Source organism: Lactuca sativa, chromosome 7 (assembly GCF_002870075.4).
Source record: "Lactuca sativa cultivar Salinas chromosome 7, Lsat_Salinas_v11, whole genome shotgun sequence".
NCBI lineage: Eukaryota > Viridiplantae > Streptophyta > Magnoliopsida > Asterales > Asteraceae > Lactuca > Lactuca sativa.
The window spans coordinates 25,484,854-25,629,032 of record NC_056629.2 but is presented as its reverse complement, the minus strand read 5'-3'; the positions used below and the strand labels follow the sequence as shown (position 1 = coordinate 25,629,032).

Sequence of the window (144,179 nt, the reverse complement as noted above, 5' to 3'; positions counted from 1 at the left end):
ATAAATTTCAAAGACTTTTTTCAAAAATATCTTCATTTTTAAAATTTCCAACTTGTTTTGTTTTTATATGTTAATTATTTCATTGTTGACTAGAAATTTTCCATGCTGATAGATCAATAATAATAACGGGCGGATGTTAAATCAATGGATTTATTCTTCTTTTTCACATGATCATTTGTACAGTAATAATGGATTTTGTTGGGCCGACAAACAGACGAAAACGGGTTTGGTTTGGTCAATTATGCAATTTGGATCAAATTTTGCATTCTCTTCTAGTCTTTTTTGGTTAGGTTTTATGTAAAAAGAGAGCATAAATAGACAATTTAATGAATTATAAAGAAAAAAATAAATTGCTCATAATCACTATACACCAATGTTTTAAAAACCGTTTTGAATCGTCGGTCGAGTCGATTGGACCGGGAACAGGGGAGGGAACGGTTCAACTATCATCGGTTTTACGTCAATTTTTGAACCGGATTGAACCGGCCGGTTTTTAGAAAAACCCGGTTAAACCGGTCAAAATAAATGGGTTGAACCGAATAAAAATACATGGAAAAGAATCATTTGCGTAATAAACTTTGGTGATTTTTTTTTCAAATCTATTTAGTTTTCTCTAAATAAAAACATATGATAAACAATGTTTTAAAAATCGGTTTTTTAGTTGAACCGGAATGGTGACCGGTTTCCGATTCAACCGGTTCGACCGCTGAGTAAACCGGTTTCTATAATTTTCATATTTTTTCATATTTTCGTACATATACCTACATACACAAATCAGGAATATGATGTCCACATCTTCAAACATTAAAATACACATGAAAACAAGTTGTAGATCATTCTAAATACATTAAAATAACTCATAACCATAAGTTTTACATTAATCCATGTGCATTAAAATGAAAATAAAGTCCAAGATAAATATAAATGCATCAAAAAACTTCATAACATTTATCATGTGTTTTTATTTATAAATTTTTTAATAAATGTGAAAAAACTACCAAAGTTTATTATGCAAAAGGTTTCGATTCCATGTGTTTTTATTCAATTTAACCAGTTCAACTGAGTTGGTTCAACCGAATTTTTGTAAAAACCAGCCGGTTCAATCCGGTTCAGAAATAGACATAAAACCGGTGATAGTTAGACCGTTCATTTCCCCGATTTCCAGTCTAACCGGTTGGACCGGTCGGTTCAAACCCGTTTTTAAAACATTGATGATAAATGTTATAAAGTTTTTTGATGTGTTTGTATTCATCTAAAACTATATTTTGTTTCGATGTTATACTTTATTTTCATTTTGACGTATATGAATTGATGTAAAACACTAAAACTTATGATTATGTATTATTTTAATGTATTTAGATTGATCTATAACTTAATGTTTAAACTTGTAAACGTCAAATTCATGATTTATATATGTATGTATAGGAAAATAAGAAAAAATATGAAAATTATAGAAACCGGTTAACCCGGCGGTTGAACCAAGAACCGATTACCATACCGGTTCAACTAAAAAAAATTGTTTTTTAAAACATTGTTATACACGCTAATGCAAAAATCACGGAACAAAAATGATAGGAGTTTACGATAACAAATAATAAAAAGAAACATATGTTTTTAATAATTAACTAGATATGTTGCCCATGTTCCACATAGGCCGTGTGCGTCAGATTTAAATGTCGTTTTTTTTATAGATTAATAGACGTTGTTGTTGACTGTTTTAGTTGACTTTGGTGAGTGTAGGAAAAACCAAAAAAATTAAATATGATGACCAATATAGAAAAATTATAGCAAACGAAGCAAATGATAGACGTAGAAAGTGCATGGGTGAAAAACCCGGGTTTTGCCCCGTACTGTTTTTTTTTTTTTTTTTTATGAGAAAATGTAAAAGTTTTGACTTCAATGACGAAAAGTGTCAAAGTGGCTAAAGAATTAAAGGGGTAGGAATTAGCAAGTTTTAGAAAAGTGACCAAAGTTGTCAAATTGTTAAAGTTTTGTGGTCAAACTCTAGATGGGCCGTGTGCGCCTGATTTGAAAGTCATTTTTGTTTATAGATTAATAGACGTTGTTGTTGACTGTTTTAGTTGTCTTTGGTGAGGGTAGGAAAAACCAAAAAAAAAAATAAATATGATGACCAATATAGAAAAATTATAGCAAAAGAAGAAAATGACAGACGTAGAAAGTGCAAGGGTGAAAAACTCGGACTTTGTCCTAGACTTTTTTTTATTGTGTTTTTTATATAAAAATGTAAAATTTTTTACTGCAAGGATCAAAAAGTGTCAAAACGGCTAAAGAATTAAAGGGGTAGGAATTAGCAAGTTTTTAGAAAACAGACCAAAGTTATCAAACCGTTAAAGTTTTGTGGCCAAACTTTAAATATTAAAAGGTTTCTAAAAAATGTAAAATTTTTTATTGAAAGGACCAAATGTGTCAAAATAGCTAAAGAATAAGAGTCAAAATTAACAAAAATCATCCAAATTTACTATTCCTAACTTTGAACGACTTATATATATATATATATATATATATATATATATATATATATATATATATATATATATGTATATATATATATATATATATATATATATATATATATATATATATATTATGTGTAATTTATAATAATCTTGGAAGTAAATCAAGTTTGAAGTTAAATTATAAGAACATTGAACAATTAGAATGTATTATATGATACAAAACGACGTACTATGATGAGTTTGGGTACCTAAGCTTATATACCCTTAAGGGTATATTCACTTTTCCCATATATATATATATATATATATATATATATATATATATATATATATATATATATATATAAGTCCACATACCCCCATCTCCCTCTCCCTTCCTCCCTCTCTCTCTCTCTCTCTCTATATATATATATATATATATATATATATATATATATATATATATATATATATATATATATATATATCATCTTCGTTCATCACATATTCTTCCTCTGTAATAAAACCAAATACAGATTTCATATATATGCACATTGAAAAATAAAAATAAATAAATCCACACATAATGGATCTGCAACTAAAAAGCATACATACATCGCATACATACTTTTGTGAATCTGATTCCAATACCTAATTGACCCCATTTCGATTTCCCCAAATCCATATAGATCTGTCGATTATGATAGCTACAGAAACACACAGATACACACGCACAAACTTTATTGTTTGCCATCGTCCTTGAAATAGGTATAAGCAAAAAGGAACCAATGCTATATTGAATAATCACCCATCTCTAAGGTTGGCACCTGTTGAGTCAATTCACATCCAAATCTATGGTCTTGACAGATGGCTATTTTCCATAAACAAAAGAAAGAGGATTGACACATATTGATTACCTTCAAGATCGTGCCAATAACGAGTCTTTTTCTACATAATGTAATCAAATCTATATCTCAAAGAAACCCATATCTAGATCAATGCTAATAAAGAAGATTAGTTATCACCATCATCCACCACCCATATACCAAAGGGTTTATAGCCTAGCGGTATCCGGTGTTGTCATCCCTCCTTGAGGTTGAGGGTTCGAGTTCCGTCATGAACATAGGTGGACTTAAGGTGTAGTTTAGGAGTAGGTTAGATTTGTTGTTTCAAAAAAAAATCCACCACCCAGATCGATCGATCGCCGATGAAGACCACCACCATGAAACTGAAATCGAATTTGGACTCCAAGATGTTGACAATGGGAAGGTATCCACCATCGTGAAACTAAAAATCAAATATGGATGTCTAGATCTAAATGACGAGAGGAATCCACCACCACTGTAAAGCAAAAATTCCACCAGATTTTAAAGAAAATGAAGAACACACATCGCTTAGCTTCAAGAACTTCACGATCGGTAAGATATAATGTGACATCCTCATATTCATGGTCAGAAAATACCTTTTTATTTATGATTATTTCAAAAAATGGAGTTTACTTATAACTGCAAAATTTGTCCCATAAAAATATTTCCAAAGAAATTTTTTTCATTGATTATTAAAAACTTGGGACGTCATAACTGATACAAGAAACATAAGCATAAACATGGTCACTACAGGCCTTATAGCATCTTTTATACTATGGCCTATATTTCCTCAAATCTCTTATTGGATCCAAACATCATTGAGTTTGTACTTCTTCTTGTGATACAAACAAATGAGTGGGTCAGGTTGGAAAATCTGGTGAGTACAGAGGATTTTCAACCCATAATATTATAATCTTTAATTATATATTTTCAATAATCAAATAACACAATTACCCATTCCCACTATCCTTACTTCCTAATCCTTAAAAAATGATCTCGAGGGGTCTCTCCTAAAGGATCTTTATCACTAGCGGTCGTCATCTGTTTTTCCTTAAACATCTAGGCACAACAGTATGTATTACTTCGAGCACAACACAATAGTACGATAGTACTTTGGGTAAACACAACAGTACGATAGTACCGTGGTCACAAAACAACATATCATAACTCATTATTTCACACAACCTTTTTCTAACTAATGCTTTCCTAAATGACTAGGAACAACAATACAATACTTTGGGTAAGCATAACAGTATGGTAGTACTTTGGATGATCACATCAGTATGTTAGTACTTTAGTTACAGCAAAACCGGTCACAACTTATTATTTCGAACATCCCTCAGCTTCTCATTTATTCTTCCACACTACAGTTCACTAACTATCACAACCTCACATTTATTACCTCACACAGCCCTTCACTACCCAATCATATTTTAAGTATGATAAATATATATTTTAATCAAGTAATGGTTATTGCATGTGGCACAAATATATTAGGCACATATAAACAACACACATAACATTTAAGCATTTAGAATGCTTGTATCTATGTGTAAGTTGGAAGTAACTATGCACTCTCTTGTTAAAAGTAGATGACTCAGAATTTGGGCAGCGCTTCACCTAGCACTTTAGCTTTTCCTTTGGTATGACCTATGTAGAAAGATCACTAAGCATTAGTCTTATATTCCTTGTGACTAATGATATTCTGGATTCCTCAACAATCCCAATGTCTACTAATCTATACCTGATAAGGAGCATCCAGGTAATTTGAAGTAGGGTATGTTTGGTATACAAAGTATATTGTTGGCAGATCCTACTTTAAACACCTCATTAAATCAAGTAGAGATTTTTCTAGCGAAAAGTCAAAAATTGCACTGGCAGAACTCCGACCCTGTAACTTCTAATTACTGGGATCTCAGAGACCTCCGAGCTAACCAAAATACCCTAAATACTATAAAATGTTCAAGCCAAATGTATAGAAATTTGAGAGAGATAGAGAGAGATATGGAGAGATATTGGAATGTGTGAAGAGTGAATGGGGGTGCTAATCTAATTATAAGTTGAATTTTGCATAGGCGTGTCACACCTTCAGAGGTGCATGGCGTGCACTCTAGCCACGTGGATCATCCCACCTTGTGACACGTGTCATGCTTTTGCTGGTCCTACGTACGCCTTTTAGAAGCGTGTGTCGTGCCTCTTACACGTAGCATCAACGAGGAATTTTCAAAAATTCATATCTTCTTCATATAAATTCTGTTTTTTGACGTTATTTATATCCACGTGTAGCTATCTACAAGATCCACAACTTTCATTTAGACTCCATGGGCTAATTTTCAATTTATTTTTAAAATTATATTTTTAACATGCTTAGACTATTAAAATCTGTACAAAAATCATAAATTTCTCATACGACATCCGTTTTCAAATGTCTTTATATTGATGAAATCCTATTGGCGAAATCTTTAACTCTTGTTTAGATTGTTTCGGCTAACAATGATTTGAATTTCGATTTATGTGCTAATACAGATGCCTTGAAACTTCGAAAAGTCATAACTTCCTCATACGAAGTCAGATTTAGGCGTTCTCTATATTTATGCTCTTGGTTTTATAATTACTACGACATTGGTTTAGTTTACTTAGACTAATAAGAAACATATATCTGATTCACTATTTATGACATGCATAGCAGTGCCAATTTTGATCGTGAAACTTCAAGATAGTATAACTTCTTCATACGAAGTCAGATTTACACGCTTCTTATATCCACGAGATAGTCTTTATGACTACTACATATTTAGATAAGATTATCTATTACATTTTAAATGTCTAGCCCAAATTTACAGGCGTTACTATTATCCTCCCCTTAAGACGATTATGTCCCAGAATCATCAGCAAAACAACGCTTGTATAATGATTATGCACGTCACCTTTCCATCCTAGATAATAATTGTAACTCTTATGTTTTTGTCAAATGAGTATCTAACTCTTGGACTTCTTAGCTGTTGGCGGTGTTCAACCTTGCATTCACTCTTCATTCTTGGTTGGACCTTCAGTCCTAAACTTTGAGTTACAAACTTGGTCTTCATCGGAGACTCCTGCTCTTTCTATGTAATGCATGGTTCCTGGTATGCATTTAAACTTATAATTTATTCATGTTTATAGAGTAACTCGACGAGTTGGAAGCCCCAAAATCGTCGAGTAGAGATTATTAGGACCGCGGGTTGAGAAACCTACTTGACGATGTAACATCCCGAAATATCAAGAGTAGAGTTGAAGGGCTAAAAGAGTAAATTGGGAAAGAGCGACTCGGCGAGTCCATGGGTGGACTCGGCGAGTAGAGTCGCGACTTGGTCGCGTGTTAAGTAGCCGACTCGGCGAGTCAGTAAGATGAACTCGGCGAGTAGGCGCTGAGTGGAGAAAAACCTAATTCTCGGGGTTGAGCCCTATATAAAGAACATAACATCCATTCCCCCAGCCTCTTTACTCATCCTCAAGTCCAGAAACCCTAATCTTCGTATGTGAGTGGATCAAATTGCATTTGGGAGCTTGGAGAAGCAATTGTTGAGGAATTCTTGAAGGGTAGGAGGCTTGGAGCAAGGGGCTTTGCTTGGATTCGAGTTCCATTGCAGTTGGGGCGTTCTTTTGAGGTAATATCTCGTCCTTGGGCTGTTGTTCTTATGGATTCATCATTATGGGGTTTGTGGGGAGTTTATCTTTTGGTGTTTTGGAGTTTAGAGGTTAGATCTGAGGTTGCTACCTCAGATCTAGAATGGAGAAGGGTTGGAATGCCTGAAAGTCCCTGTGTTTGAGTGTGTAGAGAAGCTATCATGTCCCAAACCCTAGCCCTAAAGTGTTAAAGGCCTAGATCTCTTTGGATTCACGTAAAGTTTGCCACTTTACGTGATGGATGGGTTGTAGAAGGCTAGATCTATGTTTTGGATCAATTGCATGGCCTGGAGTGCTTCTGTATGGATTCAGACCGGTGGTACTCGGCGAGTCACATGGGTGGACTCGACGAGTTGCTTGAAGACGAGCTGGAACTCGACGAGTTGGAAGAACAACTCGGCGAGTTGGATGAAGATGGCCTGGAACTCGGCGAGTTGTATGAACAACTCGGCGAGTAGGTTGAAGATAGTCTTAGACTCGACGAGTCTGTTCTTGGACTCGGCGAGTCTTGTCGAAGAGTCCCAATATTTTCTGGTTGAGTCGAGAATCGGCGAGTCAAGGGATGACTCGGTGAGTTGTGGGCAAGTGGACTCAGAGTTGTTGGACTCGACAAGTCTCGGGGTGACTCGGCGAGTTAGGCCGCGGATTGAGGGAAGTTCTGAGCTTGGGTACTCGGCGAGTCATCGGGTTGACTCGGCGAGTAGAGTCAGTCAGGGGTTGACTTTGACCTTGTCTTTGACCAAGGGTTGACCAGTGGTTTCCAGGGGCATTTTGGTAATTGTTGGTTATTGTTTTGAGTTCAGTGCTTTGTTGTTGTTCAGTGGAGGAGTTCGTGTCAGTGGTCGGAGTAGCTTGGGTTATCTGTTCAGTCGGCAGTATCGAGGTGAGTTATCCTCACTATATCGATAGGGTCTATGGCACCAAGGCCGGCTCTTTATCGGATGGAAATCCGGATAGTTGTCTGTTATGGTATTGCTTGATATGGGCCGGAAGGCATTATGTTATGGGCCGGAAGGCATTCTATGTTATGTGGACCGGAAGGTCATGGCCGGGAAAGGCGTATGTGTGTAAGTAGTATTTTGGCTGAGACGTAGGGAGATGCTATGCTAGTGACCTGTTAGGTCGGTATCCTGGTTAGAATGATGATATGTTATGTGATCTGTTTGATCTGATTGTTGACTGTGAATTGCTATATGATTGTATGTATATGTGCACATGGTTGTTTGGACTGGAGTTGGGTTGAGGCGGGTCCTGCTTTGTGCTGTAGACCAAGATACCCAGGGCGGACCGGTTGTTCCGAAGGCCCAGCGAGCGGTCCGGATAGGCTGTAGGCCCCAAGAGGGCGGACTAGACGTGCCGAGGCTCGGAGAGTAGACCAGGCCGACTGAAGGCCCGGTGCGGGCGGACCAGTCATACTGTAGACTCAGAGAGTGGACCAGGTGGATTAAAGGCTCGGTGCGGGCGGACCAATCACACTGCAGACTTGATGTATGTGGTTAGATTCGGAGAGTGGACCAGGTGGATTGAAGGCCCGATGCGGGCGGACCAATCACACTGTAGACTCGAGGTTTATGGCTAGACTTAGAGGGTGGACCAGGTGGACTGTAGGCCGGTGCGGCGGACCAGTCACACAGTAGACTCGAAGTGCATGGCTGTTCTGTGATCAGATATGTTGTGGCATGTTATGTGTGTATGGTATAAGTGGTTGGTATTTTGGGGATATCTCACTAAGCTTTCGGGCTTACAGTTGTGGTTTTATGTTTTTCAGGTTCTTCAGGAGACCGTGGCAAGGCGAAGGCGTGATCGTACCGCTCCTCATGATTTTGTAGTAATGTGATTCTGGGAATACGCTAAATGTTTTGTATTGAAAACCTTTTTGTAATGATTTAGTGGAATCGAGTTGTTTTTGAAAAATTTAAAATTGGTTGTATTTTTCGGTCGTTACAAGTTGGTATCAGAGCCTTGGTTTGATTGAATCGGAGAAACACTCGTGAGACTCCAGTCTCAAATCGAGGAGAGTTTTCAAAAGAGAGTTTAAAATGGTTTTCAAATGAGTAAAGGAGGACGCGGAGGTACGATCAGCCGGAGCCAGTAAGTAACCCCAAAATACCATGCATGTTATTTGTTTTTGAGCTTTGATAGAACAACATGCTAGTGTTAGGCTAGGGATCTTCAGGATTTCATGATAATGTTGCCTGATTTGTGATGCCTGTAGCCTAGGGTTTCCTTGTGGGAGATTTTCAGTGTTCCTTTAGTGGTGAGGGTTGAGAGCTGTTATGCATGTTTTCACTAGGGTGTTGTGGTAGTACTTCATACAAATATGGGTAGGTGTGGAAGGTAATATGGGCCTGTACTACTGAAAGCACAGGACCCATACGCGTATCAGGGAAACCATGACCTCTAGGGTTGGGTTGAGAGAGTTGGATCCCAGGATGATGGGAAGAGTCTGAGATTTTGTGTGGTGTTTTTCAGTATGGAGATTCTGAGGCATGATGAGAGTGGATCCGGATCAGGATCGGGAGCAGGAGAGGGAGTTCCGGGCGGGTCAGTACCGCCTGAGGTTATCGGTCAGATGAGCTCGTGTGAGTTGGATGCGAGGATTCGTGAGATCCTGCGTGATGAGATTGTCGAGTTGTTCCGGGCTGAGTTGCCGGAGCTGCTTGGGTCGATCAAGACCGCCATGGTTGAGCATTTTGATGAGTGCTATGCAGCTCTCACAGAGACGGCTGCCGCGGCGGCTACAACAGCTGTAGCAGCGGCAGGGGGAGGAGCTGGTCGGGGCTTTCAGTATCGGGACTTCGACAATACGAAGCCTCCCACCTTTGATGGAGTTCAGGACCCGATTGTTGCTATGAGGTGGTTATCGAACGTGGAGAGGTGTTTCTTCACGTGTTCAGTCCCTGCTGATCAGAGGGTGAGGTGTGCTCTGAACCTGTTGAGGCTCGGGGCGAAGGATTGGTGGAGATTGACCACGGGGTCATATTCGGATGCGCAGAGGGCTGCGGTTTCATGGGATCAGTTCAGGGAGATGTTCAGTACTCGTTATGTTCCGCAAGTTGAGAGGGGGAGATTGGCTCAGGAGTTCCTTGAGCTGAAGCAGGGTTCGGAGTCGGTGACTGAGATCTCCAGGATGTTCACTAAGAGGGCAATGTTTTACCCAGAGTTCGCCTCGGAGCAGGCTCAGATGTCTCGATATCTGAGCATGCTTGAGAGGGATATCAGACAGTTTGTGTCTACCCAGAGGTGCGAGACCTTGTTGGAGTTGCAGGAGGCCGCTAGGCGGCGTGAGTTAGAGATTGAGTTGCAGTTGCGTGAGCTGAGGCTGGCTCCGGTGCAGTCGCAGCCGGCGCCGAAACGGTCCAAGACCGTTGATGTTAGAGTGGGGGATCTGAGCAGCCACACTTATGGGAAGTGTGGGAGGGGTCACACCGGAGTTTGTAGGTCCGGTGGTGCATGCCGCAAGTGCAGAAAGGAGGGGCACTATGCGAGGGATTGTCGGTAGTCAGCGCCAGTTCGGGATTTGAGGATTTGTTATCATTGTCATCAGGTTGGACATTTGAGGGTCAACTGTCCACAGCTTGTTGCGGGACCGGTGCAGGCTCCAGCACCAGCCACTTTGAGGATTACAGGTGGAGGTCAGAGTGGAGCGGAGCCCCCAAGGGCTCAGGGTCGTGCTTATCAGCTTGCGGCAGAGGAGGTCAGAGCAGTGCCGGATGCAGCTGCGGGTATGTTTCTTTCTTAATATCTTGTTATCTTGTGATTATTTGTGGTGTATTGTTTATGTGCTGGTATATTTGTGTGGTTTTCGATGCGGTATTCGTCGTTTTGAGGGTTGTGGTTTGGTTATGGGTTATTGTATTGGGAATTTCGTTGGTTATCATTCATGAGGGTTATTAGTGGAAAGCTGGCATTGGTTTGAAGGTCGGGTAGCATCTGCTTTCTGAGGAGTGGTTAGATGCAGGTTGAATTTCTTTCGAGCGGGTTATCAGTGTTGATGGGGGATCTTGTTAAGGTTGTTTATGCCTGTGTGAATCAGTCCGCGTGTAAGTGTTGGTTTTGTGCAGAGTTGTTCTGGGAGGTCGGTGATGGCGACCGGTGGTTGTTAATCAGTGCTACAAGTGGGAGAGAATTGGAAAATTCTCCGGGAGATCGATGAGTATTTGAGGGTGCTTAGCTGCTTGGGTTTCAGCAGTGGTTCTGTCAGTCAAGAGTGTAGGCTGGTACGAGTAAGTGGCAGGCATGCGGGGCGGGATACAGACCTAGGGCATTCGATTGTGGAGGGCCTGGGAGCAGGCCGGGATCGAGCATATGCAATTGAGACAGAGTTCGGAACCCTTAAAGGGTTAGAACAGTATGCATGGGAGAATTTTCGGGAAAGATAGCTCGGAATGATGAATGCTAGTTGAGCAGTCCGGATAGACTGAAGGCCGGTAGGCATACCAGTCAGGCCGAAGGCTCGGAGAGCGGTCCAGCCAAACTGAAGGCACTGAGAGCGGTCTAGATTGGCTGAAGGTTCTGAGAGTGGTCCAGATTGGCTGAAGGCCTGGTGAGGCGGTCCAGTCATGCTGAAGACTCTGCATGTATTGCTAGTCCGGTTGTGGAGATGGATTGAGTAGGTTGCGATGTGTTAGCACCAGGAGGTCTGGCCCTGGGTATTGATCTTGATTAGTGGAGTTGGTGCATGGACTCGAGAGTCCTTGCGAGCAGATTCAGAGCATGTGTGTTGCATGGATAGCGGTTACGCTATAAAGGGGTGGTGCAGCGTTGGGTGAGCACCGTGGCACTTGTTGTGGTGACAAGGCAGCCAAGTGGATTTCCTTGGTAAGGAATGAGAGAGGAGTGTAACTCCGAGAGGGAGTGCAAGTTCACGGAAGTGAAAATGGCAGAGCAGAGTTATGATTAGAGTGATCCGAGTATGATTATTGCGCAACATGTTTGCGGCAGTGGAATGGAGTCACATCCGGATTGGGATGTCTGCTGAGGTCGCGGAGGGAATTCCGCGGGTGTAAAGCCAAGAGGCTCGGAAGGGATGCAGGGAGAGAGTCTTGGGCTCTCAGTGTGATTCTGATCAAGGGTTGAGTGTGTATTAGTGGTTCATCCTGGGGGAGGTTTGGAGATATCATCTGTGTATCGGGTTTTCCCAATCGGAGGGTGCTAGAGCTAGTTCAGCATGTGTATGTGATTGCAAGAGGAGAACTCATGGGAGTTGCTCTGATGAATGGGTCTTTCCGTCAGCATGGAATGGATAGAGTGGGATTCGGATCGGGGATCCGATGGTTCATGGTTCTCTAGCTCATATGGGTCGGGTGATGATTGTGATTTGGTGCAGTGGTGCATCTTGGGTAATTCTCGATTGTTGAGTGTGATTATCAGAGGATACACCCGGTGCCCGGATTGAGACGGTGGTCAGGACACCGTAAGGAAAGAGGAAATGAGTTCGAGTTTCAATGGTTATGCCTTGAGGAACCTGGTCCGATTAGGGCCCGGTGGCGCGTCGTGGGAGTATTTTGGAGTTGAGTTGTTGTAGGCTTCGACGACGAAGCCTAATTTAAGTGGTGGATAATTGTAACATCCCGAAATATCAAGAGTAAAGTTGAAGGGCTAAAAGAGTAAATTGGTAAAGAGCGACTCGGCGAGTCCATTGGTGGACTCGGCGAGTAGAGTCGCGACTTAGTCGCGTGTTAAGTAGCCGACTCGGCGAGTCAGTAAGATGGACTCGTGGAGTAGGCGCTGAGTGGAGAAAACCCTAATTCTCGGGGTTAAGCCCTATATAAAGAACATAACATCCATTCCCCCAGCCTCTTTACTCATCCTCAAGTCCAGAAACCCTAATCTTCGTATGTGAGTGGATCAAATTGCATTTTGGAGCTTGGAGAAGCAATTGTTGAGGAAATCTTGAAGGGTAGGAGGCTTGGAGCAAGGGACTTTGCTTGGATTCGATTTCCATTGCAATTGGGGCGTTCTTTTGAGGTAATATCTCGTCCTTGGGCTGTTGTTCTTATGGATTCATCATTATGGGGTTTGTGGGGAGTTTATCTTTTGGTGTTTTGGAGTTTAGAGGTTAGATCTGAGGTTGCTACCTCAGATCTGGAATGGAGAAGGGTTGGAATTCCTGAAAGTCCCTGTGTTTGAGTGTGTAGAGAAGCTATCATGTCCCAAACCCTAGCCCTAAAGTGTTAAAGGCCTAGATCTCTTTGGATTCACGTAAAGTTTGCCACTTTACGTGATGGATGGGTTGTAGAAGGCTAGATCTATGTTTTGGATCAATTGCATGGCCTGGAGTGCTTCTGTATGGATTCAGACCGGTGGTACCCAGCGAGTCACATGGGTGGACTCGACAAGTTGCTTGAAGACGAGCTGGAACTCGACGAGTTGGAAGAACAACTCGGCGAGTTGGATGAAGATGGCCTGGAACTATGAACAACTCGGCGAGTAGGTTGAAGATAGTCTTAGACTCGACGAGTCTGTTCTTGGACTCGGCGAGTCTTGTCAAAGAGTCCCAATATTTTCTGGTTGAGTCGAGAATCAGCGAGTCAAAGGATAACTCGGTGAGTTGTGGGCGAGTGGACTCAGAGTTGTTGGACTCGACGAGTCTCGGGGTGACTCGGCAAGTTAGGCCGCGGATTGAGGGAAGTTCTGAGCTTGGGTACTCGGTGAGTCATCGGGTTGAATCGGCGAGTAGAGTCAGTCAGGGGTTGACTTTGACCTTGTCTTTGACCAAGGGTTGACCAGTGGTTTCCAGGGGCATTTTGGTAATTGTTGGTTATTGTTTTGAGTTCAGTGCTTTGTTGTTGTTCAGTGGAGGAGTTCGTGTCAGTGGTCGGAGCAGCTTGGGTTATTTGTTCAGTCGGCAGTATCGAGGTGAGTTATCCTCACTATATCGATAGGGTCTACGGCACCAAGGCCGGCTCTTTATCGGATGGAAATCCGGATAGTTGTCTGTTATGGTATTGCTTGATATGGGCCGGAAGGCATTCTATGTTATGTGTACCGGAAGGTCATGGCCGGGAAAGGCGTATGTGCGTAAGTAGTATTTTGGCTGAGACGTAGGGAGATGCTATGCTAGTGACCTGTTAGGTCGGTATATTGGTTAGGATGATGATATGTTATGTGATCTGTTTGATCTGCTTGTTGACTGTGAATTGCTATATGATTGTATATATGTGCACATGGTTGTTTGAACTGGAGTTGGGTTGAGGCGGGTCCTGCTTTGTGCTGTAGGCCAAGATACCCAGGGCGGACCGGTTGTTCCGAAGGCCCAGCGAGCGGTCCGGATAGGCTGTAGGCCCCAAGAGGGCGGACTAGACGTGCCGAGGCTCAGAGAGTGGATCAGGCCGACTGAAGGCCCGGTGCGGGCGGACCAGTCATACTGTAGACTCAGAGAGTGGACCAGGTGGATTGAAGGCCCGGTGCGGGCGGACCAATCACACTGCAGACTCGATGTATGTGGTTAGATTCGGAGAGTGGACCAGGTGGATTGAAGGCCTGGTGCGGGCGGACCAATCACACTGTAGACTCGAGGTTTATGGCTAGACTTAAAGGGTGGACCAGGTGGACTGTAGGCCAGTGCGGCGGACCAGTCACACAGTAGACCCGAAGTGCATGGCTGTTCTGTGATCAAATATGTTGTGGCATGTTATGCGTGTATGGTATAAGTGGTTGGTATTTTGGGGATATCTCACTAAGCTTTCGGGCTTACAGTTGTGGTTTTATGTTTTTCAGGTTCTTCAGGAGACCGTGGCAAGGCGAAGGCGTGATCGTACCGCTCATCTTGATTTTGTAGTAATGTGATTCTGGGAATACGCTAAATGTTTTGTATTGAAAACCTTTTTGTAATGATTTAGTGGAATCGAGTTGTTTTTGAAAAATTTAAAATTGGTTGTATTTTTCGGTCGTTACAGACGAGTTGGGAGGCCTCAACTTGACGAGTAGGCTGGCAGATATGAAACCCTAATTTACGGGGTTTGCACCCTATTTAAACGTCTTAAACCTTTCATGTTGGCCTCATTTCCAGCCTCCAAGTCCCAAACCCTAAAGTCATCTGAGTGTTTGTGAGCTATTTTTAAGTGTTTTGGTGTGTACTTGAAGCTATTGGAAGAAGGAAGAGTTTAGAGACACAAGAAGGAGCATATAGATCCACAATCCTTGCCTCATCCACGTTACTTTTCTGGTATAAAGCTTGAACCTTGCCTTGTAGTTGATTAGATCTTCTTTTAGGGTTATTTTGCTTCTTTTTGGTCCAAATGACATGGTTCTTGGGATTTGGACGTCCCAAATAGAGAATACTTCAGATCTAGGGTCTTGAGCAATGTTTTAAAAATAGGATTTTTAGTTGAACCGGTATGGTGATCAATTCCTGGTTCAACCGGTTCGACCGTCGGGTCAACCGGTTTCTATAATTTTCATCTTTTTTCCTATTTTTTTACACATACATACATATATAAATCATGAATTTGCCGTTTATTAGTTCAAACATTAAAAATATATATATAAATAAGTTTTACATCAATCTAAATACAATAAAATAGCACATAACCATAAGTTTTAGTGTTTTACATCAATCCATATATGTCAAAAAGAAAATAAAATATAATACCGAAAAAAATATAGTATTAGATGAATACAAAGATATCAAAAAACAATATAAATTTACCATATGTTTTTATTTAGAGAAAACTAAATATATTTGAAAAAAATCACAAAAGTTTATTATGAAAATAGTTCTTTTCCATATGTTTTTATTCGTTTTAACCGGTTCAACCGGTTTATTTTAACCGGTTCAACCGGGTTTTCCTAAAAACCGACTGGTTCAATCCGGTTCAGAAATTGACATAAAACCAGTGATAGTTGAACCGCTCTCTCCTCCGGATCCCGGTCCAACCGGTTCGACCGGCCGGTTCAAACTGGTTTTTAAAACATTGGTCTTGAGAGGTTTCATGGCATAAAATGCCAACTTTATGGCCATGGAAGTCCCATGGAACCTTTAGACCATCATTTTGGTCTTTTGAAGCTTCTAATGGCCATGCATGTAGAGAAAGTTGGGACTTTACCTGATCTTCTTGTCCTTAGAGTCCAGATCTATGACCTCAAGGTCTATCTTGTAGTTTTTGTGGTTTTAGATTAAGACTTTGGCCCTTTTTGGGTTAGGGTTTGAGCTTAATCTCTTTAGGAAGGATATTAGTGGGTAAAGTTGGAAACTTTACCCTTCTAGGGGCATTACCAGTCGAGATCTAATGTGTAGAGTTTAGATCTACAGAATAACGACTTAATGAGTAAGAAGGGGCTAACGGACAGAGGAACTCGACGAGTTCGAGGATCGACTCGACGAGTTGACTTGAAATGTTCCAATTCTGTTGATAAGGAAGAACTCGACGAGTTCATAGAAGAACTCGACGATTTGGAACGCGAAATCACAATTCTGTGATCCATAGGAACTCGACGAGTTGAAGGGTAAACTCGACGAGTCGACTCAAATCAAAGCGTTGACTTTGATTTTGACCTAGACTTGATGTTGACCATGGTTGACCCTAAGAGTTGTGAGTAAGAAATGGCAGCTAAGGGATTGTTTTGGTTTAGGGAGTGAGTAAATGTAATTTTGGGGCAGAGACGTTTCATCTATCATCCAACATTTGAGGTGAGTTTCCTCCTGTTCGAATGGGTCGAAGGCACCAATGTCGACCTGTATGTATGACTATATGAATTTCGGACTAAGGTTCGATGTCGGGCGGCACCCGATGTAGGTTTATATGTTTTCCGGATTTCGATCCGATGTCGAGCGGTGCCCGATGAATGTTTGTACAATTGATGTCTTCATGATTCTTACATGTTTCTATAAGTGTATGCTTCCGGATTATGGTCCGATGTCGGGCAATGCCCAAGAAATGTTTGTATGCTTCCGGATTTCAGTCTGATGTCGGGCAGGGCCCGATGAATGTTTATATGTTTATGTTATGTGATTATCCTATGTGTATTTGTTGATATGTTATATGTATACCGATCTTTTCTCGATGTCGGGCGGGGCCCAATGACAGGCAGGGCCCGATGCCGGACACTGTCCGATGTTGGGTGAGGCCCAATGAAGGGGCGGGCCCATAATATGTTTATATGTGATTATGTGTATGGTATGTGGTAGTTTTGGGAGACTCGCTAAGCTTCGTGCTTACAATTTTCAGTTTTGGTTTCACGTACTTCTGGTAGCAAAGGGAAGAGCTCGGGATGACCGCATTGCACACACCATGATGTTTTAGCCTGAGATGTTTATTCTGATATATTTGATAGATGTTTTGATATGGATTGTTTTGAGATACTATGACTTATGTTTTGATGAGATGATTTTGATAACTATGGTTTTATTTAATAATTAAAAATGAAAATTTTGGACCGTACTTTATGGGTGTTACATTCTAGATCAGACTTAACCCAAGATAAGGTCTTTACTTTAGCTATCATAGTAGACCTAATGGTCATACCCTAATTATATTTCATTGCATGTTGCAATTGGCCAGACTCAAATCTCCTGGAGTTAGACTCTAGCATGGAAGAAACCTTCCTTCATGTTCAAATATGATATAATCATATCACAGCAAGTATCATTTCTAACTAGTGTCTGCTTATCCTTAACAACAACTACAATACTTATGTCGATCGCTTTGATTTCCTTCAATTTCTCGACTAAATTCGGACACTACATCAAACATGGTTCTCTAAACTACGTAACTTACTTCACAGATTTATCTTAGTCGAACTCGAAGACCACTGAGGTCCAAACGAACAATCATCTTCATTGTCATCACTAAAACAAGAGTAATGACGTAAATGAACAATATGAATCCAACTACTAGTGCCTCAGTAACCTTGTGACTCTTACTGATCCAAGTGTAATTCTCGTGATTCCGATAGTATAGGTCTCTACTACCTTTCACACCTACCCATACTCGTCCTAAGAATTACCTTGTAGTTTTCCAAGTCACCATACAAGAATATCACACATCAACTTAACACATTGAGTCATATAACATAATTAGGGATTGTTTTACTTCTTGAAAATGATTACAAGGTTATTCAAGTTTACAATACACCATGCTCTTACATCAGGATACATCACATAATACTGTCTATATGACTTATTTATATCCTAAACTCCACATAAGCAACTCCCTATTCTAGATCTCCTACAACATCTTCTTAATCAAGGATCATATCGAATTCTCATTCCTTTGGCTTTGACGACACATTTGGTTTTGCAGCTTCTTTCTTCTTTGGATAGTCCTTCATTAAGTGTCCTTCTTCTGTGCATTCAAAACATACCCTTCCATTGTACCTACATTGATCAGAATAGTGACCAGGTCTGCCACACTTGTAGCAGGTCACTTCTTCTTTGTATTGCCCAAAATGCTTCTTTTTGCACCTTTCACACCATTTGGTGTAATTTTTACCCATAGACCTCTTGTCGTTAGGGTTATACTTCGAGAATCTACTTTTCTTATCGGATCTTGAAGAGCCCTCAAGCTTCCTCTTCTCTCTTGTCTCAGCCTTCTACAGATCCCTCTCCCTTATTTGTGTCTCTACATTCCTAGCCGCCCAGATGGTTTCATTCAGAGTTGTTGTTAGCTTCATTGTTGGACTAAAATATGTTGGTAGTCTACTAGCAAACTTATTTACTTTGGAAAGTTCGGTAAGAACCAAATAAGGAACTAACTTCATCTTCTCAACAAAAGCTGCAACATACTTGCTGACACTCATATTTCTTTTCTTTAGGTTTTGGAATTCGTTGTTGATCTCCATAAGATCTTGTTCAAAGCATAATTTCATTTTCAATTCCACTAGGAAATTTTCCTAAGACATCTTCCTTTCTTCTCCGTTTGGCATGCAATCAGCCAACAACTTCCACCATCTCAACACTCCAGTCTTCAGTTTTCTGACTACTAAGATGGTGTTATGTTGGTCATTGTAGTCACAACTTTCAAAAACCATCTCCATCTTAGAGATCTTCTCCATAAATTCTACTGGTGTGGGGCTCCCATAAAGACTTGGTGGTTTGGAATCCATGAAGTCCTTATATTTGCATCCATTTCTTTCAATCTCCTTATCAGGGTTGTTCTTTCTAACCCTTCGTTGTTTAGCTTGGTAAACAGTCCTATTGTAGCTTCCCTCTTCAGACTGTTCCTCATTCAGTTTAGGTTGCGCAACTGGTGCAGTTGGTTCATCCATATTCTCTCAAAGTAGCCACTTTCTCTCATTCATCTTTCGGTCTAGCATGGCTTGCATCATTTCCTATACTCCTTCCATCATGATATGTTTGGGTGCAGGTGCGAAGACTAGTGCACGACCAATCACACACTCAGGCTCAGGCTGTCGACTTCCATTGCAATGTTGCTACGGGTCCTCACCATGATGTTTTGTATACAAGAAAAATTATTCATGGTACCGAAATCGCGAGTATATTATGATAAAGAAGGTTTTTGTTATGTTTTAGACACATAATACTCCTTATCACTCCGAAAAGTTATATGTCAGTTCTAATACAATAATTAAACGTTTAGAATCCTGAACACATAAAATTTCCAAATCGAGGTCGGTAATAGACATTAAATCTAGTCTAGTAATAGCAATCTAGGTAGGCAACCTAAAGCATGCTATAATATAAATCATTTAGAACATAACAACATTTTAGGCATCTTATCCTAAAGTAAGCTAGTTCTTTTGTCGAATCAGTTGTACTACTTGAAATATAATAGACATGTATCTCACGATTATCGCTTGACATTCTCGGATTAAGTCTAGAAATCCTCAAATATTCCTAGTTCGCTTAAACTAATGCTCTGATACTAACTGTGACATCCCTATTTTCACAGTCAAAAAAGACTTTTTTTTATTTATGCTTATTAAAAAAACAGAGTTTACTTATAACTGCAGAATTTGTCCTATAAAATGTATTTCTGAACAAATGTTTTTAATTGATTATTAAAACTTGTGATTTCATAACTGATACAAAAACATAAGCATAAACATGGTCACTACATTCCTTACATCATCTTTTATACTATGTCATATATTTCCTCTGATCTCTCGTTGGATCCAAACATCATTATCTTTGTACCGCTTCTTGTGATACAGAGAAATTGAATGGGTCAAGTTGGGAAACATGACATTGGGTTTTCAATCCGTAATATTATAACCTTTAATTATATATATATATATATATATATATATATATATATATATATATATATATATATATATATATATATATATATTTCAATAATCACTACCGCAATTATCCATTCCGGTTATCCTCACTTCTTAATCCTAAAAAAACGATCACGAGGGATCTCTCCTGAAGGATCTTTATCAACATCAGTCGTCATCTATTCTTCCTTAAACATATAGACACATCAATATGTTAGTACTTTGAGCACAACACAACAGTACGACAAGACTTTGGGTAAACACAACAATATGATAGTACTTTGGTCACAACACAACATGTCATAACTCATTATTTCACACTTTCTTTTTCTAACTAATGCTTTCCTAAATGACTAGGCACAGCAACACAACAATACTTTGGGTAAACACAACAGTACGATAGTACTTTGGATGAACACAACAATATGTTGGTACTTTGGTCATAACACAACAGGTCACAACTCATTATTTTGCACAACCCTTTACTAACTTATCTCAACCTCTCATTTATTCTTCCACACAACCCTTCACTAACCTATCACAACAGATCATTTATTACTTCTCATATCCCTTCACTAGCCAATATTTTTTTAAGTTTGCTAAATATATAGTTTAATCAAGTAATGGCTATATCATGTGGCACATATATATTAAGCACAGTTAAGCAACACATATAACATTTCAACAATTAGAGTACTTGTATCTATGTGTAAGTTGGAAGTAAATATGCACCCACCTGTTAAAAGTGGATGACTCAAAATTTGGGTAGTGCTTTTCCTAGCACTTTAGCTTTTCTTTTGACATGATCTAGGTACGAATATCACTATGCCTTAGTCTTATATTCCTTGTGACTAATGATATTCTAGATTCCTCGTCAAACCCAATGTCTACTGATCTATAGCTGATAAGGAGCAACCAGATAAGATCATACCGGAGGTAGGGTCTGTTTGGTATATAGAGTATATTGTTTGGAAATCCCACTTTAAACACATAACTAAATCTACCAGAGATTTTTCTAGCGTAAAGTCGAAAATTGCACTGGTAGAACTCCGAACCTATAGATTCCAAATGTCGGGCTCTCAAAAACCTCTGAGCTCACCAAAATACCCTAAATACTAGAAATTTTTTGGACCAAATGTGTGGAAATAAGAGAGAGAAAGTTTGGAATGTGTGGAGAATGAATGGGGGTGTTGATCTATTTATAGGCTGAATTTTGCTTAGTTGCGTCGCTCCTTTAAAGGTGAATGTTGCGCAATCCCTCTACGTCGATCCTCCCGCCTTATGACACGTGGCATGCTTCTACTGGTCCTACGTAGTGCCTTCTAGAAGCCTGTGTCACGCCTCTTGTGCATGACGTCGACGGAGAATTTTCAAAAATTCATATCTTCTTCATAAGAACTCCGTTTTTGATGTTCTTTATATCCTTACGTAGCTATCGACAATATATACAAGTTTCATTTAGACTTTGTTGGTTCTTTCTCACATTATTTTTAAAGTTATATTTTTAATAGGCTTAGACTATTAAAGTCCGTATCAAAATCATAACTTTGTAACATCCCAAGATCCAATCAGTTGTAAAACTAAGGATGTGTATGGTCACGCCTTTGCCTTGCCATCACCATCTGAAGCACCTGAAACAATAAACTAAAATTGTAAGCACAAAGCTTAGTGAGTTCCCCCAAAGTAACAACACACAAATATATAACATATACAAATAATAGCATGTATTGGGTCCACATCTAAAGACTGGATTACCCTTGAGCCCACAGCATAAGTCGGGCTTTCCCTCAGGACCTACAACTTATGTATGGCTTGTTCCCCGACCAGATCAGTCACTAAATACCACCAAGTCCTCAATACGAGTCTGGCATGCCCTACCCGACCATCAGCTCGCATCTGGAATGCTCATGAGCCCTCAATATGAGTTTAGCCTGCCCTACCCGATCCTCAGCTCATATCTGGATTGCTCCATGGGTTGTTGGCTACCACACGGAGTAGTACAACCTTAACCCAACCCACACAATATGTCGACATATTACAGATACTCACATATACAGATAATCATACAGACAGTATCATAGGTAGTCCTACCGATCTACCAAACTAGCATGCATATTTATTCCACACTCATCATATCAACGGATATTAGGTTATCAAACCACTTGGCCGACCTTGTTGCCTTCGACCCAAAAACACAGTGAGGAAAACTCACCTGAAGCGACTGAATATCTCAGACCAATGCTCAGACCACTGATCCGAAAATCCCCGTGTGCTAGCACCATCAATAATCACCCAATTAATAATTGAATCTCGACCCATACTCAAGAATCTGAATTGCTTGCCTAATGACCAGGGTAAAAGACCGTTTTACCCTCTTTCTTACTTGGCCCAAAACCAAGGATTGATATGGCCCAAATTCCTAATTGGGCCTAAAAACCATCATGAATGAAATCCAAAGAAAGCTCATACTAAATCCAAGGCTTAAGGTTAGAAGTCCAATGGTCCAACAAAGCCCAAACCAAAAGGTCAAAAATTTCACCTCCTGGGGAGTACGCCCTACGTACCAAAAGTGTACGCCCCGCGTACTCGCCTTCCATGCACAATGTACAAGTCCTTATAACATGATATCCCATTTATGCTAAGCGTACATTTGATTACGCCCAACGTACTCATCAGGGGCCAAAAATTCACATTAAGCTCTTATTGGATTAAGTCAAAGGCATCCAACCATTTCTCTTAACCCTAAATGATGTCTTAACCCATAAAGTTGAAACCTTTAAGCCTTTGCATGGCTAAAGAAGGATAAATCTCCAAAATCCTTTGTTTCACAACACTCAAAACCATTTAAATCTTGCATGGTGCTAGGGAAACAATCAAGTAAGCATTTTTATGACTCGTTACACTTCAAGACCTCATAAAGGGCAACTAAAATGCTTTGGACTACTCCATACTCACAAATATCCAAACTTTGGGACAAAATCTCATGAAAATATGCCATGACAAGATCTAAGAATAGATTCATCAAGTTTGAAGCTTTGTACCTTTAGAAGATAGATCATGATGCAGTAAGCCTGGAACTACAAGCTCCAAGCAATCCCACACTTCTCCAAGAAGCTCCTTCTTCTTCTATGAGCACCAAGATGCATGAAATACCACCAAGAACTCAAAAACTATTCCAATGGAGGCTAGAGCTTTATTTCTAAGGCTAAAGAGGATGGAAGCTGAAGATATTAGGGTTTGGTGGTGAATTAAGGTGCTTAAATAGGGCCAAAGACCCTAAATTAGGGTTTGGGACTGGCTAGAGTATGCCCATCATACTTATGGTACGCCAACGTACTCCATAAGGCTTACACGATCATCAACGTAGTATGCCCAGCATACACCAAAATACGCGCCACCTACTGGACTTCTCACTAGTATGCCATGCGCACACTTATGTACGCCCCGAGTACGCGGATAAACCCTAAAATCACCCCAAACTTCCGAATGCCATAACTTATTCATTATAAGTCTATTTTCGACGATCCTTATATCCACGAAAAGGTAAAGACAAGCTCTACACTACTATCAACTCATCATTTCCTTAAAACTTTCCGAACAAAAATCCAAAATTCATAAAAGGCCCGACTGCCACTTTACAATTATACCCTTGGGTTCCACATCACAAACCGAACTTCCCGGATCATCTATCCTACCTAACCCACACCCAAATGGGTCTGAATCTCCCTTTCTCAAAGACCTTAAGCCTTATGATGATCGTTTTTCGGGTCACAATCCCAAATTAGGAAACAATTTGGGACAGAGTGTTACAACTCTCCCCCACTTAAATTGGATTTCACCCTCGAAATCACTCCTTATCACCCACATGGGAACCAAAAACTCCAGACCACACCATAAATGAGAACAAACATTGATCCTTCTACTGACAAACCAATGCTACTGTTGAATCCGAAGCCCAAACTTGTGCGTTCTGCACGCAGGTTGACCCAAATACAGAGCCTTCAGCATGACTGGATTGCCTCAACCCAATATACCATCACATAAACCATAACTTGTTGATGAAAACATTTGATACATCAATACCATGACGACTCCTAATGTGAGCCTCATCCATTAGCCGTTGCAACGAAGCCTACAAACTGCCAAGATGATCTACAACTTCCTAGAAATAAAACCAAACTTTTAGTGTGAGCCAAAGTTTTTGTAACATCCCGGAATATCAGAAGTTGAGTTGAAGGGCTAAAAGTGTAAGTGTGAAAGGGCAACTCGGCGAGTCCACGAGTGGACTCGGTGAGTAGGGTCGCGACTCTGGTCGCGTGTTAAGTAACCAACTCGGCGAGTAGCATGGGTGGACTCGGCGGGTTGGTGCTGAGTGGAGAAAACCCTAATTTCGGGGGATGAGCCCTATATAAAGAACATAACACTTCTTCCCCAACCTCTTTACCTTCCCCTTGAGTTCTAGAAACCCTAAATTCGTGTGAGCCTTCCTTGGTGAGAGATTAGAGCCTTGGAGGAGGTAATCTTGGAAGGAAATTGAAGAGCAAGAAGAGTGGAGCAAGGGGCTTTGCAGAGAATTGGTTAATTCATCAGTGGGAGCCTTCATTTGAGGTAATAATCTTCTATTTGAGCTTTTGTGCATCTAGATCTATCTTTTGTGTGGGTTTTGGGGGCAAAGATGAGGTCCATCTGAAGTTTGGTGTAAGATCTGAGGTTGCTACCTCAGATCTAGGTTGTTAATGATCCAGAAAGCCATAAAGTCTATGCTCAAGAGTTGTTGGTGAAGTTATTTTTTCCTAAACCCTAGCCCTAAAGTGTAAAATGCCTAGATCTCTTTGGATTCACGTAAAGTTTGCCACTTTACGTGATAGATGGCTTGTAGAAGGTCAGATCTATGGTTTAGAGCTTCTGCATGGCTTGGAAAACCTCTGTATGGTTTCGGATCTAGGGGTACTCGGCGAGTCACAAGGGTGTACTCGACGAGTTGCTTGAAGATAGGCTGGAACTCGACGAGTTGGATGAACAACTCGGCGAGTTGGATGAAGATGGGCAGGAAATCGGCGAGTTGGTTGCAGATAGCCTTGGACTCGGCAAGTCTGTTCTTGGACTCGGCGAGTCTGGTCGTGAGGTCCTAACCTTTCTTCTAGTTGAGTTGTGAATCAGTGAGTCAAGGGATGATTCGGTGAGTCGATTGTGAAAGGACTCAGGGTTGTGGAACTCGGCGAGTCTCAGGGTGACTCGGCGAGTTGAGTCGCGGATTGGGGAAGTTCTGTGCATGGGGACTCGGCGAGTCATCGCGTTGACTCGGCGAGTAGAGTCAGTCAGGGGTTAACTTTGACTTTGACTTTGGCCAAGGGTTGACCAGTTGATTTCCAGGGGCATTTTGGTGATTGTTGGCTTTTGTTTTGAGTTCAGTGTTTTGGTGTTGGCCAGTGTTGGAGATCATATCAGTGGTCGGAGCAGCTTGGGTTTATCTGTTCAGTCGGCAGTTGCGAGGTGAGTTATCCTCACTATATCGACAGGGTCTATGACACCAAGGCCGGCCCTTTATCGGATTGAGATCTGGGTATCGCTGTTATGATATTGCTTGTTGTGTTGCATCCTGGTAGTTAGGATGGTATATGTTAGAGACCTGGTTAAGGTCGGTATCCTGGTTAGGATGATGCTATGCTAGTGATCAGTTAGGTCGGTATCCTGGTTAGGATGATGCTATGCTATGCGATCTGCTAGATCGTTTGATTAGATGTGAATTGCTTTATGATTGAATGATTATGTGCACATGGTTGTTGGACTGGGGTTGGGTTGAGGCGGGTCCTGCTTTGTGTTGTAGGCCAACATACCCAGGGCGGACCAGTTATCCCGAAGGCCCAGCGAGCGGTCCGGATAGGCTGTAGGCCCCATGAGGGTGGACCAGACGTGTCGAGGCTCGGAGAGTGGACTAGGCCGACTGAAGGCCCAGTGCGGGCGGACCAGTCATACTGTAGACTCAGGGAGTGGACCAGGTAGATTGAAGGCCCGGTGCGGACGGACCAATCACACTGTAGACTCGATGTATGTGGCTAGACTCGGATGGTGGACCAGGTGGACTGAAGGCCAGTGTGGTGGACCAGCCACCCAGTAGACCCGAAGTGCATGGCTGTTCTGTGTTCTGTGTTCTTATAGCATGTTATGCGTGTATGTTATATGTGGTTGGTATTTTGGGGATATCTCACTAAGCTTTCGGGCTTACAGTTGTGGTTTAATGTTTTTTTCAGGTTCTTCAAGAGATCGTGGCAAGGCAAAGGCGTGATCGTACCGCTCCTCATGTTTATGTTTTATGATGTGGTTCTGGGAAGACTCTGATAATAATTGTATTGAAAACCTTTTTGTAATAACTTCATGAAATTGGGTTGTTTTTGAAAAAGTTTAAATTGGTTGAAATTTTATGGTCGTTACAGTTTTGGGCACTCTCAACTACAATCACTGACCCAACTCAAACAATCTGCCTCTCGAGACCAGGAACCCATCAAATATAAACTTCACAAATCAAATCCAGAGCTGATATTCATCATTTCATCAAATCTAACTCTTGCCCTTGAGTATGATCACTACTAAATTTGCGGAAAAAGATCTCAAACCCATCAATTGCGAATTTTTTCCCACCAACTCCAAATCCATAATATGCATCGAAATCCTTTAATAAACCCTTGACTCGCTGACACACCATTTGCAACCACTGCTCCCTCGAGCAAAGATGAGAAATCCAAGAATTTTCATATTTGCCTCCAATCCTTATCAACTCAGGTGTACCTCACCTAGCAAATCACTCGGTACACTCACAAACAAATTTATGATTCGAGACTTCATAACCGATACCCATTCTTGATAATCAAACCCCTAATAAAAGCTTGCGAACAAACGAGATTTACAACGCAAACATTCTGAAGAGACTTTCCGATGCACGAATGATACTCCCAACAACCCTTAACTATCCCTTTATCCAAACCAACTAATTTGTGAGTCTACCGACTTCCAACAACGCATCAAAACCGAAAGTACCACAAGCGAAAGAAATGAACAATCATCTTCACTGGGCCCACAACCTATGACTATAATACCCCTACAAGGTCCCCATCATAGGTTTGGATTGCCTTAGAGCCCACAGCATGAGTCTGGAATGCCCTCCCCGCCCCTCAGCCCATGTCTCGAATGCTCCCGATATCACACCGACCTTGTCGACATTACATCATTCGCCCAGCACTCCGGGACTAAAGATACCCACCTCATTATATTGCCTTGCAGGGACCTAATCAACGTCCCTTACAATGCCAACAGAGCACAATAATGTTGTAATCTTACCACACACGATTCCCTTTACAAAACAAGCTGCTAGCAAAGCAAAACCCTACGAAAACATGGTCGCAGACAACCTGAGAATAGGAGAACGGACAAACTCTTGATCCAATTCGCAGTCTAACACCTAAACAGAACCATGCACATAATTCAAACCAAATACTCCAATGCTATCTTGCCCAACTCACATATGCCCCTCTCGGCCATATATATAAATTTACCACAATGAACATCCTTAGGGAACCCATTACCTCATCCAAAAGGGAATAAATACCAAAGTTTAATCGAAACAACACCTCAATTAATAACAGAAGACATCCCCATGATCGGTTGAAACAAGATCCCATACTTGATTGAGACTGAACAGATTCCACCAATATGAAACTAGCTCGAGAAGACTTCTAAGGTGATCCTGAATGTTTCCAAAACCTGAGTCTGATATGAACCAAATTTCCACTCCACCATTGAGGGTAAACATACCCAAAGACCAAAGGAACATAGAACATACTGAACATGACGATAGGTTGACACGTCCATTGAAATTCAACTATCACAACTTGAACTTTCGGAGAACCTATGTTGAATGATAAATGAAAAGACTAACGGTCAAGACTGCATTGACAACCAACCCAATAACCCAATACACCACTTGCATAATACCCCTACGAACCATTCTTACAACATAACAAACTCAAATAGATCATTGATCCTCCAAGCAGAATACCTAGTTCTCCCCCACTTAGGGTTCGAACTACCATCCACTGGTGTTGCGAATAAGCCACATCTCAAACCAACTTAACCAAGTACAACCACCCTCGACTCTTTAAGTGTATAACACACGCAGGATGATCTTCCAGCTAAGGATCAAACAAAACCTCAGAGAATCTTGAATTTCAGCCGAAGACCTCTAAAATTTTCCAATCATGCAAAAGCATAAGAAAATACTAACTTACAATCCAAAACATACCCTCATTGCCAACAATCCCAACCGTCAATTCGGCACTTGACCTGCCTATAACCAAAGAAAACGAACCCTTGATCGCATCACAAGACATCCATACCATATCCATCCGCCTATGTACTTCCAAGCTGACATATTGCCGCCAAACACCATGGCCAATAGTGTTGGGTTTTGAGCATTCTAACTCCCCTAAGTGTACATGCAACCCTAAATACCTTGGATCTATGTTTTCTGTATTATACATGCAATTATGAACATTCCAAGGTATTCATCCTAACTAGCATAATAACATTGATTCAAATGAATATCTTAAGTTAGAATTACATACCTCTTTGATGTAGAATGTCTTCATGAAGCTTGAGTGCCTAGTGCCCCAAGTGTGACACCTCAAATGGTTCATACAACACCAAATACAAATGGAATGACTTGAGAGAAATTGGAACACTTCATAAAATCGGCTAGCCCTTCATTCTCATACATAGTGGCCGATTTTCTCCAAGAATAAGATCATTATATAGTTAGGGTTACACTATGTAAACCCTAATTGTCATGGCCTTTCATTTCCATGATCCATGGGTACAAATACACCATGGAGCATCCATGGAGCATCTTATGGGTTTTAGCCCAACTTGACAATCCATGGACCATTAGCCCACTATATAAGTATGGATGATTTACACAATCAACCCATATATTTAATTAGTCTTCTTTTGATCACTTAATTAATCGTAGATTAATTCTTGATCAATACTAATTAAATAATCTTATTAATATATTAGAACTTATAATATATCAACAAACCTTAAGTGTTATTTCTATCACTATAGTCTATCCAAATGCATGATGCCATGCGACCCAAATGGACCATGTCGGGTCGGGTCAAGTCTTACCAATTATAGTTATGGACTTAGACATTAATCCAACAGTCTCCCACTTGGATAAGTCTAAAACTATTATTGCGTATGAATTCAAGAACCGACTGCCAACCGTAGCTCTCAAAAGCTTCTGTCGAACTCTGACCTTGCTGATGATCTCTGACCTTTATCAATGACTTGTCCATTAGATAAGGGATCATATATTCCTCCATTCTAGATATCATATGGACTGAGACATGGATTATAATCATTCTCTCTGTCCATTTGTTGTTTCCCGATTTCCGATTTATGACGACTGAGTAATTGAACAAATCAAATCAGTCCAGGCCCGGCCGAGCACTTACATTTGTCATCACCAAATCATCGAGGGGCCCACAGATATCGCTTTTATCCCGAAGGTAAAAGGAATGGATAAACTTCGACTCATATGGCTTGTTCCACTACTTGTTGAATCATACACAAAGGCACGTTTTATAACATCAAGTTACCAATGCGTTTTCGTGCAATCAATGTATAACCAACTCATAGTAACAACTCATATCTCTAGATTTGAAGAATATAAGATATTATCATCTCATGATCACTCGTGATAAAATCCATGAAGTGATTCCAATGAGCGCGGGTTGAATCCAATACTCAGAACTTATGAGCACTCATGAGTGTTGTAGCACCACCTTGTCCAACATCTTAGACCTCTACAAGCCCAACCCATGACAGTCTTGATTCATATTTACTTCCAACATATGACCGACTGTGGATGGTTTGAATAACTTAGTCATTCTGAACAATGACCTAGTTATTCTAGAAGTCAAAACATGCAAAGTGAAACACAATAATAATCGAATCCAATATGGTCTCATAACTTATGAATATAAATAAAACACCTTTTATTTATCACCATATGATTACACATTATTCATTGTATACTGTTTCAGCTATCAACTTTATTCTTGAATTTAAAACAATAGTAGTCCCATGCTCTAAGCATATACACTATGTTTTCTAAACACTAGTCATGCCATACACCAAGTATGCATACTATGTTTGTCTATGATATTTACTTTGCGAAATAGACCAGTTAAACATAACTCCAATGATTCTCATTTCACAGTCCCAATTCCTTACTGCAAATGCAAGAATTCGAACTTCATGCCGTTTACTGAAATCTGTTAGATTCTAAACTTATATGCATTGATCCTCTTGTAATGATTATGCACAAAGTCACAACGACTTGACAGCAAACATTACAGAGCATTCCAAAGGAGATCAACTCCTTGGAAATATCCTTCTTGCATTAAGTTTCTTCTAATCTTACATAGATTGAATAATTTCTAACTTTGAAACATTTTCATATTCCATTTTGACTATCACTTCTGAACAAGAGTTGCCTCCTTACAGATTATGTCAATATGGTCCTTCCAGAATTAACACTATACTTCCAACTGTCCTTGAGCAACCAATCTTTGGTAAACCTTAGATTGTCGTCGACAATTGCTTAATCATTTTAGTCATATCCAATTCTAGACCTTTTCCCTTCTTAATGCCCGAGGCATTTGGAAAATTTTAGAACGGATGAATATAGCACATGTAATCGATCCTATATCCGAAGCATATGGGACACGATTCATGATGTCTCACATAAAAACTAAACCAGTCTTTTGCTATAATATTTCCATTTCAATTTGCCAAGTTCTCATAATTCAAATTATGAAAAGGGATGTCGTAATCATAATCGAATTTTAGAACGCAAATAATGGACCCATATATAGAATTTTCTTATGTTGAGGCATTCCAACATAACATACATATATATACTTGACTAAATACGATTAAAACATCAATCTAAGCTTGTAGATTTGAGATGAAGTATAATTTCCTCTCCCTTAATTATAGCAAAACAACTCTTTCCTAACTGAAACCTTTTGTTTTCTATAATTAACATTGCTAACTTGCAACCTTTATCATAATTATCATGCTCCTACTAACATGATGATTATTGGCATAACACTTATGCTCCCACTAGCTTTGACATGTACTCAGAAATCAGCTGGACTTCTAGAAATCAATACTTTATTGACTTTCTTACCAAAGTTCAGATTTCTGATACTAGATTGCTTTGATAAAACTTTATCATAATCATACACCTTATCTTAGATAGCTCACAGATGTGTCTAAACAATTTTAAGAGCTATGAAAAGGGATACCGTAATCATAGTCTTGATTGTTTAGACCTTTGCCACTTCTCACAAGTCCATGTTAGTGTGCCGGTAAACCACACACGCTCCACTAACGACTTTGAGAATGCAAATATCACAATTGCTATCTAGCTAAAATCTACTTAGTGAAAGTGTTTCCTCAACATCATTTCCATGAATCGGAGAGAAACCTTATACCACTTAGATTTAATGGTGTATGTATTCTTATCCATGTGAATTGTCAAAACCATAGTCTCAAAAGAAGGATAATGACAAATTCAAACTCATATGGACTGAACTCAATCTTAATTTATTGCCATCTGGCAGCCCAAGGGCCTGCCATTGCTTCCAAGTTGTTGTGCAACCAATTGAGAACTCTAAGAACTCATATGCAAAGCCAACTTTAATTGGAATGGGCACAAACTATGTCAACATGATAGGTTATACACCTCAAGTCGTGTGTTAGTGAAGAACTTCAGGTTTTTATTCTTGATTATCCTTTCAGGATCCTTAAGACTCCCACTATCCTCTTGACACATAAGACTCACTTGCCAAATATTCAAGAGATAGTTTGGATTCTTTATCAAGACAAACACTTCACACAATTGGCCTTAGTTGGTCTTTGTTTTATCCAAAACATCACAACTTACCAATTTCAAATGTACAAGAGTATAAAACTTTTACTCTTAGATTTGAAAAGTGTTTTAAACCTTCTTTAAGACATGTCACTCAAGTTACAATCTTAGAGTATAACTCTAAGAATTGTTTTTGAAACGAAGTATGACTCATCTTCTTGATTTGACCACTTCAACAATTCATAGCTCCTCTTCTTAGCTATCAGAATACACTTAGAGTATGAATTGTGATAAGGTCTATTAATCATTAAGATGATTATATAACATGATACTAAAGTACTCTCCCATCTTTCAAATTTGAGAAACTTTTATCCTTCTGCCTAGTTTGATTATTTTCATTCGTTCTGCCATACACTGAAATTTTTCCAATGCTTCAGAATTATTCTTAAGCCTGTAAGTATAACCATATTTACTAAACTTTAGTAAATAATGACGGATAGTCTTAACGATCTTTTGTGGTGGACTTAATCAGTGCACAAGAATGTGTACTCGACCCCTTAGTCCGTTACTTGACTCACTTAAACATGTGAACAAGTAGTTAGTCTTAATTTTTCCAATGCTTGAAAGTTCTCATTCATCATGCTATACAACTTGCATGATTCCAAGTTTCTATCCAACTGAAACTTGGGTGATGAGAATCTTTCCTTATTTGGTAAATTTAGACACTACCACAAATGAAAGAATCAAATTCATATTTCACTCTTTCTCTTAATGGAATCTTATAAGCAACAAAATTTTCACAAATGCCATTGTAAGGATATTTTAAAATAAATAAAATAAAAAATTTTTCTTTTATTTTAAAACGTTGCGGAAAAACTATCCTTACAGTGCAAAAGCACATGAAAACTTTGTTGTTATCTATTCCTAAGCAATATATCATAATTCCTAAGAAGTAGCTCAAGAATCTGATCTTCAAACTATGCGATAGAAATCCATCAACGCGATCAGATTCAACATATTCTTTCTTTAAGTTTCTTCACCTTTTCTTTGATTCTTAAAACATCAACATGTGACCCAGTCACATCAAGTAACAAGAATCTCATAATAGAAACTTAGCAGAGTTGGATAGTGGACTTTACCTGGAGTAGAGTCAAACTTATTGACTTTAACATACTTAGGTAAATTTGGCGGCTTTGCAACTACTGCCCCTTCCTTTGGCAATAGATACCTATGGACCCTTGATAATGAGACTATCTCAGACTTAGCTTCTCTCTTTACCATTTGGTCAACCGAGTTGACTATGGCCGATCCCTTTACATTGGGAAGAGAGAGCTTTACAGGATATCCCATGTCATCATTGTCAATGTCCATAAATTTTTAGGAAGTTGATCTTATTAAATAGATAAGATCATTAAGGGTCTTGTCATAGTCTGCTTCATAGGTGTCCCAAAGAAACTCACTATGTGACTTATAAAGTAGTTGAGCTACCAACTTTCTCAAGACTTTGACACCCGACTCTCCCGGCTTGTCAATATGTGACTACATCTCCAAGATGTGATCACACCTAGACCTTGCCTTGCCAATAGGGCTTGAGTGACCTTGAACTTGTGGGTTAGGGAGAATAATTGGAGGAGGTGAAAGAAGTATGATTTCCATGGGACATCATCTTCATTTAGGAAAGCTTGTTTCAAGAGATTTGGGAAGATCATAAATGTCTGAACTAGACATCTTTTGGGAGATATTCAAGATAGTTGATTTAAAGTCCTTAATATAACACCCAATATGAAATATTAAGGCTAAGACCCAACACAATATTTTATAACTTGGAAGAGGGATGTCGTAATCCAAGCTATAGAATATTTGAAGGTAGGTGAATGACGATTCACCAATTTCCACCATGAAAAACAAAATAATTTAATTAGGTTTTACTTGGATTTGAAACTCCTAGATCTTTTGAGATTCATTGAACTGTTCAATGGCATGTTTCAATCTCGAGTGTGCTCTTCAGGTTTTGTGACTGGGATGTCGAGGATCACAAAACAAGGTGTGAATAACCATGCAAATATACTTGGTACCCTTAATATTTACCCCTTAATCAATGTGTCGGTTAACCACACACAGTCCACCGATACTATGACAAATATTAAGTTACCCTTTGCCTACCTTGTTAAATACGAGTTAGTGTGCCGGTTAACCACACACGCTCCACTAACCGACTTAAACGAAGTGTAAAGTGTAATTTCATGGATTAGCACCTTATTCACATTTTCCTAAGTAACTAAATTTGGGTATTTATAAAATGTTTAGTTACGTAGTATTTATCATTAATACTTATAATGAAGGGAGAATTCTAGTCCTTGTCCTACCCGTTCGGCTAACGACCCTCCACCGGTTAAGGAAGCGGTGGGTGAGAGTGGACACCCATTAAACTGTCATTTTATAGGCAGTAACCTTATACCCCCCTTATAGACCGGCTTCGTGAATGAGGTCTACTAACAGTAAGACTGACTTTACTCTTATACATATATATATATATATATATATATATATATATATATATATATATATATATATATATATATATATTAACTTATAATATTATAAAGTATAAGGGTTGAATTTTAACTTTTAAAATTCTAAGGGCTAACATGGAATTAAAGTATTCATAAGTGAAAACTTTTCAAATTCCAAAACTTGAGGGCAAGTTTTAAAACTATTCAAAACTAATTAATTCCATAACTTATGTGTTTAAAGTAGTTTTAATTAAAAAACTCTTCAAGTTCCATAACTTGAGGACAAGTTATGGAAGACTTTAAACTAATAAAAGAATGTAACTTTTCTTTATTTTGTAACTTGTGGAATTAATTAAGGTTACACATTTTACTACTTAATGAAGTGACTCGTGAACCTCCATAACTTGAGGACAAGACTCTTCATTTTTTGTAACCATTGCCAACTTTTATGAGTTTTATGAAACTTAAATGTGACCTTTCATGTAACATGAGGACAAGTTACACAAACACATTTTAGAATCATCTCTTAGATTAAAATGGATTGAAAACACATAATCAATTAACTTTTCTATTAATCTAAGCAACTCATAAGAACAAGATAATTCAAATCAAACTTTTTCATGTAATTAGTCTAAACCTTAAACTAATACAAAACATGAATCTATTGACAATTATATTTGAAATTGGATTAGCATGAACATTACCACATCAAAAACAAGTTTATAAGTCCAAAAACATCTTAGGGTAATGTTCCTAGTCTAATTCCAGGCAAAAAAGTCAAAAATATGATGTATGGGGGTCCAACTCGTCGAGTGCATGAACCAACTCGACGAGTTGGATTGTTTTGACCACTTAAAGGCATGGACTCGTCGAGTCCCCTGATGGACTCGCCGAGTCCGTTGTCCAGACAGCACAAAACTTCGATTTTTAAGCAGTTTTTGCAGGTATAACAAGAAAACAAGCCTAGGCTCTGATACCACTGTTGGGTTTTGAGCATTCTAACACCCCTAAGTGTACATGCAACCCTAAATACCTTGGATCTATGTTTTCTCTATTATACATGCAAATATAAACATTCCAAGGTATTCATCCTAACTGGCATAATAACATTGATTCAAATGAATATCTCAAGTTAGAAGTACATACCTCTTTGATGTAGAATGTCTTAATGAAGCTTGAGTGCCTAATGCCCCAAGTGTGACACCTCAAATGGTTCACACAAAACCAAATACAAATGGAATGACTTGATAGAAATTGGAACACTTCATAAAATCGGCTAGCCCTTCATTCTCACACATAGTGGCCGATTTTCTCCAAGAATAAGATCATTATATAGTTAGGGTTACACTATGTAAACCCTAATTGTCATGGCCTTTCATTTCCATGATCCATGGGTACAAATACACCATGGAGAATCTTATGGGTTTTAGCCCAACTTGACAATCCATGGAACATGAGCCCACTATATAAGTATGGATGATTTACACAATCAACCCATATATTTAATTAGTCTTCTTTTGATCACTTAATTAATCCTAGACTAATTCTTGATCAATACTAATTAAATAATCTTATTAATATATTAGAACTTATAATATATTAACAAACCTTATGTGTTATTTCTCTCATTATAGTCTATCCAAATGCATGATGCCATGCAACCCAAATGGACCATGCCGGGTCGGGTCAAATCTTACCAATTATAGTTATGGACTTAGACATTAATCCAACAAATAGATCCCATGCAGGGTTTACATCCCTGCTCTGACAATCACAAGCCTGCTCACTCCTTCTTCAAACTTGGAAAACTGAAGGGACATAATCCCTTAATGTATATAGCGACAATCCAATCCATCAATCCACCACTTCAACTTCCAGCTGCAAACCCCAAGCCAATCATAACAATCGTTTCCTTCTTGAGTCATACGACTCAATGCACAACCTTGAGAAAAAACCTCGAGGCCTCAAAACCCACAAACTCATTAAGGTATGAACCAATCAATCCAAACCGTTATTGCCACTAGGGCTCAAAACAATTACCAGACATATCCTTATGCCTGAGCATCCATAACCCAAAGGTCGACAGATACGGAACCACTGCCACGAATCATGGTATCAAACCATGCTATCTCTCCCGACCAACCCTTAGAATCCCTGAAACTCTCCTTGATTCGAGTATAGATCCTATGCTTCCAGTAGTACGGTCCTAATACTACCTTCCACACCTATCCATACTTTCCTTAAGGATCATCTTGGGTCCTCTAAGACCTACCCATAAAATACTCCTGATACCTGCTGCACAGCAAAACAATCGCACTAAAACACTTCCTAGGCTCTCCTGGGATTCCCCCACCTCCCCTACCATCAGCTACTGAAGAATCCCCTACTAGTGTCAGCTAACCACTTCATGAATACAATTACATGCAACAAAGTTTAAATAATCTTTCGACTAAAGGACTCAACCCTACAACGGTTGGAATCAGACAAGAGTTGCGTAATAGGTCCAAGTCCTTCATTCTGAGATTATTTAACCTTCATAGCATGTAATTTAATGTATTCATTTGATGGTTAACTCACATCAATATAGGTCCCACAAATCACAAAGCAAGCAACATTCAAACAAAGGAGCTGAATGTCATTAAGACTCAATAAAATTAGGCAAATCCTCATACGAAATTCTTGATCTCTTAATACAGCATCTTGGATACACCTACATCCTGTGCTGACCCTCTTAAGAGTGGCTAATTATTCCACACACTATCCAACCACGAACTGCACCCATTAATGAAACTTCCACCAACCCTACAACCACCCGTGCATGCTAATCATACATAACGCTGGATCCCATAGACAGTCGAATACTTGACTCTACTCTAAGCCCTTAATCAGACAAGAGCAGGAAGTAAAGCTAAATCAAACATTCTCAGGATATATAAATTTTGTTATGTACGACTATGATGCACACATTAAGTGACCACAATAATGATGTCAACTTCATATAAGAAAGAACCCCGAGCTATCAGACATCATATAATCAGGTAATTCTATCATGTAATTCATGAAGATCCTTAGCCTATCTCTAGCATGCAGTTCTAACATATCATGATATCAAATAACGATATGGTAATTTGGGGTCTACTTATTGGCTACGACTGGTCGTACACATCGCATCCTCTTTTGGTTATTTTGAAAGCAACTTTGAAAATTATTTGTAAAACCCTTACTTTGAAAACCATTTTTAAAACCATTTTCCTTAGTTTGAGACTGCATTCACACGAGTGTTCCTCCAATTTACTCAAACCAAGGCTCTGATACCAACTTGTAACATCCCTAAAATCTCAACAAATTTAAACTTTTTAAAACAACCCATTTACTAATAAAAGTGTTTACAAAACCATTGTTTCCAAAACATGATTTAAAATTAGAGTCTCCTAAGATCCAATCATTTGTAAAACCAAGGATGTGTATGGTCACGCCGTCACGCCTTTGCCTTGTCACCACCATCTGAAGCACATGAAACAATAAACTGAAATTATAAGCACAAAGCTTAGTGAGTTCCCCCAAAGTACAAACACACAAACATATAACATATACAAATATCATCATGCATTGGGTCCACAGCTAAATACTAGATTACCCCTGAACCAATAGCATAAGTCTGGCTTGCCCTCGGGGCCCACAACTTATGTCTGGCTTGCTCCCCGACCAGATCAGTCCTCAGAATGAATACCACCAAGCCCTCAGTGGGAGTTTGGCATGCCCTAGCTGACCCTCAACTCCTATCTGGAATGCACATGAGACCTCAGTATGAGTCTGGCATGCCTTACCCGACGCTCGGCTCATATCTGGATTGCTCCAGGGTTTGTTGGCTACTGCACGGAGCAGTGCAACCTCAACCCAACCCATACAATATGTTACTAACATATACAGATAATCATACATACAATATCACAGGTAGTCCTACCGATCTACCAGACTAGCATATCAAAAATAACATGCATATTTATTCCACTTTCAACATATCAACGAATATCAGGTTATCAAACCAATGGGCCGACCTTGGTGCCTTCGACCCGAAAACACAGTGAGGAAAACTCACCTAAAGCGGCTGAATATCTCAGACCAATGCTCGGACCGCTGATCCATAAATCCCCATGCGCTAGCACCATCAAATATCACCCAATTAATAATTGAATCTCGACCCATCAAGAAAATATAACTATATCTACTATAATCATCACTAAATGTAACGTAGTAGTGATTTCCATCCTCCGTGGCATATCTGAGTGGTCTACACATATATGTATGGATGAGGGCCAAAAATCCTCACCTCTTTCACATGTACCAGTGAAAGGTGATTTAATCATCTTGCCCATTAAACAAGATTCGCATTCATCGTTTAATTTTAGGTCAAACGATTCCATCACTCCATCCTTTTGGAGTTGGGCGATTCGTTTCTTGTTAATGTGCCTAAGACGACAATTCCATAGGCATGACTGGTCTAAACTTTTAGAAGAACCAATACTATACACATTCTTTCCTAATTCATTCACACAAACAATAGTCTTATACACACCATCACAAGATAAGCTTTGAAAACAAATACACCACTAAAATAAACTGAAAAAGTACCATCATTATTATCAAAACCATAACGATATCCTTGTCTAAATAAAGCATGAAAAGAAATAATGTTTCAATCCATTTCTAGCGAATAGAAACAATTATACAAATCAACCCTAATACTATCAAACATAAGCTTGTAAGTCCCAATCCTGGTAATAGTCGATCTTCACTTGTTCCCCATGATCAAGTTTAGCTTCCCAAGCTCAACCTATTCACTTTCCTTTAGTCCCTTCATATCAGAACAAATGTAGAAATCACATCTTGTATCAAGAACCTAGGAATTTGAAATGCAAGTATTGTTGACTTGAATAGAATACACACCAAAAGAAGAGCCAGTAGCTTTGGACTTGGCATCTTTCACTTCCTGCAAGTACTTAGGTCAGCTTTTTCTCCAATGGCCCTTTTGGCCACAATAAAAGTACACAACCTCTTTTGGATTAGCAACAGGAGGAGCGTTTAATTTGGGCTTTGCTTTAGATCCACTGGACTCTCCAAGGTGAGCCTTCCATTTCCATTTGGATTAGGAAGCGACCTTTATCTTCTTTCCTCTGCTTTTTGGACAACCATGACAGGAGCAATTGCAGAATTATTTGAATGAGATTTCTTTATTCTCGCTTCAGCCGTTTGCAACATATTGTGAAGCTTAATCAACGTAGTCTCTGTATTGTTCAAATGATAGGTCAATAAATCATCCAAAAACTAAACAACTTTCTACTTTCCTAGTCATCTACCCATACACTATCCAAAATATTGGTTGGAATTATATACCATCAACCATAAATACCTTGTTTGATCAGGCACACTTCAAGGACACCTAAACCACATCCCAATATGTAACATCCCGTTTAAAATAGAATAACTAAATAATAAACCTGGAACCTCGAGAAGTAATTATTATTATTATTTTATATTATCATTGTCCAAAATCAAATAATAATTAGTGGGATGTTGGTTTCGGGGAGCCAAATGACATGACTTGGAGTTTCGGGGGTTAAAGTGTAATTTTGGGACTTATTTTGTAAAGATTTTTAGAAGTCAGGGAGTGTTTGGTATTATTTGGACTTAGTATGTAAGGATTTATTGAAGCAGGGCTGATTGGTAAGATTTCAGACTTAATTTGAAAAGGATTTCAGGAGGCAGGGTGTAAATGGTAAATTATGGATGTGCTTTGAAAGAAAAAGGAAAAGGAGGGACTAATGTTGTCATTATGGGGTGTAGTTTATGTGAACCGAGTATTTATCCTCTAGGTTCCGTCCAACCCTAACCCTAATCTTCAGCCGCCACTACTCTTGGAGTGCCCTTTAGCCGCCGTCGGACGTAGCCTCCCCGACCGTCTCCGACTCACTGTTGTGAACCACCGAGGCAGCCACCTTCGTCTCTTGCTGCATCGAGTCGCCTTGCTATAGCGGCCGCCTTTCCTTCCTGGCGAACTCGTGTAACATCCCAAAATTCAAGGCCAAAAATTTCAATTTTAAATAAGTTATTATAAAACCAGCAGTATAAGAAACATCCATCATATCATGTCATGTCAAAACCAAAGTCGAAATAATCAAAACATGCTATCATAAATAATATCAGAGTGTAATCCCAAAGATCTCATGTGCGGAAAAAACCATAGTGTGATGCGCTGCGATCGAGCCGGCTCCTTTCCTTTGAAAATGAAGTACCTGAAACCAAAATTGAAAACTATAAGCACGAAGCTTAGTGAGTTCCCCCATCATACCACATACCACACAACATACATGCTGTCAGGCAATTCTGGAGTGCCTGACCTACCCATGTCAAGCCATTTTGGGGTGCTAACCTACATATGTCAAGCCATTCCGAGGTGCTGACCTACTCATGTCAGTCCATTCTGGGGTGCCGACCTACCCTCCGGTCTATCTTAACCGGCAACGGGGACTATTTCACCCCTACCACTACCACACAATAACATATCATAATCATACTGTTAGGCATATCTGGGGTGCCCGACCTACCCTTCGGTCTTAACGACCGAACTTGGGGACTATTCCCCTCTTACTACCACTATCACATATAACATATCATAAACATAATGCTAGGCATGCATGTGTTCTGACGACCCCTTCGGTATCTCTGAACTGGTATCTGGGGACTATTTCACCCTTACTACTACTACTAACACGTATCACAAAGCATCCTAGCACACAAACATAACAGATAACGACATACCAGATAATTATCACAAAGACAATCATCTAACAAACAACTCCTGCTAGTGGGCCGACATTGTGGTCGTAGACCCACTTCCACTAGAAGGTAACTCACCTCACATTGCTGAAGTCCCGTAGACACAATCCCAGCTGCTGGATGACAGCTTCCCGAACTGTCAATATCAAAACATCACCCAATTAATAATTAGGTTCCACTACATAACCATAAGTACATACTTGGGGTCATTACTACATTACCCCATGCTTGGCTTTATTCAAGCCCAAGGCCCAATCCATAGGCCCAAAAGTCAATCTAGGAATCAAAGCCCAACATATGGCCCAATTTTCCAAATTGGGCCCAAAACTTTACATGATGTTATTCAAAGGCCCAACCATTTAGTCCAGTCCATACACTTGGCATTTCAATGGCCCAATGTCTCATAATCATCTAGACCCAAACTATGGCCCATATATGGCCTAATTTTCCAAATTGGGTCCAACCCCTCATACAGGCCTACCCTAAAGTCCATCTAATTATTCTAGTCCATTGATTGTCCTTGGATGGCCCATTATTGGCCCAAACACCAAAACCCAATAGAAAGGCCCAACACAAGCCCAAGTTAAACTAGGGTTTTCACATAAAATGACAATTAGGGTTAGGTGTTTCTCACTTAACCCATTAAGGACTTAATCCATTAAGTCCATTACTCTACTAGGTATATCATATGGTGAAGTCGCGCTTAATAGACAATTCCATTACTCTACTTGTAAAATTGTAATCGTGTCAGAATAATCAAAAGAAAAACTCGTAACCACCACCAACCGTCGTGTTAAGTGACAGTGTGCTTTTGCTTGTGTTTAGTTGCTTTTGGGATGCTTGGACAAAAATGGACTGCAATCATAACCACCACCATGAGGTGGTGGCCGCTAGGGGTGTGCAAAAAAACCGTAAAACCGAAAAACCGAGCCGAACCGGCCAATCCGAAATCGAAAAAACCGAAACCGAAAAAAACCGAAACCGAAAAAACCGGATATCAACGGGTCGGTTTTTGGTTTTTATATTTAGGTATCCGCGGATACCATATATATATATATATATATATATATATATATATATATATATATATATATATATATATATATATGATCCGTTAAAATAAAGTATTATTTCATTAGTATTGTTTCGATTGATCTACGAGTGTAATAACCTAAACAAAAATCCATATCGACAAATCCAATTTTGTAATTCTAAATTCATTTGATTTTTTTGTTTTTATTATTGTATTTATTATACAAATTATAATATATGATATTTGAACTTAATTATGTTTTTTTTAACTCTTTGACTTACTAATTTTAAGAAAGAGATAAGTAAAATGGAGTTTTTAGTTTCAATTGAATTTAATTTTTTATATTTTACCGGGTACCCGTGAACCGAACCGTGGTTACCCGCTTTTATACGGTTCGGTTCGGTTCGGTTTTTTTGTCAATACAGTTCGGTTTCGGTTAGTGCGTATGAGGTACCCGCCCCGTGGTCACGGTTCACAATTTAATTACTATCCGAACCGAACCGCCCCGTGAACACCCCTAGTGGCCGCCGCCGTGAGCCGCCATTGACCACCACTACCTGAGGTGGTAGTGGGTGATGTCCAACTAATGAAACCCTAATGGGCCCAATGAAGACCTAATTGACCTAAAAGCCCAACTATGCGACTAATGGGCTAGTATTGGGTTGGAAACCCTAATTAGGGTTTGGAAAACCCTAATGGCATAAAACCCTAATTTTGGGGATCGATCGGGACCCGCAGGGGAATTATTTAATAAACCTAAGATATTTATTATTAATCATTTGCAATTAACCTAAGGCAATATTGGACTTAATGTATTAAGTCCTTAATGGGTTAAGAAAGAAACACTTAACCCTAAGCGTCATTCCATGTGAAAACCCTAATTTCACTTGGGCCTTTCTTTTGGGCCTTGGTGATTGGGTTATTGATAGGCTATCCAAGAACAAGTAAATGGACTTAAAATAGTTGAATGGGCTTTACGATAAGGCCCATATGAGGGGTTGGGCCTAATTTGGGAAATTGGGCCATAATCTGGGCCTTGATGATTATGAGATATTGGGCCATTGGTATACCAATAGTTTGGACTAGAATTTATGGATGGGCCTTAAGGAAAGACCATTTAGAGGTTTGAGCCCGGTTTGGAAAATTGGGCCATATGTTAGCCTTTGGCCCATTGCTTGACTATTGGGCCTTTGGAGTGTGAGTTGAACCTTGGGCTTGGAACCCAATTATTAATTGGGTGTTGTTTGATGTTAACAGCTTGGGAATCTATCAACCAACAGCTGGAGTTTTATCCGCGGGACTTCAGCAGTATGAGGTGAGTTTTCCTCACTATACTCAAGGGTTGAAGGCACCAAGGTCGACCCTTTGGATTGTTATCCTGGTATGCTATGCTAGTATGATCTGTTAGATCAGTATCCTGGTAGATAGGACGATATTATGTTATTATGTGGCTATGATCTGTTAGATCGGTTTGCTTGTCCATAGACTGTTATGTGGTTATCTGTTATATGTGCACATGTTTGATTGGTGGTTGAGGCTTATCTGAATATCTGCTTTGTGCGAAAGTCAATAGACCTGGGCATTCCAACCCGATGGTTGTGGGTCGTAAGTATCCCATCCCGAGGATGATTGGACTCGTAGTATGTGGGCTTTCCAACCTGATGGTTGTGGGCCGAGGGTATTCCATCCCGAGGATGACTGGACCCGTTATATAATATATATATATATATATATATATATATATATATATATATATATATATATATATATATATATATATATATATTGACATTCCAATCTGGGGTATTCCATCCGGATGGATGATTGGACCCGAAGGTTGATTGGGCCTGGGGTATTCCAACCTGATGGTTGATTGGACCTGACATATTTGTCAGTGTATATGGTGAGACTGGGCTGTTTTGTGTGCCTGGGGTATTCCATCTTGATGGATGATTGGACCTATAGTATGTTGGCATTCCAACCCGATGGTTGAAGGTCTGGGGTATTCCAACCCGATGGTTGATTAGACCCATAGTATGTTGTGTGTGATTATATGTGTATTGTTGTGTGTATGGGTATTTTGGGGGAACTCACTAAGCTTTGTGCTTGCGGTTTTAGTTTATTGTTTCAGGTGCTTCAGATGACTCAACAAGGCGAAGGCGTGACCGTACACATCCTCGTGGTTTGGACTTATGGTTTCTGAGATACTCTGATATTAAATTATTTTGAAAATGTTTTATAATAACTAATGGCTTTTGGATGTTTGAAAAAGTTTTAAATTGGCTTGATTTTTATGTGTGTTACACAATGAATGCAATGAACACAACAAAGATCACACGCTTAGCAGTTCCCAGGTAAGTCTTCATCACAATGTTTTTCTTCATCAATTGTCTCTCAAACACTCCGTTCTCTGTTTCCATAGCTTGCTATAGCTTAACCACCTTCTTTTGAGCCTTCAAAACTTCATTAAAGTCTTCCTTTCTGCGCAACTCAAACCTCATCTTACAAAGCCACTCTTTGTAATACCCCTCCTCCATTGCATCGTCTTTCCACAGAAAAACTTACATTTTGGACCTTCAGCTGGCTGATTAAAAAGGAAGACGACAATTAGGGTTACGATTAAGGAAAAGGTGTTCATTTCCAGCTCAAGATACCAAATAGAGTGTAATTAAACAGAAGGAATACTCACCAAGAAGTTTTTGTAGTTCCAAAACCTTCGAGTTACGTTGTCGTCAGTCCAAGAAGTCCTTTCGACGCTTATTCCATCTTTACAGTCACAAGGTGGGCATGCTTCATCATCGCGATGGATTCCGACACGCAGGAGGTTGGTCGATTGATCGAAGGAGGCAGACATTGCTCTGGTTATATCAATTGAGTAGATTGTATCGGTGTGACCTAATTTGGGGTAAGAATGTATCATTTATGGTTCTAATGAGGTTTCATTTAAGGAAAATTTCCACCGTATACAATGATATGGTCAAATGGTAGTCCATATAAACCAAGACACGTCAACGGTGACCCGTAAACCGGATTTACTAACGTTAATGACCAATTGAGCATGAAAAAATGTTAGTGACAAAATATACAAATTAGTCAAACATTGTTGTGCTACAACGTAAAAAACTATTTGTATATTGAATTCATTATGTATCATATCAAAATTAATTTGCACATTTTGACCTATTTCTAATCCCTAATATTGGGAAGATCTTTTACATGTACAAAAATATCTTATTGCCAGAGGAAAGGGTTCCTCCTAAAAAGCGTATCAAAAAACGTCTAACCTAAGATCCCAAATCAAAATCAGCCTTGAATCCCCCATTGTTGTAATCAAGTGGAGCTTGACGATGATGCAGAACGAAGATTGAATTAAATTTGCGTTCAGATGATCAACTGGAGTCGAATTTACGGCAGTATTTATAGAAAATGATCAACGAGAGTCGTAACAAAAAACCACTCCATTCTCGCTATGTCAAGGTTCTTTTATTTTTATTTTTGTATTCAAATTACTTATTCCTTGCTTCCATTATTATTGAAGAGATTGCTGTTGAAATCTCGAGTCATGAAACATTTAGGGTTTAGCTCCGACATTAAGAACATAAACGTTCTTGTGATGACATTTGTAACTATGGCAACATCGTTGTGACTATATTTTGCTTGGCTATTAAGCTAGGGTTTCACTTTATTCCTTTTTGTTATGTAGACTTCAGTTCATGTTCTTGTAAAAATTTTGCACCGAGGTATTCTTAGCTAGAATTTGCAATACCATCATCGTGTTCTGAGAACAACTTATAAGGTTCTTGAACATGCATCCCTAAAATGATTAATACCACTTCATTAATCACAATCAAATAATAATTTCATTAAATGTAAAATCATCTACGTTTCCTTAGCCATAAACAGCTGATTATACAGTTATCTACCTACATGCTCTATTCTTTTAGGGTTAAACACAAGAAATAACAACTTACATTCATTTATATGTTTATATCATCCTACTTTCACTTCTATATTTGAGTAAACTGTTCAAACTACAATACTATAATCATCTGAAACTGACTTCCTTATTTCAACACAGGTTCTTGGGGTTCAGAAACATTAAAAGAATTGTGCAATCAATTCGAACAAACAACTCAAGAATCCAATCAAAAGATGGGAACCACAAATCAGTCGATAAAAACGCTCTATTTTCCTCACAACCCGCTTTCCCTTTTAAACAACGTACCTTCTTTTCCCGAAATACCCCTGCTTCATTTCACAATGAGAAACCACTTTCTCCCATACTCAAAATCTCCCGAGCATTTACTTTATCACTAACCCACTCTTATATAGTCATTCCCGGTATAATACTATACAAAAACACAACATTAGCAAAAACCAGAACAAATCTTGAATCTTTTCAACCAAGAAACAACACTCTTTACATAGAAGATGGACACGCCCTTTTAGTTTCATCAATTTTATCACTTTTTGAATGCTTCATATTACTAATTCGTGCATTATATTTAGCAATTTTATTCTCCCCCAGCATAACCACAGCTCCATTCGCTGAATATTTCGGTGATTCCTCAAGAAAAAAATGGCTAAAACTCGTTCGTAGGACATTAGAAATCGCGGGTCCCGCTTTTATCAAATGGGGCCAATGGGCTGCAACAAGGCCCGATCTTTTTCCTAGAGACATATGCACAGAACTTTCAAAACTTCACACAAAAGCCCCTGAACATTCCTATGCATACACTAAAAAGACAATTGAAAAAGCTTTCGGGCGTAAAATTCACGAGATTTTTGACGATTTTGAAGAGGTTCCGGTAGCTTCCGGAAGCATTGCTCAAATTCATCGGGCAAAATTAAAATTAAAATCACACAGTAAAAAAACGGTGAAGCCGTTAGTGGTGGCTGTAAAAGTTAGGCATCCGGGGGTGGGTGAATCTATTAGGAGAGATTTTGAGATAATTAATGTTGTTGCAAGAATTTCTGGGTTTTTGCCGACTTTGAAATGGTTAAGGTTAGATGAAAGTGTGCAACAATTTGCTGTTTTTATGATGTCACAAGTGGATCTTGCACGTGAAGCTGCCCATTTGAGTCGATTTATTTACAATTTTAGAAGATGGAAAGATGTTTCGTTTCCTAAGCCTGTTTATCCTCTTGTACATCCTGCTGTTTTGGTTGAAACTTTTGAACAAGGTGAAAGTGTCGCGTTTTATGTTGACGAGCTTCAAGGACACGAGAGGCTTAAAAGTTCGCTTGCTCATATCGGGACCCACGCACTTCTCAAAATGCTTCTGGTAAGCTAGGGTATATTAGTAAATTTTACACGGTACTTTGATAATCAATTTTGTTGGTAGTTTTACGATTGTGGTGGTGTTTTTCAGGTGGATAATTTCATACATGCGGACATGCATCCTGGGAATATTCTAGTACGAAACAAATCATCGAGGAAAGGGATATTTAAATCGAAGCCACATGTTGTGTTTCTTGATGTTGGAATGACTGCGGAACTTTCCGGAAGCGATAGAGTGAATTTGTTGGAGTTTTTTAAAGCGGTTGCAAGGCGAGATGGTGACACTGCAGCAAAAAGCATGTTGAGGTTATCCAAGCAGCAGAATTGCCCTAATCCACAAGCATTTATAAAGGTAATATATATAATTTTAATTTTAATTTTTTTTTGGAAAGTATGAAGAGATGAAAGTATGTTGCTATTGTAGGAAGTCAAGGAGTCGTTTGACTTTTGGGGTACTGAAGAAGGCGACATTGTACACCCCGCTGATTGCATGCATCAATTGTTGGAGCAAGTAAGGCGTCATCGAGTCAATGTTGATGGAAATGTTTGCACTGTGATGGTTACAACTTTGGTTCTTGAGGTATGTTTATTACAAAATTACCCTTTTGTTGTTATGTGAATAGACATGAATACCCTTGGTTTTTTTTTTTTTTTTTTTTTTTTTTTTTGTGATTGTAGGGTTGGCAAAGGAAGCTGGATCCGGATTATGATGTTATGCATACGCTACAAACATTGTTGCTAAAAGAAGATTGGGCAAAATCACTAACCTACACGATAGAAGGATTAATGGCCCCATAAACTTGATTTAAAAAAAAAGTTTTGGAAACATAAAGTGTTCATAGTTGTTCAAACAATATCTTGATTGGTTTAATCTTTTTTCCAATTGTTGAAATTTTGTAGATGAAATTTTGAGTTTATGAAAGCAAAATACTGGCAATGAATTTTTGAGTTATAAATAAAGATTGTTTCATAGAACAGTGACAAAAACACATTGAATGGAACTGAAAGATACAAATTATCGTTGAGAAGCATACAAATGTACAACTGTACAAAATTATATCACATCTAAAGTGTTGAATCAGAACTCTAGAGTAACAATGGAGGTGACAAAAATGGCGTCCATGGTGAAGCTGTTGGGTTATTAATCCTGTGTCTTCTTCAGTTCTTTGGTTGTGATCAAAGAGACATTTTATCTGCAATAGTAAATTATGGGATTAACAGAAAAAAAAATTGAATATAAAATTATACTATAATTGGGTGGCTTTTTAAAAAAAAATAGAATGTTTGTAATACCTTTTGGCTATTTTTTTTGCTATTTTTTTTTGCCATTTTTTAGCTTCATTTCCAGATCACCAGCTTCTTCTTATCCTGATTCAGAGTCCCCAAGGACATCTTTAATTTAAATTTCTTTCTCAAGAACAAGTTGAAGCCAAAAACGCACTTGCTTTCTTCCAAACTCCATTATTTCAATTCAAGAACACCACCAACAACACAAAATTAATTCAAGTGATTATAAAATGAATATATATATATATATATATATATATATATATATATATATATATATATATATATATATATATATATATATATATATATATATATATATATATATCGATTTAGCCATTTAACTTAATGTAAAATAACATATTTATTCTTATTATTATTATCCGTTTCAAAATGTACATCCAAACACCCATCAAAATGAGATTGAATCTTACATAGGGTTCATGATGCTACTTTAAAATGAATACATCAATCAATAAAGACAAAAATATTGATATGCATTAGTAACAAATGAACACAAAACTTAAAATCTAACGTTCAAATAATACAATGTAGAATTCATGTTGTTAAGAGACTCTTAACTAGTATTAATGCAGAAAGAATGTCTTAATAGAAAGAGCCAGGAAAATGAGGTTTTCCACATTAAGTCCTAAACTTTTTACAAATTTACCCTTTGTAGTTTTTTTTCCTGGTCTCTTATCATTTTTTCAAATATTTTTTAAACATTATTTATCCAAACAACACTAAACAGGAAAAAAGAATAGAGTCCTTTCTCTGCTTGTGATACTTTCTTGATTTCTTCAACTACAACATTTACACTATGAATAGTCATTCTCTTGACCTAAAAAACAATTTTGGAATTAGTCATGTCATTTAAAAAAAACACTACAAATTCGAAGATTAACTATTGAAATATAATAATATATACCTCCAACATTTTTCCTTTTGCTTTGTGATTTACTGGAAGTTGACGGATTTCTATGCCCATGGATGCACTTTTAGGTGAGATGAATTCAATAACCACATCAAGATTTCTTAGGATCAACAAAAAGATTCACACAAGCATATGATAATGGTTGCATGGAACAAAAAACTAAACATATAATTTTTACATGATTCAACAACTTGCCCAAATTGAAATAAGTATAAATGATTAAACACTTAAGTGGATAAATCGAGATATAATGGGAAAAGTTCAATTGCTTTTCTGTATTTTAACCTATGACAGACAAAAGAATCATACCTTAATTTTCTTTACTTGATAAGGGCATCCAGCTGGAATGATGACAACTTCACCAATACGTTGTTCAAATATCCATGGTTCCATATCTGTTTAAATTGTATTAGTAAAAACACAATGAATGAAATAGAATTTAACCCTATTTTATAAATGTTGTTGAAGGTCATCATTAGCCCAATGGAGCTTAGCCTAATAGAGTTTAGCCCTTTATCAAAAAGATGTAATAATGTTCTAGAATGATCTAGAAGAATCTAGAACATCATGGAAGCCTATGGAATATTCTAGAACATACAAGAAGACTCAAGAATCTTATAAAATGAGACGGAAGACACCAGAATGTTATGGAACATTCTAGAAACATATATAAGCATGTAATAGATATAGATTACGGTAAATGATTCTAGAATAGTCATGAATGTATGTAGTTTGTAGGAAGATGTAGAAACTTCCTATAGGGAGGTGGAAACACCTATAAATAGGCGTGGAGCTCATTTGCTCCAAGCCATCCCAACATCCAAGTATCCAAGAAAAGCTTCAAAGAAAGCAAAGTGTAGCAGTCTCTAAAATTGTAAGTTCTTCTTAAGTGTCTTAATAAAAGTATTGTTGTTTCTCACATAAAGAGTCGTGTTCAACAATATGGTATCAGAGCGAGGTTTTTTTTATAGTGACAACGAGTGATTCTCTTTGTATCGTGAGTAGTCTGTGACTCTGCAAGTTTAGTGTCGAAACTAGCTTGTTTGGAATTACCGAGGTACTGCCAACACGATGGGTGATCTCTAAGTCGTTGGAGGAATCAAGAAACTCAACAACAATAACTACAAAACGTGGGCAACATGTATGAAGTCCTACTTACAAGGACAAGACCTATGGGAGGTCGTTGGAGGAAGCGAAACTATGCTTCCAGAGGAAGATGTTAATGGCGCTCTATGCAAATGGAAAATCAAAGCAGGCAAAGCGATGTTTGTCTTGAAGACCACAATCGAAGAAGAGATGTTGGAGCATATTTGAGATGAGAACATGCCGAAAGAAGCTTGGGAAACGTTTGTGACACTTTTCTCAAAGAAGAATGATACGAGACTACAAATTTTGGAGAACGAGCTATTATCAATCTCATAACGTGATATGGTGATTGTTTAATATTTCCACATGGTCAAGTCGATATGTTGAGAGATTACTGAACTAGATCCGCAATCCATCATTGCAGAAGCTCGAATGAAGATGATCATCATCCATGGACTGAGGCTAGAATATAGAAGCTTTGTTACTACTGTACAAGGATAGTCCGTTCAACCATCACTTATAGAGTTTGAGAATTTGTTGGCCAGCCAAGAATCCGTGGCCAAGCAAATGGGAGGCATCACGTTGAAGAGTGAAGAGGAGGCACTCTACATAAGTAAAAGTCAGAGGAATTTCAAGCCACCTATTAAAGAAAGATACAAAAATGCTGACAAAGGGAAGAATCAACAAGTAACCTCACAACCATGGAGATCTCAAAAGACCGACAATAAGAGTCCTTGGGGGAGGAGGTTCGAATGCCACTACAACAATTACGGAAAGTGGGGTCACATATCCAAGGATTGTTGGTCAAAGAAAAAGTTCATCGAAAGCAATTTGATGACTTCCAAAAAGGAAGTAGAGGATGAATGGGATGCTGAGGCACTATGGGTCATAGAATAGAATAAGACTAAAAGAGGAAGGCTAATGTTCTTGGAGGCCAGGGTAAATGGAAGATACACCAAGGCATTAGTAGATACTGGTGAATCTCATAATTTCCTTGCTAAAGATGAAGCTAGGAAGTTGGGTATTAAATATACCAAAAACCCAGTTAGGTTGAAGTTCATCAACTTATTATCCAATCCTATCATTGGTGTTGCATGTGGAGTACATCTTAAGATAGCAGAATGGGAAGGCACCATAGACTTGACAGTGGTGCATATGGATGATTATCATATGGTATTAGGAATGGATTTCCTAGACAACATACGACCCTAGTCATTTGAGAGATATGATACCATGCGTATCACTAAGGGTTCAATCATTCACATTGTACCCTTGAAGAGAAATAGGATTGGATCCCGAATCCTATCAACTATGCAACTCGACAAAGGTCTCAAGAAGAGTGAGACAAAGTTTATGACAACCTTGAAGGAGGAAGTTATTATTGGATTAGGTGTCTAAGTCCATAACTATAATTGATATATACTTGAATTGATAGAAGCATAGTCCTTTTGGGTTGCCTTCATATTAGCAACTAGACAGGATGACCTATTGAGGAAGAGGAGGAATTTATTATTTGATTGACAAATTGAAATTAACAATTTATTAATGTATTATGGAAATAATATATTAATTAGAAATCATGTTATTTAATTAATAGTTTATCATAAGTTAATTGCAATTAATTTTGGGATTAATTGAATTAATTAAAACTACAGGGGGGGTTGTTTAGCGATTTATTGATAGTTGAGGAAAGAAGCTCTAGAACCCTCCTAAAGAGGCTTGGACGAAATCTTCTAGGAAAGCCCTAGAATTTTCATCCAAGGGCTTATGTTTGGAAGGTTTAGGGTTTGCTTGGTCCTTAAGCAAAGCAATTAGGGTTTCCTACTTCTAACCCTAGCTTAGGCTCTAAGTCACCTCACTATTTAAAGACCCATACCCTTGTTAATTTTCGGCCACTTGAAACCCTAGAGAGTAATAACCGAAAATTGAATCTTCCCCCTCCCTCTCATATCTCATCCTCTTTCTAAGTGTGTTTGTGATTCATTAGAGGTATTACACTTGGGATACTTGCTCTCAAGCTTCAAGATCTTCAAGGTTTTGGATTGTCATTACTACATAACAATCAAAGGTATGTATTTTAATCCTTATTGTGTGATTTTCGATTATTATCCATAGATATAGTTTTTGCATGATGTTTTTCATATTGTATGTTCAATTAGAGAAAACGTAGATCTCAATTAGGGTTGCATGCACACATAAGATTGTTTGTAATGCTCAAAACCCATCAGTGGTATCAAAGTCTAGGTTTAGTTTTCTATTGAATTGATACTAATATGAACTTGAACAAGTACAAGCTAAATAGAATCTGCATTCTGTTCCACTACCACGATGTGGTGACCTTCGTTTTTTCCTTCACCACGACATGGTAATGTTTACCACGACGTGGTGGGTTGTCAGTTCCTAAAATTTGAATTTTTAAGATATCTCATGATTTGATTAGGATAATTACCTTTTATAATATCGTTTAATTGTATAAATTTGAATATTTTGAATTGTAATTTGATATCCTTATCATAATTGGTTTTATTATTAATTTGATTAATTGATATTAATTTTGAAATTTTAAAATATAACCCAAGTATTTTGAAAAGTTTAAAATACGTCATTATGGATCTTATTATTAATTTAATTAAGTGATTAAATAAAAGATAGTTAATAAATCCATAAATGGTTTATATTTAATTAAATTAAAAGTTTAGTTTACTAAAAGCTTATACCCTTAGTATTTTGAAATGTTTAAAATACACCCTTATACTATTATATATCATTAAAAGTTATATATGTATTATATCTATAAGAAAAGTCAATCGAACCGCTAGTACGCCTCATTCACGAAACCATACTATAAGGGGGGTTTAAGGAAGCGACCTATAAAATGACCGCCATTGGGTATCCATTCTTACCCACCGCTCTCTTATATGGTGGAGGGTCGTTAGCCGAACGGGTTTGATAGGATATAATCTCAATAAAAGTATAATGACATAAAATAACTAAACTATTTTTCTAAAATCCCACTCTTAGTTACTTTAGGGAAAATGTGAGTTAATCCATGAAATTGCACATTGCACTTTGTATAAATCGTTAGTGGAGCATGTGTGGTTAACCGACGCACTAATATGGACTAATAAAAGGTGGAAATGGGTGTCTCGTAAATTATCATTGATTAATGGAGCGTGTGTGGCTAACTGACACATTGATTAGATTATAAATGACATCATGAGTACCAAGCTAATTTGCATGGTTATTCACATCTCATTTTTGATCCTCGACATCCTAGTCACAAAGTGAGAGCATAATTGAGATTAAACATGCCATTGAATAGTTCAATGAATCTCAAAAGATCTAGGAGTTTTATAAGATTGAAAATGGTAAATGCTTTACCTACCTAAAATAGATTTGAATTTGATTACGACATCCCTCTTCAAAGTTCGAATCGAAAATATGGATCCTAGCCTTAATTTAAATTTTTGGGGTTAATAATTAAGGATTAAAATCAACTAACTTGAATTCTCCTTTATCCTATTATAGATGCCAAGTTCAGACAACAATGGTCTTCCTCGTCTTTCTGGAAATGTTTTTCCTTCTCTATCTGAAGATGATCTTCCACATGTTGATCAAGGTGAAATGATGTTCCCTTCTTCAAGCAATGGTGGAACTGGAAATCATGTTTCTCTAACTCTTCTTCCACCTCTTCCAGTGACTCTCCCCAAGTCATGTTTCTTTCAAGTTGAAAAATACGAAGTTACTCAAGCCTTGTTGGCATTTAATTGTTGGATTAGGTGTTTAAGCCCATAACTATAATAGGTATGTACTTGAATTGATAGTGTCATGGTCCTTTTGGGTTGCTTTCACACTAGCAACTAGACAGGATGATTAATTGAGAAAGAGGAAGAATTTATTAATTTGATTAATAAACTGCAATATATTATTTACTAATATATTATGGAAATAATATATTAATTAGTAATCATGTTATCGATTATTATTTAATCAAAAATTAATTTGGAATTAATTTTGGGATTAAAGGAATAAACTGAAAGTGTAGGGGTTGTTTTGTAATTAATTAATAGTTGTGGTTTGGGCTCTTGGATCAACCTAAGTAGGGTTGGCCGAAATTTCTAAGAGAGGCCCTTAGAATTTTGTCCAAGGCCTTAAGGAGGTGGGTCCATGGGCTGCTTGGGGCCTAAGCTGTAAATTAGGGTTTCCGCCTAGAAACCCTAGCTTTGGGGCGAAGCAACCTAACTATATAAGGAACATTACCCCTTGTGGGTCCATGTACTTGACCCGGTTGTGCATGGTCGTTTTGGGTTGCCTTCACCAAAGCAACTTGACAAGGTTATTTAAGAGAGAGAGAGAGAGAGAGAATATATTATGGTTTTATTATTCACTAGCTAAGTTACACACAATAATGCGTTTTATAACATCAAGTTACTGATGCGTTTTCGAATTATCAATGTATAATCAACCAGCAAACAATAACCATATCTCTGGGTTTATAGATTATATGATATTATCATCATGCGATCACTTGTAATAAAACAGTGATACCAGCAAGCGCGAGTTTATTCCAATGCTCAAATCATATTCATAAGCACTCATGAACTTTGTAGGAAACTTTTGCTATGACCAAAACCTTTTAGACAATCTACAAACAAATTCATGATAGTCTTCATTCATACCTACTTCCAAAATATGAACGACTGTGGACTATTTAAATAATCTTATTATTTAGGAAGTCAAAACATGCAAAATTGAAACAATAGATAAATAACCAACACAAGATAGTAGCTTTACTCATAAATAACACAACTTTATTTATTTATCAAATGTCAAGTACAAATTATCTATTACACGTTTCTTGTCTATCTAATCTAAACTTATATTGTCCTTCAGCCCAATGCTCCTAGCGTGCTGCAAGTGTTTGACCCTACTCAGTCCCTTCGTAAGGGGATCTGCTGGGTTTTGTTCTGACGATACCCTCTTCACAACAAGGAGTCCCTCTTCTACCCGATGTCTAATAAAGTGGTATTTTCTGTCGATATGTCGAGATCTGCCATGATCTCTTGGTTCCTTGGTTAAGGCAACCGCTCCTTCATTATCACAGAAATTTTACATTGGCTCCTTTATGGATGGCATAATTCCAAGGTCTCCAATGAATTTCTTCAACCATATAGCCTCCATTGACGCTTCGATCGCCGCAATGTACTCTGATTCACACGTTGAATCAGCTATGGTGTCCTGTTTGGAACTTTTCCAAGTCACTGCTCCTCCATTTAGGGTAAAGACCCAGCCCGACTGCGATCATTAATTATCCTGATTCGTCTAAAAACTAGCGTCACTGTACCCTCGTACCCTTAAGTCATCACTCCCACCGATGACTAGAAACCATTCCTTGGTCCTTCGTAGTTACTTAAGAATATTCTTAACTGCAATCCAATGAGCTCTACCAGGATTCCCTTGATATCTGCTGACCATGCTCAAAGCGAAGGCCACATCAGGGCGAGTACAATTCATAGCGTACATGATAGAGCCGACCGCGGAAGCGTAAGGTACTCGGCTCATATTAGCTATCTCTGCCTCTGTACTTGGACTCTGAGTCTTACTCAGCTTGGTATTGCTTTGGATTGGCAACTCCCCTTTCTTTGAATTTTCCATACTAAAACGCTTTAGTACCTTATCCAAGTATGTATCCTGACTGACTCCTATCAGTCTCTTTTCCTTGTTTCTTACTATCCTTATCCCCATAATATAAGCAGCCTCTCCGAGATCCTTCATAACGATACACTTCCCAAGCCAGGACTTGACCTCCTGCAAGGTTGGGACGTCGTTTCTTTTGAGCAGTATGTCATCAACATACAATACGAGGAAGCTTACTATACTCCCACTGGCTTTGACATATACACATGACTCATCTTCGCTTCGTAGAAAACCAAACTCTTTGACCTTCTCATCAAAATAAATATTCCACCTGCGAGACGCTTGTTTCAATCCATAAATGGATTTCTCAAGCTTACACACTCTATTTGGATGCTTCGCATCGACAAAACCCTCTAGCTGATTCATGTACACATCTTCAGCCAACTTCCCATTAAGGAAAACGATTTTCACGTCCATCTACCAAATTTCATAATCATGAAACACAACTATCACAAGTATTACCCTAATAGACTTTACTTTAGCAACTGGTGAGAAGGTCTCACCATAGTCAACTCCAATAGTTTGAGTAAAGCCCTTCGCAACCAATCGTGCTTTATAGGTGGGCACTTTCCCATCCATGTCCGTCTTCTTCTTGAAGATCCACTTACACCCGAGTGTCTTACAACCCGGTACATTATCAACCAAATTCCAAACTTGGTTGTCGTACATGAACTGAATCTCGCTGTCCATCGCGTCTTTCCATTTAGCAGACTCTGGGCCTGCCATGGCTTCTTTGTAGCTGCTAGGTTCATCCAAATTTATCAGTGTTTCATCACTAATAAACGTATCCCCTTCAGTAGTAATATGAAAACCATAAAATTGGGGTTGAACACTAACCCTACTAGAACGTCTAAGAGATAAGGACTCATCAACGGGCTCAACAGGAGTTTCCTCCTCGGGTTGAGTGCCAGTGTTAGAGGTTCCTTCATCGCTTTGCTCTTGAATCTCTTTAAGATCAATTTGCCTCCCAATATCCTCTTGTCTTATCAATTCCCTTTCTCGGAAAACTCCTCTTCTAGCAACGAAGACAACATTGTCACTCGGTCTATAGAAAAGATAGCCAAAAGACTTTTGTGGATAGCCGATGAAATAACACTTCTCACTACGAGGTTCGAGCTTGTCGTGAGTCTCTCGTCTTACGAAAGCCTCGCAACCCTAAACCTTGATATGTGCCAATGAAGGAGCTTTCCCTGTTCATATTTCGTGAGGTGTTTTGGCAACCTAGGGGTGTTCATTTGGATGGATCGGTTTGATCCGATCCGATCCAATTACAATTCGGTTGGATCGGTTTTTATAATTCGGTTTTCAAAACCGAAATTTTTTAAAACGACATATAATTATAATATTAACCAACTTTACACAAAAAAGCAAAAACAAATAATTTAGTTGTGATTTGAAATTTATAAACAACTAATAAAAGATATATTATAGTTAAATATTTATAGATACAAAACTTTTGAGAGAAAATGCATATTAATGTTTTTTTTATCGGGTGAAACGTTTTGAACCTATTTGAAAAAATAAATTACAAAATTAATAAATAACTATAGATATATGTGTGTGTTGTGTATATATATATATATATATATATATATATATATATATATATATATATATAATAAATCTTTATTCGGTTTTTTGGACTATTCGGTTCTTATTTTATAAACTAAAACCAATCCGAAATCCAAAATAATAATTCGGTTTTGTTGAAAACCAATCTAAAAACCCGAACATCCGAACCAAATAGTCCAATCCAAATTGTCCAATTGGATAATTCGGTTTTATCCGAATAGTGAACAGTCCTATGGCAACCTTCTTGGTGGGAACTAAGTTAAGGATATGGGCGGCAGTCTCTAAGGCATACCCCCAGAAAGCTATTGGTAACGAATCCCGACTCATCATAGAACGAACCATGTCCAACAATGTCTGATTACGTCTCTCAGGCACACCATTCAATTGTGGCGTTCTCGGAGGTGTTAATTGCGAAACAATTCCGCATTCTTTTAGATAGTCGTGAAACTCAAGACTTAGGTACTCTCCTCCTCGATCTGACCGAAGCATCTTGATTTTCCTGCCCAACTGATTCTCCACTCCATTCTTAAACTCTTTGAACTTTTCAAAGGTTTCTGACTTTTGCTTGATTAAGTAGATATATCCATATCTGCTATAATCATCCGTAAAAGTCACGTAGAAGCGGCAAACATCCCTTGTGGTGGATCTAAAGGGCCTACACACGTCGTTGTGTATGAGATACAATAGAACCTCACCCCTATCACAAGTGCCCGTGAAGGGTGACTTGGTAATCTTCCCAAGTAATAAGACTCACACACGTCATCGTCCCTAAGGTCGAATGACTCTAACACTCCATCCTTTTGGAGTTGGGCTATGCGTTTCTTGTTGACATGGCCAAGGCGACAATGCCACAAGCAAGCTTTATCTAGACTAGTAGACGAATCAATATTCAACACATCATTTCCTAAATTATCAACAACTAACACAAATTCATATATCCCATTACAAGGTAATGCATTGAAATAAAAGACACCATTCAAATAAACATTAATAGAACTATTACTATTATCAAATGAGTATTTGAAACCTTGTATAAACAATCCATGAAATGAAATGATGTTTCTTGCCATATCTGGCGAATAGCAACAATTATTTAAATCCAACCCTAACCCATTACTCAACACTAAAGAATAAACTCTGACTCTGGTCACAGGCGACAATCTTCTGTTTCCCATAATCAAGTTTATCTTCCCATGTTCCACCTCCCTACTTCTTTTTAGGCCCTGCAAATCAGAACAAATGTGGTAACCACATCCTGTGTCAAGAACCCATGAAGTAGCAAGTGACAAGTTGTTAAATTTAATAGAATACATACCTGCAAAGGTGGGCTTTATCTTCCCGTCCTTTATGTCTTGCAGATACTTGGGGCAGCTTCGTTTCCAGTGGCCCTTCTCGTGGTAGTAGTAGCACTCTGCTTCTTTGGAGTCAGAAGAGGGTTTGACTGAACCAACTTTGGTTCCACTAGAGGAGGAACCATCATGGGGCTTACCCTTGTGGTGGCTCTTACATGAAGCCTTCCTCTTTTTACCCTTTCCTTGACTTAATTCCAACACGGGAGCAGCCACAGTAGAGGATGATGCAACAGATTTGTCCTTAAGGTTGCTCTAAGCAGTCCTAAGGAGCCCTTGGAGTTTGCTCAAGGTGACCTCTTCTTTGTTCATATGGTAGGTCATCCTAAATTGATTGTAGCACGAGGGCAAGGAGTGGAGAATGATGTCGATAGCCAAATCTTCCCCAAAGTTAACATTCAACTTGCAAAGACGATCAACATACCTCTGCATTTTCTGCAAATGCGAGGTTAGGGACTCTCCACTCCCCATCTTAGCGGTGATCATGTTGGTGATGATCTCATAGCGCTCTTTCCTTGTGCTTTGGTGATACCTCTCCAGCAAATCTTGATGCATTTCATAAGGATACATGTCCTCATAGGACTTTTGGAGTTCAAGATTCATGGTGGCCATCATAATGCAATGAAATTTCGTTGCATCACGCTCGTGGGCCTCAAAGACGGCCATTTCTTCGGGAGTGGCAACTTCTGGATTGATCTTTTCAAGCTTCTCATCGAGGACATATTCTTTGTCCTCGTAACGAGCAATCATGCGAATGTATCTCATCCATTCATTGAAATTTGATCCATCAAACGTCACCTTTTGACATAGGCTCATCAACGAGAATGAGCCGGGAGCATTGTTGTTTGCGTTTGCGTTAGACATATGAAAATAGAAAGGAATAAATTTTGATTAGAAATGAATCCCTAATTAAACACCCAGATGATAAATTAGGGCTAGGATCCAACAACATTATTTACAACTTAGAAAGGGATGCCGTACTCTAAAAGTAAATAACTTGAAGGTAAGTGAATGACGATTCACTAATTCTCACCATGAAAAACGAAAAAGAGATTAAGTTTTAAATGTATTTGAAAACTCCTAGATTTTTTAATTCATTGAACTTTTCAATTGCATGTTTAAATCTCGATACGCACTTCAAATTTGCGACTGGGATACCGAGGATCGCAAACAAATTGTGAATAACCATGCGAATCAACATGTGCACTCAATGTCTCTATCACCTAATCAATGTGCCGGTTAGCCACACACGCTCCATTGATCTATGAAAAACATCGAGCCACCCTTTGCCACCAATGTCAATCCCAAATTAGTGTGTCGGTTAACCACACACGCTCCACTAATGTTTGACAAGGGTACAAAGTGTAATTTCATGGAATAACATCATTTTCACATTTTACCCTAAAGTAACTAAGATTGGGAATTTGTAAAAACATGTTAGTTACTTTGTAATATTCATTATACTTATAATGAGGTATTACGTGCCCTATCCTATCCGTTCGGCTAACGACCCTCCACCAGTCAAGCAAGCGGTGGGTGTCAGTGTACACCCATTAAGCGCCATTTTATAGGCAACAACCTTATACTCACCTTATAGATTGGCTTCGTGAATGAGGCCTACTAGCAATATGACTAGCTTATTTTTATACATACATACATATATATATATATATATATATATATATATATATATATATATATATATATGTTGGATTAGTGTCTAAGTCCATAACTATTTTGGTATGTACTTGACCCGATGGTGCATGGTCCTTTTGGGTTGCCTTCACCGAAGCAACTTGATAGGATGAATTATGGAGAGAAAGGATTAAATATGATTTATTAATATATTATGAGAATAATATATTAAAGGAGAAATCATATTGTTTAATTAATATTAGTCAATAATTAATTGGTAATTAGTTTTGTGACTAAAAGAGATTAATTAAACTTAAGGGACTGGAATTGTAATTATAAGATAATTGCAATTTGGGCCATGGATTGCCTTTTATTATAAGGTGGACGAATTCTAATGGGGAAGCCCATATGAAGTCGTCCAAGGCTTTAAGAAAGGGCTCCATGGGTTGCTTAGGGCTTAAGCATCCAAATTAGGGTTTCCTTGTTAGATAACCCTAATAGCCTCACTATATATAGAACCCTTAAGGCTCAAAAACGTGGGGAACTTATTTTCTAGGGTTAGAACACGTTTTGGGCAGCCTTCATCCTCTCTCCTCTTCATCCTCTTGCTTATGGTGTTTGTGAACCATTAGAGGAGTGACACTTGTGACTCTAAGCCTTCCAAAGACAATTCAAGGAGGAATTGGGATTGTTATTGCTACATAACAATCAAGGTAACATTATAAACTTATTCTAATATCTAATATGATTACTTGTATGCTAGAATTAGGGTTTATAGTCTTGGATTCAAAGCATGTACAATAGAGAAACCTAGATCCAAGCATTAGGGTTTGTATGAGCACATAGGATGTCTTATGACCAAAACCCATCAGTGGTATCAGAGCCTAGATTGGTTTATATTGTATTGATGCTTGATATAACTGGAAAATTCGATTTTTTGGATTCTGGAGGCTGGACTCACCGAGTCCATGGCTGAACTCGCCGAGTCCATGCAGACTCGACGAGTCCAAGGCTGACTCGACGAGTCAACTCATCAGATAGGCGAATTTTCGGGATTTTTACCTATTATGACTTAGGATAATTGCCATAATTGTTTAAACTTAATAAAATTCGAATTTTGTTAATCCCTTATGATTATCCTTGTCAAAATAAAAGATTTTTGTCATCTAATTAGATAATTGTTACCTTATTTGATATATGTTAAGTTATGGAAATTATTTGATCATTATCTTGCAAGAATTTGAACTAGATCTAATTAGATAACCACCAATTATAGTTAATTGCCTTATTTGAATTATGTGATCTAGAATATTCTTGACAAAGTTTGGAATAGTTTCAAATTAATCCCTTTAGGTTTTATAGTTTAAATTTGAACCCAAAAGTTTTGTTGTTTTGAAATTTAAATAGTTGAAACCCTTATGTTTTGAAAAAGGTTTCAAAACTTGCCCTCAAGTTTTGGAATTTAAATTTTGATTAAATAGTTTAATTTTGATGTATATTTAAATTCTAAACCCTAATGATTTGAAATGTTTCGAAACTTGCCCTCAAGTTTTGGAATTTAAAAGTTGATTAAAAGTTTAATTAGAAATGTTAAATTCTAAAACTCTAGTATTGTTTTGAAAAAGTTCAAATCACACCCTTATGGTTTTATTAATTAATTAAGGTGTATAATTAAAGGAGGTTTAATAAATCCATTAAAGTTTAGGTCTACAATTTAATTGAATTAAAAGTATAATTGTTAAATTAGACCACCTAGTATTTTGATAGTATAAAATACACCCTATACTATATATATAACATTAAAAGTCTAACATTATATATATGTATGAGTTAAAGTCAGTCTTACCGTTAGTAGGCCTCATTCACGAAGCTAGTCTATAAGGGGTGTTTAAGGAAATTGCCTATAAAATGGTGATTGAATGGGTATCCACTCTTACCCACCGCACTCTTGACTAGTGGAGGGTCGTTAGCCGAACGGGTATGATAGGACGAAACCTTCCATTATAAGTATAATGAATTACTAAAGTAACTAAATGTTTTCATAAAATTCCCAATCTTAGTTACTTAGGCAAAAGTGAATTGATGCAATTCCATGAAATTACACTTTGTGCCCTTGCGAAGACGTTAGTGGAGCGTGTGTGGTTAACCGGCACACTAAATGGGTCTAAGCAAAGGTAGCAAAGGGTGACTTAATGTTTGTCATAGTTCGGTGGAGCGTGTGTGGTTTACCGGCACATCGAATAGGTGACTGTAACATGTGAGGGCACCATGTAGTTTGCATGGTTATTCACACCCGCTTTGTGATCCTCGGCATCCCAGTCACAAACAAGAGGGGCATATCGAGATATAAACATGCCATTGAAAGTTCAATGTATCTCAAAGGATCTAGGAGTTTTCATAGATTTAAAACTTAAATTTCTTTTTTCGTTTTTTCATGGTGGAAACTAGTGAATCGTCATTCACTTACCTTCAAATATTCTGCAATTAGGGTTACGACATCCCTCTCCCGAGTTGTAGAATATTGTGTTGGGTCCTAGCCTTAGTATCTCATTTGGGTGATTTACTAAGGACTCAATCAATCACCTAACTTGAATTCGTTTTCTCCCGTATTGTAGATGTCAAAGTTCAACAACTATGGTCTTCTCAAATCCCGTGGAACAAGCATTCCACATGAAGATGATATTCCACGATTCGATCGAGGAACAAGAGATCATGCTTCACTTCCTCCTCCTCCTCCAATTATTCTCCCTAACCCACAAGTTCAAAGGCTTGAAAAGTTCAAGATCACTCAAGCCCTTTTGGAAATTAAACATAAACAAGGAAAGTCCATGTGTGCACACGTCCTAGGGATGAAGTCACACATTGATAGGTTAAGAATGTTGGGATCCGTTGTCTGTGAGGAAATGGCTGTTGATTGGGTTCTTCAGTCACTTCCCAACTCATATAGTGAGTTCGTAAGAGAGTACTATATGATGAACTACGACATGACCCTTATAGATCTCACCTATATGCTTATTGCTGCTGAATCAGCAATGATTTGGCGCAATAGGAAAGCAAAGCTGATTGGTGAATCTGCCTTCGAGACCTCTATGGATATAGACAATGGCAACGAAAGACATGCTATGATCGAAAAGTTTGATCATAAGAGAAAGGCGATGTCTAAAGTAGTTCCATGTGTTGTTCCAAAAGAGTCAATTTGCTTTTATTGCCAAGAGAAGGGGCATTGGAGACGAAGTTGCCCCATTTACCTAAGAGATCTAAGAGATGGGAGAGTCGAAACGTATGGCTCTAATTTAGATAAAATCCATTGACTAACTCTTTTAAGCTTCATTCTAGATTCTGAATACATAATGTGATAAGATTACAATTGATGTTTTGTAGGATCGAAGAAAAGAAAGGAAGCTTAAGGGAAGAAGTGAGCAGAATCTAACCGTGAAGGAATGGATTTCGATCGCATTTCTCGAAGATTAGCTTCTTGAGCTACTACTTAGAGTTAGAATTAGATTGCTAAGAAAGATGAATTAGCATAAGTTTTTCAATGAGTTGCATTGTAAGACAAATTTTTCCGCAATAAAATATATTTTGATTTTAAATTTTATTTATTTATCCTTACAATGGCGTGTATGAAAAAAAAATTGATGTTAAAATGTTTCTATTATTAGCAATAATGGATTTGGTTCTTATTATGTTATGTGAAAGTCGAGAATTTACCAAATAAGGAGAGTTTCTCATCGCCCAAGTTTCAATTGGACAGAAACTTGGAATCATGCAACGTGGATGCACGATGAATGAGAAATTTTGTATTTGGAAATTAGACTAATTCATTGATAAAGTGTCAAGTGAAGGACTAGGAGATCGAATACACAAAGTTGCGTGTTGATCAAGTCCACCATAAGAGTAACAAAGATATTCGTCATGATTTACTAAAGGTTTAGTAAATATGATTATACTTATAAGATTAAGTGTAATTCTAAATTGATTAAAAAAGTTTAAATCAATAGTAGAACGAATAACAAGAATCAAGTAGGCAGAAAGATAAAAGTTTCTCCATTCTAAGAAGAAGGGAGAGTATCTTTTATGCTTTATGATAGGTCTTAATGATTAAGAACCATATCTCAATTGATCCTCTAAGTGAGTCTTGGTACAATTGTATGTCTAAGAAGAGGAATCAAAGATTGAAGAAATGGTCAAATCAAGAAGTCAATCATACTTCATTCCAAAACAAGTCTTAGAGTTAAGATTGTGGCAATGAGTGAAAAGTATTAAGAAGGTTTATAACATTCATCAATTGTGGAAAGTTGTGATGTCTTGGATAAGACAAAGACCAACTAAGACCAAAATTATGAAGTGTTTTGTTTTGATAAAAGCTACACTAACTCTTGAATATTTGTTTGTCAAGAAATGTTTTGACAAGAGAATCGTATATGTCAAGGAATCAGTGGGAGTCTTAATAGTCTTGAAAAGTTTCAAGAACAAATCAAATAAACCTTATTGATCATCACTAGCACACGAGTTGAGGTTTACAACTTATCGTGAAGACATTATTTTGTTTCTGTGCCAATCCAATCAAGTTAATTATGCATGTGAATCCTATGAGTTCTCATTTGAATGCATAAAAGGCAAGGACCTTGATCAATGGAAAGTACATTGATAAGAAAAGGTGAGCTGCTTAACTACTTGGAAGACATGGTGGGCAGCTGTGCTACCATAAGGCAAGAAATCAAGATTAAGAAAGTTCGGTCCATATGAGTTTGAATTTGTCGTAAAATTTAGTTTTAACAAATTCACATGGATAGGAACACATACACCGCTCAAATCTAAGTGTCATAAGATTTCCTCCTTCATGAAAATGATTGTGAAGAAATACTTTCACTAAGAGAGATTTTAAGAAGATAGTGATTGTAAAATTGCATTCTCAAATTCAATCATGGTTACGACATCCCTTTCCATAATTTGAATTGTGAGGTTTGGCAATTAGTCTTAATTGTTTAGACACACATATGAACTATCGAAGGCAAAGGTGTATAAGTTCAAGAAGCATTGATAAAGGATTATCAAAGCACTAAGTATTAGAAACATGAACTTAAGAAATTCAATAAGTATTGTTTTCTGAAAGTTAAGATGTTTATGAATACATGTCGAAGCTAGTGGGAGCATAAGTGTTATGTTTTATAATAATCATCATGATAGTGGGAGCATAAATGTTATGATTGTATGATTATTAAGGAAAGTATTGCAAGGTTAGCAATATTAATTATAGAAAACAAGAGTCATACTTTGCAAAGTTGTAAGAGTTGAAAGGTTGTTTTGCTATAATTAAGGGAGAGAATATTATGCTTCATTTCAAATCTAAAGGATTAGGTTGAGAAATGTTAATAAATTTAGTCAAAGGTACATAGTGTGTTCTTAAAATTTCGATTATGATTATGGCATTCCTCTTCACAATTCGAATTTTGAGAACATAGCAAATAAAACATTATGCGTCGTGTCCCATACGCTTCGGGTATAGGATCGATTGCAAATGCTTTAATGTTTGACCATTCTTAAATTTCCAAATGTCTAGCGCATTTAGAGGGAAAAAGGACTAGAATCGGTTTTGACTAAAACGATTAAACAACTATCAAAGGACAATCCAAAGTTCGACGATGATTGGTCGCTTGTGAGTAGTTGGAAGTATAGTATTGGAAAATATGAAAATGTTTCCATATTGGATGGACCATATCGACATCATTACGAATAGATAAGATTCTATTAAGAATAAGTTGTCATATGGAAAATATGGAAGCGTGTCCATATTGGGAATTGAATATTGAAAAATCTATGACTAGATTAGAAACCTTTATGCAAAAGGATGTTCGAAGGAATGTACTTTGAGTGAGAAACATCATATCTAAGGAATTGTCTTGCAACAATATCCGATAGAATACTTTGTAATATCATTGGCAATAGTCTTTGTGACTTTGGTGCAGTGACATTAGAAAGAATCGTTGCATAGAATATTAGAATCTAGCATGTTCTATAAGTAGCAAGAATTTGATATTCTTTAACTTATGAAAAAGGATTTGGAGTTGTGAAATGAGAATGATTGGAAATGTGTTCAATTTGATCTATTTCACAAAGTGAGAACCATAGGTAAACATTGTGTGCATGCTAGGAGCATGGGACAAGTGTAATAATTCAAGTAAGAAGTTGATTACCCGAAACGACAAATAATGAGTAATCGATATGGTGATAAATAAAAGGGGTTTTATTTATACTCAAAGGTTTGAGGCCATATGGGATTAGTATTATTCTTGTGTTTCACATTTGCATGTTTTGACTTCCAGAATAACTGAGTTTATTAAGAATAATCGAATTATTCAAACGGGCCACAGTCATTCATATGTTGGAAGTAGATATGAATGAAGATTGTCGTGAATTGGTGTGTGGATTGTCTAAAAGAGTATTAGACATAAGCAAATGTTTGCTGCAACGTTCATGAGTGCTTATGAATGTGATTTGAGCATTGGATTAGACCCACGCTCACTTGGATCACTCCATGGATTGTATCACAAGTGATTGTTGAGACGATAACATCTTATATTCTTGAAACCAAGATGTGTGAGTTGTATCTTGCGAATCGGTTGCACATTGATAATATGTAAACGCACTAGTAACTTGGTGTTATAAAACATATTGTTGTGTGTGATTCGGTGAGTGAGTACAAGCAAGCATTGAATCAAATTTTATCCGTTCCTTTTATTCAAAGTAGGATAAAAGCGATATCTTTGGGCCCCTCGATGGTTTAGTGATGACAAACGTAAATGCTCGGCCGGGCTAGGGCTAATTTGATTTGTTCAATTAGTCAGTCGTCATAAATCAGAAATCGAGAAGTAGTACAAAGAGAATGATTTGAAATCATATCTCATATGATATCTAGAATGGAGGAATATATGATCCCTTATCTAAGGACACGCGTATTTGATATGATCAGAGTTGACAGCGGCTTTGGAAAGCTACGATTGCAGATCGGGATCCGAAGTCATACGCAGAATAGTTATTAGACTTATCCAAGTGGGAGACTGTTGGATTAGTGTCTAAGTCCATAACTATTTTGGTATGTACTTGACCCGATGGTGCATGGTCCTTTTGGGTTGCCTTCACCGAAGCAACTTGATAGGATGAATTATGGAGAGAAAGGATTAAATATGATTTATTAATATATTATGAGAATAATATATTAAAGGAGAAATCATATTGTTTAATTAATATTAGTCAATAATTAATTGGTAATTAGTTTTGTGACTAAAAGAGATTAATTAAACTTAAGGGACTGGAATTGTAATTATAAGATAATTGCAATTTGGGCCATGGATTGCCTTTTATTATAAGGTGGACGAATTCTAATGGGGAAGCCCATATGAAGTCGTCCAAGGCTTTAAGAAAGGGCTCCATGGGTTGCTTAGGGCTTAAGCATCCAAATTAGGGTTTCCTTGTTAGATAACCCTAATAGCCTCACTATATATAGAACCCTTAAGGCTCAAAAACGTGGGGAACTTATTTTCTAGGGTTAGAACACGTTTTGGGCAGCCTTCATCCTCTCTCCTCTTCATCCTCTTGCTTATGGTGTTTGTGAACCATTAGAGGAGTGACACTTGTGACTCTAAGCCTTCCAAAGACAATTCAAGGAGGAATTGGGATTGTTATTGCTACATAACAATCAAGGTAACATTATAAACTTATTCTAATATCTAATATGATTACTTGTATGCTAGAATTAGGGTTTATAGTCTTGGATTCAAAGCATGTACAATAGAGAAACCTAGATCCAAGCATTAGGGTTTGTATGAGCACATAGGATGTCTTATGACCAAAACCCATATATATATATATATATATATATATATATATATATATATATATATATATATATATATATATATATATATATTAATCTTATAATAGCTAAAGTATAAGGTTGATTTTTAAACTTGTAAAAATCTAAGGGTTGAAATTTAAAACTTTCGACAATTAAACGTTTAATCAAAGAATTTAAATTTCAAAACTTGAGGGCAAGTTTTGAACTTTTCAAAACACAAGGGATCAAATAACAAATAATATAAATCAAACAGTTAATTTAGCGATTATCTATATTTGACCTAATTTAATTTCTTGCAAGATAAGTTACCCAATTAATTCAAATAATCAATTTTAATCATATAAGGAATTTATTATCTAATCAATTGGTAATTATGTTGGCAAGGATAATCTTTCAATAACAACAAAATTCGTATTTTATCAGTTTAAAACATATATGGCAATTATCCTTTAGCAAAACAACAAGAAAATCCGAAAATCCCACTGTCAGACGCTCCGACTCGCCGAGTCACTCACTGGACTTGCCGAGTTGGGTTGACTCGTCGAGTCCATGAAGTGACTCGCCGAGTCAGTTCGAACAGAGGGCCAGAAAATGATTTTCATCAAATAAACAAGTATAGCATCACATACAACAGAAACCAATCAAGGCTTTGATACCACTGATGGGTTATATGCATAAGAACAATCATTTGTGCTCATACAAACCATAATGCTTTGATCTAGGTTTCTCTATTGTACATGCAATGGATCCAAGACTTGCAACCCTAGATCTAATATGTATAATTCTAAATTAACATCATACGAACAGATCTAAGTGTTTACCTCTTTCAATTTGCTTGGAATCCTTTGACTCTTCTTGATCTTGAGCTTAGAGTCACAATTGTAACTCTTCTAATGGTTCACAAACACCACAAGCAAGAAGGCTATTAAGAGAGAGGTGGAAGAACACTAGAAATCGGCCCTAGGGTTTCTCTTGGAGTCAAGCATCCGAAAATTACATCCAAAGTCCTTTATTTATAGTGTAGGCTGCTAGGGTTTCAGTCTAAACCCTAATGGACAGCTTAGTCACCAAGCAGCCCATGAAACCTTCTATATTAAGGCCTTTGGACGAAAATATGATGGATCCCCATCATAATTTCGTTCCCCCCTTAGTCCATTAGGTTTCCCAGCCCAAAGCTCAACTATCACACTTTTGACAGTTTATGCCCCTTTATTCAATTAATCTATTTTAGTCACCAAATTAATTCCTAATTAATTTATGACTAATATTAATCAAATAATATGATTTCTCCTTTAATATATTATTCTTATAATATATTAATAAACCATAATATCTTCTCTCTCTCTCTCTCGCTCTCTCTCTCTCCCTCTCTCTCTTAAATAACCTTGTCAAGTTGCTTTGGTGAAGGCAACCCAAAAGGACCATGCACAACCGGGTCAAGTACATACCAAACATAGTTACGGGCTAAGACACTAATCCAACATAAAACCCATCTATGGTATCAGAGCGTATGGTTTTTTGTTTTCAAGTAGATTTGTTACAATTGATTGAACTAGACCAAATTAGGGTTTATGGCTATTAAACCCTAAGGCCTTTAATTTTTGCAAATTAGGGTTTAAGAACCCTATTTTTTTGAAAATCCCAAAGGGTTTTCAAACCCTTTCCTTTGGCCACATTGGAGTCGAAATCTAGGGTTTCCTAACCCTAGGGTTTTCGAAAATTAGGCAAGGTTGAAAGCCTTGCCTTCCACTCCAAACAATAGATTTTGAAATCTAAGGAATTAGTTAGTAGGTTGTTATTTTTGGTAATTATCTTGTTAATTGTTTAATTGGATAGTTAAGGATATCCTTACCCTAAATTTTTAAATCCATGAATAAAGGATAAAATTAAGTTAATATGTTTAATTTAAATTGATAATCCTTATGCGATTTAATAATTTAATTAATTGTTTAATTTTTGGATAATTATTAAATCAAAGGTTTTTTAAATTTAAAATTTTTAAATTAAATGGTTTTAATTTTTGAAAATTTTAATAAAATTAAAAACCCCAGTATTTTAATAAGTTTAAAATACATCCTTATGGATATTATTAATAATTTAGTTAAATGATTAATTAAAAGATAATTAATAAATCCATAAAAGGTTTAAATTTAATTAAATTAGAAGTTTAATTTATTAAAGGATTAAACCCTTATTATTTTAAAATGTTTTAAAATACACCTTATACTATATATATAATTAAAGGTTTATTATATATATGTATAAGACAAGTTTGTCGAACCGCTAGTACGCCTCATTCACAAAGTCGATCTATACGGGGGATATAAGGAAACTGCCTATAAAATGGTAGTTGAATGGGTGTCCACTCTCACCCACCGCTTCCTTGATTAGTGGAAGGTCGTTAGCCGAACGGTTTTGATAGGACATAACCTCATTAAAATTATAATGATAATAAGTAACTAAACTATTTTCTAAAATCTCACTCTTAGTTACTTTAGGAAAAATGTGAATTTGGGTCTAATCCATGAAATTTCACATTGCACCTTATTGGTCGTTAGTGGAGCATGTGTGGTTAACTAGCACACTAATATGGGACTAATATTGTTGGAAATGGGTGTCTTGTAAATAATCATTGAGTTAATGGAGCACGTGTGGTTAACCGGCACGTTAACTTCAGATGAAAAATGACATTGAGAGTACCAAGCTAATTTGCATGGTTATTCACATCTCGTTTGTGATCCTCGACATCCCAGTCACAAAGTGAGAACATAATCGAGATTAAACATGCCATTGAATAGTTCAATGATTCTCAAAAGATTTAGGAGTTTCATTAGATTGAAATTTGTAAATGCTTCCCTACCTAAAATAGATTCGAATTTGATTACGACATCCCTCTTCAGAATTCGAATCGAAAATATGGGTCCTAGACTTTATTCAAAAATGTTGGGTTATTAATTAAGGATTAAATAAATCGACTAACTTGAATTCTTTGCTACCTTTATAGATGTCCAGTCAAGACAACAATGGTCTTCCTCATCTTTTTTAAAATGGTTTTCCTTCTCAATCTGAAGATGACCTTCCACTTGTTGATCAAGGTGAAAGAATGTTCCCTTCTTCAAATGGTAGGACTGGAAATCATGCTTCTCCGACTCTTCCTACACCTCCTCCAATGGTTCTCCTTGACCCATAATTTCTTCAACTTGAACAGTTCAAAGTCACTCAAGCCCTATTGGCATGTAAACATCAAGATGGAGAGTCTGTATGTGCTAATGTTCTGAGAATGAAATCGCACGTTGACAGACTATGGATGTTAGGTGTCGTTTTCCCGAAGGAGCTAGGCATTGACTTGGTTCTAGTTTCGCTTCTTAACTCATACAGTCAGTTCATTATAGACTTTTATGAGAGGGACCATGATGTGAGCTTAATCGATCTGACATATATGCTAATTGATGCTGAAGCAGAAATGATTAAGAGCATAAATCAAGCATATATGTTTAAAGGATCTGTCTCCCAAGTTTCCATGGACATTGACAATGGAAAAATTGGTAGTCCGGAAAAGGTTTATCTTCCCAATATAAAGGGGTCGGCGAAGGGCAAACTGTTTGACCATGTGGTAAAGAGAAAGACCAGTTCTGAGATAGTCCCATGTGTTGTTCCTGAGAAGTCCATATGTTTCTATTTCCAATTGAAGGGACATTGGATGCGAAGCTGTCCTGACTACCTGAAAGATCGCAGAGATAGTAAAGTTAAATCGTATGACTCTACTTTAGGTACATCCACTATCTAACTCCGTTATTTTATTAAGTTCCTATTCATAGATTCTTAATACATGATGTTATAGTCACATTTTGATGTTTTGCAGGATCTAATAGAAAGAATGAAGCTTAAGAAGAGAAAGCTAATTCTGATCGTGAGAGATGGATTTCGGTCACATGGTTCGATGATCAGAATTTGGAGCTGCTGCTTAGGAGTTATGATAGATTAATAGATTGCTTAGGAAATATGTAGAAACATAGTTTTCATATATTTGCATTGTAAGGAAAAAAAATTCCGCTTATTATTAATAAAGTGATTTTTTATTTTATTTACTTTGCATTTCCTTGCAATGACATTTATGAAAATTGGTGGTTATATTTCTATTATTAGCAATATTAAAAATGGATTTGATTCTTAATTATGTTGTTTGTGGAAATGTCATAATTGACCAAGTGAAAAGGAATTCTCATCACCCAAGTTTCTATTGGACAGAAACTTGGAGTCATACAATTCGAATTGTGCGTTGTATGAGAATCTTGATCATTGGAAGATCATGGCTAATTCATTGATCACACGTTTATGTGAGTCAAGTGAAGGACTAAAGGATCTAGTACACATTGATGTGGACTATTTAGATCCACCACAAATGACGATAAGTTTATTTGTCATGATTTACTGATGGTTTAGTAAATATGGTTATACTTATAAGATTAAGTGTAATTTTGATTCTCTGAAAGGTTTCAAAGAATGGCAGAACGAATATGAAGGATCTATTAGGCAGAAAGATAAAGGTTCTCTAATCTGAAAGGAAATGAGAGTACTTTAGTATTATGCTTTGTGAAAAACGTAATGATTATGTAACTATGTCACAATTGATCCTCTAAGGACATCTTAGTGAAGTTGTCTCAACTAAGAAGATGAATCAGATATTGTTGAAATAGTTTAATCAAGAAATGAATCATACTTCGTTTCCGAAACAAGTTTTAGAGTCACACTCTAGTAACTTTAAATCGTATCTTGAAGCTTATTTCAAACTAAGTAGGTTTGTAACACCTCATAAAATGTGGAGTAGAAATGTTTTCTTACTCGATCACATTTGAAATTGGTAGCTGTGATGTTTTGGTTAAAACAAAGATAAACTAAGACCATTTCCATGAGATATTTTCTTGTCGAGAATCCACACTAACTTTTGAATATTTGTTTTTGCTTGTCAAGGAATGTTCCTTAACAGAAAAACTTATTTTTCAAGAAGTCAGTGGGAGTCTTATTGATCTTGAAAGGTTTCAAGAGTCAATCAACGATAAACCTTTTAGTTATCACTAGCACATGACCTGAGATTGGTAACCTATCGTGTTAAGTTGACAGATTCTTGTTTCTGTGCATCTTCCTCTTGAGTTAGCAAATCTTATGAGTTCTATGGTTCTCATTTGACTGCAAAAGCCATAGCACGTTGGTCAGTGATAGTACATTGATCAATATGGATGAGCTGCTTGACAACTTGGAAACATTGGTAGGCCCTTATGCTACTAGAAGGCAAGAAATTAAGATTAAACAAAGACCAGTCCATGAAAGAAAAAGAACAAGATTTGATTTTGGTTTATCCTCGACCTTATCTTATGATTATAGGTTGGAAATGATAACTTCACATGGATGGGAACACATACACCATAAAATCTAGGTGGCAAAAGGTTTTGTTCTAATTCATGAAAATAATTATAAGGAAACACTTTCGCTAGAAGATTTTAAATCTGATTAATATCATTATGGTTAGTAGTTGTGATAATTGTTTTCTCAAATTTGTATATGATTACGACATCCTTTTTCATAGTTCGAATTGTGAGAAATGGCAAGAAATAGTTTGAACGTTCAGGACATATTGCTATAAGTTCTGAAAGGGTTTGAAGAAACACATATGCTATATAATGAAGGTCTAAGAGCTTGAGAAGTCTACTTGAAGACTTATCGAAGTATCATGTATTATAAATCTGAACTTCAGTAAGAAAGTCAAGAAGTATTGATTTATAGAAGTCTAGTTGATTTCTGGGTACATGTTAAAGTTAGTGGGAGCATAATCGCTATGCTAGTGGGAGCATAATTGTTATGCTAAGTGTTGCAAGTTGTCACTACTAGTTATAAGAAACAAAGATTTCAAATTTTGCAAATTTCAAAGTTTGGGAATTTTTTCTCTACAAAAGGATTTAGAGGAGAAGGCACTTATACAGTTATACTTCATTTCAAATCTAAAAGTTTAGATTAAAAGGATTTGCAAGAACTTGATCATGGGAATATATGAATATCATGTTGAAATGATTCAATATAAGAAATTCAATATATTTGAAAATATTATAGCAAGACACTGATCAAATATCATGTCTTTATGTGAGACATTATGTGTCAAATCCCATATGTCTTGGATATTGGATTGATTACATATGGTAGTCTAGAAAAGGTTTTTCTTCCCAATTGAAATGGATCGGACACGGTCAAACCATTTGACCATTTGGTAAAGTGAAATGCTAGTTCTGAGATAGTCCCATGTGCTGACCCCAAGGAGTCCATATGTTTCTATTACCAATTGAAGTGGCATTGGTTGTGAATCTGCCTAGACTACCTGAAAAATCTTCGAAATGGTGAAGTCAAGTCGTGTAACTCTACTTCAGGTACATCCATTTTCTAACTACATTATTTTAATAAGATTCTATTCATAGATTCTTAATACATGATGTGATGATGAAATTTTGATGTTTTGCAGGATATAAGAGAAAGAAGGAAGCTTAAGAAGAGTAAGTTGAATCTGATCGTGAGAGATGGATTTCAATCGCATGGTTCGATGATTAGATTTCGGAAGCTACTGCTTGGGAGTTATGATAATTTAATAGATTGCTTAGGAAATGTCTAGAAATATTTTTTTTCATATTTTTGCATTGTAAGGATAATTTTTTCCGCTTATTATTAATAAAAGGTGAATTGTTGATTTATCAAGCTTACTTTGTATTTCCTTGCAATGAAATTTATGAAAGTGTTGGTTACATTTCTATTATTAGCAATATTAATTGTGGATTTGATTCTTAATTATATCATTTTTGGTAGTGTCATAATTAACCAAGTGATAAAGAATTCTCATTGCCCAAGTTTCAATTGGATAGAAACTACGAGTCATACAATTTGAATTGTGTGATGTATGAGAATCTTGATCTTTGGAAGATTATGACTAATTCATTGATTACATGCTTATGTGAGTCAAAGTGAAGGACTATTAGATCTTGTACATATTGATATGGACTCTTTAGATCCACCACAAAGGATAATAAGTCCATTCGTCATGATCTACTGATGATTCAGTAAATATGGTTGTGTTTATAAGATTAAACATAATTCTAACACTTTGAAAATTTCTCAAAGAGTAGTAGAACGAATATGAATAATCTATTAGGCAGAAAGATAAAGGTTTCTCTAATCTGAAAAAAAAAGGATAGTACTTCAGTATCGTGTTTTGTGATCATCTTAATGATTAAGGAACTATATCACAATTGATCCTCAAAGAACATATTAGTCAATTGTTCGACTAAGTGGAGGAATCAGATATTGTTAAAATAGTTCAATCAAGAGATGATTTGTAACACCCCGACTCCCAGGTATAAATTATATAGCTTTATATTCAGATGTAAAGGCCTACTCAACGAGTTGGATGCACCAACTCGTCGTGTAGAAACAGATATGGCTGCATGACTTAAGGGACCTACTCGACGAGTTGGAGGACCCAACTCGATGAGTTGGAGCTGGAATATGAAACCCTAATTTTTAGGGTTTGCATCCTATTTAAAGGACCTTAAGTCCTTCCTCCCAGCCTCCTTACCAACCTTTCACATCCATAAGAAAACCCTAAGCAATCTAACCCTATTTTTGAGTGTTTGTGAGGCTAAAAGAGTGTTTTTGGTGCATTTGTTGAAGAAGCTTGAAGGTTGAGAAGCTTGGAACGGGAAGGAGCTTGTAGATCCAACATCTACATCGTATTGGCTTCCATTTTAAGGTAGAAAGTTGTTACCTTGATCATTCTAGTGTTAGATCTCCTTATTCATGGGTTCAAGGCCATCTTTAGCGTATTTGTGGGTCATTTCGGGTATTGGGCATGATCTGAAGTTGTAACTTCAGATCTGGACTCCTCTAAGTCTTCATAGTCATAAAGTTATTGAATTTATCAAGCTTTGGCCCTTCTCTTTGGCTTAAACCTCGTCCGTAGCTTGGTTTTGGTATTTAATACCTTGCATGCACGAAAAGTTTGCAACTTTACATGGTAACCATGCCCTAGGAGGCTAGATCTACAATTTGGAGCCTTGGTCTTTCTTAAAAGCGCCGGAATAAGAAAAGGACTAAAGGGACTCGACGAGTGGCATGGTCAACTCGATGAGTCGGATGAAGATTACCTGCTTTTGGTTCTGCATGGACTTGGCAAGTCAATGAGATGACTCGACGAGTTGGTTAGGGTTTTCCCGACATTCTAGAAACTGCATGGACTCGACGAGTTGTCTGGAAAATCAGCGAGTCGACTAGGGTTTTCAGGACTTCTTGAGATCTGAAGGAACTTGACGAGTCAGTGAGTTACACTCGACGAGTTGGGTCAGCATGGAATATTGACCTTGACCGTTGACTTTGACTTTGACCAAGGGTTGACTAGTTTGGTTTCTGGGGTATTTTAGTAATTTGCATTTATGGAAGTTGATCATTGGTGGATGTAGGTGTTTGAGTTTGGAGCTGTATTTGGGAAGTTTGATATCATCATCCCGAGCTACTTGTGAGGTGAGTTGTCCTCACTATACTAACAGGGTCGAAGACACCAATGTCAGCCCTTTTCGGATTCGTATCCGGGTTTATTGCATGATGATATGTTTAGTGACATGTTAGGTCGGTATCATGGTATATAGGATAATTCTACGTTAGTGATATGTTAGATCAGTATCCTGGCGATAGGATGATGCTATGTTAGTGATATGTTAGACCCGCATGACTATCTGTACATGCTAGCTAGTGTAAGATATTTATGTGCACATGATTGTTTGATTGGGGTGGGTTGAGGCGCACCTGCTTTGTGTTGTAGGCCAACATACCTAGGGCGGCCCGGATAGACTGCAGGCCCAATGGGGCATATCGCTCAGGGCGAAGGCTCGGAGAACGGTCCAAATAGGATGAAGGCCTGGTGAGGCGGACCAGACATGCTGAAGGTTGTGAGAGTGAGCCAGATAGACTGAAGGCCCAGTATACGCGGTCCAGTCATACTGCAGACTCTATATGCATGTTGTTTGCTATGATATGATTATATTTTATGGCGTTGGTATTTTGGGGGAACTCACTAAGCTTCGGGCTTACAATTGTTGATTTTGTTTCAGGTACTTTTGATGATCACAAGAAGGCGAAGGCGTGATCATGCACCTCCTTATGTTTTTATGATTTGATTCTGGGATACTCTGACATGATACCATTTTGCAAACAAATTTGTAATAATTATCGGTTTTTGAATGATTTAAAAAGTTTTAAATTGGCATGATTTTTATGGCTGTTACAAGTTGGTATCAGAGCCTTGGTTTGAGTGAATTGGAGGAAACACTCGTGTGTATCCAATCTCAAACTAAGGACAAGATTTTAAAATGATTTTTCAAATGGTTTCCAAAATACTAGAGGAGGATGCAAGGGTACGATCAGCCGGAGCCAGTAAGTAGACCGCAAAATACCTTATTTGATTTTGTGATTTGTTAGAACAGCATGCTAGTACTAGGCTAGGGATCTTCAGGAATTGCATGATAGAATTGTCTGATTATATGATGCCTGATAGCCTAGGGATTTTACTTATATGAAATTGACATCATTACTGTAGTTGCTTAGTGTATGCATCATAGTTGTACATAATTAAGATCTTATAGCCTGAGAATGTTTGGTTTGACCTTATTTCCTATTCTTGTCTGATTAAGGGCTTAGGGTAGGATCAGATATTCGAAAGTCTATAGGGTCCAGCGTTATGTATGACTAGCATACACTAGTGCTACAGGGTTGGTGGAAGTTTCATGGATAGGTTGTGTGGGATTAGTCGACCAGTTATTAGATATTTAGCCTTCCTCTAGGAGTGAGGATTGAGCACATGCCATGCTTATGTATAGTGTTATGGCGTTTTGATGATACTTGAGACGAATATGGGTAGGTGTGGAAGGTAGTATGGGCCCGTACTACTGAAAGCACATGACCCATATGCGTAGCAAGGAAGTCACAACCCCTAGGGTTTTGTTGGGAGTTGGTTCCCAGATTATTATATGGAGTGTTTGATATCTCCCTGGTATATTTCTAGCATGGTGGTTACTAGACAATTTGTGGCTGGATCCGAATCAAGATCAGTAGATGGCGGTTAGGAGGGACCAGCAGTGTCCGAGGTCATTGGTCGGATGAGGTCGGATGAGTTGGACGCCAAGATTCGAGAGATCCTGCATGATGAGGTTGGTACTCTATTCCGGGCACAGTTGTCGGAGATGTTTGGGTCTATCAAGACCGCTATGATGGAATAATTCATGAGCGCTATGTAGCTCTTGTTGAGACAGTTGCCGCTGCAGCCTCCACAGTGGTAACCACCGCTGGTGGTGGGACCAGTCCATCTTTCCAGTATTGGGACTTCGATAAGACGAAGCCCCATAATTTTGAATGGGTTCAGGACATGATTGTAGCCATGAGGTGGCTGTCATATGTGGATGGATGTTTCTTCACATTCTCATGTCCTATTGACAAGAAGGCCAGATGTGCCCTGAACCTGTTGAGCTCCGGGGTAAATAACTGGTGGACGTTGATGACAGGGTCGTATATAAATGATTAGAGAGTTGCGATTATTTAGGAGCAGTTCAAGGATATGTTCCACACTTGCTACATTCTGCGGATCGAGTGAGAGCAATTAGCTTAGGAGTTCTTGGAGTTGAGACAGGATGCTGAGACTGTGATGGAGATCACCCATATGTTCACTGAGAGGGCAATGTTTTTCCTGGAGTTTGCTTCCGAGCAGGCTTAGATGACACGTTATCTGAGCATGCTCAAGACTGACATATGTCAGTTTGTTGCCACCTAGCGTTGTGATACACTGTTGGAGTTACAGGAGGTCACTAGGCGGCATGAGATTGAGATCGACTTACAGTTACGGGAGTAGATGCAGGCCACGACGCAGTCACAGTCGGCGTCAAAGCGGTCTAAGACCGCTAATTCTAGGCCGGGAGGCCAGCATGGTCGCACTTGTGGCAAGTGCGGGAAGGGTCACTCAGGGGTTTGTAGATTTGGTAGTGTGTGCCGTAAATGCGGAAAGGAGGGACAATTTGCAAGGGATTGCCACCAGCCAGCACCAGTTCAGGATATGAGGATTTGCTACTATTGCCATCAGGTTGGTCACGTGAAGACCAACTGTCCAAAGCTCACTGTCGGACCGTCACAGGCTCCAACATCGGCTACACTGAGGATTACTGACGGGGGTCAGGGTAGAGAAGAGCCTCCGAAGACTCTGGGACGTGCCTTCCATCTTACAACCGAGGAGGCCAGGACATCATCGGATGTGGTTTCTGGTATGTTTCTACCCTTTATCTTGTTGATTATATATGTTTTATGCTTATGTGTTTGTACTTATGATTAGGTATGTTCTTAGTGAACTTCTTACCTGCTTTGGTATTATTTTACTCGGGTGCAATTCGGTCATTTGTCTCTCAGTCATTTAGTAGGAGTTTGGTTTGCCAGTAAGGGAGCTTGAGTGTCCGTTGCGACTCTCTATTGCCAACGAACACGTGATTTCTGCTTCTTCGGTCTATCGGGGATGCGTATTAGAGATTTTCGGGGTATCTTTCCCGATAGACCTGATTTTGATTCCCATGGGGGATGTATGTGTAATTGTGGTTATGGAATGGCTTAATCGCTTCGATGCCATGATCGATTGTGAGGGTCGGCGTGTGGTAGTTCGAACCCCAAGTGGGGGAGAACTGATTATCTACGGTGAGGGCACCAGATTAGGATCAGGGTTTTGCTCAGCTACCAGGGCTCAACAGTACATTCAGCATGGGTGTGTGGGTTATCTAGAGTATGTTGTGGATACGTGGGTCATGGATCAGGCCTCAGTTTTAGAGGTTCCAGCAGTCAGGGAGTTCGCTGACGTGTTTCCGGAGGAGTTACCCGGAGTGCCTCCAAAGAGGCAGTTCGAGTTCAGGATCGACCTTGTGCCAGATGTGACCCCTATCACCAAGGCATCGTACCGCTTGGCACCACCAGGGATGCAGGAGTTGTCATCACAGCTGTAGGAACTGATGGACAAGCAGTTCATTCACCCGAGCTATTCTCTGTGGGGAGCGGCGATCCTCTTCTTCAGGAAAAAGGATGGTTCACACCGGATGTGCATTGACTAATGGGAGTTGAACAAGTTGATGGTGAAGAACTGATATCCACTCCCGAGGATAGATGATCATTTTGATTAGTTTCAGGGAGCATCCTCGTTCTCCAACATAGACCTGAGGTCCGGGTACCATCAAGTCAGGGTTATGGAGGAGGACGTGGAGAAGACCGCATTACAGACTCGTTATGGACATTACGAGTTCGTGGTGATGCTATTTGGGCTCACCAACGTGCCAACATTGTTTATACACCTGATGAATCGGGTCTTGAAACCGATGCTCGATCACTCGGCCATCGTGTTCATAGATGATATCTTGGTGTACCTCAAGACCAAAGAGCAACATGAGGAGCATCTTCGGGAGCTATTAGGAGTCTTGAGGCAAGAACGGCTTTATGCCAAATTCTCGAAGTGCGAGTTTTGGTTACACGAGGTTCAGTTCCTTGGACATCTCGTTAACCAGGAGGGGATTTTGGTCAATCGGCCAAGATCGAGGCGGTTATGTAGTGGGAGGTTCCGAAATCTCCTTCGGATATTAGGAGCTTCTTAGGATTGGCTGGGTACTATTGGAGATTCATACATGATTTCTCCAAGATTGCAGTACCCCTCACCCGCCTGACGAGGAAGGGGGTGGATTTTCGGTAGGGCATTGAGCAGCAGAGGGCATTTGAGAACCTCAGACAGCGACTTTGGGAGGCTCCGGTCTTGAATATCACGAAGGGAGTTGAGGATTTTGTAGTGTTATGTGATGCATCTATCACGGGACTGGGAGTGGTCCTCATGCATAGAGGATGGGTAATAGCCTACGCGTCGCGACAGTTGAAGCCGCATGAGACAAGATACCCCACACATGATTTAGAGTCGGGAGCGGTGGTATTCATTCTCAAGATTTGGAGACATTATCTCTATGGGGTCCGCTATACCATTTACACAGACCACAAGGGTCTGAGACACATCATGGATCAGCCGAACCTGAACATGAGGCAGCGCAGGTGGCTGGACGTAGTTAAGGATTATGACTGCGAGATCCTTTACCATCCAGGTAAAGTGAACGTGGTTGCGGATGCTATGAGCCGCAAGTCAGTTGGGTCTTCTACTCCAGTGACATGTATGAGGATATCAATGGATTCTCCACTTGTGAGCTTGATCAGGGAGGCTCAGGTTGAGGGTGTACGGCAGGAGAACTGGAAGCTTGAGAGTATTACAGGTGAATTCACCTGATTTGTGCAGGACAATTGGGGGTTGTTTACCCGTTGTGGTTGGGTCTGGGTTCTGATGTCTGGTGGGGTCAGATAGATTGTTCTGGAAGAGGTTCACAAGTCTTGCTTCTTTATTCACCCAGAGGCCACTAAGATGTTTCGGGATCTGAGCTTGAGTTATTGGTGGTCATCCATGAAGCGAGAGATCGCTTGGTATGTGGAGAGGTGCTTGACTTGCAGGATGGTCAAGGCCGAGCACCAGAGGCCGCATGGAAAGCTGCAGCCTCTAGAGATTCCCATGTGGAAATGGGAGCAGATCACGATGGACTTCGTCACCAAATTATCGAGAATGACAAAGGGTTTCAACACTATATGGTTCATCGTGGATCGATTGACCAAGAGTTCTCATTTCACGCCCATTCGGGAGAGCTCATCGGCCGAGAAGTTGGCCGATGTGTATATATACGAGATTGTCGCTCGACATGGGGTTCCGGTCTCTATCGTTTCAAACCATGATGTTCGGTTCACCTCCCGTTTTTGGCAGATGTTCCACGAGGAACTAGGCACGCGGTTGCATTTCAGTATCGCATAGCATCCGCAGACAGACGGCCAAAGCGAGCGGACCATTCAGACACTCGAGGGTATGTTGAGGGCCTGCGTCATTGACTTCGGTGGGAGTTGGGACTCCTACCTACACCTTGCAGAGTTTTCCTACAATAACAACTATCACTCCAGCATTGGTGCTCCACCTTATGAGCTATTGTATGGACAGAGATGTCGCACCCCTGTGTGTTGGGGTGAGGTTGGTCACAGGGTAATGGGTCGGACCGAGGTAGTCCTGTAGACTACCAAGATGATTCAGCAGATCAGACAAAGGTTGAAGACCGCACAGAGTCAGCAGAAGAGTTACACCGACCGGTGTCACAACTAGCATTTTTAGCTAGGAAATTACGTCCTCATGTAAACATCAACTATTTTAAGACTTGTAATCTAAGTGGATATCACACTCTATGTTCAATCAAAATCATCCATTTGAATCAAAACTCCTGATCGAAGTTCAAAACCTAATATAATGCATCATTTATACTTAGCTATAGTCCGAAACCCTAAGTATCCCAGTTCAAATTTATTATGGACTAGAATCCTCTTATTGGGCCTAATGGGGTAGTAAACCTTCTAATTGATAATTTTGGACTAATGAAACCCATTTGGGCTTTAGTTGGGCCACATTCGTCAAACCATAACAATTGGGCCATGTTGGGCCTAAAATAACTCACTTATTTATCATGGGTCATGAGGGGCCGTGAACCATCCTAATGAACCATGATGGGCCGTGAACCCACTTCTCATGGTGATTGGGTTGTAAACCCCACCCTTTCACCACCTTTGGGTTGTGAACCCTCAAGAAGGGCCCAATGGGCAAAGAACTTTCAACTTGGGCCCCATAATTTCAAGAATATTCAATATAAGCCCAAAACTCTCTTTTCTTTCACCCTTTCCTCTCATTCTCGACCCAACTTCAGAAAAAAAAGAGAGAGAGAAAACAAGGGGATAATTTGAGGTGCCACCTCATAATTATCTTGTGGACTTCCATGCTAATTATCCCACAAGTAACCAAGTGATCTCATTTATCCATGCAAACATCACATCTCTTTTCACCCCTCTTTTCCCCCTTTTCTTCTTATTCTCGACCAAGGGTTCCCACCACCATTTTTACTCTCAATTCTAACTACTTCAAACACTCTCTAGCACAAGAACTCCTCTCCTCCATCCTCCAAATTCTCATGAGTTTTAAGGGTACATCAAGGGCTCTCCATCAAAACTCATACATCCTTGGTAAGTTATTGTGAAACTCTATAACTTTTTATTCAAGTTTACTCTAGAAATCTCTTCTTAACCCACATCATTTCATGATCCATGCTCTTAGAACTTTATAGATCTCGAAAATCTCCTCAAGGAAACATCTAGGGCCGAAATCTCCTTCAAAATCTTCATCAAACCGAGAACAACAACCCAAAGTGAGTTCATACCCCCTATTTTCGGTTTTTACTATGTTTTGGGGGAGAATACAAGTTGTTTTCTGTAGATCTATGTGTTTATGCATGTATGTGTGTGTTTTCATGTTATATGTTGTGTTTATGTTATGAAAACATGCTAGATCTCTACTAAACTCGAAATGTCTACTATACTTGGTGATGTTTGTAAACTAAACCATCTTATGTGACTTATTATGAGGTGGGAAAGATTAAACATGCTAAAAATGTTTGAAAACTTACTAAAATCGTGTAAAGGGGCCATTTTTGACAAAATAAATAAAAAGTGAGGTTCTTATGTAAGTCACGGTTTTGAGAGGACGAAAAGAGTCATTTTTAAATCAAAATTGATCTTTATGATATTCATGGTCTTAAAGGGGCTAAAAGTGCAAATTTTCACAAATGGGCTTATTTATGGGCCTTCATGGTTTTAATGGGCCAAGTATGCCAATTTTCACAAAAATGGGTCTTATTTTGTCACACCCCCGAACCAGAAGGCGGAAACATCTGGGGGCTTGCGCATGACTTCATCTTGAAATGTCATTACAATGAATATAAGTGAAACACAGCATCATCATCATCATCATGCATATCAAATACAACCAACATTGTTTACATCAAGTACAACATTACATGTTCAAAATATTTAATGTGTGTTGATAACAAAATATAATAAATTCCACCATTTCTTGTTGACCTTTCTTCTTAACGATTCCCTGAGAATACAAGTTATTTTGAAAAACGTAAACATACATAATGTTGGTGAGTTCATAAGCATATTTGAATGAAAAGTTTTGAATTGTTTGTATACACCAAAAAATATGATGTTTTCTGAAAATGGTTTGAACGTGATGTATCAAAATCAAGTATTAATGCATGTGTGTTTGCTGTAGTTAAAATGTATCGAAAATAAAGATGTAATCCAGATAAAAATCATGTGTAATCTGTTGTAAGTAGAAGGTAATGTATAATTGTATTGATCCCAGAAAATCCGATGTTTTCTGCTTATATGAGTATTGATGTCATAAAATTTCCAAGACCGTGTATGGATGTATGTATGTTTTTAGTATCGTCAAGAATAGTATTAATATACCGAAATCTTTGATGAAGTTAGTCTCTAAGTGAGTCGTTACAACCATGCTTGATAATTACTAACTCGCCTTTCTTGGCATTTTCAGGCGCCGGTTTTGATGTAGGTAAGGTTTGTCACTCTAGACTGGCATAGTCTAGCTGTAGCGAACAACTAAGGCGTGGGGGTCACCCAGTATATATCTATACACAAACTCCCGCTCTCCCTCTAGGAGACTCTGGTTATAACTACAGGCTACGATCATACACTCAAATGTGTCAACCGACAAGTCTCACAAGATTCTCAACTTGTTCACGAGTAATGTATTTCACCAAGTATAATGTTTACGTGTATGTTTTAAGTTTTCAAATCCAAAGTACGTATATGAATATATGAGGTTCAATGGATATGTAGAGGGATAGTTAAGATCCACTAAGCATGTGATTTTCAGTCCAAGCCCAATTAGCATGTAAATGGACCACTAAGGCCCACTAAACATGTAAAAGGGTAATTTAGGCCCAATAGGCATGTAAATGGACCACTAAGGCCCAATAAACATGTGATCCATAGTTCAGGCCCAAATTAACATGTAAATGGGCCACAAGGCCCAACAAACATGTCATGGAAGATATTAGGCCCAATATACACTTAAATGGGCCCTTAAGGCCCATTCGCCTTGTAACGAGAGTATTAGGCCCAATAAAATTGTTATTGATGCATTTTGTCCATTCGTTAGTATTTTGTTGTTTGTTTTAGCTCAAGGTATTACCAAGACAACCAAAAACATCTAATTTTTTTGTAATAGTGACACTTTTGGCCCACTAGACCGAAAATACACATTTTAGTCACATTTTTTTTGGAAAATTTGACACTTTAGATCCCTTAAGACTAAAAGTCTTCAATTTATGGGCTTAATTCAAATATAATGACCATTTGTAGCCCATTTTGGTTAAAATTTTGTTTTCGGCCCAAAATTCATAAAGTTAACATTTTAGGCCCAACTTTGAAACAATTATCATTTTTAGCCCCAAAAACCATGGGTTTTTCATTTTAGATGCAAGTTTACATATAATGACATTTTGGTCCATCAAAATCAATATTTTTCACTTTAGGCCCAAGAAAACCGTAAAGCCCATTTAAAGGCCCATTATGCAAAAATTTGCATTTATGGTCCCTCTAATACCAAAATACCAAAATAACATAAAATTTGCACTTATGTCATAAAAAGTCCCAACATTTTTGTTTATTTGACAAATATAGTCCTTAAACATGGTTTTTGTTAGTTTATTCAACAAGCATGCATGTTTAACACTTTCTTCCATAAAGTATGTTGTTTAGAGCGTTTTTGTTTACCAATCTCAACTATTTTTGCTATAACTTTCGAGATCTAGTACATATAGCCATATTTTCTCAAGAGAAACACACATAACATGCACAATACTTAGATCTATCACATAAGCACTTGTATTCTCCCCCAAAAACATATGAAAACTGAAAAAGGGGGTATGAACTCACTTTTGTTTAAAGGTTTCAATTTTTGATGAAGAAATGAAGAGATAATGTTGTTTTCGGCCTTGTATGCTTCTTTAGAAGGAGTTTCGAAACTTTGATGGTCCTAAGAAGGTAGAAGACGAAATGAACCTATGTAAGGAAGGGTTTTCAACACAAAATGGAGAGTAGGTGTCTATGTATGATAACAACTTACCAAGAGTGTGAAAAACTTGATGAAAACTCTTGGAATCACCCACCAAGTCACAAAATTTTGGCGAGAAGAAGGGGATTTCTTGAAAGGATTTTTGTGCTTGAAAAATGAAGAAGGACAATTGTGGTGTAGGCTCTATGGCCGTAAATAGGGAGAGGGAGGGGAAAAGACCAAAAAAGTTGGTTAATACATGGAGGTGTACTCCTAGAGGTATGTGAGTTAATTACTTGGAAACCCATTAAACAATAATTAGGTGACACACCCTAATTATTCCCTTATTGTTTTACTTATATATATATATATATATATATATATATATATATATATATATATATATACACATGAAACCGAGAATTAGAGAAATAAAAGATATGTTGGGTTAATATTACATATACTCGAAATTATAAGGTTCAATGTGAAAGTTTTTGGCCCATTGGGCTCTCATTGTTGTTCACGGCCCAATAGAAGCCCAATAATGTAGTTTACGACCCATTAGGGATAATGAAACTAGGTATGGCCCATCATGGCGCATTAGAAGTAAGATGGATTATTCTAGGCCCACATGGCCCAAAATGATAAAGTTTCATGAATGTGGGTCTAATTAGATCCCAATTAGGTTCTTAGGCCCAAAATAGTCAAGTTGAAGGTTTATTGGCCCAATAGGCCCAATAAGAGGATCCTAGTCCATAATTACTTGGACCGGGATTTCTAGGGTTTTCAATCCATGTGAGATGTTTTGCATTTTGTCTTGAACTTAACTTGTGAGTTTGGATTCAAATAGATACTTTTGATTGAGCATAGAGAATGATGATCACTTAGAGTACATGCCTTACAATAGATGATGTTTACATGAGAATAGAATTTCCTAGCTAAAATGCTAGTTGTGACATCATCCCCCCGTTAGAGGGAATTTCTTCCCAAAATTCTTTCGAAAGCTTGGATCATAAATGAGATAATAGGAGAGGGTACTTTTGCTTCATCTTGTTCTTGCATTTCCATGTGAGTTCTGGCCCATTCTTAGCGTTCCATTGAACCTTCATAATCGGTATGCGACTCTATTTTGTACGTATCACATCCCTATCCATTATCTCAACCGGTCCTTCGACGAAAAAGATATTCTCGTTTGTTTTTATCTCTTCCAAAGGAATGATAAGGGTTTCATCTAATCAACACTTTTTCAAATTTGAGACGTGGAACATGGTGTGTACATTGCTGAGCTCCGCAGGTAGCTGCAACTTATATACGATCAGGCCAATTTGGGAAAGAATTCTGAATGGTTCGATGTATTGTGGATTTAGCTTTCCCCATTTCCCAAAACAGATCATCCCTTTCCAAGGAGAGACCTTTAATAGCACCCAATCTATGACTTGGAATTCCAGAGGCTTTCATCATTTGTCGGTATAGCTCTTTTGTCAATCTCGCGTTGCTTGACAATTGTCCTTTTGCCAGTTGGTTGCCACCCACCTCAGCCCAACAGAGAGGTGATTCTATATTTACAACCATATAAAGCCTCAAAAGGAGCAAACTTGATGCTCGTGTGATAATTATGGTTGTATGAGAATTCGAGCAAGGGCAAGTGGGTATCCCATGACTTGCCGAAATCATTCACACAGGTTCGAAGCATGTCTTCGAGTGTTTGAGTGCTCCGTTCGCTTTGGCTATCGGTTTGAGGGTAGTAAACAATGCTTATGTCTAACTGTGTTCCCATAGCCTTCTGGAGTGACTGCCAAAACCATGAGGTAAATCTTCTATCCCGATCCGAGATTGTAGACATTGGCACTCCATGGAGTCTCACGATTTCTTTGATATAGATCTGTGTTAATCTTTCCATCTTGTATGATTCTTTTATTGGCAGGAAATGAGCAGATTTGGTTAACCTATCGACGATCACCCAGGTAGTGCCCAATCCAACTTTTGTAATAATGAGCTTTGTCTTGTAGACTTCGAGAGTTTTATCAAATCCACGCAACGCTTCCTTCGCGATATTCTCCGGCTTTGATGCCTCCCAAGCCGGCTGTAAGTGTTAACAGTGTTTGTTCTTGTTTCATGAGCAGACGAGTATGTTATCGATGAAAATAATTAAAAGGTTGACTAGGAATGGTTAGGGAAACTTGGTTAGTGGGGTCCATGAATAACGAGGGGGCATTCGTTAGACCGAAGGGCATCACAACGAATTCGAAATGGCTGTATCGAGTTCGAAAAGCAGTTTTTTTTGGAATGTCCTCTTCTCGGACTCAGAGTTGATGATAACCGGGTCTTAGATCTATTTTATATAAATAACTAGCTCCTTGAAGTTGGTCAAATAGGTCGTCAATCCGATAAAGTGGGTATCGGTTTTTGACAGTGAGCTTATTCGATTCCCTAAAATCGATGCACATTATGAAGGATCCGTTTTCTTCACGAACAAGGCTGGAGCTCCCTAGGGTGAGAAGCTTGGTTTGATGAATCCTTTTCCCAAACATTCTCTTAATTGACTGGATAACTCCTGAATTTCGTAGGGAGCTAACCTGTAGGGTGAATTGGCAATTGTTGTAGCTCCTGGTATGAGGTCGATTCGAAATCCAGCCTGTCTTTCTGGGGGTATTCCCGGAAGGTCTTCAGTAAATACATCCGGAAAGTCGCATGCCACTTGGATGTATTAAATATTGATTTTATTCTTTGGCTTTATCTACAACATGAGCGAGGGACGCATAGTTCTTCTTGTGCCGACACTTCTGTGCCTTACTGCAAAAAAATGAGACGAAGATTGGCGCAAGGTTTATCACCATAGATTATTAGGGTTTCATGATTTGGAGAAGTGAAGGCGAACGACCTTCTCGCGACACATAATATCGGCATGGTGGGGGCTTAGCGAAACCATGCTGATCAGCACATCAAAATTCCTAGTATTTACTCGTATCAAATCTATTTGAAATGAACGGTTGCTTAATGTTAAGGTGCACCCTACATAAATATTTTATATGAGGGATTAAAAATGTGAATTATTAAAATTTGGGCCAAAAAGATTGATTTATCTATAATGGGCCGAAAATGCACATTTTTATAAAAATCAAGCCAAAATGATATTTTTGACAAAAGTGAGTTAAATGTTATTTTTACAAAAAGTGGGCCTTTTATGTCATTTTGGTAAAAAAAAAAATTAAACTAAAACAAGCAATAAAATAACAAACGGGCTAATTTTGCCATTCTCAAGTTATTGGGCCTTAGTGACCCATTTATATGTTTGATAGGTCCTGAATACGCTTTTCATGTTTATTGGGCCTTGTTGACCCATTTACATGCTCAACGGACCTTGGATACTCCTTGTGTGCTTCTTGGGCCTGTAAATAATATACATGTGAAACGTGCCTTAGTTGTCTTTTTACATATATATTGGGCCCAAGTTATATAATCTCATTCCTTATGAGCCTAGAAATGATTTACATGCTTAGTGGGCCTTACTTTTTCACTTACATGTTCACTGGGCCTGGAATGTACTTTATATGTTTCTCTTCGCGTAAATTCGATTAAGGATCTAGTGAGACATGTCAGTTGACACCTATTAAGTGTACAATTGTAGCCTGTAGTTAAAACTAGAGTCTCTTTGAGGGAGAACGGGGGTTTGTGTAAAGATCTATACGGGGATGACACCCCACACCTGAGTTGTTCGCTACAGTTAGACTAAACCAGTCTAGGGTGACAAAAACCTTACCTTATTTCGTCAGCGTCCATAAACGCCAAGACAGGTGAAATTGTCATTATCTACTATGGTTAACGACTCACTTAAAGGAATTAACGTTATAAACTCTTTTCTCATTGGAATACTGAGTAACATACTCACGCCGCTACGCAACCTCGGGGGTTGATATACCAACATTCTCTTTCACATACAACATTGGGTTGTCTGGGGACATTCTCTTCATTCTCTTTTTGCATTCTGGTAAACATTAACAAACATGCATTAATACAAGATCGGAAACAAACATACTAAATTGTTTTCAGAAAATATTGGATTTTCTGGTGGTTATAAAGTTACACAAATTTTTTTCTCAAACATGCTTATGAACTCACCAGCATTTTTGTGTTGACCTTTTTAAATTAACTTGTATTCTCAGGAAACCATTGAGCAGATTGGGTAGAACGAATTCATGGAAATTTGTTTATATTTTGTTTCATCATACCTTAACTATTTGGCATGTAATATTGAAACACCATACTCGATGTAAACGATGTATGTTGTTATATTACATGTGTGATGATGATGATATGTTTCAATTATATACTATGTGATGATACTACAAAGATGAAAGTCACACCAAGCCCCCGGACATTTCCGCCGCCTGGTTCTGGGGTGTGACAACCGGCGCCGATCTGAGTTGGAATTTCAGGTCGATGACATGGTACTCTTGAAGGTCTCACCTTGGAAGGGTGTGATTCGCTTCAGGTAGAGGGGGAAGTTGGATCCCCGATACATCGGGCCATTCAGGATCATTGCAAGGGTTGGAAAAGTGGCGTATAGACCGGATCTTCCGGAGGGGCTTACTCAGGTCCACAACACTTTCCACGTTTTACAATTGCAGAAGTGCATATTAGATGAGGAGGCAGTGGTGTCATTGGATGATATACTGGTCGACAAGCGCCATAATTACGTGGAGAGACCAGTGGCCATTCTGGAGAGGAAAGTGAAGGTTCTACGGAACAAGGAACTACCTTTGGTAAAAGTAAAATGAGAGCATCGGAGAGGATCCGAGTGGACTTGGGAGCTGGAGGCAGAGATGCGGGAGTATTATCCGGAATTGTTCCACATAGCAGACTTCGAGGACGAAGTCTAGTCCAAGTGGGGGAGAATTGTAACACCCCGACTCCCAGGAATAAATATTACAACTTTATCTTCAGAATTAAAGTCCTACTCGACGAGTTGGATGCCCCAAATCGTTGTGTATAAAACGGATATGGTCGTGTGACTTAAGGTACCCAACTCGACGAGTTGGAGCTGGAATATGAAACCCTAATTTTTAGGGTTTGCACCCTATTTAAAGGACCTTAAGTCCTTCCTCCCAGCCTCCTTACCACCCTTTCACGTCCAGAAGAAAACACTAAGCGATCTAGCCCCATTTTTTAATATTTTTGAGGCTAAAAGAGTGTTTTTTGTTCATTTGTTGAAGAAGCTTGGAATAGGAAGGAGCTTGTAGATCCAAGATCTACATCGTTTTGGCTTACATTTGAAGGTAACAAATTTTTACCTTGATCATTCTACCGTTAGATCTCCTTATTCATGGTCTCAAGGCCATCATTAGCATATTTGTGGTTCAGGGCCTGCTTTGGTATTATTTAACTCGGGTGCGAGTCGATCATTTGTCTCTTAGTTATTTAGTAGGGAGTTTGGTTTGCCAGTAAGGGAGCTAGAGTGTCCGTTGCGAGTCTCTATCGCTAACGAACACGAGATTTCCTCTTCTTCGGTCTATCGAGGTTGCATATTGGAGATCTTTGGGGGTATTTTTCCCGATAGACCTGATTCTGATTCCCATGGGGGATGTATGTGTGATTGTGGGTATGGACTGGCTTATTCGCTTCGGTGTCATGATCGACTGCGAGGGTCGGCGTGTGGTAGTTTGAACCCCACGTAGGGGAGAATTGATTATCTACGGAGAAAGCACCAAATTGGGATCAGGGTTTTGCTCAGCTGCCAGGGCTCGACAGTACATTCAGCATGGGTGTGCGGGTTATCTAGCATATGTGATTGATACGCGGGTCAGGGATCAGACCTCGGGTTCAGAGGTTCCAGTAGTCAGGGAGTTTGTTGTTGTGTAACCGGAGGAGATACCTGGAGTACCTCTGGAGAGCCAAGTCGAGTTCAGGATCGACCTTGTGCCAGATGCAAAAATTATCGCTAGGGCGTCGTACCGGTTGGCACCACCACAAATGCATGATATGGGCATATTTAGTCATAAAATTCATGCATTACCTTAATACTTTATGTTGATTTCATCTTATTTAATGAACAAAAGATGCTTAGTTAGTTTTAAAATTTCATTTTCAGCAATAACGACATGCTCGGAAGGAAAAGGAAGCGGAATTGGCGATTGGAAGCTTGGATCTTTGATTTTGAGGGTTGTGTTAGTTGGGGGTTCGGAAAAACTCCCCATCATAAGAAACACGTCTTCTTGGTGTTTGATAGCAAAATTTGGGGAACCAGTTTGGGTTCTAGTCATGAATTGAGTTCAGTTCGTGTTCGGTCGAGGGTGTGCTCGACTCTGAGGGTTTTTGGATTGATAGATTGAGGTTTTTGTTAGCTGCCAGAGCTCGTCCATACTTTCAGCACGATTGTGCGAGTTATTTAGCGTATGTGGTAGATACGTGGGTCAGGGATCAGACCACGGTTTACGAGAGGGTGGACGATCGACATGAGGCATAGGGTTAGGTCGGGGTTATATTCCACGGAAGGAACCAGGAGTTCGAAACCCCAAGTGGGTAAGAACAGGCTGCATGGGAGAGAGCACCAGGAGGGAGTGGTCCAAGGTGATACTCAACAGTTTAGAGCGCTCCGGATAGACTGAAGGCTGGTGGGGAGTACCAATCAGGGTTTGGGGAATTCTATCTCGAGTGATCGTGAGACGGTAATATCATATAAGTCTTCAAACCTAGAGATATGATTTGTTACTTACGAGTTAGTTATGCATTGACTGTACGAAACCGCATTGGTAACTCGATGTTATAAAACGTACTTTTGTGTGTAATTCAATGAGTGGTAGAACAAACATATGAGTCGAAGTTTATCTGTTCCTTCTTGGATTAGAAGCTGATATCTGGGCCCCTCGATGATTTTGTTTTGACCCATGTACCGGGCCCGGTCAGAACTAAGTTGATGTGTTCAATTAAGTTCTATGTCAAACAAATCGGAAATCGGGAAACAAATGCTGGACAATAAGCAAGACAATGTTCCATGTATTTGTCCGGCTGATATCTAGAACGGAGGATTATATGATCACTTATCTTAAATGGCGTACTATCATCTTCTCAGTTCCGAGAAACCTTGAAAGAGCTACGATTGCCGGTCGGTTCCTAAAGTACTAGAGATATAGTTATTAGACTTATCCAAGTGGGAGACTGTTGGATAAGGTGTCTAAGTCCATAACTATTTCGGGCTTGTACTTGACCCAACCCGGCATGGTCCATTTGGGTTGCATGACACCATGCAATTAGTTAGACTAAATGAGAGAAATAACACTTGGAGATTATTAATATATTATAAGTTCTAATATATTAATAATATTATTTGATTAGTTTGATCAAGAATTAATTTGGAATTAATTAAGTGATCAAAGGTTAACTAATTAAATATATGGGTTCATCCATATCTTGTATAGTGGGCTAAGAGGCTCCATGGATTATCAAGTTGGGTTCTACCCATAGGATGCTCCATGGATGCTCCATGGGAGTTACAAACCCATGGGTCATGGAAATGAAGAGTCATGACACATTAGGGTTTACATGGTGTAACCCTAGATGTGTCAACACTATATAAGGATCCCATTCTCCACCAAAATCGGCTACACAAGGCACTACTAAGAAACTAGAGGGCTTGGCCGATTTTGAGAAGTGTGTGTTATCTCAAGAGTCTTTCCAAGAGCATTTGGTGTTGTGTGAAGCATTTGAGGCATCACACTTGGGGTGCTAGGCTCACAAGGTTTCAAGGAACACAAGCAACAACAAGGTAAGTTATTCTATCTATGATTCAAGTTAAAATTGTTCCCCATGTATGCTAGATAGGAATATAACCTTGGAATTCAACTTTGCATGATAATTAGACAAACATAGATCCAAGGTTATTAGGGTTGCATGTACACTTAGGAAGTGTTAGAATGCTCAAAACCCATCAGTGGTATCAGAGCCTAGGCTTGTTTGTTTGTTATTTGTGCTTAAAAGTTGAAGAAAGTCGAAAATCTTGCTGTCTGACTGATGGACTCGGCGAGTCCATGGGGAGGACTCGACGAGTTCATGTGTATCTTCAACCTACTCGGCGAGTAGGTTTATGCACTCGGCGAGTAGGGTCGACAGAGTGCAGAATTTCGACTTCAGTTGCTGGAAATGGATTAGAATCATTACCCTAAAATGTTTTGGTACTTGAAAACTTATTTTAGAAGGTGTAATGTCTTTTCTAACTCATTTACAACAACAAATTATCAAAATTACAAAGATTAAATGTGATTTTGATTCTTGAAAGTGTTCATATTCATATTCTTGTTCTTATGATGTTTAGATGATCATAGGAATTATTTGTAACCTATGTGGTAGATTAATTCATGATCATAATGTGTTTTAATGGAGTCCATAACTTGTCCTCAAGTTATGGAAAACCAAAAGTCTCTTGGATTAAAAAACCATTAAAAGAACACAAGAGTTAGAAAAATGAAAAGTCCTCATTTTATTACTCTATTAAACTCATAAGTTACAAGAAATGAAAAGTTTTGAAAGATTACAAAACTTGCCCTCAAGTTTTGGAACAAGTAAAGTTAAGTTAAAACTTTAGTTCCAACCCCTAGAATTTTAAAAGTTAAAATTCAACCCTTATACTTATATTATTATGATTTAATAATTATATATATATGTATAAGAACAAAGTCGTCTTACCGCTAGTACGCCTCATTCACGAAGCCGGTCTATAAGGTGGGTATAAGGTTGTTGCCTATAAAATGGTGACTTAATGGGTGTCCACTCTCACCCACCGCTTGCTTGATCGGTGGAGGGTCGTTAGCCGAACGGGTAAGACAAGGACTTATTAATTCTCATTCAAAGTATGATGAATATTATAAAGTAACTAAATGTTTTATTAAATTCCCAATCTTAGTTACTTTAGGAAAAATGTGAATAAGGTGCTATTCCATGAAATTACACTTTACACTTTGATTAAGTCGTTGGTGGAGCGTGTGTGGTTAACCGGCACACTAACTTGGACTTAACAAGGTAGGTAAAGGGTGACTTAGGGTTTATTATAGTATCGATGGAGCGTGTGTGGTTAACCGGCACATCGATTGAGTAATAAACTTTAAGGGTACCAAGTGATTTGCATGGTTACTTCACACCTCGTTTTGTGATCCTCGGTATCCCAGTCACAAAACTTGGAGGGCACACTCGAGATTGAAACATGCCTTTGAAAAGTTCATTGAATCTCAAAGAATCTAGGAATTTCTAAGAACCATTCAAAAACCTAATACTAAACTATTGCGGTTTTCGTGGTGGAAATTGGTGAATCGTCATTCACCTACCTTTCAAATATGATATAGCTTAGATTACGGCATACCTCTTCTAAGTTATATTATATTGTGATTGGATCCTAGCCTTAATATTACATTTGGGTGTTTTATTAAGGACTCTCTTATATCTAAACTAATCTTGTCCTCTTTCCTTCAGATGTCTTTCAACAATGCTTCTGGCTCTAATCCTAATGGCTCCTTTTCCCTTATGAACTTGTGTGGGAAAGTCACCTTTGATGGATCCAACTTCAATGAGTGGATCAGAAACATCAGGATGATTACCCGCTACGAGGACAAAGAATATGTCCTTGAAGCTTAAGGAGATTGATGAGTCCACTGCAACTCTTCAGGAGATCGCTGAATTTCGGGCACATGAAAGGGATGCTACGAAAGTGGCTTGTATCATGATGGCCACGATGACAGCAGAACTCCAAAAGTCTTATGAGGATTTCTACCCTTATGAAATGCACCAAGATTTGATGGAAAGATACCATCAAAGTGCAAGACAAGAGAGGTATGAAATCATCTGCTCCATGATAACAACCATGATGAAGGACGGGGAATCCGTCACGAGCCACATGCAGAAAATGCAAAGGTATGTGGATCGTTTGCTGAAGCTTAATGTGAACTTCCCGGAGGATCTTGCAATAGATATTATTTTGCATTCCTTACCATCGTGCTATGATCAATTCCGCATGACATATCACATGAACAAGGAAGAAGTCACACTCAGCAAACTTCAGGGACTTCTCAAGACCGCAGAATCAGGTCTTAAGGGGAAGTCGGTTGCTATCACTCCTACTCAAAACTCTACTCCGGTTTTGGCAATCGGGAAAAGTCGAGGGAGGAAGAGAAAGAGCTCTTCTAAGGGTACCAAGGTTCGGACCCTTGATGGCTCTTCTTCAAGTGGAACCAAGAAAGGTTTCATTACTCCTTCTTCTGACCCAAAAGAGGCTGAATGCTTCTATTGCCATGAAAAAGCTCATTGGAAGCGGAACTGCCCAAAATACCAGCAAGATGTGAAGGATGGGAAAGTTAAACCCAACCATGCAGGTATTTACACTATCATTTCTAATAACTCACCCCATTCTAATTCTTGGGTCCTTGATACCGGTTGTGGTATTCACATTTGTTGTGACTTGCAGGGACTAAGAAGAAGTGAGGATGTGGAGCAAGGAAGGATAAACTTGATCATGGGGAATAGGAAAGCTATACCTGTTACCAAGATTGGAGTTTATACTTTATCGCTAAGTAGTGGGTTTAGTTTAGATTTGAATAAGTGTTGTTATTCGCCAGGAATGGCAAGAAATATTATTTCCTTTCATGCTTTGTACAAACAAGGGTTTACCTTTTCATTTAATAATGAAGTTGGCTCTATAGATGTTTTCTATAATAATGTCTTTTATTTTAAAGCATTACCTTGTGATGGTGTGTATGAAGCTGTATCTGTTGTAGATAACTTGGGAAATAATGTTTTGTGCATTGATTCTACTAATAATAACTTGGATAAAGCATCTTTATGGCACTGTCGTCTTGGACATATAAGCAAGAAACGCATAGGCCAACTCCAAAAGGATGGAGTCTTGGAGTCGTCTGACCTAAAGTCAGATGATAGTTGCGAATCATGCTTACTTGGAAAAATGACAAAGTCACCCTTCACAGGTTCGTGTGAAAGGGGTGAAGGTTTGTTGGACCTTATACACACGGATGTGTGTGGACCATTCAAACATGCCACAAGGGATGCTAATCGTTATTATTTGACTTTTACTGATGATTATAGTAGATATGGATATGTCTACTTGATCAAGCATAAGTCAGAGACTTTCGAGAAGTTTAAGGATTTTAAACAGGAAGTCGAGAATCAATTGGGCAGGAACATTAAGATGCTTCGATCCGATCGTGGTGGTGAGTATCTTAGTTCAGAGTTCCTCGACTATCTAAGGGAATGTGGGATAGTCTCACAATTGAAACCTCCCAGGACACCACAGTTGAATGGTGTGGCTGAGAGGCGTAATCGAACCTTGTTAGATATGGTTCGTTCCATGATGAGTCGAGCTTCGCTACCAATCTCATTCTGGGGGTATGCCTTAGAGACTGCCGCCCATATTCTTAATCTAGTCCCTACAAAGAAAGTTGCCAAAACTCCTCACGAGATGTGGACTGGTAAAGTACCTAAACTAGACCACATCAAGATTTGGGGCTGCGAGGCTTTCGTGAGACGCGAGACTCATGATAAGCTCGAACCTCGAATCGAGAGGTGTATTTTCATCGGCTACCCACAGCATTCCTTTGGTTACCTCTTCTACAGACCTAGTGACAATGTGGTCTTTGTAGCAAGAAGAGGAGTCTTTCGAGAAAGAGAGTTTATAAGCCAAGGAGACAGTGGGAGGCAAATTGATCTTGAAGAAATTCAAGAATCAAGCGGTGAAGGAACTTCAAACTCTAGCCCTCAACTTGAGGAGGAAACTCCTGTTGAGCAAATTGACAAATCTGTACCTCTGAGACGTTCCACGAGAGTTAGGAGTGCACCTGAGCATTACTATGGATTCCATATTACTGCAGAAGGTGAGACACTTATTAGTGATGAGACACTAGTAAGTCAAGATGACCCTAACAGCTACGAGGAAGCCATGGCAGGCCCCGAGTCTGCTAAATGGAAAGAGGCTATGGATAGCGAGATACAATCCATGTATAACAATCAAGTTTGGAACTTGGTTGAAAATGTACCAGGTCGTAAGACAGTAGGGTGCAAATGGGTCTTCAAGAAGAAGACCGACATGGATGGTAAAGTACACACTTATAAGGCTAGACTGGTTGCAAAGGGCTTCTCTCAAATTCCTGGAGTGGACTATGATGAGACCTTTTCTCCGGTAGCCAAGATTAAGTCTATTCGGGTTCTGTTAGCCATAGCTGCATTTCATGATTATGAAATATGGCAGATGGATGTCAAAACCGCTTTCCTTAATGGGAAGTTGGCTGAAGATGTTTACATGAGCCAGCCAGAGGGTTTTGTCAGCAACGAGTACCCTAATAGAGTGTGTAAGCTTGAGAAATCCATTTATGGATTGAAGCAAGCACCTCGCAGATGGAATCTTTGCTTTGATGAAAAGGTCAAGGAATTTGGCTTTTCTAGGAGTGAAGATGAATCTTGTGTGTATGTCAAGGCTAGTGGGAGTATAGTTAGCTTTTTGGTATTGTATGTGGATGACATACTACTCATAGGAAACGACATTCCAACCCTGCAGGAAGTAAAGTCCTGGCTTGGGAAGTGTTTCGCTATGAAGGACCTTGGTGAAGCTGCCTATATTCTAGGGATAAGAATCTTGAGAGATCGGAGTAAAAGACTAATTGGACTTAGTCAGAGTACCTACTTGGATAAAGTGCTGAAGAGATTCAGCATGCAGGATTCCAAGAAAGGAGAGTTACCCATCTAGAGTAACACCAGATTGAGTAAGACACAAAGCCCTAGCACTGAGGCTGAGATAGCAGAAATGAGTCGAACACCTTACGCTTTGGCTGTAGGATCGATCATGTATGCTATGACGTGTACTCGACCCGATGTAGCTTTTGCCTTGAGCATGGTTAGCAAGTATCAGGCGAACCCTGGCAAGGCACACTGGACTGCGGTAAAGAAAATCCTCAAGTACCTACGGAGGACTAAGGACTGGGTTCTTACCCTCGGTGGGAGTGATAACTTGAGAGTTGTAGGGTATAGTGATGCTAGCTTCCAGACTGATAGGGATAATTTCCGCTCTCAGTCGGGCTGGGTCTTTACCCTAAACGGAGGAGCAATTTCTTGGAAGAGTTCCAAGCAAGAGACAGTGGCAGATTCTACTTGTGAATCAGAGTATATTGCAGCTAGCGAAGCAGCAAAGGAAGCGATATGGCTGAAGAACTTCATTGGAGACCTTGGAGTTGTACCAGCTATTAAAGAGCCAATGGAAATTTTCTGTGATAGTGAAAGTGTTGTTGCCTTAGCTAAGGAACCAAAGGATCATGGGAGATCCAGACACATCGACAGAAAAATACCATTTCATCAGACATCGGATCGAAGAAGGACTCCTCGTGGCAAAGAGGGTATCATCGGATGAGAACCCAGCAGATCCCCTCACGAAGGGACTGATTAGGGTTAAGCATCTTCAGCATGCTCGGAGCATAGGGCTGAAGGATGATATAAGTTTTAGTAGTTAGATAACCCAGAAATTTGTAAAGTGTAATTGACATTTGATGATGAATAAAAGGAGTTTTATTTATGAGTAAAGTGTTGCTATCTCTTGTCGATCGTTTACTATATTTCTTTTGCATGTTTTGACTTCCAGAATAATTTTGTTTGGTGTAACATATTCAAACCTCCACAGTCGGTCATATGTCGGAAGTAGGTATGAATCAAGACTGTCATGATTGGTTGTAGAGGTCTAAGGTGTTGGACAAGGCTACAACAATCATGAGTGCTCATAAGTTCTGAGCATTGGACTCAACCCACGCTCACTGGAATCACTTCATGGAATTCTATCTCGAGTGATCGTGAGACGGTAATATCATATAAGTCTTCAAACCTAGAGATATGATTTGTTACTTACGAGTTAGTTATGCATTGACTGTACGAAACCGCATTGGTAACTCGATGTTATAAAACGTACTTTTGTGTGTAATTCAATGAGTGGTAGAACAAACATATGAGTCGAAGTTTATCTGTTCCTTCTTGGATTAGAAGCTGATATCTGGGCCCCTCGATGATTTTGTTTTGACCCATGTACCGGGCCCGGTCAGAACTAAGTTGATGTGTTCAATTAAGTTCTATGTCAAACAAATCGGAAATCGGGAAACAAATGCTGGACAATAAGCAAGACAATGTTCCATGTATTTGTCCGGCTGATATCTAGAACGGAGGATTATATGATCACTTATCTTAAATGGCGTACTATCATCTTCTCAGTTCCGAGAAACCTTGAAAGAGCTACGATTGCCGGTCGGTTCCTAAAGTACTAGAGATATAGTTATTAGACTTATCCAAGTGGGAGACTGTTGGATAAGGTGTCTAAGTCCATAACTATTTCGGGCTTGTACTTGACCCAACCCGGCATGGTCCATTTGGGTTGCATGGCACCATGCAATTAGTTAGACTAAATGAGAGAAATAACACTTGGAGATTATTAATATATTATAAGTTCTAATATATTAATAATATTATTTGATTAGTTTGATCAAGAATTAATTTGGAATTAATTAAGTGATCAAAGGTTAACTAATTAAATATATGGGTTCATCCATATCTTGTATAGTGGGCTAAGAGGCTCCATGGATTATCAAGTTGGGTTCTACCCATAGGATGCTCCATGGATGCTCCATGGGAGTTACAAACCCATGGGTCATGGAAATGAAGAGTCATGACACATTAGGGTTTACATGGTGTAACCCTAGATGTGTCAACACTATATAAGGATCCCATTCTCCACCAAAATCGGCTACACAAGGCACTACTAAGAAACTAGAGGGCTTGGCCGATTTTGAGAAGTGTGTGTTATCTCAAGAGTCTTTCCAAGAGCATTTGGTGTTGTGTGAAGCATTTGAGGCATCACACTTGGGGTGCTAGGCTCACAAGGTTTCAAGGAACACAAGCAACAACAAGGTAAGTTATTCTATCTATGATTCAAGTTAAAATTGTTCCCCATGTATGCTAGATAGGAATATAACCTTGGAATTCAACTTTGCATGATAATTAGACAAACATAGATCCAAGGTTATTAGGGTTGCATGTACACTTAGGAAGTGTTAGAATGCTCAAAACCCATCAGGCTCAAGAGGAGCGGTAGGGTTGAGGCGGTAGGCCAACAAACCCTGAGAATTTCAGCTTGATGGTGGAATTGATTCGATATGTTGGTATTCCAATCAAGGTTATCCCATCCTAGGGATGACTGGATGCGTCGTAGGCATGCCTGGTATCCAGCCCGACGTTGATTGGGCCAGGCATGAGTGTTCATGTTTATTGGTGGGTTGATTACGTATGATATTTTGGGAGCTGAAGGATGCATTATCCTGTCAGCACAAAAAGGGTTCGCTTTAGAAAGAGGGAAGGTTGGGTTTCGATAATTTGGATCATCAGGGTTATTGTCAGATTTGGCAAGGTGACGTATAGGTTAGACCTTCAAAAGAAGCTCAGTCAAATTCGCGACACTTTTCACGTCGGGCATCTGAAAAGGCGCATATTGGATGAGTAGGCGGTTGTATCGCTGGGTGATGTTTAGGTCAGAGAGCACTTGAACTATGTAGGAAGACCAGTGGCAGCATCGGAAAGGATCCGAGTAGGCTTGGGAGCCAGAGTCCAAGATGCGGGAGCATTATCCTGAATTGTTCGCCACAGCAGGCTTCGAGGACGAAGCCTAGTTTAAGTGGGGGAGAGTTGTAACATCCCAAGATGTGTCATTTATAGTCCCTAGGGATGGAAGGGTGAAGCTATGAAAAGCCTAAGGGCTAAGTTGCAATTTTGGGACCAGGAGGAGTACGTTGTGCGTACATAAGGTTACGTTGAGCGTACTAGGCGCGACCTAGTACGCTAGGCGTACACTTGTGTACATTGTGCGTAATCATATCAGAAGGAAACCCTAATATTTAGGGTTTGGGTGCTATATAAACAACCTTATGAGCTCATCACCCTCCCTTACCTCAGCCTCCACTGTTTAGAGCCGTTTTCCCCAAACCCTAATCATTTCCTTGAGTGTGTGAGCTTATAGAGTGTATTTTGAGTAGTTGGAGAGGAAGGTGTGAGCTTATAGAGCTTATAGAGTGTATTTTGAGTAGTTGGAGAGGAAACCCTAATATTTAGGGTTTGGGTGCTATATAAACAACCTTATGAGCTCATCACCCTCCCTTACCTCAGCCTCCACTGTTTAGAGCCGTTTTCCCCAAACCCTAATCATTTCCTTAAGTGTGTGAGCTTATAGAGTGTATTTTGAGTAGTTGGAGAGGAAGGTGTTACATCAAGGAGTTGGAGAAGGAGAACAAGCTTATAGATCTGAAGTTGTTTGGTGCCCTAGAAGCTCCAGAAGGTAAAAAGCTTCAAACTTTATGCTTGTGTGATATAGATCTATCCATTCTAGCTTTATGGAGCTATTCTTGTCCCAAAAGTCCCCAAGTTGGTGCATGTTATGATTTGGACGAAATGAGTTGTCCTTTCAGACTCTAAGAAGGGTCCTAAGTGATAAAAATGATGTCCCAATGGCTGAAGGTGTCCCATGCATGTAGTAAAAGGGTCTTAATGGATTAAGACCATGTATTAAGAACTTTATGGACGTCCAAAGTGATAAAGTTCCAGACTTTATGATTCTAAGGCACATTTGGTCGATGGATCTGAAATTTGGGCTTAAGTGCTTAAACCATTAAGCACTCATTAGAGTTTTAAGAACCGCTCGCATACGCCTCGCGTAAATCCAGTACGCCCAGCATACTGGGTCAACCACCCCGATGGTGGTCAACACAAGGCCGGGTACGCCCAGTATACCAGAGGAGTACGCCCTCTGTTGTGCCTTTAACGAGTTGGGCATCGGGTTTGGGCTGCTTTTGGACTATTTGGACTTGGGCCTTGCTGGGCTTTCTGAATAATGGTGTTTGGGCCAGTTTTGAACTTGGATCTTTGAATGAGGCTCAATTAGGGAGTTGGGCCCAATTTGGAAAATTGGGCCAATAATAGGCCATGTATATGTAGACTTGTGGATCATGGATTTGGTATTGGGCCTTGGTCGGCCCAAATTAGAGGAAAGGCAAAATGGACTATGATTGGTTGAAGGACTCTTGGTCAAACTAGTATCCCTATTTATTGAATTAATATTCATTATTTTGATAGTTCGATATTTTTGTGAGACAACGATTCGGGAGTTTATTCTTCAGTTCAGATCGGCATTGCGAGGTGAGTTATCCTCACGATATCAATAGGGTCTAAGGCACCAAGGCTGACACTTTATCGGATTTGTGTCAGGGTATTTGCATGATATGTTTATTGATCTGCTAGATCTGCATCCTAGTAGTTAGGATGGTATTATGTTTAGTGACCTAGTTTAGGTCGGTATCTTGGTATACGGGATGATGTTATGTTAGTGATCGGTTAGGTTTGTATCATGGTTATAGGATGGTTGTTGTGTTAGTGATCTGTTAGATCGGTATGGTTATCTGTTATATACATGCTAGTGTATGATATTTATGTGTACATGATTGTTTGTTGGTATGGGGGATTGGGTTGAGGCGGGTCTTGCTTCGTGCTGTAGGCCAACATACCTAGGGCAGACCGGATAGACTGCAGACTCGGGAGGGCACAGTCATACTGTAGACTCGGAGAGTGGACCAGGTGGACTGAAGGACCGGTACGGGCGAACCAGTCATGCTGTAGACTCGAGATGCATGTTGTTCTGTGTTTGCTTATATGTTTACAAGATATGGTTATATCGGTATGACGTTGGTATTTTGGGGGTAACTCACCAAGCCTTCGAGCTTACATTTATCGATTATTGTTTCAGGTTCAGCGGATGGCCACGGGAAGGCGAAGGCGTGACCGTACACTTCCTCGATTTATGATTATGATTTCTGGGAAATCTGATATGAAAGTATTTTGAAAACAAATTGTAATAACTTAATGGTTTTGAATGTTTTAAAAAGTTTTAAATTGGCTTGAATTTTATGGATGTTACAATATTTTTTTGTAAATTTACTAATTTTCAAATTACATCACACATTTAATGTCTCATAATATAAAATAAAATTTCATACACAAAAAATAAAATAAATCGCACAAATTATAATGTCATAAAAATAATCATTCAAATGTTAAACAAAACTAATACATTGCTAACATGGGTTATACATTCCTATAAAACTAACAACCCTCGGTAACCTTGATCTAGATCGAGGTCGACTTGGATCGATGACGACGATTGGATTTTAGATACACAACATGATACTGACCTAAGACCTTGTGCAACAAGTGCATCCCATGCCCTATTTTCAGCAACCACCACACATTTTAGTGTCTCAAGGGATAGAATACTTCCTCCTTGCCATCCAATAGCTTTCATAAACAATGGAACCACCTGTAATTTATTAAAAAAAACAAGGTCAAAACTGAAAACTAAGTCCATTAAGCCAAAATGATATCTATTTCCCTTGCTCCTTTTTTCCCCTTAACATAGATAAATAATGATGTCTGTCTAGATAAAGCTTGTTCCTTTTCTAGACTATAAGAGGATTTTGATTGAGTCATTAAGTCCATAAGCCAAAATGAAACAGATACTAGCAATTTTAATGAAGTATATGACCAAAATCAAAATGATCATAAAATATAAATAAATAAATAAGTGAGACCTGAGTTGTCCATTAAGCAAATGCAAATTACCTTTTGTCAGAAAGATGAGCAGTACCGACCCATTGCTCTTCGTAAACAGCCACCCTCATGATTTGAATGTCTGAACCACCATCATTGAATTCTATAGTGTTTACAATCCATAGTCTTTTGTGACACACTTTAACTAAACACTAATTGATGATATAAAATAGTTTTGTTTAAATAAGGGTTTCAAAACATGATGAAACCACGAAAAAAAAAACTTACTTGCTCGAATTTGAAAGCTGGGGATAGGAAGTAATTGGAATCATCAACTTCTCCAACATGTATGTCAACTGGACTCCTTGAATATGAGCCATACTTTCATATAATATTTTTATAACAAATAAATAGAAGCTTTTTTATAACAAATCAATAAAAGACATGATTGTACAGATGTCACTTCTAGCTAGTCTTCAATGGCAGCTCAACTATGTCTTCAACTTCCTTTGACTATTAATCAACCAACCACATCAATCATATATAGATTATTACAATAAAAACAAACAAACAAATTTACACGATATAATGAGTTAAGAATATCAAATCTGCTTACCAGATGTTCTAGAATCCCACATTGAACTGCAAGAAATATGTAAAACAGAATGATGAGGGTGAGATGGGGCAGGATAGTCTTTTTGTCTATTATTATCAAATCTGCTTAGAAATGTGATTCTTTAAAAGTAAAAAGCTGAAACTACCAGACCATAAAATAAATGTACAATTGTTTCAATATATTACTGAAAGGGGCAAAATAGTCTTTTTGTTTGTTATTATCCTTGTCCCAATCCCTAAAATTCATGTAATATATTAACTACTATATATTTTCTAGACCACAATTTATAAAAGTGATGGTGTTTTAGTAAACTAAAAAGTCAATATTTTGATAGAAAAGAAAAAAAACACAAATGGTTATGCTACCACATACCTTTCAACACACACCAACAATCTTTCCCCGGCGGCCAATGGTTTTGTTGTGTTGCCCACGAACTCTCAGAACCTAGTATTGAAGCCAATAGTGATTCCTAAAATGAACAAAACTTGTATCTCAGGATATTAATATATTCTTTTTCTATAACATATATCAAACTAACATTATTATGATTCACTTATGTGGATAAATCATCAAAAAGAAAAAGAAAATGAGAGACCTAGTTAACGTACTACTTCATATGACCAAATATCAAAATCCAAGAATCCAACATAGCACAATTGCAAATGAAGGAAAGTTTGGTGATGAACATGTAATCCTAAAGAAGCAAAGAAAAGCACAAATAGCAACCAAGAATTAACTTTGGGTGTGAAGGGTGGGTGGTTAGTGGTTGTAGATGGGTGTTAGGTGGTGTTGGTGGTGGGCAATGATTGATGGTGCCATGGTGGGTACAGGCGGTGGTGTAAACAAAGTACGCCATTAATGAATTGAATTTGAGGCTTTAATAGTTAAATTACACAAGTAGTGAAGTAGAAAAAACCAAAAACATACGCTAATCAAGTAATGAAGTTGAGTCAATGTAACACAGTAGCAAAGAACAAGGTCCAAAAATCAAAATAATTACTAATACTATCAAAGTCGATGATAATTACACAAGAAGAGAACCAGTAGCACTCACCGGAGGTCAATAACCAGGTCGGAGGTCCGTAGGTCGCTTAATTTGTTGGTGTAAATTTGTCGATGAATAATAGCAAGAACTGGAGGGATGTAGCCTTCAGATTAATGAGAACGTGGCAATAAGAAATGAAGGAAAAGGAGCATACAACACATAGTTGATTAGTGCTCTTCACAGTAGCCTTCAGATTCCCCGAAGTCTCTTGGTGATAGTCGCAGTCTCCTCATGAAAGTAGACACCAGAGGTGTCGCTCTATGTCGGAGAGGAGGGACTCCACTGACTAGGACACTACGTCTCGCCGGAAAGTGTCAGAGAGGAGGGGCTCCTTTGGTTGCGTGTCGCTGGAAAGCGTTGGATGGTGGGGCGGGGCTGGACGGAGGTCAGAGGTGGGAGGCGCCAGAGCCAAAAGAAACGTCAGAGGTGGTAGAACTTGTCGACGTCGAGAACTGAGAAGAAGCGAAAGGGTTTGTCGAAGTGAGAAGGAGAGAGAGGGAAGCTGAAAAGAGAACGTGCAATAGAGGAAGGCGACTGGGGCAAGTTCTTGACAAAAAGTCCGAGCTATTACAAAGAAGGAAACTAAAGTGGAGGAGAAAAAAAAGGAAGGCGGGATTTTTAAGTTTTTGGGATTTCATTTTTCCCGAATGGAATGCGTGTGTTCTATTAAAATTTATCAAATGACAGTCTTAGACGACACATAGTTTATTATAGGTGCCCACCGTGTTTTTTTAGACACTAATTTTAGGGCACGCAAAAATGCGTGTCCTAAATTCTTTAAATTTTGAGAGAGATGACATTATTTTTTTGACATACACATTTGCGTATCATAAATCACTGCATGTCATGGTTCGCGTCTCGTAAAAGACTGTTTTTATAATAGTGAAATAGTGCCTTGCCGTACACGCGTTTTAAGTAAATAAGTCGGCGAGTTTTTCCCAAAAACTCAATGAGTTGGAGCTGAATTTTTGAATCTATATATAGATCGTTTATTCCCGAAACCCTAACGAATGTTGGAGGCTTTGAGAGACTGTTGGAGGCCAGAGAGGTTCTTAGAGGCTTTGGTTTTCGAGAATTCAACCTAGAAGTCAATTTTGAAGAGATCAAAGGCAAACAGACGTTACTTTTATCTTAATCTTTTGTGTAAACCATGTTTGAATAATTAGATTTCGATTTTAGGACGCTATTTGTTGTAGTTATGAGCTAAAAGCTTTATACTTCTGTTTAGACTAAATGATCTTATGAATATGGTTTGATTGAGTGGTTTGGATTGATTTGATTTGATTATTTATCTTGTTAAGCTTGTTAAAAGATCCTTGCATGTTAATGATAATTATTTTCTATTAATAATCAAGTTTATTGAGTTGTACGAATATCTTCTTAATTGCTTGAATTATGTAGTTTTGTGAAAACAAGATTGTATGCCTAGTATTAGTGAACATGAACCTAGGGTTAACTAGAAAATAAGTAAGTTAATGTGTGAAGATGTGTGATGAACAACCACATATGAGTTGATTGAATTGACAAATTTAGTTAACTAATATTACAAGTCTTACTTTATTCGAATTGAACACTAGGAAACTTGTTAGTTTAATCACTTGATCGTTGTTTGATTTAACTTGTTTGCTAAATGATTAGTAATAGTGAACATGAACCTAATCACATTATAAATCGGTAATCATTGATATATTAATCCATTGCACTTGCCACGAAATCAACCATAAGAATAAGTGAATCGAAATCTAAATGGAAGTCTCTTTTATCTTATTGAATCTAGTTGTTTTTTTTCATTCTCCTTTAGTTGTTAATCGTCTTTTGTTTAAGTGTTATTTGATTGTTAAAGTTTCTAGTCTTGCAAAACTAGAGAAAACCCCTTTTTTTATTTAGGTAATACTAGTATTTATTTTAATTGTTACCATTCCTTGTGTTCGATACCCTACTTACCTAAACTAAACTGCTAATCGATAAGTACACTGCCTTTCGTGTGTTTGTCTTTGTGTTTAAGTTAGTAGGATTAAAACTGGTAAATGCCACACATATCAGTCACGAAGTTAGTGGGAGTCTTATTGATCTTGAAAAGTTATAGGAGTCAATCAAGAATAAACTGTTTAGTTATCACTAGCACACAAATTAAGGTTAATAACCTATCATGTTAAAGTTGACACATTCTTGTTTCTGTGCAACTTCCAGTTGGGTTGTCGATGCTTATGAGCTCTATGGTTCTCGTTTGACTGCAAAATGCAGATCACGTTGGTTAGTAATGGCATATTGGTCAATAAGGGTGAGTCACATGACAACACAGAAGCACTGGTCGCCCCGTAAGCTACTAGAAGGAAAGAAATTAAGAACAAGTTCAGTCTATGAAAGCTAAATTTGAATTTGGTTTTTGTCATAAACATTGTATTATGACTAAAGGTTGTATATGATGGGTAATCATGGATAGTAACATGTAAGCCATAAAATCTAGATGGAAAAAGGTTTCACTCTAATTCATGAAAATGATTATGAGGAAATAATTTCGCTAGAAGATTTTAAAGATTGATAAATATCATTTTGGTTAGTGTTTGTGATAATTGCGTTCTCAAATTCGCAATATGGTTACGACATCCCTTTTCATAGTTCGAATTGTGAGAAATGACAAGAAATAGTTTGAACATTCGGGACTTATAGTTATCAGTTCTGAAAGGGATTAAACACACACATATGCTATCAAATGAAAGGTGTGTGAGCTTGAGAAGTCGGAGACTTATTGAAGCATTACGTATCATAAATTTGCACTTTAGTAAGAAAGTCAAAAAGTATTGATTTCTAGAAGTCCAGTTGATTTCTGGGTACATGCCAAAGCTAGTGGGAGCATAATTGTTATGTAGATAAGAGCATAATTGTTATGCTAATGGAAGCATAATTGTTATGCTAAGTGTTTCAAGTTGGCAATATTAATTGTAGGAAACAAAGTTTTCAAAACTTGCAAATTGCAAAGTTTGGGATTTTTTTTTGCTACAGAAAGATTTAGGGGAGAGGGCACTTATACTTTGTTTCAAATCTAAAAGTTTAGATTGAATGGTTTAAAAGAACTTAGTCCTGGACATATATGAATATCGTGTTGAAATGATTCAACATAGGAAATTCGATATATGGAAATATTATAACAAGAGACTGATCAAACGTCAGGTCTCTATGTAACACATTACGTATCGAATACCATATGATTGAGAGGGAAAAGGACAAGAATTGGATGTGAATAAAGTTGTTTAACAATTGTCAAGAACATTCTAAGGTTATACCAAAGGATTGGTTGTTTGTGGACAGTTGGAAATATAGTAGTAGTTGGAAGGACCATAGTGACATGTTTTAGATTAAGATGAATCTTGATCAGAATTGATGGTTATATGGGAATATGGAAAGGTTTCCATAATTGGAGTTGATTATTGAAATCTACATGTAAGTTAGGAAACTTAATGCAAGGAAGGTGTTCAAGAAGTGTATCTTGAATTTGAAGCTTCATTACTTTGGAACTATTTAAATAACAACGTTTCGATGGAACATTCTATAAAATCGTTGGGTAAGTCTTTGTGACAAAAAAGCCTCGACATTACAAAAGATCACTACATTTAAATTTGAACTCTAAAGAATTCTAGTAATGACTAGAATATGGCATTATGAAATGAGCATCATTGGGATAATGTCTATTCGATCTGTTCACAAAGGAAGGACCATAGAGAGACATAGTATTCATGTTTATGACATGGCATGATTGACGTTTAATTCAAGTGTTTAGTTGATTAATTGAAACGTTATACAATGAATAAAGTCTAATTAATACGGTGGTTAAATAATAAGAGTTTTATTTATATTCAATAGTTTTGAGACCATAGTTAATTAGGTTATTATTTTGTTTCACTTTGCATATTTTACTTTCCGAATAATTGGATTATTCAAAACTCCACAGTCACTCATACTTTTGGAAGTAAGTAGCGAGTTAAGACTATTGTGAATTAAATTGTAGATTGTCTAAGGGTTTAGACATAGAAATAATTTTGCTGCAATGCTCATGAGTACTTGAAAATGGCGATTTTAAGCATTGGATAAACCCACACTCAGAGAATTACTTCAGGGATTTTATCACGAGTAATTTTGAGACGATAATATCTTATATTCTTGAAACCGAGATATATGAGTTGTTGTTTACGATTCATTTGTGCATTGATAATACGTAAACGCATCAGTAAATTGATGTTATAAAACGTATTGTTGTATGTGATTTGATGAGTAAATAGTACAAGCATATAAGTCGAAGTTTATATGTTCCTTTTTTCATAACTGGAAAAGTGATATATATGGGCCCCTCGATGATTTGATGATGACATCTAAAGCGCTTGGCCAAGCCTGGATTGAATTGATGTGTTCAATTGGTGGTCTGAATCTGTCGTCATAAATAAGAAATTAGGAAACAAAACTTGGACAATGAGATTGATTATAATCCATGTCTCATGTCCTTATGATATCTTGTAGAACAGAGAAATATTTGATCACTAATCTTAGCACTCATATCTGACTAGTTCAGAGTTCGACAGCGGCTTTGAGAGCTACAATTTGCTAATCAATTTTTGAAGTTATATTGGAAACTATAGTTATTATACTTATCCAAGTGGGAGACTGTTGGATTAGGTGTCTAAGTCCATAACTATAATTGGTATATACTTGAATTAATAATAGCATAGTCCTTTTGGGTTGCCTTCATACTAGCAACTAGACAGGATGACCTATTGAGGAAGAGGAAGAATTTATTATTTGATTGATAAATTGAAATGAATGATTTATTAATGTATTATGGAAATAATATATTAATAATAAATCATATTATTTAATTAATAGTTAATTAGAAATTAATTGGAGTTAATTTTAGAATTACTTGAATTAATTAAAAGTACATTGGGTTGTTTAGCGATTTATTGATAGTTGAGGAAAGAAGCTCTAGAACCCTCCTAAAGAGGTTTGGACGAAATCTTCTAGGAAAGCCATAGAATTTTCATCCAAGGGCTTATGGATGGAAGGTTTAGGGTTTGCTTGGTCCTTAAGCAAAGCAATTAGGGTTTCCTACTTCTAACCCTAACTTTGGCTGTAAGTCACCTCACTATATAAAGACCCATACCCTTTTTAATTTTCGGCCACTTGAAACCCTAGAGAGTAATAGCCGAAAATTAAAGTACCTCCTCCCTCTCATATCTCATCCTCTTCATAAGTGTGTTTGTGATTCATTAGAAGTATTACACTTGTGATACTTGCTCTTAAGCTTCAAGATCTTCAAGGTTTTGGATTGTCATTACTACATAACAATCAAAGGTATGTATTTTAGTCCTTATCATTTGATATTCGATTATTATCCATAGATCTAGGGTTTGCATGATGTTGTTCATATTGTATGTTCAATTATAGAAAACGTAGATCTCAATTAGGGTTGCATGCACACATAAGATTGTTTGTAATGCTCAAAACCTATCAGTTATTCCCTTGAAGATGGAAGTTCCAAAGGAGAATAAGAACATGATGTCATCAGAGTTGCATAAAAGTTGCATCTTAGACGAAAAGTGGAACATGTGATGGAGAAACTGGATAAGGTAAATAAGAAGAAAAACACACTGATTCGTAAGAGCGTAGAATCTCTCAACCGAGTAACATCTAAAAGAGATGATCAGATCAATAAGGGATCACGTCATAACATGTTAATATTTCAAGAATTTTCTTAGGCTTGTAAAAGGGACAACCCACATGCATACAAGTTTTCCAAGTGGAGGCATAAGAAACTATACAAGAGAGTTCAACGGGGTTAGGAACAATATTATGGTGAAACAAAAGGCAACCACGATTGTCGTTGTTGTAGTGACAAAGAACATGGTTTGGCATGCGGAATTTAAGTTTGCACAATTGAACATGATGATTTGTGTGCTAAAAGATATATTCGGTCATAGTAAATGAGTACAAAAATGGATCTAGTCTAGAGCTTCATAAATATATCACTCACTAATCACTATGAACTACATCTCTCAAGCACACCTCTACAAGTGGACAAACCCACCTTATATAGAGGTGTTTACATGTCTCTCTCTCACTCTAACAAACAAATGGGTCTAAAGGCTAAAGCACCACATATAAGTGGGTTTTACAAAAGTCAAACATTTACAAAGTCAATCATGAATAACTTTGCACCCTAACATTCTCCCCCTCAAAGTTAGGAATGAATGAACCACTTCAAATCTTCCAAAATCAAGCACTACGCGGTTTGAGCCTCAAAGGTGACACATGTCAAAACAAACTTCAATCTTCAATTCTTCCATGACTCTTCAATTTGGGCTCTAGGATGTGAGACCATACAAACCGAGCATCAACGAATGATCAAGAGTATTCCAAACTCCAAATAATCACCCAAAGTTGCGCATAAAATCACACCCCAAAAATCTTCAATAAATCCAAACCCATTTCGAATATATCACTTCCGAGCATCCAATTGCATCATCTCGTAGACTTCAAAACTTTAAGATCACTTCGGTCTTCAAATCCGCGTAATATGAAAAATTCAAGTTCGAATTTCCATATAAAACTTCTCCCCCTTTTTATAATCGAAATTTGATTATAAAACTCAAAAGGAAAAAGAACGTGCTCTATTTGAAATTTTTCATGTCAAAACTCCCCCTTAACATGTGGCATAAACTTTGTGCTTCAATCCGGAAAACCCAAAAAATAATCAATTTTTATTGTCGTTCACGGATTGCCTTTGACAAAATATCTCAAAAATGGGTAGAAATTGTTAATTTCAAAATTCTGCAGTGACCCGTTGCGCCCAAAACAGCCAAATATGCAAAACTCTCCCCCTTTTCCAAAGCTGGGTAGAAAGCGTCAATTTGCACAAACTGCAGGGGCTTAAAATTCATTTTCTTCAATTTTCAGCAAAAACAGTCCTTTTTCGAATTTGGGTATGAACCGCCAAACATTCGAAGCCTCGGGGACTATTTTCGAAAATTATGCCATTTTACACCAAACATGCGAAGAATCCCCAAAATATTCGAAGCTCCAAAAAAATTTTGAATTTGGGTGAAAAGTGTCAAACATGCGAAACTTCAAAATTTTCGAATTTGGGTGAAAAGTGTCTAACATTCGAAATTTCAGGGGCTAAATTCAAAAATTATGCTTTTTGATCAAAATGTTCGAAGCTTTTGTCAATCATTCGAAGCATTGCCCCAACATTCAAAGCCTTGCCCCAACATTCGAAGTTAGACCATTTGTGTCACTTTGTTAAAAGATCAGGGACCCAATTCGAAAATCTTTGTTTTCTTCTTCAATGGAACGCTTCATACGAAAGCTCAGGCACCAAACACACGAATATTTTTCACCTACCCAAACACACGAATGCAAATCGTACGAAGAGTTGACTATGAACAGTAATGAACAGTAATACCCTTTGTATGTTCCCAGTTATTTGATTCCAAAAATTCTTCGTTTCTTATTGTAGTGACAAAGAACATGGTTTTGCATGCGGAATTATAGTTTGCACAATTGAACATGGTGATTTGGGTGCTAAAAGATATATTCGATCATAGTAAATGAGTACAAAAATGGATCTAGTCTAGAGCTTCATAAATATCTCACTCACTAATCACTATGAACTACATCTCTCAAGCACACCTCTACAAGTGGACAAACCCACCTTATATAGAGGTGTTTACATGTCTCTCTCTCACTCTAACAAACAAATGGGTCTAAAGGCTAAAGCACCACATGTAAGTGGGTTTTACAAAATTCAATCATGAATAATTTTGCACCCTAACAGTTGTCAACCACATAAACAATATACGAAGCAACGAATGCAACAACTGAGGAAAAACAAAGAATGTGGAAGAGAAAAAGTTAACAAGGAAGAAGTCAATATGAGACATATCAAGAATAATTATCAAGTAGCAGATGGAGTTCACTATGGGTTGAGTGTTGAGAAATATGAGGGGTTTAATTGTCAGCTCAACATAGTACGAAAAATAGGGGCTAGTGTTGAGGGGGGTGTTGAAGGTCATCACTAGCCCAATGGAGCTTAGTCTAATAGAGTTTAGCCCTTTATCAAAAAGATGTTATAATGTTCTAGAATGATCTAGAAGAATCTAGAACATCATGTAAGCCTATGGAATATTCTAGAACATACAAGAAGACTCAAGAATATTAAAGAATGAGACGGAAGACACTAGAATGCTATGGAACATTCTAGAAACATATATATATATATATATATATATATATATATATATATAAGCATGTAATAAATATAGATTATGGTAGAAGATTAAAGAATAGTCATGAATGTATGTAATTTGTAGGAATGTGTAGAAACTTCCTATAGGGAGGTGGAAACACCTATAAATAGGTGTGGAGCTCATTTGCTCCAAACCATCCCGACATACAAGTATCCAAGAAAACCCTCAAAGAAAGCTAAGTGTAGGATCTTTGCAATTGTAATTTCTTCTTAAGTGTCTTAATAAAAGTATTGTTGTTTCCCATATAAAGAGTCGTGTTCAACAAATGTTATAGAAACTATAAGTTACAAGAAGGTGTGAGGATAAAACTTACCTAATTCTTCCTTGAGATACTACTTATGGAAAGCATCCAAGAAGAAGCTCTCATCAAGAATCGGATGAACAACCTATATGGAAGATAAATTTTATGAGTGCAAATCTGTAAAAAGTTATGACTTGATGGGAAAACTGAAAAGTCACTTTTATGTAAGTTTCTCTATTAAGTCATTTTTTATGCATTAAGTCAAAATGTAGCAAAGAAAAAGAATACCTTTTTGGGTGATCAAGAGGATGTGTTAAGCTCTTTGGAATACTTTCTAAGAAACTCAACAAGCTTAGAAACATCTTGTCTATGAAAAACATCCCATTGGTCCCCACGACTGTCAACAATTTCCTCTTTGTTACCCCTTGGACTTCCAAACTCTTCTTCGAACATATCTTCATCATCCGAATCACCAATTCTTGAATCATCAGATAACACACACGGGTCAACTGGACCAACATTAGATATTTAAGTGAGTTCTTCATTTGTGTTGTCCTTCATCTCTGATTGTTGAGTTACTTCATTACTAACTGCTGATTTTGCCACATGGTTCATCAACTTTGTTCTTGGTTTTATTCTTCTTTGGAGTCTCATTATGATCTTGTGAATACTTGTCCAACAAGACCTTTACTTTATTGAGCTTTTTCTCGAATATTGGAAGCTCCATAGCATTCACAAGAATATTAACCTAAACAAAAAAATCATTATTTATTATACTACCCAAAAAGATGGGATTGTGACTGATGTCAATGGGACAAAAGTTACAATTCTTTATCCCACCTAAAAAGATAATAAGACAAATGTTAATTTTTTGTCCCACCCAAAAAGGTGGGACCCAAATGGGAAAAAAGTTCCAATTTTTGTCTCGCCCCAAAAATGTAATTGTTCTTTTTCCACTCAAAAAGGTAAAATGGGACAACTACTTATGTCAATGGGACAAAAAAATCCAACTTGTTGTCCACCCAAAAGTGTTGGACAAAAACAAAGCCGAATTTCTTGTCCCATGCAAAAGGTTGAACAATGAATCACTCTCTATCTCTCATCTATGTAAAAGACTAAAATGCCCTTATAATCCTCATAAAAAAATAACCCATCCCCTTCCCCATGTAACAAACACAACACAACCTTTGATACATACCATATCATATGCATGATAACACAACTTTGTTAAAAAAAATCACCCCCTCCCCCCCATAACATCTTCGGGTCTACCATATGAAATATAAACAAACAGACCCAAATCCGTCTTTTGACTTTCTAGTGGCATATTTGCTTCCAAATTTAGTACCCCTGAAACTGGATTAATATACTCCTGAAGAGGCAAAGCATGCATTATAGAAGCAAAATGACTAGGGAAATGTTCTTGAAAGAATCCTGAAGATAACCAAACTTTAAATTTTAACTTCTCATGCCCACACATTCGCATGTGTTTTCCCACCCATTAAAATATGCTGCCTACCGAGTTCCACCTCACACCAATCTGGACAAATTTCAACTTCGATTCTTTTGCATTTCGTGATTTTGCACTTCTTTCAAGATACATACAAAACATAACAACCGAATCCCAATTCAACTCCAAAACATTCTTGATGACATCTTTAACAATAATCGATTGACCTTTGACCCAATGTTTAGTGAAATGCTCAAGATTTTTGTCCTCCAAATATTGATCTTGAGTGATCGAGAAATACAAACACTTGTGTAACGTCCCGAAAATCATGACATAATTTTTTTTCTTAGATTAATAAATCGTTAGTACGGATTATTTCCATAAAACCAAGGTAACCAATATTTAGCAAAACATCATCAAATCCGAGTAATTCACAAAATGCGGAAACATGTGGTGTGTGCTCTGCAATCATCCCGAGCTCTCCCATTTGAAAACTGGAGTACCTAAAACGTAAACTAAAAACTGCAAGCACAAAGCTTAGTGAGTTCCCCAAAATACCATACAACATACAACCACAGATTATCATGCAACATACATATAGTTTCCATGGGCTCCCCCCATGGTCTTTATCTGGAATGCCATGGGCTCCCCCCATGGTCTTTACCTGGAATGCCATGGGCTCCCCCATGATTTAATATCTAAGTCTCACATGCTACCCCCCCGGGTCTTCCATGCAAGTACCTTAGAGACAAAATCCCTGGTTGTGGCCGATAGATCCCCGAACTATCAAAGTCAAAACAACACCCAATCAACAATTGGGTTCCAATCCATAACCATAAATCCTTTATTAGGGTAAATGACCAATTAACCCCTCACCTACTTTTGGACCAAGACTAAGGCCCGAACCTAATAGTCCACAAGACCCAAATACCAAAAACTACCCATGGCCCAATTTTCCAAATTAGGCCCAAATCAATAGTGGGCCTCCACAAATAGATATCAACCTAAAACCTGATGTCCCAATAGGGCCCAAAACAACAAAGCCCAAAAGATGGCCCAAACCGAAGCCCAAAAACCGAAATCCCACTCTGTTGAGTAAGTGAGGCGTACTCGGCTTGTACGCTAAGCGTACTGGCATAAGAGCTTGTACGTTGTGCGTACTCCTCCTGTTTGACTAACTCTCAATTCTAGCTCTTAATCCATTAAGCCAAGACGTCCAAAACCTCAAAATAGCTAAATATAAGTGACTTGATCCATAAAGTCAAATGCTTTAAGCCGTTGCATGTCTTAATGAAGCCCAAACACCAAAGATAAATTCCAAATGTCAAAATCACTCCAAAATGTCTTAAAAACCTCTTAATACCTTAAGACCTTAGTCCAAACTTCCTGATCTGATTCAAAGGGACTTCTTAAGTTATAAAGTTCTTGACTTTATGACTTAGCATGACTTAATGGGACCCAAATCAAAACCCTAAGTCCCAAGCTTCACCAAAAGGCTACCAAATCATGCATGGAAAGTTTATACTAATCAATATCCAAACTTTATGACTCCATAACCCTAACAAAGGCCAAATATGAAGCTCCAAGGTTCTGGAGTAACTTCTACTCACAAGAACCACCACAAAGGGACCAAAATCATAACAAAGTGTCGCCTAGCTAGATCTACAAGAAAGAGTTGTCAAGTTTGAGACCAAGGTTGTAGAACTCGTTACTCGGTACCTGTTCGGCCGACTATCGAGTAGCAAGTACTAGGGAGTACTCGGGGAGTACTCGGATTTGGAAATTTGTGTAGAAATATTTTTAGGGAAATTATATATGTCAAAATCATAAGATAAAATCATAAGTTGATTGAAATATATAACAAAATTGGATACATGTGAATACACAAAAAATGAAAAACACATAATGGTCTCACTTCGTGAATAATTACTGAAAATTTAAGATATGTATGTAGTAATAATCACATGTGTGTGTGTTAAATAATAAATCATTAAGTATATTATACATATTAATCACCGAGTTGACCGAATTTCACAACACTACTCAGTTCGTAAAGAGCCGATCGAGGAGTACTCGAGATTATGTAACTCGCCTCGGCAAGGGGGGGGGGAGTAGCGAGTACTCGGAGGAGTAACCGGCCAACTCGGCGAGTTTTATAACACTGGTTGAGACTTTATACCTCCAGAAGTTAGATCTAGGTGCACAAATCTTGGATCCAAAAGCTCCAAGTCAAGCAATGACTCTTCAATAAGTTCCTTCTTCCTCCTCAAGCACCAAAACACACATAAATCACTTTAAAGCTCTAAAATCACTCAAATGGGGGCTAAGGATCGATTTCTAGGGTTTAGAGGGATATGGGTTGAAGATATTAGGGTTAGGTTATGAGATAAGGAGCTTAAATAGGGTCCAAGACCCTAAAATAGGCTTTGGGCCTGATTGGAGTACGCCCAACGTACATATGGTACGGCCAACGTACCCCGAAGAGCACCTGCGACCATCCTGGTCTGTACGGCCAGCGCACACCAAGGTACACCCCGCATAACTCTCTTCACTAGTACGCCCCGCGTACCCTTTGTGTACACCCCACATACCCGGCTAAACCTTAAAACCACCAAACTTCCGAAGGCCATAACTTCTTCATTATAAGCCCATTTCTGACGATCCTTATATCCACGGAAAGGTAATAAACCCTACACTTCTATCAAGTCATACCATCCTTAAGACCTTCTGAACAAAAATCCAATTTCCATAAAAGCCCGAAGTGACACTTTACCGAAATACTCCTAGGCTCCAAAACACTAACCGAACACCCGGATCACTTCAAATACATCCCTCGCACCCAAATGGACCTAGATCTCACCTTTTAAAAGACACTAATCCTTATAATGACCGATCTTCGGGCGTTAGCCTCGATTAGGAATCGATTCGAAACAGGGTGTTACAACTTATTTTCAATCAAGATTTCACCCTTTTCCCCGTTTTTGTCATGTTCATAACATAGTGCTCAACTTGAAGTATCAAGATTGAAACTTTTTGTGAAATTTGAGTTGGCAGCTATTTCTTTTGCAAATGCTTCATGATCTTTAGTCCAATTGAACGGGTGATGAGAGAATAAAGTGTGTTAAGCTCTTTAGTCCATTGCATCGTCTTTCCACAGAAAAAACTTACATTTTTTACCCTTTAGCTGATTGATTAAAAGGGAAGATGACAATCATTGTTACGATTAAGGAAAATGTGTACATTTCCAACTCAAGATACCAAATAGGGTGTAATTAAACAGAATGAATACTCACCAAGGAGTTTTTAGAGTTTCAAAACCTTCGAGTTACGTTATCGCTAGTCCAGGCAATCCTTTCGATGCTTATTCCAACTTTACAGTCACAAGGTGGACATGCTTCATCATCGCAATGGATTCCGACACGTAGGAGGTTGATTGATCGACCGGAGGAGGCAGACATAGCTCTGGTTATATCGATTGAGTAGAGGGTATCGGGGTGACCTAATTTGGGGTAAAAATGTATCCTTTATGGTTTTAATGAGGTTCCATTTAAAGAAAGTTTCCACCGTATTCAATGACATTGTCAAATTATAGTCCACAAAAGCTAAAACATGTCAACAGAGAACAGTGACCCGTAAACCGGATACATTTTATCATAATCCTTAAATTAGTTGTTATTTACTATTGTTAAAGACCAACTGAACAAAAAAAAGTAAAAATAAATAAATAAATATTAGTGATTAAATATGCTAATTAGTCAAACCGGCGCTAAAACTCGTGTTTTATAACTTGGATTCATGTGTCCCATATCAAAATTAATTTGACATTTTGATCTATTTCTAATCCCTGATATTGGGAATATGTTTTACATGTACAAAAATATCTTATTGCCAAAGGCAAGGGTTTCCTCGCGTATCAAAAAACATTTAGATCCCAAGTCAAAATCAGCCTTGAATCCCTCATTGTTGTAATCAAGTGGAGCTTGACGATGATGCAGAACGAAGATTGAAATTAAATTTGCGTTCAGATGATCAACTGGAGTCGAATTTACGGCAGTATTTATAGAAAATATCAACGAGAGCCGTAACAAAAACCACTCCATTCTCGCTATGTCAAGGTTCTTTTATTTTTATTTTGTATTCAAATTACTTATTCCCTGCATCCATTTCATTAGGGTTATGTATTATTGAAGAGATTGCTGTTGAAATCTCGAGTCATGAAACATTTAGGGTTTAGCTCCGACATTAAGAACATAAACGTTCTTGTGATGACATTTGTAACTATGGCAACATCGTTGTGACTATATTTTGCTTGGCTATTAAGCTAGGGTTTCACTTTATTCCTTTTTGTTATGTAGACTTCAGTTCATGTTCTTGTAAAAATTTTGCACCGAGGTATTCTTAGCTAGAATTTGCAATACCATCATCGTGTTCTGAGAACAACTTATAAGGTTCTTGAACATGCATCCCTAAAATGATTAATACCACTTCATTAATCACAATCAAATAATAATTTCATTAAATGTAAAATCATCTACGTTTCCTTAGCCATAAACAGCTGATTATACAGTTATCTACCTACATGCTCTATTCTTTTAGGGTTAAACACAAGAAATAACAACTTACATTCATTTATATGTTTATATCATCCTACTTTCACTTCTATATTTGAGTAAACTGTTCAAACTACAATACTATAATCATCTGAAACTGACTTCCTTATTTCAACACAGGTTCTTGGGGTTCAGAAACATTAAAAGAATTGTGCAATCAATTCGAACAAACAACTCAAGAATCCAATCAAAAGATGGGAACCACAAATCAGTCGATAAAAACGCTCTATTTTCCTCACAACCCGCTTTCCCTTTTAAACAACGTACCTTCTTTTCCCGAAATACCCCTGCTTCATTTCACAATGAGAAACCACTTTCTCCCATACTCAAAATCTCCCGAGCATTTACTTTATCACTAACCCACTCTTATATAGTCATTCCCGGTATAATACTATACAAAAACACAACATTAGCAAAAACCAGAACAAATCTTAAATCTTTTCAACCAAGAAACAACACTCTTTACATAGAAGATGGACACGCCCTTTTAGTTTCATCAATTTTATCACTTTTTGAATGCTTCATATTACTAATTCGTGCATTATATTTAGCAATTTTATTCTCCCCCAGCATAACCACAGCTCCATTCGCTGAATATTTCGGTGATTCCTCAAGAAAAAAATGGCTAAAACTCGTTCGTAGGACATTAGAAATCGCGGGTCCCGCTTTTATCAAATGGGGCCAATGGGCTGCAACAAGGCCCGATCTTTTTCCTAGAGACATATGCACAGAACTTTCAAAACTTCACACAAAAGCCCCTGAACATTCCTATGCATACACTAAAAAGACAATTGAAAAAGCTTTCGGGCGTAAAATTCACGAGATTTTTGACGATTTTGAAAAGGTTCCGGTAGCTTCTGGAAGCATTGCTCAAATTCATCGGGCGAAATTAAAATTAAAATCACATGGTAAAAAAACGGTGAAGGCGTTAGTGGTGGCTGTAAAAGTTAGGCATCCGGGGGTGGGTGAATCTATTAGAAGAGATTTTGAGATAATTAATGTTGTTGCAAAAATTTCTGGGTTTTTGCCGACTTTGAAATGGTTAAGGTTAGATGAAAGTGTGCAACAGTTTGCTGTTTTTATGATGTCACAAGTGGATCTTGCACGTGAAGCTGCTCATTTGAGTCGATTTATTTACAATTTTAGAAGATTGAAAGATGTTTCGTTTCCAAAGCCTGTTTATCCACTTGTACATCCTGCTGTTTTGGTTGAAACTTTTGAACAAGGTGAAAGTGTCGCGTTTTATGTTGATGAGCTTCAAGGACACGAGAGACTTAAAAGTTCTCTTGCTCATATTGGGACCCATGCACTTCTCAAAATGCTTCTGGTAAGCAAGGGTATATTAGTAATTTTACACGGACCTTTGATAATCAATTTTGTTTGTAGTTTTACGATTGTGGTGGTATTTTTCAGGTGGATAATTTCATACATGCGGACATGCATCCTGGGAATATTCTAGTACGAAACAAATCATCGAGGAAAGGGATATTTAAATCGAAGCCACATGTTGTGTTTCTTGATGTTGGAATGACTGCGGAACTTTCCGGAAGCGATAGAGTGAATTTGTTGGAGTTTTTTAAAGCGGTTGCAAGGCGAGATGGTGACACTGCAGCAAAAAGCATGTTGAGGTTATCAAAGCAGCAGAATTGCCCTAATCCACAAGCATTTATAAAGGTAATATATATAATTTTAATTTTTAATTTTTTTTAAAGTATAAATTGTGTAATATAAAGAAATGATTATAGGAAGTCAAAGAGTCGTTTGACTTTTGGGGTACTGAAGAAGGCGACATTGTACACCCCGCTGATTGCATGCATCAATTGTTGGAGAAAGTAAGACGTCATCGAGTCAATGTTGATGGAAATGTATGCACTGTGATGGTTACAACTTTGGTTCTTGAGGTATGTTTATTACGAAATTACCCTTTTGTTACGTGAATAGACATGAATACCCTTGTTTCTTTTTTTTTTTTTTTTTTTTTTTGTGATTGTAGGGTTGGCAAAGGAAGCTGGATCCGGATTATGATGTTATGCATACGCTACAAACATTGTTGCTAAAAGAAGATTGGGCAAAGTCACTAACCTACACGATAGAAGGATTAATGGCCCCATAAACTTGATTTAAAGAAAAAGTTTTGGAAACATAAAGTGTTCATAGTTGTTCAAACAATATCTTGATTGGTTTAATATTTTTTCCAATTGTTGAACTTTTGTAGATGAACTTTTGAGTTTATGAACTTTTGTAGATGAATTTTTGAGTTTATGAAAGCAAAATACTAGCATTGATTTTTTTTAGTTATAAATAAAGATTGTTTCATAGAACAGAAACACAAACACAAACACATTGAATGGAACTGAAAGATAAAAATTATCATTGAGAAGCATACAAATGTACAAAATTATGTCACATCTAAAGTGTTGAATCAGAACTCTAGAGTAACAATGGAGGGGACAAAAATGGCGTCCATGGTGAAGGTGTTGGGATGGGTTGGGTTATTAAGCCTACGTCTTCTTTGGTTGTGATCAAAGTGACATGTTATCTCCAATAGTAAATTATGTTATATCAATATTGGGATTAATAATGGGATTAACAGGAAAAAAATTGAATATAAAATTACTATAATTGGGTGGATTCTCTTTTTTAAATTTGAATGTTTGTAATACCTTTTGGCTATTCTTTTTGCTATTTTTAGCTTCATTTCCAGACCACCATCTTCAACTTCATCCTGATTCAGAATCCATGGTCACTTGTGTTTGTACAGAGAGTCATTATACAAGAGAGTTTTTACTTAAACGAAAGATGAGTGTTAGAAAACTTATAACGGTTGTGTCATAGAAGTTTGGTCTTCATGTAAGTGTTGGTCAATGCAAGAGAGCTAAGAAATATGCACTCCAACTAATAGATGGTATCCTAGATGAACATTATGCAAAGTTGTGGTCATATGCAGAAGAGATTAGGAGATCAAATCCAGGTAGCAATGTGAAGCTTGATGTAAATCATATGCCATATGGGAAGATTTACTTTAGTAAGTTCTATGTTTGTTTTGATGCGTTGAAGAAGGGGTGGAAGGAGGGATGAAAGAAGATAATAGGTTTAGATGGTTATTTCCTTAAATGGATATGCAAAGGGGAGTTGTTATGTGTTGTTGGAAGGGATGCAAACAATAGGATTTATCCCATTGCATGGACAGTAGTATGTGTGGAGAATAAGGAAAATTGGAAGTGGTTTTTAGATCTACTCATTGATAACTTGAGACTTAACTTAGGCTATGGATACATTGTAATATCATATGAACACAAGGTAATTTACTTGTTTGTAATTACTTTTCCTTTCTAGTTGCATCCTTATTCACTATAATTTCCATTTTTAACAGGGTTTGATCAAGGCTGTAAAAGAACTCCTTCCATATGTAGAGCATAGGCAGTGTGCCAAGCATATTAGCCAAAACTTAAGGATAAGGTAGAGTAGTGCCCAATACTAAAGCATATTTTGGAAGGCCTCTAAAGCAACTATAGAGGTGGATTTTAAGGCTACCATGAAAGAACTTGAAGTGCTAGACGTAAATGTCCATCGGTATCTGATGGACAAAGACCACAAAACATGGTCGAGAGCCTACTTCAAACCAGGAAGATGTTGTGATGTTGTGGAGAACGAAATGTTAGAAAGTTTTAATGTTGTGATAGTTGATGTTAGGAAGAAGCCAATTATCACCATATTGGAGGAGTTGAGGATGTATATGATGGAGAGGATGTTCAACATGAAAGCCAAGGGTCAAGGATGGGGAAACCAAATTTGTCCAACAATTAGAGAATTAGTGAACGAGATTAAGAAATCCCAAAGACATTACCAAGTACTACCTAATGTATTAAATTAGTTTGAAGTAAAAGGAACTAGAGATGCTTATAAAGTAGATCTTGAAAGAAGAACTTGCTCGTACATGCTATGGTAACCTAATGAAATAGGTTGTGTCCGTTCTATTGCAACCATAAGTTATATGAATAGGGATGTAAAATCATATGCAGACAAAAGGTTTAGTGGCATCACTTACATGAAGGCATACAAGTTTAGGTTAACACCTATGAATGGAAGTAAATTGTGGTATGCAAGTGAGTACACCCCACCTTTACCTCCTGTTCACAGAACTATGCCTGGGAGACTTGCAACTAAAAGGAAAATGGGTGCAACATAAAACCAGTCAAGTAACAAATCAAAGAAGATTAACCAAACACAAAACAATGGTAAGCAGCAGGTGAGGGTATCCAAGGCTGGAAAAGAACAAAATGTAGTCTTTGTAAGATTGAAGGACACAACACAAGAGCTTGTACTCTAACAAGGCCTCCTAAAATCAAGGTCAGAAGAAAAACAAGACAGGTAAATAAGTAGTTATATGGTTAAGTCTTTACAATTTTTTTTATTTTCTAATATTGTTTCATATGGGTCAATCAAGGTGGTGCTGAAGTCAATGAAGGTGATAAAGTGAATGAGGGTGATCAAGCAATCAATGAGGGTGGAGACAATGTCAATGTTAGTGAGGTGCATGTGCAATAAGACTATGATGAGGTGGAACTCGCTCCTTTGGAGCTAGTGAGGTGCATGTGCAACAATAGGAAAGACCAATTGCAACCCTTTTGAAGAAAATCAGAAGGAACAAATCTGAAAGGATTATCCAACTAAAGCTGAGCAAGAGAGTTGGTGATGAAGATGCACTTGGGAATTCAATATTTAAAGCTGTTACTCTAGATTAAGTTAAAATGTTGGTTTATGTGATATGAACTTGGTATGTAGTATGAAATTATGTTTTTTTTGGTGTACTTTAAATAGGATGTGATGTGAAGGGACCCTGATGTGAACTATGGTTGTTTGTATGAAATTATGTTGGTTTATGTGATATGGAATGTGTATTAAGTAAGTTGGTTGTTATTTTGAGTTATTTGTTGTGTCGTTTATAAGTTACAAGAACTTGTGTGGTTAAACTGCATGCCAATGACATATATGTCCATAAATGGCTAATTTTAAATTGTCACGGATTATGTCGTTATATACCAAGTGTGGTCCATATGTCCTTCTTTTTGCACAAGAGGGACCCCTACACAGAACTCAATTCACTTTTAAATGGACCAAGTGTGGTCCATATGCCCGACAATGTGGTTCCCACAATTCAATATTAAAAGGAGCATATGCATATCATTAAGTATATAATATATAACAATTGGGATCTTTCATACCATTCATTGAATTTACAAAAGTTCATATAATATTACCCATCTACTGCCATCCCAATACAACTATTCCTAAAATTCCAACAACTATATCTACCATACATTCCAAATACACACCCTGATCAAACAAGCATTCATCCAAAAACCTGACCATATATAACAACTGGGATCTAACCTTGACCATGTACCAATTCATCCAAAAACCAAACAACTTTCTACTTTCTTGATCATCTACCCATACATTATCCAAAAAACTGGTTGGAATTATATACCATCAACATAAATACCTTGTTTGATCAAGCACACTTCAAGGAAACTTCAACCACATTCCAATGACTACAATGAACAAAACAAAGATTACACACTTAACAGTTCCCAGGTAAGTCTTCATCACAATGTTTTTCTTCATTAACTCCATCATCTGTCTCTCAAACACTTCCTTCTCTGCTTCCATAACTTGTTGTAGCTTAACCACCTTCAGGGGCGGATCCAAGGGGATCCCGGGGTAGCCCGGGATACCCCTCAAATTTTTTTTTCGGTAGTGTAATTTTGTTTACGTATCCCTCAAAAAAAAATTTGGTATAGTGTATATATACACATCCCTCCACTTATAAACACAAACAAATAGTTGGTCTGCTGGTTAAGGCATTGGCTTATTGAAGCAAAGGTCTCAAGATCAATTCTTGCTTATTACATATTCTTTGTTTACTTTTGTTATTTTCCCAGCTATTCTATCCCACATCGCTAAACACATGTAAACTCAGCCATTTTTTTCTATTATATAAACCTGTTATCCTCATGCTTTATTTGATATCTACTTTGAGTCCCACATCGATTCAAAGATCAAAATATACTTCAATTTCATGTTTATATAACAAGACTTGAGATTAGCTAAGGATTCGATTAAGATTTGGGTTTAAAACCGAAACCGAACCGGGGAAACTTAAGTACCCCGTGAAAAAAATTGGGATGCCCCTTTACTTTGATCTTGGCTCCGCCACTGACCACCTTCTTTTAGCCTTCAAAACTTCATTGAAGTCTTCCTTGCTCACACAGATCAAACCTCATCTTACAAAGCTGCTCTTTGTAATACCCCTCCTCCATTGCATCGTCTTTCCACAGAAAAAAAAACTTACATTTTGGACCTTCAGTTGACTGATTAAAAGGGAAGACGATAGTTAGGGTTACGATTAAAGAAAAGGTGTACATTTCCAGCTCAATATACCAAATAGGGTGCAAGTAAACAGAATGAATACTCACTAAGGAGTTTTTGTAGTTCCAAAACCTTCGAGTTACGCTATTGTCAGTCCAAACAATCCTTTTGACGCTTATTCCATCTTTACAGTCACAAGGTGGACATGTTTCATCATCACGATGGATTCCGACATGCAGGAGGTTGCTCGATTGACCGGAGGAGGCAGACATTGCCCTGGTTATATCGCTTGAGTAGAGGGTATCGAGGGGACCTAATTTAGGGTAAGAATGTATCCTTTATGTTCCAATGAGGTCCAATTTCAAGAAGGTTTCCACCTATACAATGACATGGTCAAATGGTAGTCCACATAAGCCAAGACACGTCAACAATGACCGATAAGCCAAATACATTTTCTCCTAATCCCTTAATTAGATGTTATTCACTAATGTTAATGACCAATTGAGCACAAAAAAAAACTTTAGTGACTAAATATGTAAATTAATCAAATATTGTTGTGCTACGGTCTCAAGTACCCTCTGGTATTTATTTATAAATATTTATTTATAAATATCCCAATATTGTATCTTGGATTCACTGTGTCTCGTATCAAAATTAATTTGCACATTTTGATCTATTTCTAATCCCTAATATTGGGAAGATTTTTAGATGTACAAAAGTATCTTATTGCCAAAGGCAAAGGTTTCTCCTAAAAAGCGTATCAAAAAACGTCTAACCTAATATCCCAAATCAAAATCAGCCTTGAATCCCCCATTGTTGTAATCAAGTGGAGCTTGACGATGATGCAGAACGAAGATTGAATTAAATTTGCGTTCAGATGATCAACTGGAGTCGAATTTACGGCAGTATTTATAGAAAATGATCAACGAGAGTCGTAACAAAAAACCACTCCATTCTCGCTATGTCAAGGTTCTTTTATTTTTATTTTTGTATTCAAATTACTTATTCCTTGCTTCCATTATTATTGAAGAGATTGCTGTTGAAATCTCGAGTCATGAAACATTTAGGGTTTAGCTCCGACATTAAGAACATAAACGTTCTTGTGATGACATTTGTAACTATGGCAACATCGTTGTGACTATATTTTGCTTGGCTATTAAGCTAGGGTTTCACTTTATTCCTTTTTGTTATGTAGACTTCAGTTCATGTTCTTGTAAAAATTTTGCACCGAGGTATTCTTAGCTAGAATTTGCAATACCATCATCGTGTTCTGAGAACAACTTATAAGGTTCTTGAACATGCATCCCTAAAATGATTAATACCACTTCATTAATCACAATCAAATAATAATTTCATTAAATGTAAAATCATCTACGTTTCCTTAGCCATAAACAGCTGATTATACAGTTATCTACCTACATGCTCTATTCTTTTAGGGTTAAACACAAGAAATAACAACTTACATTCATTTATATGTTTATATCATCCTACTTTCACTTCTATATTTGAGTAAACTGTTCAAACTACAATACTATAATCATCTGAAACTGACTTCCTTATTTCAACACAGGTTCTTGGGGTTCAGAAACATTAAAAGAATTGTGCAATCAATTCGAACAAACAACTCAAGAATCCAATCAAAAGATGGGAACCACAAATCAGTCGATAAAAACGCTCTATTTTCCTCACAACCCGCTTTCCCTTTTAAACAACGTACCTTCTTTTCCCGAAATACCCCTGCTTCATTTCACAATGAGAAACCACTTTCTCCCATACTCAAAATCTCCCGAGCATTTACTTTATCACTAACCCACTCTTATATAGTCATTCCCGGTATAATACTATACAAAAACACAACATTAGCAAAAACCAGAACAAATCTTGAATCTTTTCAACCAAGAAACAACACTCTTTACATAGAAGATGGACACGCCCTTTTAGTTTCATCAATTTTATCACTTTTTGAATGCTTCATATTACTAATTCGTGCATTATATTTAGCAATTTTATTCTCCCCCAGCATAACCACAGCTCCATTCGCTGAATATTTCGGTGATTCCTCAAGAAAAAAATGGCTAAAACTCGTTCGTAGGACATTAGAAATCGCGGGTCCCGCTTTTATCAAATGGGGCCAATGGGCTGCAACAAGGCCCGATCTTTTTCCTAGAGACATATGCACAGAACTTTCAAAACTTCACACAAAAGCCCCTGAACATTCCTATGCATACACTAAAAAGACAATTGAAAAAGCTTTCGGGCGTAAAATTCACGAGATTTTTGACGATTTTGAAGAGGTTCCGGTAGCTTCCGGAAGCATTGCTCAAATTCATCGGGCAAAATTAAAATTAAAATCACACAGTAAAAAAACGGTGAAGCCGTTAGTGGTGGCTGTAAAAGTTAGGCATCCGGGGGTGGGTGAATCTATTAGGAGAGATTTTGAGATAATTAATGTTGTTGCAAGAATTTCTGGGTTTTTGCCGACTTTGAAATGGTTAAGGTTAGATGAAAGTGTGCAACAATTTGCTGTTTTTATGATGTCACAAGTGGATCTTGCACGTGAAGCTGCCCATTTGAGTCGATTTATTTACAATTTTAGAAGATGGAAAGATGTTTCGTTTCCTAAGCCTGTTTATCCTCTTGTACATCCTGCTGTTTTGGTTGAAACTTTTGAACAAGGTGAAAGTGTCGTGTTTTATGTTGACGAGCTTCAAGGACACGAGAGGCTTAAAAGTTCGCTTGCTCATATCGGGACCCACGCACTTCTCAAAATGCTTCTGGTAAGCTAGGGTATATTAGTAAATTTTACACGGTACTTTGATAATCAATTTTGTTGGTAGTTTTACGATTGTGGTGGTGTTTTTCAGGTGGATAATTTCATACATGCGGACATGCATCCTGGGAATATTCTAGTACGAAACAAATCATCGAGGAAAGGGATATTTAAATCGAAGCCACATGTTGTGTTTCTTGATGTTGGAATGACTGCGGAACTTTCCGGAAGCGATAGAGTGAATTTGTTGGAGTTTTTTAAAGCGGTTGCAAGGCGAGATGGTGACACTGCAGCAAAAAGCATGTTGAGGTTATCCAAGCAGCAGAATTGCCCTAATCCACAAGCATTTATAAAGGTAATATATATAATTTTAATTTTAATTTTTTTTTGGAAAGTATGAAGAGATGAAAGTATGTTGCTATTGTAGGAAGTCAAGGAGTCGTTTGACTTTTGGGGTACTGAAGAAGGCGACATTGTACACCCCGCTGATTGCATGCATCAATTGTTGGAGCAAGTAAGGCGTCATCGAGTCAATGTTGATGGAAATGTTTGCACTGTGATGGTTACAACTTTGGTTCTTGAGGTATGTTTATTACGAAATTACCCTTTTGTTGTTATGTGAATAGACATGAATACCTTTGTTTTTTCTGTGATTGTAGGGTTGGCAAAGGAAGCTGGATCCGGATTATGATGTTATGCATACGCTACAAACATTGTTGCTAAAAGAAGATTGGGCAAAGTCACTAACCTACACGATAGAAGGATTAATGGCCCCATAAACTTGATTTAAAGAAAAAGTTTTAGAAACATAAAGTGTTCATAGTTGTTCAAACAATATCTTGATTGGTTTAATCTTTTTTCCAATTGTTGAACTCTTCTAGATGAATTTTTGAGTTATAAATAAAGAAAGCAAAATACTCGCAATGAATTTTTGAGTTATAAATAAAGATTGTTTCATAGAACACAGACAGAAACACAAACAACATTGAATGGAACTGAAAGATCAAAATTATCATTGAGAAGCGTACAAATGTACAACTGTACAAAATTATATCACATTTAAAGTGTTGAATCAGAACTCTAGAGCAACAATGGAGGTGACAAAAATGGCGTCCATGGTGAAGCTGTTGGGTTATTAATCCTGTGTCTTCTTTGGTTGTGATCAAAGAGACATGTTATCTGCAATAGTAAATTATGGGATTAACAGAAAAAAAAAATTAAATATAAAATTATACTATAATTGGGTGGATTTTTTTTAAAGTATTGCAGATACCTTTTTGGCTATGTTTTTTGCCATTTTTTAGCTTCATTTCCAGATCACCAGCTTCATCTTCATCCGGATTCAGAGTCCTCAAGAACATCTTCAATTTTAATTTCTTTTTCAAGAACAAATTGAAGCCAAAAACCCATTTGCCTTCTTCCAAACTCCATTATTTCAAATCAAGAACACCACCTACAACACAAAATTAATTCAAGTTATGATTATCTGATTACCTTCAGGGTCAATATTTAATTACAAACATATACCCTAATTTTATGTATTACTTCCTTAATTAATCACAATTTGTCACACCATCAGTAGTGATTATTACAATTGTATGATAATGCAATCTCATACACTACATTTTCTGACAACTAATTATTCAGTAGCACAAAGTTATTGTTAAAACACACATCCAAACAAATTAGAAGCAGCAAGTTAGAAATCACTGCAAGAAAACAGCTTTGAGGATAAATGCAAAATGACCAAACTATCCTTAATTTCAATTTCCTTAATTTCAATTAAAAAGATAGTCTGATTCTGATCCTTGAAGTTGCAATAATCACTTCAAAAAAGCAATCCAAACACCCCTTTGGAAACCTATATGAACCTAGAGAACATAATACATGTTACCATTAATGATTAAACTCTAACAAAGAAGGAAAAAAAAAAGTTTTAGCACAAGTCTACTAAAACTTGAAGAAAATGCAAGAAAGTATCACTAGATTCAACAATAAATGCAACAGAGATGATTAATGTCTTAATAGAATTTATCTAAATAAACAAGATTTGCATAATATGCTAAAGGATCCATGCTTTAAATTAATCATATGTTAGCTAAGGTTATGAACTACATTTATTATAATGCAATGTATTAGTGTACTAGTTACATAGCAACAAGATTTATTTCATCATGTAATAAATATTTATGATTCTTCTTCTATTTTTCTTTAACTTGATTAGCATAATACTCACATGTGTTCCATAATAAGTATCCTTTGGCTTCAAGGTTCAAAGAAAGAAATTATTCAACTAGAAGAAACATAAATCTACTTGATTTTTATGTATAATTGTATGGATAAAAAAAGTTTTCTTTAAAATATTGTAAAAAATCATAGGGTAAAATGCAAGGAGAGCAATATACTTCCATAGATTTTTGTTTATTATAGCATCCGACTTTCATTTCCTCATATTACAACATTATACTTTGAAAACTCTACCCAATTATAACAATAATACAATTGGATAGATTTTTCAAAATACAATGTCATTATAAAGAAATCATTTGCAATTTCTTGCATTTAATCATTTGCAACATTTAACTCGACAAGTGATTTTATAAGAGTGACTATTAATCGAAAACACGTTCTACAAATAACAAAATTTGGAAACTTTTTCAGACCAAATTCGATATTAACAAAAAAAATTGCTAGAAAACAACAAATTGCAATTTCTTTGGGATAGAGGGGAGTATAAAAGTGGATACTTATTATGGAACAAAACAAGTAATCATATTTCATGATACGACTCATGAATAAAAAAACATGGAGTATATTAATATAAACATGGGCCCTAAACTACAAAACCAATCTATATATATATACAAAATAAACATAAAGCATTCAATGCAACATTTTTGTTATGATACCATGTATGTATCATCTGCACAATCGGTTGATCTACAGTGGATCATGAACATTGAATATCATCCTCCCGTTTTGATATCTGCAGATTTTGGATTATTGGTTTTAAAAATTGGGATTTTATAAACTAAATTTTGTTAAAGAAATAACAAGAGACATGCTTTTTTTTTGCTACTTACATCACATGGTGAGATTTGATCATATGCCAAGTTCACTAGTAACTCTTCATCTCTACTCCTCTACTTTGTCACTAATTCTGGAATTGAAAAGAAGTCAAAGATTGAGTCAGGAAAAGTCCAGGTGATTATAAAAGGAATATACTTTTTTTTTTTTATAAATTTAGCCATTTCACTTAATGTGGAAAATGAGGTTTTCCACATTAAGTCCTAACCTTTTTACAAATTTACCCTTTTTTGTTTTTTTCTTCCATTTCTTGAACTCTCTCATCATTTTCTCAAATGTTTTGTAAACATCATTTATCCAAACAACACTTAACAGAAACAAAAAAAAAAAGAACAGATTCCTTACTCTGCTTGTGATACTTTCCGGATTTCTTCAACAGCAGCATTTACACTATGAATAGTCATTTTCTTGACCTAAATACAATTTTTTCGAATTAGTCATGTAATTTCAAAAAAAAAAAAAAAAAAAAAACTACAAATTAGAACTTTAACTATTAAAATGTAATAATATATATACCTCCAGCATTTTTCCTTTTGCTTTGTGATTTACTGGAAGTTGACGGATTTCATCACTCAACTTGATGCCCATGGATGCACTTTCAGGTGAGATGAATTCAAGAACCACATTAACACATGACTGCATCAAGATTTCTTAGGATCAACAAAAAGATTCACACAAGCATATGATAATGATTTGCATGAAACAAAAAAACTAAACATATAGTGTTTACATGATTCAACAACTTGCCCAAATTGAAATAAGTATAAATGATTAAACACTTAAGTGGATAAATCGATATATAATGGCAAAAGTTCAACTGCTTTTCTGTATTTTAACCTATTGACAAACAAAAGAATCATACCTTAATTTTCTTTACTTGATAGGGGCATCCAGCTGGAATGATGACAGCTTCACCAATACGTTGCTCAAATGTCCATGGTTCCACATCTGTTTAAATTGTATTAGCAAAAACACAATGAAGGAAATAGAACTTAACACTATTTTATAAAACTCACCAAATTCTTCCTTGAGATACTTCTTATGGAAAGCATCCAAGTAGAAGCTCTCATCAAGAATCGGATGAACAACCTATATGGAAGAGAAATTTTATGAGTGCAAATTTGTAAAAAGTTAGTCACTTTTATGTAAGTTTCTCTAATAAGTCATTCTTTATGCATTAAGTCAAAATGTAGCAAAGAAAAACAATACCTTTTTGGGTGAACAAGAGGATGTGTTAAGCTCTTTGGAATACTTTCTAAGAAACTCAACAAGCTTTGAAACATCTTGTCTACGAAAAACATCCCATTGGGCCCCACGAGTGTCAACAATTTCCTCTTTGTTACCCCTTGGACTTCCAAACTCTTCTTCAAACATATCTTCATCATCCGAATCACCAATGCTTGAATCATCATCAGAAAACACACATGGGTCAACCGGGTCAACTTTGGGTATTTGAGTGAGTTCTTCATTTGTGTTGTCCTCCATCTCTGATTGTTGAGTTACTTCACTACTAAATGATGATTTCCCACATTGTTCATCAACTTTGTTCTTGGTTTTATTCTTCTTTGGAGTCTCATTATGATCTTGTGAATACTTGTCCAACAAAATCTTTACTTTATTCAGCTTTTTCTCGGATATTGGAAGCTCCGTAGCATGCACAAGAATATTAACCTAAACCAAAAAAAAAAATTAAATTCAATATTTATTGTACTACCCAAAAAGATGAGATTGGGACCGATGTCAATGGGACAAAAGTTATATTTCTTTATCCCACCCAAAAAAAGCAATGGGACAAAAGCTGAAACCTTTTGTCCCACCCAAAAAGATAATAAGACAAAAGGTGCATTTTTTTGTCCCACCCAAAAAGGTGGGACCCAATATCAATGGGACAAAAGTTCCAATTTTTTTGTCTCACCCAAAAAAGGTAATTGCTCTTTTCCCACTCAAAAAGGTTAAAGTGAGGACCAACACTGATGTCAATGGGACAAAAAAAATCCAACTTTTTGTCCAATTTTGGTTGGACAAAAACAAAACCTAATTTCTTGTCTATGTAAAAGACTAAAATGCCCTTCTCATCCTCATCAACAAAAAATAACCCATCCCCTTCCCATGTAACAAACACAACACAACCTTGGATACATACCATATCATATGCATGATAACACAACTTTGTTAAAAAATCACCACCCATAACATCTTCGGGTCTACCATATGAAATATAAACAAACGGACCCAAATCCGTCTTTTGACTTTCTGGTGGCATATTTGCTGCCAAATTTAGTACCCCTAACACTGGATTAATATACTCTTGAAGAGGTAAAGCATGCATTATAGAAGCAAAATGACTAGGGAAATGTTCTTGAAAGAATCCTGAAGATAACCAAACTTTAAATTTCAACTTCTCATGCCACACATTCGCGTGTGTTTTCCCACCCATGAAAATCTGCTGCCTACCGAGTTCCACCTCACACCAATCTGAACAAATTTTCAATTTTGATTCTTTTGCATTTCTTGATTTTGCACTTCTTTCAAGATACATACAAAACATAAAAACCGGATCCCAATTCAACTCCAAATCATTCTTGATGACATCTTTAACAATAATCGGTTGACCTTTGACCCAATGCTTCGTGAAATGTTCAAGATTTTTGTCCTCCAAATCTTGATCTTGAGTAATCGAGAAATACAAACACTTGTTTTCAATCAAGATTTCAACCTTTTCCCCGTTTTTGTCATTTTCATCACATAGTGCACAACTTGAAGTGTCAAGATTGAAACTTTTTGTGAAATTTGAGGTGGAAGCTATTTCTTTTGCAGATGCTTCAAGATCTTTAGTCCAATTGAACGGGTGATGAGAGAATAAAGTGAGTATATTGTCCCCACAACCACCTAAATTCTTTGGTGGACAATTTATACTTCCATCTTCATTAGTTTTCCAATTCCATAAAATCGTGCATAAAGATCTTCGTTTATCTGCTGTTGTGTTTTTAAGATCTCTAAGTCCACCATGTAAATGTCCCTCACGAAATTCTTGACAACAAGGTAAACAAAGAATATAAGAGCATTTTCCACAGCTTCTGTGAACATCCACAATGCAAGCTTTGCAAAAACCACTGCAAAAAACAATAAGGTATAATGATTTTAAACTGAAGTTTTGGGTTATCGTTTATTGATAAAGGGTAAAAATGGAAAAATTAGCCAAAAAGAATACAGTTCGGATGGTTTAAAAGTTACTTAAAAGAGTATATACAAGTGTTCACATTACAACCTCCCAAATTGCTTCAATTTAGAAAATGATTTGGATCACCATTCTAATTGTAGTTTTCTGATAATATTTTAATGTATTAATTATTTATGAAATTCAAGAAAAGGACAATGTCAATGACATAATAGAACGAAATGAAAGCAAGATGCTATGATATATAAGTAAATGAAAGTATATTACTATTTCTTGCATTTAGCTCTATAGAAAATGATAAAACATGTAAAAATCTCGAGCTTTATAGCCTAAAATCTTTTGTAGGGATTACAAATGAGGAATGGAGTAATTTGGCTAGAAGCTTTACCAAAAAAATACAATTTTGGAACACCTTTTGGAAAATTATTCCACTTTTTTTGGGGACAAAAGGAGTATTTAGATTTTAGAAACATACCAACACCGTTGTTTTGGGGAGCCTATAGCATTCTGTATTTGTAGCTCACTTTGATCTTCTCCTAAATTTTTCAGAAGAAATGATAAGTGTGATTCTCTCATTTTTTATCACCAAATGTAAAAAATTAACAAGATTGAGGATCCCCTACCTTTAATTTTAGCTTCAATATCCAACTCAATAATCTTTTCTTGATTTACTTGTTCAAGCAAGGGAAGGAGCAAATGGATCATGTAAAGATGTTGTTGACCTTTGTCAAACTTCCCTTCACCACTATAAACAACAAGATCCTGAACCTTACTTTTCACTTCTTTTGATTTTCCCCTTATACAGAGTTTGCAATTGCAAGTTCCATGGCAAACAGGGCACTGTTTCTTGACATCTGCCTTATCAAGAAGCCTGAAACCATTTCAAGATCCAAATTAGATTTCTATTTTTATTTTAAAAATTATGCACCCCGAAGAAAGAAAAAAAATATGGGATTGAAACAGAGGGTTTTATCAAGAAGAACTTTAATGAGACAACACTTTATCCATAATGAAGAGAAAAAAAGGAGATATGGTCTAAGAATAATTAGACCCATTGCTTTTATGAATTCCAAAATCATGATATATTTATTTCACAAAAGGATGATGTTATATGCATTAAAAGCTATTAATAACTAAAACAAACCTCTGACGGATGCAATCTTCACAAAAGAATTGTTTTTTGCAAGTCAAACATTTGACAAGAACACGATAGCTACACATCCTACACCAATGGCACTTCTTTGTAGCGGCTTTTACATTAGCTTTTATACTTGGTAAAATCTAGAGATGAAGAAAAAAAACAGTAAAAATACATAGCGAAGTTATAACTGTTTCAGAAGGAATGGATCAAATTAGGTTAAAAAAACAACCTGCATTGTGGCGATAGGTACTCTATCGATGTTTTTTGACCTAAAAAACCTAGTAGGCATGGAACTTGAGGGAGAAACCCCAATTTTGCCATTCAAAAGAGCTGCATTGTTGACTGTGATGGGTGTTGTTGATGGTGAAGATTGTGAAATTTCCAATCTTCCGTACTTTAATTCTTTCACGATATCTTCTTTCACTATATCCTCTTTTTGTGGTTGCTTCCCTTTTTTCTTCTCAATTTGTCTATTGAGACACCCTCTAATCAAATCCAATTGCAAATCCCCCTTCTTCAAATTCATCTTTCTTAAAGCATCGTCAAGATCTTCGGAAATATCCATGGATGATTTCGATTTTGCCTCTTTTTGGTTTCTTTTACGTAGTTTCCGATGCAGATTTGAGCTACCCACGACTCCTTTTTGCCTGGTTTCATGACTCTCGCCTGTGTTTTCTTCATCAAGGAGCTTTCTTTTACCCCTTTTTCTGGGTAAATTGGAAGAATCCACATTCCCATTAGCCCTAATTTCACTCTTCTCAGTAGGGTTTTTTTCTTCGGATTTTCGGTTGGTTATTTGTCTCTCCAGCTTCAAATTCTCAGGAACCGGTTCCTTATGTTGACGGTGACGACCTTGAAGAAAATGCGTCTCACAGAGAGTTCTCCCATCCATCACCGGCCGCCCGCACCGCCATTTCCTGCCGTCGCTTCTTTTACACCTCTGCTCGTCTGGCAAAGAATCGCCACCACCGCCATTTTCCTTCATTTTTTTACACTCTTCTTTGAGGGTTTTCCTAAAACGAAAGAAAAATCACAATTTTGTCAAGAAAATGGAGGAAAGAACGATTTTTTGTCAAGAATTATGTGGGTTTTGAGGGAAACGGGGCAAGGGTTTTGGGGGAAAGGGAAGGAAACAGTAGAGGGGGAAAGGGGAAAAAAGTTCCGCTTGTGATCTTGGTTTTCGATATGTGCATTAGACGGTGAAACCTGACTAAATGACCAAGGGTATCTTGGATTTTGAATTGTCTCGTGGATTCTGTGCATATATTATACACTTCATCTAGATATCATAATTCAATCTTTACAAATTGATTGATGTAACCCTAGTGCGGACATAGAAAATAAATCGCAGCATTCTAATATTTGGGTGATTATACGTTTTTTTTCCAAAGTAAGATTTGGGGGAGTGGGATCGGTAAAATTCAATCTTTACAAATTGATTGATGTAAGCCTAGTGCGGACATAGAAAATAAATCGCAGCATTCTAATATTTGGGTGATTATATGTTTTTTTTTTCCAAAGTAAGATTTGGGGGAGTGGGATCGGTAACTATCATGACATGTTCGGCTCACTCCGTTGTGGTGACATTTCGAGAACATAGAGGCAGGGATGAGATTTAAAATAAGAAAATCGGTCTGGAACCGGAACCATTAGAACCGAAATATGTAGAACCAATCTAGGTTCCGGGTCTAAATAATGGGTTTATTCGGGTTTGGGTAATATGCGTTTGGGTTTGTCGGGTCCGAGTACACTGGGTTTAAAAACCAGAACCAATGTTAGGAACTGAAACGACTTTTAGGGACCGGAACCGGTTTGTGTGAAAATTTTAAAATATGCATATCTCATTCGTTTGAAGTCGGATTGACATAAAGTTTTTTCCAACTTGTAGTTTAGAGTTTATAGATGAGTTTAGACTATAATTTTGTCATTTTTGGTTTAATACACAATGACTTACAGTCCCCCGAAGTTGGGATATCAAATTTGAAAGTTTTTAGTTTTTCAGCTCTTATTGTATTCTATGAAGACGTTAAAACATACATATATAATCCGTTTGAAGTCTGATTGACATGCGATTATTTCCAACTTGGAGTTTAGAGTTTGTAAATGAGTTTAGACTATAATTTTCTCATTTTTTGTTTAATATTCAATGACTTACAATCCCCCGAAGTCGGGATATCAAAGCTGAAAGTTTTTAGTTTTTCAACTCTTTTTGTATTTTGTGAAAATGTTAAAACATACATATCTAATCCGTTTGAAGTCGGATTGACATGCGTTTTTTTTTCAACCTGTAGTTTAGAGTTCATACATGAGTTTAGAATATAATTTATAATTCTTGTTTAATATTCAATGACTTACAGTCCCCCGAAGTCGGTATATAAAAGCTGAAAGTTTTTAGTTTTTCAGTTCTTATTGTATTCTGTGAAAACGTTAAAACATACATATCTAATCTGTTTGAAGTCGGATTGACATGTGTTTTTTTTCAAATTGAAGTTTAGAGTTTGTAGATGAGTTTAGACTATAATTTTCTCATTTTTTATTTAATATTAGAAGACTTACAGTCCCCCGAAGTTGAGATATTAAAGCTGAAAATTTTCAACTTTTTAGCTATTTGTTTTTGTACTTTGTATTCTGTGAAAGTTTTAAAACATGCATATCTCATTTGTTTAAAGTCAGATTGGCATGCAGTTTTTTCAAGAGTGTAGTTTAGAGTTTGTAAATGATTTTAGACTACAATTTTGTCAATTTTGATTTCATAGTCAATGACTTATAGTCCCCTGAAGTTGGGATATCAATATATAAATTTTCAAAGTTTAACCCACCAAGTAATTACTAAAAAATTATGTTTTTCCGGGTTTTCCGGTTCTAGACCCACTATACCCAGTTCCCCCTACCCACTTTGATGTTTCTGGGTTTTCCGGTTCTAGACCCACTTTACCTGAAACCGAACCGGAACTGGTTCATATATATCGGTCCGGTTTCCGGTCCTACAAAATCTTGTTAACTAGTTCTAGGTTTTTTGGGTCCGGTTCCATCCGGTCCGGGTTTGGACCCACTTTCATCCCTATATAGAGGTGAAACTGCAATGGATTGTTGAAGAGAGATGGGGGGTCTAACAATTATATTTTTTTTCTTTCTTTTTCGATTTCAAACCGTTATAAATGCTAACTTATCCCAACAAATATTTCTTCTCTAAAAAAATGCATCATCATCATCATCATTTTCCTCTTCCAATAATTTAGAATTCGTGTTAGAAGTAGGGATCACCGTTGCAACAAGAATTAGATGAGGAAGGGAGAAATGTACAACAGAGACAAAGAAAATATATAAAGAGATTGTGAATCTGCCCACCAACGTGCATGATTAGTTTGATGAGTATGTTATTTTCCAAGGATACTATTTTCGATGTCGGTTCAAAATGTACAAACATTTGTTTCTATGTATAGTAGAAAACATGACAACAACATGCAAAATTTTCCAACAAATTCCAATGCAAGAGGTACGGCAGGATTTCATCATTTACAAAAATGCATTGTCGTAATTTGTATGTTAGCATTTGGCACTCCATCTGATGCAATAAATGAGAGTTTTAGGTTGTCATCATGTTACCCTTCTTCCAATGACAAATAACAGTTGTATGTTCATTCTTTTGGTTAAAAATTAACAAACTAATTTTGTAACAAAATTAGTAAGTGTGATGTGATGTTAAAATAAGATTAAAAACTAGAATGTTTAAGATCTTGAAATATGTCAAAGATCTTGCTTGTTCCCAAGATCCGGGATGGAAAATAGTAATGCTCGAAAAGTTGTTTGTAACATCCCAAAATCGAGACCCAAATTTTTTTGTTTAATTACATTATTTATGAAAATAGTTTACAGAAAACATCGTTGTTATCATTTCAAACCATCAAGTCACAAATCACAAGTCTCGAAAACCATAATATCAAATAGTAAAATGTCAGAGTACAATCCTAGGGTTCTCAAAGTGGAAATCATATGTGTGCAATGCGCTGCTACCCTGCTGGCTCCTTCCCCTTAGCTGAAGAGGTACCTGAAACCAAAACTAAAAACGGTAAGCACGAAACTTAGTGAGTTCCCCCCATCATCCCGCATACCATACAAACATACATATTGTCGGACAGTTATGGGGTGCCCGACCTACCCATGTCAAGCCATTCTGGGGTGTTGACCTACCCATGTCAAACCATTATGGGGTGCTGACCTACCCGTGTCAGGCCATTATGGGGTGCCTGCCTACCCTGGTCTATCTCACCCGGTCACGAGGACTATTTCACCCCTCCTACTATCACATAATAATATATATCATAATCATGCTCTCAGACATATATGGGTGTCCGACCTACCCTTCGGTCCTAACGACCGAATCGGGGACTATTCCCCCTTCCTACTACCACTAGCACATATAACATATCATAGTGACACATATAACACATCTAATAATAGCAACCAGACAATTATCACATATATAATCATCTCTACTGTAATCAACTACTAGTGGGTCGGTCTTGGTGCCTTAGACCCACTTCTACTGGAAGGTAACTCACCTTAATGTCGTGTAGTGTCTGCACTGTCCTCGATGTGAAAATCGACTCTCCTCGACTCCTCAATCCCTATACCACAACTTTTCTAAGTTATAAATTCATACTGATAACCCCTTACAAGGGTCACTAAAGTCTCAGTCAAAGTCAAGGTCAAAACCTTGGTCAAAGTCAACATCTGGTTGACCCGACTCGTCGAGTTGGTCCACCAACTCATCGAGTCCCTATGACCATAAAATGTCGTAATCCCGTCCCTACTAGTCGAGTCTAGCAAGAGCTCGATGAGTTCGCCTTGAACAACACATCGGATTATCTTCAACCGACTCGTCGGGTTCGTCCTTGAACTCATCGAGATCATCTTTATCCATCTATGACTCGCCGAGTTCATCCTTGAACTCGTCGAGTCCATCTTTATGTGGTTGGGACATGGCCTTGAACTCGTTGAGTTCCCCCGTGAACTCGTCGAGTCCTTCGATCTTCAAGTCCATAACAAACTCCTAACAGGCTGAGTGTTCCTTCTACTTAACCAAAGACCATTTCCAAAAGGCATTTGGGGAAAATGCGACCCGACTCGCCGAGTCACCCAAGTGATTCACCGAGTCCCTTTGTCCAAAACTATTAAGTCGATTATAATGAGTCTTAATGCATCAAAACCATAGATCTGACCTCCTAGGGTCCATTTTATACATAAAGTTACAAACTTGATGCCCATGCATGGGGCCTTTGACTCAAAAAGCCATAAAAAGGGGTTTATATGTTGCATGGGTCTCCTAAGGCCATAAAGTTGGCACCTTTATGCCATGGGAACCCTCAATGGTTCCAGATCTTAAGTTCAATGTAATGACCATAAAATTTGAGCCAATTTAAAACATTTCATTTCATTCAAACACCATTAAATTAATACAACTTGTTTTCAAAATAGTTTAAACATC

At 37.7% G+C, this 144,179-nt stretch overlaps 4 protein-coding genes and 1 pseudogene across 6 annotated transcripts; 3 read left to right on the top strand and 2 right to left on the bottom strand.

Annotated features, from left to right (window-relative positions):
• The first annotated feature begins 45,714 nt into the window (after window positions 1-45,714).
• On the top strand, window positions 45,715-48,750 carry LOC111906869 (uncharacterized). Its single transcript, XM_023902649.3, has 5 exons — window positions 45,715-45,971; window positions 46,573-47,779; window positions 47,867-48,127; window positions 48,200-48,355; window positions 48,454-48,750. The coding sequence occupies exons 1-5, from the start codon at window positions 45,964-45,966 to the stop codon at window positions 48,571-48,573; spliced, it is 1,752 nt and encodes a 583-aa protein (XP_023758417.1). The 5' UTR covers window positions 45,715-45,963; the 3' UTR covers window positions 48,574-48,750.
• A 16-nt stretch (window positions 48,751-48,766) lies between these two features.
• LOC111906844 (lysine-specific demethylase JMJ28) lies at window positions 48,767-139,935 on the bottom strand. 3 transcript variants are annotated; one of them, XM_023902628.3, is made up of 14 exons: window positions 138,921-139,934; window positions 138,695-138,831; window positions 138,174-138,421; window positions 138,026-138,086; window positions 136,516-137,485; window positions 135,582-136,043; window positions 135,389-135,461; window positions 135,235-135,320; window positions 134,889-135,008; window positions 134,718-134,785; window positions 134,369-134,445; window positions 134,195-134,271; window positions 132,559-132,738; window positions 48,767-48,968 (listed from the first exon to the last, which is right to left on the bottom strand). In XM_023902628.3, exons 1-11 carry the CDS (start codon window positions 139,674-139,676, stop codon window positions 134,421-134,423), a joined length of 3,006 nt encoding a protein of 1,001 aa, XP_023758396.1. In that variant the 5' UTR covers window positions 139,677-139,934; the 3' UTR covers window positions 48,767-48,968; window positions 132,559-132,738; window positions 134,195-134,271; window positions 134,369-134,420. The 3 variants fall into 3 exon arrangements, with proteins under 3 accessions (XP_023758396.1, XP_023758398.1, XP_023758388.1); XM_023902630.3 differs by lacking the exon at window positions 48,767-48,968 and adding an exon at window positions 132,276-132,464 and having other exon boundaries at window positions 134,365-134,445; window positions 138,921-139,935; XM_023902620.3 differs by lacking the exon at window positions 48,767-48,968 and adding an exon at window positions 132,276-132,464.
• Window positions 48,791-117,863, bottom strand: LOC111907348 (lysine-specific demethylase JMJ28-like; annotated as a pseudogene).
• LOC111906875 (uncharacterized) lies at window positions 121,363-124,449 on the top strand. Its single transcript, XM_023902656.3, has 5 exons — window positions 121,363-121,648; window positions 122,264-123,470; window positions 123,557-123,817; window positions 123,889-124,044; window positions 124,137-124,449. The coding sequence occupies exons 1-5, from the start codon at window positions 121,641-121,643 to the stop codon at window positions 124,254-124,256; spliced, it is 1,752 nt and encodes a 583-aa protein (XP_023758424.1). The 5' UTR covers window positions 121,363-121,640; the 3' UTR covers window positions 124,257-124,449.
• Window positions 129,208-132,213, top strand: LOC111906860 (uncharacterized). Its single transcript, XM_023902640.3, has 5 exons — window positions 129,208-129,484; window positions 130,086-131,292; window positions 131,380-131,640; window positions 131,713-131,868; window positions 131,945-132,213. Exons 1-5 carry the CDS (start codon window positions 129,477-129,479, stop codon window positions 132,062-132,064), a joined length of 1,752 nt encoding a protein of 583 aa, XP_023758408.1. The 5' UTR covers window positions 129,208-129,476; the 3' UTR covers window positions 132,065-132,213.
• Window positions 139,936-144,179: the final 4,244 nt, after the last annotated feature.

Excerpts from the sequence above, each read along its gene's own strand:
- LOC111906844 (XM_023902630.3), bottom strand. The coding sequence starts at position 139,676 with ATGAAGGAAAATGGCGGTGGTGGCGATTCTTTGCCAGACGAGCAGAGG. Across the intron at positions 136,044-136,515 it reads GTTATCATGCATATGATATG|GTTAATATTCTTGTGCATGC; the intron begins GTATGTATCCAA and ends TTTTTGGTTTAG. Across the intron at positions 135,009-135,234 it reads ATCAAGTAAAGAAAATTAAG|TCATGTGTTAATGTGGTTCT; the intron begins GTATGATTCTTT and ends ATCTTGATGCAG.
- LOC111906869 (XM_023902649.3), top strand. Across the intron at positions 48,128-48,199 it reads ATCCACAAGCATTTATAAAG|GAAGTCAAGGAGTCGTTTGA; the intron begins GTAATATATATA and ends TTGCTATTGTAG. Across the intron at positions 48,356-48,453 it reads TTACAACTTTGGTTCTTGAG|GGTTGGCAAAGGAAGCTGGA; the intron begins GTATGTTTATTA and ends TTGTGATTGTAG.
- LOC111906875 (XM_023902656.3), top strand. Across the intron at positions 123,471-123,556 it reads CACTTCTCAAAATGCTTCTG|GTGGATAATTTCATACATGC; the intron begins GTAAGCAAGGGT and ends GGTATTTTTCAG. Across the intron at positions 124,045-124,136 it reads TTACAACTTTGGTTCTTGAG|GGTTGGCAAAGGAAGCTGGA; the intron begins GTATGTTTATTA and ends TTGTGATTGTAG.
- LOC111906860 (XM_023902640.3), top strand. Across the intron at positions 131,293-131,379 it reads CACTTCTCAAAATGCTTCTG|GTGGATAATTTCATACATGC; the intron begins GTAAGCTAGGGT and ends GGTGTTTTTCAG. Across the intron at positions 131,869-131,944 it reads TTACAACTTTGGTTCTTGAG|GGTTGGCAAAGGAAGCTGGA; the intron begins GTATGTTTATTA and ends CTGTGATTGTAG.